The sequence below is a fragment of the Bidens hawaiensis genome, unplaced genomic scaffold (genome assembly GCF_021521415.1).
Source record: "Bidens hawaiensis isolate Kalapana, Puna unplaced genomic scaffold, B.hawaiensis_p1.1 tig00002306_1, whole genome shotgun sequence".
Classification (NCBI taxonomy): Eukaryota; Viridiplantae; Streptophyta; class Magnoliopsida; order Asterales; family Asteraceae; genus Bidens; species Bidens hawaiensis.
The window spans coordinates 636,206-780,384 of record NW_027491123.1 but is presented as its reverse complement, the minus strand read 5'-3'; the positions used below and the strand labels follow the sequence as shown (position 1 = coordinate 780,384).

At 39.0% G+C, this 144,179-nt stretch overlaps 7 protein-coding genes and 4 pseudogenes across 9 annotated transcripts; 3 read left to right on the top strand and 8 right to left on the bottom strand.

Annotated features, from left to right (window-relative positions):
• Positions 1-23,319: 23,319 nt before the first annotated feature.
• On the bottom strand, positions 23,320-28,101 carry LOC143614906 (uncharacterized). The gene is made up of 14 exons (XM_077088207.1): positions 27,849-28,101; positions 27,631-27,764; positions 27,132-27,281; positions 26,946-27,057; positions 26,556-26,874; positions 26,269-26,482; positions 26,053-26,142; positions 25,343-25,598; positions 24,540-24,652; positions 24,366-24,464; positions 24,226-24,273; positions 24,001-24,111; positions 23,826-23,916; positions 23,320-23,674 (listed from the first exon to the last, which is right to left on the bottom strand). Exons 1-14 carry the CDS (start codon positions 28,099-28,101, stop codon positions 23,544-23,546), a joined length of 2,121 nt encoding a protein of 706 aa, XP_076944322.1. The 3' UTR covers positions 23,320-23,543.
• Positions 28,102-49,116: 21,015 nt separating this feature from the next.
• Positions 49,117-56,911, top strand: LOC143614896 (uncharacterized; annotated as a pseudogene).
• A 128-nt stretch (positions 56,912-57,039) lies between these two features.
• LOC143615607 (putative calcium-binding protein CML13 pseudogene) lies at positions 57,040-58,759 on the bottom strand (annotated as a pseudogene). Its single transcript, XR_013150502.1, has 2 exons — positions 58,319-58,759; positions 57,040-57,179 (listed from the first exon to the last, which is right to left on the bottom strand). The product of XR_013150502.1 is annotated as a putative calcium-binding protein CML13 pseudogene (transcript).
• A 1,514-nt stretch (positions 58,760-60,273) lies between these two features.
• On the bottom strand, positions 60,274-62,811 carry LOC143614888 (proline-rich receptor-like protein kinase PERK15; annotated as a pseudogene).
• A 3,020-nt stretch (positions 62,812-65,831) lies between these two features.
• LOC143615576 (65-kDa microtubule-associated protein 3-like) lies at positions 65,832-70,652 on the bottom strand. The gene is made up of 13 exons (XM_077088679.1): positions 70,583-70,652; positions 69,976-70,048; positions 69,686-69,895; positions 69,370-69,609; positions 69,098-69,292; positions 68,164-68,319; positions 67,926-68,085; positions 67,696-67,847; positions 67,521-67,608; positions 67,370-67,443; positions 67,212-67,286; positions 66,832-67,084; positions 65,832-66,435 (listed from the first exon to the last, which is right to left on the bottom strand). The coding sequence occupies exons 2-13, from the start codon at positions 70,045-70,047 to the stop codon at positions 66,014-66,016; spliced, it is 2,097 nt and encodes a 698-aa protein (XP_076944794.1). The 5' UTR covers position 70,048; positions 70,583-70,652; the 3' UTR covers positions 65,832-66,013.
• Positions 70,653-71,786: 1,134 nt separating this feature from the next.
• On the bottom strand, positions 71,787-76,373 carry LOC143614880 (protein YLS7-like; the record flags this gene model as incomplete). The annotated part of the gene is made up of 4 exons (XM_077088185.1): positions 71,787-72,361; positions 73,466-73,933; positions 75,243-75,517; positions 75,902-76,373. Coding segments are annotated over 4 exons (1,548 nt in total), but the record flags the coding sequence as incomplete, so codon positions are not given.
• A 2,257-nt stretch (positions 76,374-78,630) lies between these two features.
• Positions 78,631-80,026, top strand: LOC143615565 (uncharacterized). The gene is made up of 2 exons (XM_077088670.1): positions 78,631-79,434; positions 79,936-80,026. The coding sequence occupies exons 1-2, from the start codon at positions 78,631-78,633 to the stop codon at positions 80,017-80,019; spliced, it is 888 nt and encodes a 295-aa protein (XP_076944785.1). The 3' UTR covers positions 80,020-80,026.
• A 1,467-nt stretch (positions 80,027-81,493) lies between these two features.
• Positions 81,494-85,574, top strand: LOC143616351 (zinc finger CCCH domain-containing protein 48-like). The gene is made up of 8 exons (XM_077089204.1): positions 81,494-81,946; positions 82,831-82,926; positions 83,214-83,303; positions 83,389-83,637; positions 83,723-83,842; positions 83,921-83,980; positions 85,070-85,167; positions 85,249-85,574. Exons 1-8 carry the CDS (start codon positions 81,494-81,496, stop codon positions 85,394-85,396), a joined length of 1,314 nt encoding a protein of 437 aa, XP_076945319.1. The 3' UTR covers positions 85,397-85,574.
• Positions 85,575-85,974: 400 nt separating this feature from the next.
• LOC143615554 (putative protein phosphatase 2C 75) lies at positions 85,975-89,099 on the bottom strand. Its single transcript, XM_077088661.1, has 4 exons — positions 88,758-89,099; positions 87,207-87,515; positions 87,055-87,100; positions 85,975-86,162 (listed from the first exon to the last, which is right to left on the bottom strand). Exons 1-4 carry the CDS (start codon positions 89,097-89,099, stop codon positions 85,975-85,977), a joined length of 885 nt encoding a protein of 294 aa, XP_076944776.1.
• A 1,511-nt stretch (positions 89,100-90,610) lies between these two features.
• On the bottom strand, positions 90,611-93,464 carry LOC143614869 (mitochondrial metalloendopeptidase OMA1-like; annotated as a pseudogene). The gene is made up of 3 exons (XR_013150365.1): positions 92,642-93,464; positions 91,053-91,201; positions 90,611-90,946 (listed from the first exon to the last, which is right to left on the bottom strand). The product of XR_013150365.1 is annotated as a mitochondrial metalloendopeptidase OMA1-like (transcript).
• An 18,086-nt stretch (positions 93,465-111,550) lies between these two features.
• On the bottom strand, positions 111,551-132,009 carry LOC143615548 (putative (S)-N-methylcoclaurine 3'-hydroxylase isozyme 2). The gene is made up of 3 exons (XM_077088655.1): positions 131,738-132,009; positions 112,246-112,919; positions 111,551-112,153 (listed from the first exon to the last, which is right to left on the bottom strand). Exons 1-3 carry the CDS (start codon positions 131,991-131,993, stop codon positions 111,551-111,553), a joined length of 1,533 nt encoding a protein of 510 aa, XP_076944770.1. The 5' UTR covers positions 131,994-132,009.
• Between the last annotated feature and the right edge of the window lie 12,170 nt (positions 132,010-144,179).

Sequence of the window (144,179 nt, the reverse complement as noted above, 5' to 3'; positions counted from 1 at the left end):
CTCCGTAACAGGAACGGGGGCAACAAAAACACTCTTCTTAGCCTTGTTGTTAGTTTTTTTGATGGGTGCCATAATAATATTTAGTTGGATGGTCGGGTAAAGGAACGGGTTTGCTAAAGGAGTAGTATTGTAGTTTGTTTTTGAGTTTGGTGGTGAAACAAGTAATGGAAACAACTTATATATAGGTTTGGCCCAAAAACCGGTTCCAACGGCTATATTACCGTTGGAACCGGTTCCAACGGATCTATTGTCTTAAAAACCGGTTCCAACGGCTATATTACCGTTGGAACCGGTTCCAACGGCTAATTGGTGTTTAAAAAAACCTGTTCCAACGGCTAGTTTGACTTTTGTTTGACCCTTCAAAAAAACCCGTCGGAACCGGTTATTCCGGGTACGAACCAAACCGGTTCCAATTAAGAACCGGGTAGGAACCGGTTTGGAACCGGTACTGACATATAAATATGAGAACCGGGTATGATTTTCGGGTACAAAAATACCCAAACCGGGTATTGTTCCAACCGGGTTGGAACTGGAACCGGTTCCGGTTCGGTTCCACCAGTTAGGTTCCGGAACCGGTTTTTTTGTGCACGTCTAATACAGCATATGATAAATACAGACACGATATATGAGAAAGGCAATGGGCCAAATTATGGATAAATGCAAATCTTCTTATTAATCCAGCCCACATAAGCTCAGTGTATACAAAACCGGTTTTAAACTCAAACTGAACCAGTTTTAAACTCAAACATATTCGGTTTCTCTGATCTGCCATATCCTTAGTTGATGGCCCACATTTGGTTGCTACCTTCACGGCTTCAACCGGGTCAATAATATTATTCACGGTAATGCTCAAAAACCGCACCGAAACCGTGCATTAGTAGGATAGCAGGAGTCTCCAAGTTGTATGTTTAGGCTTCTTATTGCTTATAAGTTATCCCTTTTTTTAGTTTTTAATATTATTGGTAGTCTGAAAAAACAAAAAGTACAACAATATCGCATTACTTAATCTGTGGCCCATCCACCCAATATTCCGTTATTCTGCCAAAGATAGTTTTTCTTTGTTTAATTATTAAATATTATTTTACTTTTTATAATGAATTGAAATTTGTGCGATTATGTTTCTAGATTTCTAATTATTTTATATGTTAAGATATTTGATTAGTTTATTATTTTACATAGACACAGACGTTTGTATTTTCTAATATTTTTAATGCTCCTTTGTTAAAAACGCAAAGCAACTATAGTCTATAGAGAATTAATTCCAATGACAATAATAATAAAAGAAGTCAAGAGGAAGTTAAATTCTAAAAATAAAATTGTAGATGACCCGGCCTAGCTAGCATAAACCGAAGATACTTATTCGATTTATATACAAGAGGAATAAGCAAGAAAGTACATGATACATTCCCAATAGTTCAAGGGTCATTTGTCAATTGTTAATAGTTCAGGATCAATTGTAATAGTTTTGTAACGTTTTCGTTATCAAGTCTGTTAATTGAGTTGATGGATATTCTTTTGCCTCTCTAAGATTTTGTTATTCTAATTCAAGCTATCAGTGCATAACCTTACAGAAACCGGTAATGCTTATTATGTGATTTGATCAACCGGAACTGAGTCAAAAAAGAAAATATAATGAAAAATAAATTATTACATTTTGGACTCATGATATGACCCAAATAAAAAAAAGTTATAATAATTACTCTAAAGAGAACATTGTGGTTGAGTGGTTAGATAAGTTAAAGCAAGGCTTTGAGCAAATTTTTTTTCTTTTCTTTTTAACCTTGCTAATTTGACATTTTTAAGTCCGTTAAGTTTCACAATTTGATTAAATCTCTTACAAAGTTTAATTTAGTATCTAATAAGAATAATAATTAAGTTACGCTAACTTTGAACCTTAATAATAATAATAATAATAATAATAATTTTTAGTAAGAATATAAATAACTAACTTTGATAAAATGGGTCATTTCGATAATAGTTTTATTCATGGTTCTTTTAAAAACTCTTACAAGATTGCTTTTGTTTTGATCATATTAAAAAACAAGACGTAAAAGTTAATTGTAAACATTTGGGAAGGTTTATATCATGATTGTTTAGATATCATTTTAATCATATTACAATTTTATTTTCAGAGTATTCTTTTACGCTTGTCATGCGTATATAGATATCAGTGGCCATAGAGAAACCAAACCGATATTGAGCGAATGTATTCTCACCGCATCTCCGCCTCAACACACAAATTCAATACCACTGGTTGTTTAATTAATTAAAACTCAACAGTTACGTAATCATATACTTCACATGTTTTATTACACTAGACAAATTGAAAACAACATTATTGTTACACTCACACATGCATGTGAAGTTTACGTACGTGGTACATAATTAACATGATTTCAAGTGATGAGGTTATTAACGAGATCTATAGCAATGGTACCCATCCTTGCAGCACTGACTATGCCACTCCTGATAGTATCCACCAGCACCGGATTAACTACATCTAATATCCCGAGGGTGCAGGAGTCCGCGCCATCGAGAGCCAATCTAGCCCACGAGACGAGACTAGAAGGCACTATGAAGAAACACTAATCGACCCCGGGCAGATTACGGATAATCTGGGGGTTAAATAGATGTTTCCCACAAAAGGTTAGACCCGGCAAAGATGGTTTTTCTGATAACCTGCAAAACAGACACCGTGAGCTCGTCACTGAGAAGGGGGGGTACCTCCTTGTGACCACCCTCCGGCGTGAGAATCAGACTAGATTGCTCTTGAATATAAGTGTATATTAAGAGATTGCTAGAGCAGATATCAGGTATAAGATGTAAGATACAAGATAAGATGAGATGATCATACCATTTGGGGTATTTATAGCCGAAGGTAGGTTTTCAAGAGGGTATAGCCGGTTGAATAGTATTCCTGTTCTACCAACTATGGCCTACGCACGTGCCATGCTGGTAGTTGGTGGGTAGGCAGCGGCTGACAGTGACCAGGCCTGCTGTGTACTATTCCTTTTCCACCAACTGCAGGCTATGCACGTGGTATGACAGGAGTTGGTGAGTAGGTAGCGGCTAATAGTGACATACAGTACAAGAGCATGCTGCTCGCCATACTGTTGTCAATGGGCTGTCGTATCTCTGGTCAGATCTTTTGCCCATACCTCGTCAGGTACAATACAAAAGATCTTCCAGTATCGTACGGACTGGCTCATTTGGGCGGGAGTATTCCCCCTCTCGCCTTTGTGCGGGATTGTTCCCGGCTTTGCTCATTCCTTCAGGTGACTACTGAATTATTGAGAGCTAAGTGCCTTGTGCGTGTAGCCTTGCTGCGCGGGTGGCCTTCCCTGATGGCTTGTATCCGCAGCTGCGGGAACAGGCGGAGTACTTCATCATTGGGAGGCATTTTCTGCGGGAACAGCTTGCGTACTGCGCGTAAGAACGTCACGTCTCTGAGCATGGTGGGTCATGCGGATCCAGTTGGTTTCTGCGCAGACGTCTCTCTTCAAGGTGAGTCCTGTGGGTCCAACTGGGCTCTGCTGGGACCTACCTCTTCAAGTCCCCCCAGTCCAATGTTCTTCTCATGAGTGTTTAATAAGTGAGGTGAACTTTTGGACTTAATCAAAGGGTTTTTGAAAAGGGTTTAGTTTTAAGGTTTTCCATGGGGATTCTTCCCGCGGAAGTCCTTATGTCACTTGCAGAAATTCCCGACTTTCCTGCTTGATCTTTGGGTATGATGCGGGTAGGTCTGTAACCTCCTCGCAAGTCAGGAGCGTTGAGTCACACTTGTGTGGATTCTCCATGAGGTTTTGGTAGTTTTGAACATAGTGATCAATTATGTTAAAACCACCAATTCCATCTTGAAGCTTCAAACAATGTAGTTCTCGACGTTCCCGCTATGCGGGGATGTTATTCCCGTTTCCGCAAGCATTGCACAGAAGATCCTTCTGTGACATCTGCCCCGATCCGATCCGACCCAGGTACCCGTTTCTCCGATCCGATCTCTTTCTTTTATGATTTAATATTTATTTATACTTATACTTTACTTTTAATAATAATAATATATTTTCCTTCCCGCCTCTTCCTCTCTCTTCCTTTCCGCCGTCCCGTCCCACTTCTTCTCTCTTTCCGCCTTCTTTTCCCTCTTGTTGCCGTCCCGCCTCTTTCTCTCTCTTGTTGTTGTTCCGCCCTTAAGCCTTGAACCCCTTCTCTTTTTGTCTGTCCTTTGTTCCTTCCCGCCTAAGGTTGTCTGCGCAGCTCCACGCGCCAGACTCCTTACAAGGAAGCCTGCGTGAAGACCAGTTGTTCCTGCGATACGCGAGGCGAACTGTTCTCGCAGCGCGCTAAGAATTGTAGTTCTTCTCGCAGCGCGCTAAGAACGTTAGTTCTTCCCGCGACGCGCTAAGAATTGTAGTTCTTCTCGCAGCGCGCTAAGAACAGAAGTTCTTCCCGCGACGCGCTAAGAATTGTAGTTCTTCTCGCAGCGCGCTAAGAATGGTAGTTCTTCCCGTGACGCGCTAAGGATTTTAGTTCTTCCCGCGGCGCGCTGTGGACTGATCTGTCTGCCTTCGCCCTCGCGCGTGCGCTCGATGCCTTCTCGCGCTAAACCCCTTTGAGTCTTTTCTTCTGTTTAATCTAGCCGTTTGCTTTTGTGATGTCTTATCTTCTGTGCTGTTGACCTGACCTATCTTATGTCTGAAAAGCCACTTTTGGCGCAGCATGTGCACCAACCCCATTGGTTGACAGAAAAAGTAACTGACATTATCTTTTGAGATCTGCTTTTTCCATGCTTGACCAGTACCTTTATCTGACCCTCCCATGCCTGTTTACTGTTACCTGTCAGCTTTTCCTTTGCCCTCTGCAGCTGCCATATCTTTTGATATCTTATGCTTTTGGAATCTTTTACTTTTTGGAGATCTTTTCCCCTTTTCTAGGGATTGTGTTCCCTAGGGTTTCCCTATAAATAATAATGCTATTTTCTTAACACTACACACACAAACACTTATTATCTTTCTCTTCCTTTGCTCCTTGCCGTTGTTCTTCCTCTGCCGTCTTCTCTCTCTTTGCCTTCGTCTTCTATCCTGTTCTGCCCTGCTTTTCCAGTAATATATGTATTATATATAATAATTTACTTATTAATTATGCTAACTTATAATCAAGACTTAAATCAAATCATTAAAATAATAATCTTATTTATAGGTTAACTTGTGCTTGTTTAAAGTTGGTTCTTGCTTTATCTTACACCGCATCGTTTATCAAGTGAGTAATCTCGTATCTAATCCCTTTTTATTTTTAATGTTTTGGGATGTTCATGTGTTCGTACAAACTCGAGTCTTAAACTTGTTTATGAACTTTAGTCGCGCAGTATCCCATGTGTTGAGGATGTTTACTTGGCTGTTTATTTGTATGTGTGTATCATTAACCGCTTTGTTCGGCCTATTCCGAAGTTTTCATGGATCCATTAGATGAACACGGGAGACCTATCGTTTACGGTTTTCTTTGTTTACACTTGCACAGATGTTTTCTTGTTTTTGTGCTCATTTGGGAGTACGGATTGAACTATGAACTATGATCTATTTAGGCTTGATCACAATCTGATTACACCCTTGTTAAACACCAGACAAACACGTGTTGCGCGCAGATTTATTGTTATCTATGTATTGTATTAAACTTGATTTCTCACCAACACGCAAGTGTTTGACGTTTATTTTAACACATGTTCAGGTTTGCTGTAGCTACATTTGGAGCTTGTGGACACGTAGGACGTTTTTACTTTTGGACCTAGATTAAAATGTAACAAGACAAGTTATTGTTGTTCGAATATTTTGCCTTATAATATATTGATTTATGTTAATTTATGTTATCTCGTGTTTACGTTGCGCGTGCGTGAATGAATATATTTATTAAATATTGACACCCAATAGTGTCACGAGTAATGAAACAATATGTGGCGCCCCGATGTATAATCCGCCTTTGGTCGGGGTGTTACAGATTGGTATCAGAGCTCGTTGACTTTAGGATAGGTGGTTAGACGTAACGGCCTAGAATACCTAAGAGTCCCTTCTCGCGCATGAGAGAAATCTCATGTTTGCGCGCTTATTGTTAATTACTCGTTATTTATAAATATGCTTGCGCAGACGCAGCGTATGGTTTTATGTTTTATTTCGCGATATTTCGATTTTTGCTGAATTTCGATTTTTATTGATTTTACTTACATATTCGTTTGTTGGGATTGAAAATCCGAAAAGTCATGGTGATACATGAATAGTTGATTTTCAATTTCCATTTACGATTATGTTCTGAGGTTGGAAACTTGAAAAGTCATGGTGATACATGAATTGTCAACCTCCAATACTCATTTTCTCGTATATTTTAAATTGGGAATTCGGAAAGTCATGGTGATACATGAATTGTCGATTCTTGATTCGAATTTGTTACCTTTATTAAGTCTGCATTTAGGGTCATTTATTTTACTTTAACTTTTGACAGTAACTAACTCCGCGAAACCAAGCTTTTCGAGGTTATACTTTGCGCTAAAACCAAGATATTAACTAAAAATTAAAACTTTTATAGAATGCCTCCGCTATCTCGCCGTCATCAGAGGAGAGAAGCCTCGCGCAGGCGTAGACAGCAACGTTCCCAGGAAATGGCCGCCGCAATAGCCCAAGCTTTGAGCCAAAACAATACCTCCGGTTACAACATTAAGTCCTTTAACGCGGGTAACCCTCCAAAGTTCACAGGTCTTGAAGGAGCCACCGTGATGCTCCAGTGGCTTGAGAAAATAGAAAACACTTTCTTCCATACCCAATGCCCTCCAGACAGACGAACCCTATATGCTTCCAGTGTCCTGGAATCTAGAGCGCTTACATGGTGGAATGGAGTAGCACATGCGCGTGGCGCAGAGGCTGCTTCCAGCATGCTCTGGGAGGAATTTAAGGATCTCTTGACGCGAGAATTCTGCCCTCCCAACGAAGTTAAGTGCCTGAAGGAAGAATTTTGGAACTTGAAGCAATACAGTGGCGAAGCGCGCGAGTACGCGACGCGCTTCCATGAACTAAGCCTGCTTGTCCCTCACCTTGTTACCCCTTCCCGCCGAGCCATAGAGAAATTCCTTGGGGGTCTCCCCATGGAAATTCAAGATTCTGTATGGGCCAGAAACCCAGCAACCCTCTCTGACGCCATCGAGTTGGCCGCTGTGCTCAGCGACAACCATGTCAGAGCAGGAACCCTGTTCCTGCGGGGAGCTGAGAAGACCAAACCCACCAAGACTGTCCCAGAACCAATAGAAACCAAGCCAGAACCCCCAAACCGTAACAACCTTAAGCGCAGGCGCAAAGCCTATGCGCTTACCAGCCCACCCATAGTCCAGCAACCCGCCTACCAACCTCCAGTTTACGCGCCTAACCCACTGTCAGCCTACCCAACTCCCCCTGTAGTCCACAACTATGCCCTAACCAATCCCGCACTCCCAGCCCCGCCAACTAAGAAACCTTACACAGGAACCCAACCCTTCTGCCCAACCTGTAGATTTCACCACCCACCTCAAGTCCCATGTCGACAATGTAACCGATGTGGCCGCGTTGGTCACTCAGCCGAGTACTGTAGAGTCCCTTCCGCCAATCCAATTGCGCCAACACCACCAGTCTACCCGCAGAACCCACAACCAACCTACCAAAACCCACGACCCAGATCGTGCTTTAACTGCGGTGATCCCAGTCATTTCCGGAACGCGTGCCCGAGATTACAAGTTCAGATTACGCAAGCGAATCCGGTGAACCAGATTTCGAACCAAGTGACACGCGGACGAGCTTTTAACATAACCGCGCACCAAGCGCAAGCGAATAATGACGTAGTTAATGGTACATTTTTGCTTAACGGATTTTATGCTTCTGTACTTTTTGATACTGGCGCCGATCGAAGTTTTATTTCCCGCGCGTTTGAGCAGAAGCTTGCGCGACCGCGCAACGATTTAAAAGAAAATTTTTCAGTTGAATTGGCTAATGGTGAAACTGTTTTAATTAACTCCGTGATTAAGGATTGCACGCTTAACCTTAACGAAAACGATTTTCTAATCGACCTCATCCCCATGCCTCTTGGAAGCTTTGATGTTATTATTGGTATGGACTGGCTCTCGAAGAATCGCGCCGAAGTTATTTGCGCCAAAAAGTTGATTCGCATTCCTCGAGAAAACGGTGATCTTCACATCTACGGCGAGAAACCCTCCAGTGGTCTTAAACTTATGTCTTGCGCCGAAGCCCGAAGGCTCATGCGGAAAAGGTGTATTGCATTCTTAGCCCATGTGGTTAAACCTGCTGAAGAAAAGAAGCTTCGCGATATCCCTGTTGTGCGTGATTTCCCTGAAGTTTTTCCTGATGATCTTCCTGGTATCCCTCCCGCTCGTGAAGTCGAGTTCCGTATTGATCTTGTCCCTGGTGCTTCCCCCGTAGCTAAATCTCCTTACCGTCTTGCGCCCGCTGAGATGCAAGAATTGGCAAGCCAACTTCAAGAGTTGACCGCTAAGGGATTCATTCGCCCTAGCTCTTCGCCCTGGGGTGCTCCGGTGTTGTTCGTTAAAAAGAAAGATGGTTCGTTTCGCATGTGTATTGATTACCGCGAGTTGAACAAACTCACCATTAAGAACCGGTATCCCTTACCGCGTATTGACGACCTCTTTGATCAACTCCAAGGTGCCTCTTGTTTCTCCAAGATCGATCTCCGCTCTGGCTATCACCAGTTACGCATCCGCGATGAAGATGTTCCGAAGACTGCTTTTCGAACTCGTTATGGCCATTTTGAATTCTTGGTCATGTCCTTCGGTTTAACCAACGCACCCGCCGTTTTCATGGATCTAATGAATCGGGTGTGTAGGCCTTTCTTGGATAAATTTGTGATTGTGTTTATCGATGATGTTCTGGTGTATTCTAAGACCAAAGCCGAGCATGAGCAACATCTTCGGTTGGTATTGCAAAAGCTTAGAGCCGAGCAGCTCTTTGCCAAGCTCTCCAAGTGTGAATTCTGGTCTGATGAAGTACAGTTTCTTGGCCATGTTGTGAACAAGATGGGGATTCATGTCGACCCATCCAAAATTGAAGCAATCAAGAACTGGATTACGCCATCCACTCCTACCTAAATCCGTTCCTTCTTGGGCTTAGCTGGTTACTACCGGCGATTTATTTCAAACTTCTCAAAGATCGCATTGCCTTTAACAGCTCTAACGCACAAAGGTAAACCGTATATTTGGGGCTCGAAGCAAGAAGAAGCCTTTCTGACGCTCAAGCGTTTGTTGTGTGAAGCTCCTGTTCTAGCGTTACCTGAGGGTAATGATGATTTTGTCGTGTATTGCGATGCATCCAACCAAGGTCTCGGTTGTGTTCTTATGCAACGAGGCAAGGTTATCGCTTACGCATCAAGGCAACTCAAGGTTCATGAGAAGAATTATACAACTCACGACCTCGAACTAGGCGCAGTGGTATTTGCCTTGAAGATCTGGAGACACTACCTTTATGGTACCAAGTGTATCCTCTACACTGACCATAAAAGCCTTCAGCATATCTTTGATCAAAAGGAACTCAACATGAGGCAACGCCGATGGAACGAACTCATCAGCGATTACGATTGTGAGATCCGGTATCATCCTGGTAAGGCTAATGTGGTAGCTGATGCGCTCAGCCGTAAACCCAGCCAGCTTAACTGTATCTTGCCGCGCACGCAGCTTCACTTTGCGCCGATTCAGAGCAATCTTGAATCACGCATTCGCGACGCGCAGCGCGCATCCATCAGTAATGGTAACCTTCGCGCCGAGTTAGCGTGTGGCGTGGAAGCGCACTTTGTCCCTAATCTGAGTGGAATTCTCTGCTATCTCAATCGCATCTGGATTCCCTTTGATGAGAATCTTCGCGCTGATATCCTGAGTGAAGCGCATAAATCTCGGTATTCTATTCATCCCGGCGCTGATAAGATGTACAAGGATTTGCGCATCACTTATTGGTGGCCCGGTATGAAAAAGGATATTGCTATGTTCGTAGCTAAATGCCTGACTTGTTCTAAGGTAAAAGCTGAACATCAACGCCCATCTGGTTTGCTCGAACAACCAGAAATTCCTACGTGGAAATGGGAAGGTATAGCGATGGACTTTATTACCAAGTTACCTTTGACAGCAAGCAAACATGATAGCATTTGGGTAATAGTGGATCGTTTGACTAAGTCTGCTCACTTTCTGCCCATTCGTGAAAACTACCGTGTTGAGCAACTTGCGCAGCTTTATGTCAAGGAAATTGTCTGCCGCCATGGTACTCCTTTGAGCATCATATCCGATCGCGATGGCCGTTTTATATCTCGCTTTTGGAAATCTCTCCAATCTGCGCTAGGAACTCGCTTGGACATGAGTACTGCATATCATCCTCAGACTGACGGACAGTCTGAGCGAACTATTCAAACTCTTGAGGATATGCTCCGATCTTGTGTTCTTGATTTTGGAGGTAATTGGGATTCGCACCTGCCTTTGATCGAGTTCTCTTATAATAACAGCTATCATTCCAGTATTGGTATGGCCCCATTTGAAGCACTTTACGGTCATAAGTGCCGCTCCCCGATTTGTTGGAGCGAAGTGGGTGAAGCTCAAATCACAGGACCCGAACTTGTTCAAGAGACAACCGATAAAATCGCCAAGATCCGTGATCATCTGCTGACTGCCAGAAGCCGACAGAAGAGTTACGCAGATCGTAGGCGAAAGCCTCTCGAATTTCAAGTTGGTGATCTTGTTCTCCTCAAAGTGTCGCCCTGGAAGGGTGTTGTCCGCTTTGGGAAGAAAGGTAAGCTTGCTCCTCGTTATGTTGGTCCATTCAAGATTCTCGCGCGTGTGGGAAAAGTTGCCTACAGACTTGACCTGCCGCCCGCGCTCAGTAATGTGCATCCAACGTTCCATGTATCCAATCTCAAGAAGTGTTTAGCTGACGAGAACCTTCACATTCCACTTGATGAAGTTCAAGTTGATGAATCTATGCATTTCGTTGAGAAGCCTGTTGAGATTATGGATCGCGAGGTTAAGCAAACCAAGCGCAGTCGTATCCCTATCGTGAAAGTTCGCTGGGAGTCCAAGCGCGGAGCCGAGTTTACATGGGAAAGGGAAGATCAAATGAAGATCAAGTACCCGCACCTGTTCTCTACGCAACCTACTTCGAGATAAATTTCGGGACGAAATTTCTTAAAGTAGGGGAGACTGTGACATCTGCCCCGATCCGACCCGACCCAGGTACCCGTTTCTCCGATCCGATCTCTTTCTTTTATGATTTAATATTTATTTATACTTATACTTTACTTTTAATAATAATAATATATTTTCCTTCCCGCCTCTTCCTCTCTCTTCCTTTCCGCCGTCCCGTCCCTCTTCTTCTCTCTTTCTGCCTTCTTTTCCCTCTTGTAGCCGTCCCGCCTCTTTCTCTCTCTTGTTGTTGTTCCGCCCTTAAGCCTTGAACCCCTTCTCTTTTTGTCTGTCCTTTGTTCCTTCCCGCCTAAGGTTGTCTGCGCAGCTCCACGCGCCAGACTCCTTACAAGGAAGCATGCGTGAAGACCAGTTGTTCATGCGATACGCGAGGCGAACTGTTCTCGCAGCGCGCTAAGAATTGTAGTTCTTCTCGCAGCGCGCTAAGAACGGTAGTTCTTCCCGCGACGCGCTAAGAATTGTAGTTCTTCTCGCAGCGCGCTAAGAACGGAAGTTCTTCCCGCGACGCGCTAAGAATTGTAGTTCTTCTCGCAGCGCGCTAAGAATGGTAGTTCTTCCCGTGACGCGCTAAGGATTTTAGTTCTTCCCGCGGCGCGCTGTGGACTGATCTGTCTGCCTTCGCCCTCGCGCGTGCGCTCGATGCCTTCTCGCGCTAAACCCCTTTGAGTCTTTTCTTCTGTTTAATCTAGCCGTTTGCTTTTGTGATGTCTTATCTTCTGTGCTGTTGACCTGACCTATCTTATGTCTGAAAAGCCACTTTTGGCGCAGCATGTGCACCAACCCCATTGGTTGACAGAAAAAGTAACTGACATTATCTTTTGAGATCTGCTTTTTCCATGCTTGACCAGTACCTTTATCTGACCCTCCCATGCCTGTTTACTGTTACCTGTCAGCTTTTCCTTTGCCCTCTGCAGCTGCCATATCTTTTGATATCTTTTGCTTTTGGAATCTTTTACTTTTTGGAGATCTTTTCCCCTTTTCTAGGGATTGTGTTCCCTAGGGTTTCCCTATAAATAATAATGCTATTTTCTTAACACTACACACACAAACACTTATTATCTTTCTCTTCCTTTGCTCCTTGCCGTTGTTCTTCCTCTGCCGTCTTCTCTCTCTTTGCCTTCGTCTTCTATCCTGTTCTGCCCTGCTTTTCCGGTAATATATGTATTATATATAATAATTTACTTATTAATTATGCTAACTTATAATCAAGACTTAAATCAAATCATTAAAACAATAATCTTATTTATAGGTTAACTTGTGCTTGTTTAAAGTTGGTTCTTGCTTTATCTTACACCGCATCGTTTATCAAGTGAGTAATCTCGTATCTAATCCCTTTTTATTTTTAATGTTTTGGGATGTTCATGTGTTCGTACAAACTCGAGTCTTAAACTTGTTTATGAACTTTAGTCGCGCAGTATCCCATGTGTTGAGGATGTTTACTTGGCTGTTTATTTGTATGTGTGTATCATTAACCGATTTGTTCGGCCTATTCCGAAGTTTTCATGGATCCATTAGATGAACACGGGAGACCTATCGTTTACGGTTTTCTTTGTTTACACTTGCACAGATGTTTTCTTGTTTTTGTGCTCATTTGGGAGTACGGATTGAACTATGAACTATGATCTATTTAGGCTTGATCACAATCTGATTACACCCTTGTTAAACACCAGACATACACGTGTTGCGCCCAGATTTATTGTTATCTATGTATTGTATTAAACTTGATTTCTCACCAACACGCAAGTGTTTGACGTTTATTTTAACACATGTTCAGGTTTGTTGTAGCTACATTTGGAGCTTGTGGACACGTAGGACGTTTTTACTTTTGGACCTAGATTAAAATGTAACAAGACAAGTTATTGTTGTTCGAATATTTTGCCTTATAATATATTTATTTATGTTAATTTATGTTATCTCGTGTTTACGTTGCGCGTGCGTGAATGAATATATTTATTAAATATTGACACCCAATAGTGTCACGAGTAATGAAACAATATGTGGCGCCCCGATGTATAATCCGCCTTTAGTCGGGGTGTTACACCTTCTTGGTTTCAATTCCCTGCGGAGCGCTAGGTATGTGAAGGGTTTTGCCTTGACACTGTACCCGCACTCGTCTTACGGTTACTTTACTTCCAAGGTATTACTGGCGTCAATTCCCTGCGGGTGCTAAGTATGTGAAGGGTTTTGCCTTAACACTATACCCGCACCCGTCTTATAGTTACTTGGTCGCCGAGGTATTCTTGGCTTCAATTCCCTGCAGGTGCTAAGTTTGTGAAGGGTTTTGCCTTAACACTGTACTCGCACCTGTCTTACAGTTACTTGGTTGCCAAGGTAAGGGGTATTTTCCCGCTTACTTTTGAATCTTTTTGAAATTTTGAAATTCGAAGAGTTGGTGAAAGGATAAGAACAGTCCAAACTGTTGAAACGTCGTCCGACGGTTTCTTCTGACTGTGTCAGGACGTGCAGGAAGTTATGGTGACGTGACAGTACATGGTCATTCCAGACGCTTTTTCAGACGCGTGGGCGCGATTTTTCGGGCGCGTGGCCGCGAAATTAATGGCACGCGTCCTTTCAACAGCTGTTGCCAGCTTGCACTTTGCCACGTGTCATAGTTTCATTGCACCTGCGATTTCTCTCTCTTCCGCATTAAATTCATCGCATTAATTGCGATGAGTATATAAAGGGGGAGAGGGTCTCTTGTAATTCACACTTTCACTCTTCTCTTCTTGTAAACGATTTCCGGCGAATACTTTATGCCAAGCATTCTCCTGAAATCACTCTTCTTTACCTCCAAACCATGTCTTCTACCTACGATTTTGAAGCTGCTGCCGAAGAATCTGACGTGCACGTCGAGATCCCGACGTCTACGTCTGATAAAGACGATAAGAGCACTGCTGGCGAATGCCAATGTCCTCTTCCGGCCGACCTCTATCGGTACGTCGTCCGGAAGTTCATGCTCGAGTCGTTCGAGCCTGAGTTTCCGGAGCCACACCAGACGGTGTACGATGCCCCCCAGGGCAAGATAGGGGTGTACGCTGCATTCTTCGTTTATGGGAATCTCAGGTTCCCATTGACGAAGTTTGTATACCGTGTCTTGGAGAGGCACGGCGTGCATCTGACGGAGGTACACCCGATGGCGATCGCCAAGATCCGCCACTTTGAGTGGGTGTGCCTCATTCTGGGCGTGGAGCCCCATGCTGACCGGTTGATGACCTTCTATTCTTGGAGGTGCATCCAGGGGTGGTACACCTTGGTCAATCGGATCAAGGGGTTGAAGATCTGCGCTACCGAGCGCAGTCTTCGGTCGTGGAAGCGTGAGTTTTTTTATATCTCCGCTCGCGTCATCCCCCTTGCGATGACCTTTAAGAATGGGAGAGCACTCCCCGCCCTTCACGCCCTCAACTACCAGGAGGCGGAGTGGTTCGCCAAGATCTCCCGGGTCCAGACTCCGGTATACCGCTTTGCGGAGTCTGGGATGGTGATGCTTGGGATGAGCCGGGTGTGGAAGGAGGCGTCACAGGTTCCCATCGTCCTCGAATACAGTTTGAACTCTGTCCCTTACGGTATGCTCTGTCTTTTTTGTTTATATAGGTTTGTCTTCTAACTGTTTTTCTTTTATTTCAGAGGGGAACGACTTGCAGTCGCTCCTGCATCCGCGGGAGGCTGATAGTCCCGCTCGGATGGGTACTCGTGCTCTAGATGAGAACGAGTTGCCCATCCTTGAACAGACGGCGGATCGGTTCGTGGAGGTCTACCCGCCAGGCCACGAGATCCTGAGCGCCAGGCGGCCAGGTAAGGAGTTATTCAACCCTCGACCCCTCAATGCTGAAACCTCTGCTGGAATTCCTCTAATCTTGTGGTCTGATGAGGAATCCGCAGATGGTCCTCCGTTGGTGCGGAAGAAGAAGGCTGCCGGCGGGAAGGGGAAGGCGAAGGTTGCCTCCACTGCCGATCCGGTGCCTCGGTCTGATTCAGAGACTGAGAGCGAGGAGGTGGCGGGGAACCCTGGTGGTTATAAGACCACAGCTCCGGAGGCTGAGACGACCGTCACCTCCGAGCAGCCCAGGACAACGACGGTGAGCGGCGTGAAGATGCCGGCTCCATCGGGTTCGTCCCCGCCTGTTCGCACTTTTAGGCTCAAGAAAACCCGTAAGTACAAATTTCCTTTACTTTTTAACTTCATATCTTTCCGCCATTATACTTATATCATCTTTGTGCAGGCGTGGATACTACCGCATTCTAGGGTGGAGCGGGGAGGAGCACCTCCGGACCCATGACGGTAGGTTTGGTCAACCTACCTGAGGCGATGACCCAGGCGGCTGCGCCTGCTTCAGTTGTTGGTTCAGTTGCTCACCCAGTTGAGACAACTGTTCCAACTGCGATGACATCTCCGCCGGCTGTCAGTGCCATATTTACTTAATCTGTTACTGAGCCGGCGGTGACGATTCCTGCGGGTACTTCCGCAGCGGCGACCACGGTTGTGAGTTCACCTCCGGTGAGTTCACCTCCGTTGGTTTCTACCGCGGCGGCCTCCATGCCTCCTCCGACGTCGGCAGCTACGGCCGATCCTCCAGGTATGCTTGGGGCTTCTCGCCAACCTCTGCCTTCTTCCCATCTGCCTGACCTCTTGGATGGATTTCCCTTGGGTTCAGGTGATGGGTTTGGCGGCTATCGGCCTGTTGTCGACCCTACAGGTGCGTAGGGTTCTTTTGGCCTTTTTTTGTTTGTTTTTTTTTATCATCTTTTCCTAACTGCTTTTTGTTTTTTGCAGTGTCGGATTCCAATGAAGTGTATGTTCCACGATGGAACATCCGCCGAGGAACAACCCTTCGCACGCCTGTGGAGTGCGTGGAGTGGGCTCGTCACGCAGCTTCCAGTGGTGCGTTGGGGGAAGCCATGGCTAGCTACCAGGAGGGTAGGCTAACCAATGAGCTTCGGGTTCTCCTGGCCCGGATGCAGCCGCGCGTCGAGCTGCTTTGTCGTGAAAACGACAAGTTAAAAGCAGCTCGCATCCAAGAAGTAGCTCAGGCGCGGGCTGTCCGGGAGGAGAATATGAGGCTTACCGCAGTGGCTGCGGAAAAGGAGAAGGCCTTCAAGGCCCTCGAGGTTGAAGTTCAGGCCCGGCTCGAGGCCCGTTCCAAGGCTGCCCAAGCTGTTAACGAACAGCTTCGGCTGGCTAAGGAAACTGCACGGAACGCAACCGAGAGGGCCACCAAGGCTGAAGCTGTTGCTGAGCCTTTACGCCTCGAGAATGAGGAACTTAAAGCCAAACTAGAGGCGCTCCAACAGGCTCATGATGCCTTGGCGATGGAAGACGCCAAGAAGCTCCAAGAGATCTTGGACCAGAGGGGGGTGCTTGACCATACTGAGCGGAAGCTAAAGGGCGTTGAAGAGGCTGCGGCTAAAGAAGTGTTGCTTGCCAACCTTAACAAAAGTGAAGCCGAACGCGCCCGTAACCAAGCTCAAGCTGCCCTCCAGGAAGCTCTGGTTACCAAGGAATGGCTTCTTCGAGAAGCGTTGTCTCAGGTAAGCTTAGCTTCATAATGTCTTCACGCGTTTCTTTGTAAATAGAAAAGGTTTTGATACTTGTATATTTTTTTTGTAGGTTGTGCATCGAGTCTTCATGGACACATCATACGACGATGCCATGAGCGCAGCCCTCAACGCTTCTCATGAGGATGAGGAAAAGGCCGGCTTCCTGCTTGGTCTAGGGTTCGTTGAGAAAGGCATCCCGCCTTCCAACTTCCCTTTGTATGATGTGGATACTGAAGCTGTTTATGACCAAGCAGTGAATCAGTATGCCGCCTTCCCGCATCCGGTGGTGGAGAAGGTGAACGAAGTTGCTGCTGCTGATGATGGGCTAGCTATCCTTAAAGCTTTCCTTGAACCGCCACGCTCTACTGATGGTGCTGGTCCAAGTGGAAGTGGTCCTGAAGCTTGATCCTGAAGATCCCTTCCCACTGTTAGGATAGGTTTAGCTTGTATAGATTTATATTCTTGTAGGCGGGTAGTTACCCGGCCATTCTTGTAATGAATATTATGAAATATAAATCTTTGTGCGGGTAAGACCGCTACTTTCACTGAATGACTTGCTTTATAAACGTTATATGACTTGCTCATGCATACTTTAGTTTAAATTAGCAATTTTCCAAGTGTTTAGAATAAGTTAACCTTTGAACGTGGTAGATAATAGGTTGAAGTTTTGCTTCCTCCTTCGTGATTGTGCGGGTAGGACCGTCACTTGCACTTAGTAGGATGGCTAAACTTTACCTATATCTGACCTGCGTGGAGGTTTTCCTCATCTTTTTAGAAATTTTCTAAGTGTTTAGAATAAGTTAACCTTTGAACGTGGTAGATAATAGGTTGAAGTTTTGCTTCCTCTTTCGTGATTGTGCGGGTAGGACCGTCACTTGCACTTAGTAGGATGGCTAAACTTTACCTACATCTAACCTGCGTGGAGGTTTTCCTCATCATTCTGTTAGAAATTTTCTAAAGTATTTTGAATAAGTTAACCGTTCGACGCGCGGTTGTCAATAGGTTCGGTTTCCTCTCATGATTTGTGCGGTTAGGACCGGCACTTTCATTTAGTGGAATGACCAAAGTTTACCTATGACTGACCTGCGTGAAGGTTTGCCGTTTTTTGGGTTTATGCGGGTTTTGCCGCCTTCCCCACGCAATGACTTTCCACGTAATTATGCGGTGAGTACCGACACCAGTGTTGAATAAATTAACCGTTCGACGCGCGATTGTTAATAGGTTAGTGTTCAGTTTCCTCTATCATGATTCGTGCGGATAGACCGGCACTTTCATTTAGTGGGATGGCTGAACTTTACCTTTAACTGACCTGCGTGAAGGTTTGCCGTTTTTTGGGTTTATGCGGGTTTTGCCGCCTTCCCCACGCAACGACTTTCCACGTAATTATGCGGTGAAAACCGGCATATCAGTGTTGGATAAATTAACCGTTCGACGCGCGGTTGTTAATAGGTTAGTGTTCAGTTTCCTCTATCATGATTCGTGCGGATAGACCGACACTTTCATTTAGTGGGATGACTGAACTTTACCTTTAACTGACCTGCGTGAAGGTTTGCCGTTTTTTGGGTTTATGCGGGTTTTGCCGCCTTCCCCATGCAACGACTTCTTTCACACTTATGTATGCGGTGAAGACCGGCATATCCGTGTGGAAAGTTCATAAGTATAAATGTAAAATCATCAGCGTCGATGTTCTAAGGAGAATCATTTCCATTAGAAGTGGCTCTGGGCCTTTTCTTTACAAATTTGGAATTGATTTACATGCAAACTGTGTAATTGAGCTCCCTTCCATGTTGTTGGGATGGGAGTGCCATCGAGCCGATATGCACCTGGTTCGGGATCTCGTTGTTTACGCAGTATGTAGTCTCCGGCATTGAAGCTGCAATTTTATTCGTGTTTTCCCCAGCTGGGGTTCTACACGCATCAGCCTGCTCAGCGTTCGTTACGCCACGAGGTGTGTGAGCGTCCCATCTCTGACAAATGCTTCGACGATGTCCTTTACGTCTGTGCATTCTTCAGTGTTGTGGCCTTTTGTCCTGTGAAAGTCACAGTATTTGCTCCGATCAGCATCGAGTGTTCGGGTTGTCGGTTCGGGTCTTGATAATTGGTCAAATCCAAAGTCAACTTTCCAAATTATTGAATGTTATGAGATAACTCAATAAAATTTAATAAGACTTAACCAAGTATGTAGTTCCATTGTTTTAGAACTAACAACGCACGTTAAGCGAGTGTTCGGTTTTGTCGGTCCAAACTTTCTTATGAGATAAAGTTGGATCCAACATTTCCAAGTACTTAAGAAAATATTTAAAAATCAATTTGTAACTATTTTTAAAGAAATATACAAGTCTTGATGGCTAAAAAAAACACACTTGTGTGTCTTAAGCGAGTAAGAATCGGTTTGGTTTCCACATGTCCAAACACTAAAGAACTTGTATAATAATGTACAAATAAAAAAAATACTTTACGTTTTACAACCAAAAGTTAACAATAAAGTCTTTAAACAAAGTTCGGTTTTCGGTTCGGATCGTGTTTCGGGTTAAGACCGAGGTAAGATTCTACAAATCCATAACCATAGAATTTGTAAAAATGATTTTAGAAACTTAGATCTAACAATAAGTATGTTTAAACAATTATTTAACAAAACTAGTAACAAAGTTCGGTTTACGGTTTAGAGCTATTTACGGTTAAACCGAAGCATAGACTCTTAAAAACCCATAACCATGGAACTTGTAAACATGACCAACAAACTAAAATAAGCAAGATTAATATGTATGAACAAGTTATATAGATGTATATATATCAAGGACACGAAGTCCTCCATGAAGCCTTGCCTTATGAGGTCCGAAACTTCACCGATCGGAATCGGAGAAGTAACTACCAAAGGTAAAAAGGGGTGTATATTATATATATGTTGCACAACCATAAATAAGTATTAATAAGGCTACATAAACTAATTAAGATGAAAGATTAAAACCTTCAAGAACACTTAAGAAGATAACCTTTAATCTTTGATGTTTGAAAGCGTTTTTTTTTTTTTTGGAGTTGTAGCAAGGGAAAATGAAGAGGAAATGTGGTGTATATATAGGGTAATGTTGGTGGTCAAATATGGGTGTGAGACAAAAGAGTTTGCATGCAAAATGGATCAAGACAAAAACACAAAACAAAAAAAAATAATAATAAATAAATAAATATAAATATAAATAAAGGTAAGATGTTTTCAAGACCCAACAAGTGTGAAACAATATTGTAACATAAATCCATCATTTTGATTATAACATAAGCTTCGGTTTACAAATCGGGTCGGTTTACATAATAAACAAATATAAAAACGAATACAAACAAGACCCGAAATTGACGAATGTCACATTTAATTACTCTCTTTTTATCATTTTTATATTTAATTAACAACCAAATTAGATATGAGTAAAATATAATAATTTATTAGAAAATAATTAGAGATGTGATTACTAGAATGCCAACATTGTATTTAATTTAAATACTTTCCATGTGCAAGTAATTATTAATAAAATATAAAGGATTTACTTAATAATACAACTAGAAGATCATATAGAATCATTTCCTTGCGGTTTAATATAACTTTTGTACTTTATCTACAAAATGTGTAGTCAATGATTTGTGCACTGCGTAACATTAAAATCGAATCTGTTAATGACTTATTCTTTGTTTTTTTTTGAACGACCAACTAAGTAACACCGGGTACTTCGTACGTGGCCCCCAATGGCTAAAGGTAGCCCGAGCCGGCCACGAGTCCGGATAGACGGAGCCTCTAGCGGTCCACTTATTGAGGGATTCCCCGGATAAAACCGTACCCCCACGCACGCCAAATGGCACGACAGCGAGGAGTCGGTAAAACCGGGTGAGATCAGGACTCGAACACTGGCAAGCCAGAGTCATTCCTCATATCTCCCATATAAATTGGTGATAGTGAGGTTTGAACCCCCCTAGCTCTCACTAGTAAAGTGAGTGTTTTACCGTTGAACCATATCCAATTTATCTGTTAATGACTTGTTATTATGCAAAAATCAACACTGAATGAATAATTGTTCTCAGTTGATCAAAAAAACTAATGCAAATTGAATGAATAATTGTTCTTAGTCGATCAAAAAAACTAATGCAAATTAAAAGTTATAACACGTCAGGATAAATCATGTTCTTCTGTATGCTATAAATCAATGCTTAGAGTTAATGATGTTATGAATTATTTCCTTCATCAACGAACGCCTAAGAAGTGTATATTTGTGTTATATATCCATGCAGAATTAAAACATAGACAAAACATTAAAACTAGTCCTTTATGTTTGCACGTTTTTTCAATGGTTGTCATTTCGCAAACTTAATGGCAAAAAACATCCTTAATGCTTTAAATCTATATCGCGATACGTCCTTTGGCACTAACCCTGTTAATTTTTTTTGTTAAATTTGATCATGTGCAAGACACGTGAGGGTAGTTTAAGCATCTTACATGTATAAATATTTTAAAATATTTATTTATTTAATAAGCTGATTCAAGGGTTTAAAATAAACAAGCAGGTGCAAGACCACCACCATCGTGCCAACCCAGCCAATTCAAGGCCACCAGCACCACAACTGGCCATCGTCGTCGGAAAAATCTCGCTCCAAATCTCACCACACTTTTTCCTCAACAAACCCCCACCACCACACAACCACAATCAAGTAACACTATCTACCCACAACTGCCAAAGATCTCAAAACCCATCACTACACCATCGACCGACAACCCAAATTAGGGCTAATTCACCAGTGCCGACATGTTTGGCTATTATAGAATGCAACACTGGTGGTGGCTAGCGGGTCCGATCGAGCCAAGAGCCACCTGCGGTGACGGAGACGGAGACGGTGGTGACTTAGGGTTCCCGCGTCACCAGTGCTCTCTTTTCCATATCTCTAGATTCCTCCTTGAATAACATCACCGGTCAAGGCCGCCGCGACCACCGTGGCCTCAACTCCACCCTGATTAGATTCAAAAAACAAGCCGATGACTTCAACCCCAAAACCCTACCAACCATTTTCTGGTGATATTGTCAAAAGCCACAAGCAAATATCAAACTCAGATCCAGCTTCACCTTGATTTGGGACTACCGATTTGAAGGAAATCGAACTCAAATCTTTCTTTGGCTTGAAACCCTAGTCATCGGTGGAGAGGATTGCGAAAATTTGTGTAGAGACCGGGTTTTGTTAAGGTCGTTGGTGGTTGCCATGGTGTTCGTTTGAGCCGGCGACGGTGGCGGTTCGTATGAGACGCGGTGGTGGTGGCGTTCCTGCATTTATTCTGCTGTGTGGTCTGTATGTATTCTAGAGAGAGAGAGTTATTTATTTTTTAATATCATTTAATTTTTTATTTTAAGTAAAAGACTAAATTACCCTCATGGCACACGACGAATTTAACGAGAAAAACGAGAAAAGTTAACTGGGTTAGGACCAAAGGACATAACGTGATAGAGTTTTAAAGCATAAAGGATATTTTTTGCCATTAAGTTTGCGAAATGACAACCATTGAAAAACGTGTAAACATAAAGGGCTAGTTTTGATGTTTTGTCTAAAATATACAAAAACTATAAGGTCCCATAGTCTCAACCATCTTTATTCCAACCCCGCTTGTCAATCAAAAAGCACCACTTGCAAAGAGCTTGATTTTTAATAACCAGTATGTTGGTCTAATTCTGATGTTTATCAGTTCTTTACGTTGGTAATGCAAAACATGAATAATATGATAAACCTATAATTAAAATATGGTCATCAATAATTATCTAGAATGTAATAATAAGGTATAATTTAATTATTTTGATCTATTATTATATAAATTATAATAATGACCATATATAAATACATATATTTATTCTTTCATTCTCCCATTTGGTCAAATAATCATTTATTATGAGTATTATATTGGTATGCAGATTTTAACCAACTACATCTAGACACGTATACACTTAAACAGTCGGCCATTGATCTATTCCGTCGAGCTTCACATCTTTCTGTCGGGCCTCATATCTATTTTCTCAGGCTTCATATCTATTGTGTCGGGCTTGACGGAATAATATTACATACGAAAATGAAGCCCGACGAATAGCAGATCTAAATGAACTCATATGATATTAAAGAATTAATCACTCTTTCAGATTCATATTATGTCATGATTCATATGATATTAAAGAATGAATCACTTACTTGTAGATCTAAATGCCTGTTGATGCCATCTCTCTGTGTATGTCAGATTCGGCCATCAACATGGAATTGTTAATCAAGATATGTGTTAGAGACACTTTCCTTGATTAACAATTCGACGCTAGTTTCCCGGGTTGCGCGAATTTTAAAACAAACAAATAGAAATTCGTTTATAATAAGAAATTGGACTCTGAAATTATTTGTTCTTGTCTAATAGGTCTTCCCAAATAGATGTCTTCCCAAATATATATAACCGGTATGATACGTATACACGAAACCTGAAACCGAAAATAGAAAAGCCCAAAGTTGTATACGGCCGACCAATTGCTTTGAGACCAAATCAAATGCGATTTAGCTTGTTCCGGGTTTCAACCCAATAAACCCATAGTTGCTAAATCATAATGTAATCAAGGAGTCATATTAGCAAAATATTAACTTGGACCGACTGGTATTAGGAAAGAAGTGTTTGAAGCTACAAATAATATTTCAAAAAAACTGAATCCAGCTATATACATCCTCAATGCAGTCTAACTTGAAACACATACCCGCTTGGATTTACAAAAAAATACCCTTGTTTGTGGTATGAAAGCTCTCAGGTTGCAGCAACTCTGCTTCCATCTTCAGCTGTTTGTTCCAAATCCTCGTGTCTACTTTCAATCTTAACCACCCATTCCCGGATGATAGAGTTGACTTCCTTCGGTACCTCATCATGGGGGCAGTGGCCTATATGAGATCAATAACATAATAATAAGTGTGGTATATATGATTACAAATTTATAGTATCTCAAACATCTAATACAACCAACCGTTTGACGCATTAAAAATAAAGCAAAGCCCGAATAGACCCATTCATAAGTAGATAAGTCAAAATTACCTGCATCAAGCTCCCTGATTACAATTTCTTTGAAGTGTTGCTTAACAACACTCACTTTGGTCTTCGAATCCGATATCGGGTCTTTCATGCCCTAATTACGCATACAGAATTCAAAGGATATCAAGTGAAACAATATTTTATTCATCACACATTAATACATTATCGAACATCTTACCTGGATAACAAGGACGTTTCCCTTAAACCTTTTGAGTAAATAATTCAAAGGGATTGAAGGATCAAATGTGAAGATGCTTTCAAGGACCACTAGAACACCAGGGTCATATGACTAGCCTTCATTAAGGAATGCAAAACTAACATTTTTGTTTCTTGAAAATAAATAAATAATATGTAACAAAAGTGTTAAAAGAACAAAATGTAACAGGGTCTTGAAAAAGGATACTGCCCTCACCATCTCATTGAGAAGCCCTTCATCAGCACGGTCTGTTTTCTGCAAAATATTAACATACAGTCGGGTAGCAACGTTTATACCATGAAAAATAACACGTTTATACTGTGAAAAATAAGATAGATAAACATTACAGTCGGGTAGCAACGTTTCACTAAATTCCTAAAGCTCAGTCTTAAGTAGAATGAAAGTCCCCTGGCACCTAACCATGCAATCCCTGTAGTTATCCTTTCCTAAAATTAAACAGAGATTTGAAGAACTCAAACTTGGAAGTCAAACTGAAAAGTCAAGCTCAAAAGTCAAACTACCTTAGAGGGAGGTACAGAAGAGTATCCTGGAATGTAATGGCCAGCACTATTTAACAGCGCCACAGATCTAGCTAAACCGGGCCACAAGCCAGCAACAATTGAAACAAAATAGCCTGAAAACATACCGGTTCAAAAAAGATTCAAATTTTTTGTTGAAATATTTATTATTATACTATCAGACTGACAATGAGCTTAGATTAGAGTAGTTTATAGGCCTGTAAAAGAACATGAACAGTTAAACAAATGTGGTTTTCTTGTTTCTGTTCTTTCGTTAAGAAAATAAACGTGTTCGTTTCCGTTCATGTTTGTCCGTTAACAATTTAGAAAAGTGGTTCATGCACGTAAACGAACGAACATAACTGAACATAGATGAACAAACATGACTGAGCTAAAACCAAAACAGAAGTAAATGCGAAACTGTGAAAGACAATGTGTTGACCTATAAAGTTACTAAAATCAGAGTAATTGTAATTGGCCTATAACATTTAATGAATATAATCAATATATTAAAGAATGTAAATGGACGAACTTAAAAAAAAACTTAAAGCAATGAACATAAATGAGTACAAACAAACAGACATAAACGAATTTAAAATGAACTAACTTAAATGAATGTTCACAAACATAACTGAATGGACGAGACATGCGATCATGGCCGTTCATTTAACTAAATGAACACACGACTTTGTTCATGTTCATTCGCTTGTTAATTAAATGAACATAAATGAACTTCCCGCCGGAATGGTTCACTAAATGTTCAGTTTGTTTACAGTCCTAGCGGTCTACATAAGATTGAAACAAACCTCCAAACGAGTTCCCGACAAGATGAACCAGTTCCCCAACAACATCAGTTATAAAATTTCTTATTAACTCAGCCCACATAAGTTCAGTGTATACAACATTTGGTTTCTCGGATCTGCCAAAACCTAAAAGTGTGATGGCCCAAACTCGGTTTCCACCTTCAACTATGTCAATAATATTGTCACGGTAATGCTCCAAAAACGCACCGAAACCGTGTACAAGAAGAATAGCAGGACCTTCACAGCCCATAACAGCATACTGTAAAAACAAGAAATATGCATAAAGGGAATGAAACTAAAATATGGCTAGAAATATGCATACCGGTATAGTGATGAACCATGCTTCCGACAGAACATCAGTACCAGTATTGGTATTATCGGAACCGGTACCGGTATTAACCGATACTGGTATTTTCGAAAACGATACATGCATTTGTTTTTATGGTTTTCGAAGTTGTTTATTTTTTTTTTCCTGACATTTCGGCATAAATTTTGTTTGAAAACGGAGTTGTATTCAAAATAGAGTTTTTTTTTTTTTTGGTATCATAAGCTATACGAGTGGCTGTACCATACCGGTACCGTGACAAACTTAACCGATTCAGACAGAACATGGGCACTGGTATTATCAGAACCGATACCAGTATTCATTCATGTGGAGAATGAAACCAAAATATGGCTAGAAATTTAAAGTCACAATAGCTTTTAATACTAGCCTGTATTAAATGACCTTTCCACCTCCAGTAACGAGTGGAATATCTTTCTGTGTAATCCACTTGACTTCTTGAAGCCAAAAGACGGTACCACTGTCACACAACGTCACAAACTGGAATAAGATTTATTAACACTACTAACAAATATATATACATACATATATATATATATATATGTATATATATATACGGCATGTTTGGAAACATGGATACACACACCTCTCTGGAGCAAACATGATCAGCTACTGCAGCTGTAGTGAAACATGAGTACCCAAAGGGTGATAATAATCCACCATTTCGATCTTTTTCATATTTTATTATCTCGTCATATACTCTTCTTCTAGAAACGACTCCAAGTTGAAGAACAGGTCCAAAAAGAAAACCAAATGAAGCTCCTTCACGGGTTTCAGAAATCCGTAATCTTTCATGCAACCTGCAATAATAAGTAGCCAACATGAAACTTAATCTGGTATACAAAAATTAAAGAAAATCAGTAAACTACATACTCCTGCCAATCATCCCGTGAGGTACCCTCAAAATATTTTAAGTATGCAGCCAATGCATTAAGCACATCATTAGTTCCACCTCCAACAAAGGTTCCTTGTTTTGTAATAAATGCTGATTTTTTCAATTTCTTTTTATTAATAGGAGAAGCAAGGGAAGTCAAACTACTTTGACTGTTTGTCACACCATCTGACATACGAATCCTATCATTCTGAAATACAGATGCAGCGGAAGTGTTCTTGATCAATTTCCAGCTATCTTTTAACTTGTATGGACTTTCACCCATGAATTCCTTCAAATCATCAAGTGTCGGTAGAGGACCTGAGAACCATTTATATATGAAATTCCCAATATTTGGATTAGCTATCTCAAACTAAAGCCATATTACTTACCCCATGCCAAATCTTCCACTAAACCAGGTAAATTTGGGGCTGAAAGAGGCGAATGCACACGCAATTTTAACTTTTGAAACTCATCATATGACAACGGAATGTCTGTGATATTCTAGAAAAATAAAATTGCATCAGCATAATCCATTCCAAATGCAAACTAGCAGTAACGAAACCAAACAAATAAACCTTTATATCATAAAAGGCGGTGCTCCATAGAGATATTTCAGGCCTATCTTTCTCAACAAATACATCTCCCAAGCTTTCTCTAACTTTCTCAATCACCAAACGCGAGTCGTATTCCACCTCTTCTTGCGTGTAAATGTTGGCAACCCTAACCTGTTCCAACTCTAAATCAATATGATAGAAACTAGAAAGTGTAGTTTAAATACAAATGCCAAAACTAACATACAAGCGGATATACTAAAAATCCTAATAAATGCAAGAAGTCAGCGTTATAGAATTAAAAAAAATAAAAATATTTTATAACGGTGATTTCTCTACATTTATTAGGATTTTATTCATTTTTAGTATTAGTATATCCATTTGTATGTTAGTTTAAACATTTGCATTTAAACTACACTTTCTATCATTTATATATAATATATATGATAAAAGAACATTAATTAAATTATATTCCAGTTAAAATGTTGTTATTAACCAAACTTCAGAATAACAGACAAACAACCTCTTTTAGAAGCTCCTGAATAACCAATTCAGTCCGCCCGAGCCGAACCATCAGGTTAGATCCCAAATCCTTCAATGAGCTTCTCAAATCACTCACAGCAAACAGGAGCAGCTCAAACATTTCCTCATTGAAGTCTATAATGAGAAGCACATGTATTCGTATTAAATTAGGGTTTATATAGACAGCTACAATTTAATCTGGTTTACTTATTGTCATACCGCGAAGGATTCGGTGATCGAAGACGTAGAGCGGAACAAGAGATGTATGTTTGGAGGCGGCAATTAGACCTGGATGATCATCGACGCGAAGGTCACTTTTGTACCAGAGGACTGCGGTGTCATATGAGCTGTTTTTGCCATTGGAGTTTGTAATAGTGGAGAATCGGACGGTTGCCGGAGGAGATGAAGATCGGACGGGAGTGAGGCGGCGATATGTGAAAGTTGAAGTGTGTGGGAAGAGAAGAATAGCCATGGAGATGGAGATGGTTGTTATCGATTTCCATCAGTAGTGGCTGTGCTGTGACTGATAGCATTACATAGTCGCCAGAAACTTGTGGTTGTGAATTTGTTGCCAACGTTCATATTGTCACTTTAACCTCACACGGGTATTAAATTTATTTATTTATTTTTTTAAAAGATCGTCAACACTTTACAGGGTTGGAACCCGACCACCTCTGGGAACGCGTGTGTTTTTATAATCCTTGTGCGAGTAAAAAAAAATGGGTCCTGATATAAACTCATATGCATACACACAAACACATGTACATGTAATCAGTAATAGATAAATATGTATGATAACATATTAACATTAACCAAAACAATACCATCATAGCAAATTGATTTATCTTAAATAGTTAAACAAATCGTGTTTAGTCTTTGAGTTTTTATTTGAAATTTTCTACATCTATATAAGTATGTAAAATATATGCATGACTGTGACCCATATTAGAAGTTTTGAAGTTAAGACGCTATTATATAAACCATTTCATTTAAATATATAAATAATGATAATCGTTTTGTCATCCTTTAAAACAATAGTCATAACAATATATGAATTTTATAGAATTATGTAACTGTTAGCAGTGGCTGAGCCAGAAAAATTTTTCTATAGGTTTGGGATTTTTCGGTGCTCGGTTTTTTTCCAACGTTAAAGTTTTCGGGCCCAAAGTCATAATTAATAAAAAAGATTTCACATATTATAATTGTTTCCTAAACATTTTCATAATTGTTTCCTACACATTTTCATGTTTTGAAAACAATTCATAACATTTTTAATCGCCACTTGAAAAAAGAACTCATTTTCAATATAGCAAATGCAAGCATCATATATATAGTCGTCACCCATCTAATTACACAAAATCAAAGAAAGATTCGTCGTGAGGTCTGGATCGATTGAAGGCTCATCAAAGAAAGAGTCAGTCGGCCGACCGTTGTTGTTGTATGGTTCAAGTGCGGCAGGTAAGGCGTTGGTTGAAGTCTTGAGGCGAACTAGCGAAGACGACGAGATGGATGGTCATTTGGTTGATAGAAACATAATTTATCGGTCGCTGAGGCAATGGATGTTGTTTTTGTTCTTTTATTTAATTTTCGCTTAGGTAATATGTTTAATAATGTTAATTGAGTTGGGTTTACCGGACAATTCTATGAATAATTTGGACTTTTTTTATAATCTATATATGAGTTATTATTGGCTCATTTATAATTGTTAGCAATTTTTAAAGTTTTTTATATATTATAAAAAAATATTCATTACTAACAAATTTTAACTAAAATTTTTATAATTAATTCGGATACTTTTTTTAGAATGACACTTGGTTCATTCGCCGAAAAAGAATGGGTTCGCTCGTTAGTTCGATGCTATAGGTTGTATGTAAACCGAAAAAAGACCGGGTTCGGCCGAACCCGATCACCATCATGTGGCTCCGCTCCGCCACTGACTGTTAGAATAAAGATAATTATTGTAACAAATCTTTACTTTGTAGAATATACAGTTTACAATGAATAACTTAAAACAATATATGTAATTTATTTAAAACAAATAAAAATAATAAAGTGGCATGAGTCGTGACTATGAAAAAGTGGTGGGAAAGGTTTTTAACATGAGAATTTTCAAATCTGCAGTTACTGAGCCTTCACTTTACATTTGGGTCAGACCAAATTAAAGTTACCGGGCCTTGTGTTTTATTAGGTTTTTGGACCTGTGGTAGTGTGGCCAGACCAAATTGAAGTTACTGGGCCTTGTTTTTTTTAGGTTTTTAGACCTGTGGACTGTTATGTAAAATATCATGGGCCCTACTAGCTGCACAGTCAGCACATGCCTAGAGCCGGTCGCCCGACCATAAAGGGAGTGAACACATATTATACACTCAGATAATGATAGTGATTCGTTCTTTTTTTCTTTTACAAACTACATCAATAGTTTCAAGCGAATATAATACGTTCGGTTAGCTTTAACTTCTTTAATAGCTCGTAATCTTTTTTTATTAATCACATATATCTACATTTTGCAGAATTTGAACCGCGACCTCTAAGATAGAGTGAAACTAACTAACCACTGAAATGTCACATAGGAACGGCCATAGTTATGTATTGGCATTTTAACTTCTATTGAGGTTGTCCTATATGTCGTCATAGGGATATCCCTATGTAAATAAATAACCAACAATCCCTAACATCATTGTCCGCCATGCCTTTATTCAACTTCCCCGTGGCTTCATCAAAAGACATCTCTCGATCTTAAGCTCCTAGCAAAATTATGGCTGACATTAACAATACCGATATGTGAAACGTTGGAAATTCAAGAACCCCAAAACTTACTGATGGTGCCACCGTGAGCAGTGTATGAGATGGTGGTAACACTATCAAAAGTTGAGGGAAGAGAGACAATGAACAAGTTTCAAAATAGGGAATAGCAGCGGTGTCTGTGAGGGAAGAACTAGGCAGTGGGCGGTAGTTGTCGAGAATGTAATAATCATATATTACAAAGGTTGATTTGTTTTATGTCACACTCCAACCTAATACGAAAATGCCGGGGTACGAACCATGGTTCACAACTCACAAGGCACTATCATACATTATGAAATATGACAATATCTATTTAATTTATTTATTTCAAATTTCAAATAAAGTGCACAAGTTTCAAATATAACAATAATAATCCCAACTAAATAATAGAGCAAATATTCTTTATTTTATTTTCCTTAGGTCTTTCTATGCGTTTTTCACCTTAGCTTCGAATCAACTGTTAACCTGCATATGCGTAGAAAATAAACATAGATTTGTCAACAACACATGTTGAGTGAGATAGTCACCAGTTTTGACACTAAAAATAATATGTAATAAATGTTAAATAATAACCGTGAAAACAAAATAATGTGAGTAATAATCAATCAAACCGTTAACAAATAGTATGTCAGTTGACCATGCCTCACAAACACGGGCTATGGCTACTATGACTGCATATAAATGTGATTGTCGGTTTACCATCGCCAAGTGAATCGGGCTTTGGTTACTAAGACGGCGTATGATCATACTGACATGCTAGACTTCTGATGGACCTCTTCGAAAATGATAGAATGTAAGCACATAAACAAGTAACAAATAACATTTGATTGAATACACACAATCATTCGTTTGCTAGTTTTGTATGCAATATAAAAGTAAGTGTTAGTATTAGTACTAGTACGCATATGTCCCTAAAACATTTGAAAACAGTAAAATAGAGTGGGGTGATAAATCTCACCTTATTGCTTAGGCGAGTGTGCGTGAAATAAGAATAAAACACAATTAAATGAACGAACCGTCCTTTAACGTGCTAACTGAGATAAACCGAACAGACCTGAAACTTAGATATAATAAACTATGATTAAAACCGAAAACATAGCCTCTGGAATCGATCCAAGCGGATGTTTAGAACTCCGGTTATGAGATATTTAACGTTTAAGCGAGCTGGTACTGACCAGAATCCAAACAGCGATTCGGAAGTCAGGTTTTGGTTAGTAGCCTTAAAATCTCGAGATAAAAATAAAAGTCTTCTGGACCGAAAGCTAATTCCGATCAGAAGATATAGTAATTGAAATATCATTAAAATTGACTTTTATGCCCCTAAACGCGCCGGAAAGCAATTGTCCGACATAACCCCATTAATCAATATTGATTGAGGGCTTTTGTTAGTTAGATAACAACAAACTTTTTTTATAGAGACAACTTACCCAAACGATGAATGGAACAAGAGATAATCGAGGTCAAAGTGGTCTTGAACATCAAAGTCAAACTGTAGATGAAAGAATTTGAACAATCTTTATGAAATTGATAAAGAAGAAGGGAATTTCGTGGGATATGGGGAGGATGGCTGGTATTGAAGTAATAATATAGGGTTTTATGATATGCATTGTTTAAATATTAAAGGTTAAGTCTTGTTTATTAGGAAACAGCTCGTTTAGGAAACCGAATAATTAATTAATGACAAAATCGGGTATAATAACATAGACATTTCGGCTTGGAACAAAATTGGACCTGCTATTACATTTCTTGGAGTTTAAGTAATTTAATCGAAAATAGGAAAGAATTGGCAAAATTAGTCTCCGCAGTTCCCGAAAATGCCATTTTTAACAGTTTTAAGCGATTTTAAAGGTTAAGGACTATTTGGCATGATTAACAGTTATGAAATTATAAAATATGTTAGACCAAGCTAAATACAAGTTTGAATTAGTTCAAAAAATCCGAATTACATTCCCGAATCGGTTAACGAAAAATCCAGGATGTTACATTTTACCTGATTGATGAAACAAAACCGGATCAAAGTAAGCAAATTGTCGTTCTGAAGGGACAATGGTTGTAACAACTTATTATCGTGTCTAAATAATAACATAACGTCCTAAAGGTGATGTGTCGAGGTGCAATCCTGTCACAATTTCAATGAAATGTAGAAAGCTAATGGTGGCCTTAAGAGTTGTATGTGCACATTCTAACTTTCTAGATCCACGGTCATCGATACCAATATGTTGATGCATACATGGTCACACATTGTAAAACAATACTACTTGTCTTGAATCCTTGATAATAAAAATGCAAACATGTGATCTAAATGCTAAATGTAATTATTTATATGTTCATGCAATCACATACAAGAAAGTTCAAACACGTAAATGAAGCAAAAGAATCAAGTATTGGACCAAAGCACGATGAACCATGTGACTTATGTATCGTGCATAGCCCCCCAAGGCGGATATAGAAACCGCGCCTAAACAAATTTGAAGAACAAAACATAAAACCACGGTTGATTGAGAGTTCTCAACATAAAATGATTTTTCATATGAAGTTTTAATCCTTACCACATGTATTTTGTTCTGCACAAAATAGAATAGACTCGGACCAAAATGTACCAGAAGCGTTATAGGTCATATAACTATATAACTAGAGGTTATAAGGAGATACCTTGTTGTAGCATCTCTTTGTAATTATTCTTTACTTGGGCTTGACGCCGGCCAATGGGTTAAAATTGAGATTATTAAAATCCAATATTCCAAACATAAAAACTTGAATTTTATGTTCAAGAAAATGTCTTAATATCTTCTAAAGAAAACGAGAGATTAAATAAATATATCCGTTAGCTAATTGAATAAATTTTGAAATGTATATGTTAGCTACTTACGTAACTTTTTGAAATATACGAAATATGATCCAATAACATGGAAAAAGTTAAAATGCAAAGGAAGACAAGAATGAGAAGTGTGAGAAGGATTTGTAGCCGCATAAAAAGCCCTTCAAAAATAATTTAAAAGATAATAAAAAAATCTTAACTCAAAAAAAAAAATAAGAAACAAAAAAATTTAAAAAACCAAAATATTTTCCCCGTCATTCCTGTTTCAAAAAAAAAAAAAGAAAAGAAAAAAGATACAATGCCAAAAATGAACAAACAACACAATGATAAATAAAAATAGACACAATATTCCGCAAAATATAGCAAAATGACGAAAAAAATATAACACAACGTTGAGTAAAAATATAACATAATATCAAGAAAAAAAAGACACAATCAATGACGAAAATAAACAAAAAACACAATGATAAATAAAAATACACTATGATATTTTTTCCTCAACATTGTGTATTTTTTTTTGTTGAACGAGGAAGACGGTGAAAACATTTTTGTGTTTTTACATTTTTCGTCTTTTTATTAAATTTCGAGTTATGATTTTTATTAATTTTTTATTATTTTTAGGGGTTTTTTTGTGCCTAAAAATCCTTCTCATCCTCCTCATTTTATCTCCCTTTGTAGAATTACATGACCCCCACTAATATTGATTTTATGATAATATAATGAATAAAATTTAATATGAAATGTACCCGTTACAAGATTGAATAAATTTTGAAATGTATCCGTTAACAACCTTAAGCATTCAATTCAAAATTTAAAATGTATCCGTTAGATAATTGAATAAATTTTGAAATGCATCCGTTAACAACCTTAAGCATTCAATTCAAATTTTGAAATGTATCCGTCAAGTAATTGAATAAATTTTAAAATGTATCCGTTGACACCCTAAAGCCTTAAAATTTGTTATAAATATGAAGGCTTACTTTTTAAAACCCGTAACCACTACAATCACCACACTGCGGCTTAACCATTCGCCATTGTCCTCACTCGAACTATCCACCAACTCCATCGTAGGTATTCTCATCATCCTTTGGATTTTAATCTTTACTCTAAATTTGATGCATACATAACTTTATAGGATTGAATTGCTGACGAATATTCACAAAAATATATTGCTCAATCTTTGTTTTTCCCTTTATGTATGTACTGATTTGACTAATAATTTTATATCTTTGGTATGATTATGTTTGGGCATTGAAATCAATTATTAACAATGAGGTATGGACAAGACTACTCCATTGTTGTCTGAATTGAATTCGTGTGCTATGCATACACTTAAAAACATGTGGAACAATTAAGGTTTTGTACAATCCATTATTTCTCTCTTGATTGTGGCTTTTAAAGAGAATTTATGAGGTTTTTATTGCATAAATCTGTTCTTAATTCAAATAGTTAGTTCATCATTGTACTTTGTATAGAACACGCCGTGTTACTTATTGCTTGATTGTAGTTTCTAAGAGTATTTATGAGGAATTCATTGTGTCAATTTGTTCTTAAATCAAACTAATTAATTGCTTCATCATTAGACTTTGCTATTCGTGACGGTTAGAAGCGGATGGTGAGGCCCAAAAGTCAGAAGTCACAATGACTACTGTACGGCAAAAGGAAAACGCGAAACGTGAGAAGATTAAAGAAGCAATGAATGCCATTGATCAAGTCTACCCCCAACTTTTGCAAGTAAACAGAATGAAGATGAAGGGGAAAAAGATTGCTTACTGTTTGGAGGCTGTCAAATTAATCAAACAAATGGTGAAATGGATGGAGTCCGTAAAGAGCTTAGGCCCCGTATGTGGTGTACCAGTTGTTCCTAGAAAGCGATCATATGAGGATTCTAACGATCGTGATCACAAGAACCTGAAAAAACCAAACCTGGTGGTGCAAACGGTTCAGAATAAATTTGGTAGAACCACTGATTTTACCGGCACAAGACCACCAAGTGGTAAGGTGAAATTTTGGGCTCCCAGAAGTACAAACAATGGTGGTGTCCACAAACCGAAAGTCACCACCACTGTAACTGTGAGGAAGCCGTTGAAGCCGTTAAACGGAGCTGACGCTAATGTTGTGAAGATGAACTCTCGCGTTAACATAAAGGAGAGTTCATTGAAGACTCAATCTTTTGAGCAAGACAAACTCAAAAGCAATAAGCAACCAGAAGTCAGCCGAAACAAACCTTCATCCAGCTCAAAGCCAGCTGGAAAGGTTAAGTTTTGGGACCCTCTAACTGCGGTTCATGGCCAACAACCAAAGGTCACCACCAGCATTCATGTATCAAGGGGAAAAACGTTGAAGAACTCGGAAAATATTGATCCAAATGGTGATCAAGCTAAAAGACTTCAACCAGAAGAATTGCGCAGAACCAAATCATCGTCCCAAAAATCAGCAGTCACGACTACTACACCGCTAAAGGAAACCGCAAAACGTGAGAAGATCAAAGAAGCAATGAATGTCTTTGATCAAGTCTACCGCCAACTTTTACATGAAAACCGAATGAAGATAAAAGGGGAAACAATTGCTCATTGGATAGTTCCTTTGGAAGCAGTCAAATTAACAAAACAAATGCTGAAATGGATGGAGCCTGTGAAGATCTTAGGCCCCATATGTGGTGTAAAACTCGGTGATAAGTTCAAATACCGGGCACAACTTAAGATGATCGGTTTGTATGTTGGAATCATTGTACACAAAAAAGAAAAAAAAAGAAAAATGAAGGATTATGTTCAAGTATCACTTAAATAGAGTGCATGGGCAGCCTACACTTCACCAAATGCTGAATGCTAGCTGCTGATATCAATTCTACCACCTCTGCACCTTTCATATGCTTGAATCTAGATTTGAGTTTAACAACCCTCTGTTATTTAGTATTTTTAACTATTTTTTCTTATGAACTACAGTTTGCATGTAATTGTATGACGATGTTATGAATATTTGAATAACAATAATTTGCAGAAAGTACAAATTGGACAACACTCAACCGGTTAACCCATCCCCCGTACATTTCTGTTAAAGTTTTATACGATTTCTTTATTCTGTTACATTTTTTTTTTACTTGGGAGCTTCTACGAATTAGAGGAAATTAAACAAGAATTTAACTTGGATAATGCGCATGGATCGTTGCCTACAAATCACATTTTATGGACAGGCAATTTTGCAGTCAAAGTCTGGACTTGTGGTGCTTTCTGAGGTCAAATTTTCAGTCGTTTGACATTTAAGAAAGATTGTGTTTTAATTTTTTTTCCAACTTTCTCATTAAGAAAACACTAGCATGGCTACATTACTGAATAATCCTTTCTTTAAGGATAATATCTTATTTTTAATTTACTTTGATAATATGTATGCAGAGTTGTTTTTGGCTTTGATAAATCTGGTCCTTACTTTTGAGTAATCTAACCTCCTTTTTTTTTTTTTAACTGTTAGTATTTAGTGTATTTTTTCCTCTAACTAATACAATTAGATGTAGATGAGAAAATTTGATGAACACGATCAAAATGAACGTAAACAGATGCCCTTGTGTGTGTCTGTTCGGTTCGTACACAAGTTTATATGCTGTTATAAAAACGTGCGGGTTAAATATGAATGTTAACAAAGTTGCTGAATAGTTTTGTGCTGACGCTTTTTTTAGGTTGTTTGGTATCAAGAGATTTGGCATCGAGAGTCCGACACAAGAAAACTCTTTAAGTTTGCATTGTTTTTCAATAAGTTTATAGTTATATGCACCAGAATATATGAAAAAAAGGATAGTTAACCTCTGGCCTTTACTAATAGTGTGCCTGTTAGTAAAAACAAAGGCAAGAAAGGGTTGCATAATTTGGTTGGAACATCGAATGGAATGACTTAACATAAATACTGATCAGGTGCAACAATATAGGTTGAGAAAAGGGATTAAACTGGAAGTAATTCGATTGACTGTTGCACCAATAATAAATCCTATTTATATATGGACTATTGCTTGTGAATCATCTTCCCTGACTGAAGAAACACTAATCGGACCCCAGGCAGATTACGGATAACCTGGGGGTTAAATAGATGTTTCCCACGAGGGGTTAGACCCGGCAAAGATGGTTCTTCTGATAACCTGCAAAACAGACACCGTGAGCTCGTCACTGAGAAGGGGGGGGGGTTCCTCCTTGTGACCACCCTCCGGCGTGAGAATCAGACTAGATTGCTCTTGAATATAAATGTATATTAAGAGATTGCTAGAGCAGATATCAGGTATAATATGTAATACGAGATAGTATATGATGATAAGATGATGAGATGAGATGATCATACCATTTGGGGTATTTATAGCCGAAGGTAGGTTTCCAAGAAGGTGTAGCCGGCTGAATAGTATTCCTGTTCTACCAACTGTGGCCTACGCACGTGCCATGCTGGTAGTTGGTGGGTAGGCAGCGGCTGACAGTGACCAGGCCTGCTGTGTACTATTCCTTTTCCACCAACTGCCGGCTATGCACGTGGTATGACAGGAGTTGGTGAGTAGGCAGCGGCTAATAGTGACATACAGTACAAGAGCATGCTGCTCGCCATACTGTTGTCAATGAGCTGTCGTATCTTTGGTCAGATCTTTTGCCCATACCTCGTCAGGTACAGTACAGAAGATCTTCCCGTATCGTACGGACTGGCTTATTTGGGCGGGAGTATTCCCCCTCCCGCCTTTGTGCGGGATTGTTCCCGGCTTTGCTCATCCCCTCAGGTGACTGCTGAGTTATTGAGAGCTAAGTGCCTTGTGCGTGTAGCCTTGCTGCGCGGGTGGCCTTCCCTGATGGCTTGTATCCGCAGCTGCGGGAACAGGCAGAGTACTTCACCATTGGGAGGCATTTCCTGCGAGAACAGCTTGCGTACTGCGTGTAAGGACGTCACGTCTCTGAGCATGGTGGGTCCTGCGGATCCAGTTGGTTTCTGCGCAGACGTCTCTCTTCAAGGTGAGTCTTGCGGGTCCAACTGGGCTCTGCTGGGACCTACCTCTTCAAGTCCCCCCAGTCCAATGTTCTTCTCATGAATGTTTAATAAAGTGAGGTGAACTTTTGGACTTAAGCAAAGGGTTTTGAAAAGGGTTTAGTTTTAAGGTTTTCCATGGGGATTCTTCCCGCGGAAGTCCTTATGTCACTTGCAGAAATTCCCGACTTTCCTGCTTGATCTTTGGGTATGATGCGGGTAGGTCTGTAACCTCCTCGCAAGTCAGGAGCGTTGAGTCCCACTTGTGTGGATTCTCCATGAGGTTTTGGTAGTTTTGAACATAGTGATCAATTGTGTTTAAACCACCAATTCCATCTTGGAGCTTCAAACAATGTAGTTCTCGACGTTCCCGCTATGCGGGGATGTTATTCCCGTTTCCGCAAGCATTGCCCAGAAGATCCTTCTTGATTTCAATTCCCTGCAGAGCGCTAGGTATGTGAAGGGTTTTGCCTTAACACTGTACCCGCACTCGTCTTACGGTTACTTTACTTCCAAGGTATTCCTGGCGTCTATTCCCTGCGGGTGCTAAGTATGTGAAGGGTTTTGCCTTAACACTGTACCCGCACCCGTCTTATAGTTACTAGGTTGCCAAGGTATTCCTGGCGTCAATTCCCTGCGGGTGCTAGGTATGTGAAGGGTTTTGCCTTAACACTGTACCCGCACCCGTCTTATAGTTACTTGGTTGCCGAGGTATTCTTGGCTTCAATTCCCTGCAGGTGCTAAGTATGTGAAGGGTTTTGCCTTAACACTGTACCCGCACCTGTCTTACAGTTACTTGGTTGCCAAGGTAAGGGGTATTTTCCCGCTTACTTTTGAATCTTTTTGAAATTTTTTGAAATTCGAAGAGTTGGTGAAAGGATAAGAACAGTCCAAACTGCTGAAACGTCGTGCGACGGTTTCTTCTGACTGTGTCAGGAAGTGCAGGAAGTTATGGTGACGTGACAGTACCTGGTCATTCCAGACGCTTTTTCAGGCGCGTGGGCGCGATTTTTCGGGCGCGTGGCCGCGAAATTAATGGTACGCGTCCTTTCAACAGCTGTTGCCAGCTTGATTTTTGCCACGTGTCATAGTTTCATTGCACCTACGATTTCTCTCTCTTCCGCATTAAATTCATCGCATTAATTGCGATTAGTATATAAAGGGGGAGAGGGTTCTTTGTAATCCACACTTTCACTTCTCTTCATCTTCAAAACGATTTCCGGCGAATACTCACCTTTTCAGTCGAGCATTCTCTTGAAATCGTTTTCTTCTTTCATCTGCCAGATGTCTTCTCACGATCTCGAAGCTACAGCCCAGGAGGCTGGGGTGTACACCGATGACAAGAGTACTGCTGGCGAGTGCCAGTGTGCTCTGCCTGTCGATCTATATCAGTACATCGTCAGGAAGTTCATGCTCGAGTCTCTCGAGCCTGAGTTTCCTGAACCTCATCAGACGGTGTATGATGCCCCCAGAGGCAAGATCGGGGTATATGCTGCATTCTTTGTGTATGGGAATCTTAGGTTCCCTTTGACAAAGTTTGTGTACCGTGTCCTGGAGAGGCACGGTGTACACCTGACCGAGGAGCACCCGATGGCGATCGCGAAGATTCGCCACTTCGAGTGGGTGTGCCGGATTCCGGGCATTGAGCCCTTCGTCGACCGCCTGATGACCTTCTACACTTGGAGGTGCATCCAGGGGTGGTATACGCTGATAACCCGGATCAAGGGTTTGAAGATTTGCGCAACCGAGCGCAGTCTTCGTTCGTGGAAGCGGGAGTTCTTCTATATCTCCGCTCGCGCCATCCCCCTTGCCATGAAGTTCAAGAATGGGCAAGCACTTCCCAGCCTTCACACCTCCAACTACCAGGAGGCGGAATGGTTCTCGAAGATATCCCGAGTCCAATCTCCGGTTTACCGCTTTGCGGAGTCCGGGATGGTGATGCTCGGGATGAGCCGGGTGTGGAAGGATGCGGATGCGCGAAAGATCCCGATCGTCCTCGAATACGGTTTGAACTCTGTTCCTTACGGTATGCTCTGTTTCTTTTTGTTGATTTAGAATCTCTTCTAACTTCTTTCCTGTTTATTTCAGAGGGGAACGACTTGCAGTCGCTCCTGTATCCGCGGGAGGCTGACAGTCCCGCTCGGATGGGTACTCGCGCTCTAGATGAGGACGAGTTGCCCATCCTAGAACAAACGGCGGATCGGTTCGTGGAGGTCTACCCGTCAGGCCACGAGATCCTGAGCGCCAGGCGGCCAGGTAAGGCGTTATTCAACCCTCGACCCCTCAATGCTGAAACCTCTGCTTGAATTCCTCTAATCTTGTGTTCTGATGAGGAATCCGCAAATGGTCCTCCGTTGGTGCGGAAGAAGGCTGCCGGCGGGAAGGGAAAGGCGAAGGCCTCCACTGCCGATCCGGTGCCTCGGTCTGATTCAGAGACCGAGAGCGAGGAGGTGGCGGGGAACCCGGGTGGTGATAGGACCACTGCTCCGGAGGCTGCGACTGTCACCTCCGGAGACCCCCGGATGACGACGGTGAGCGGCGTGAAGAGGCCGGCTCCATCGGGTTCATCCCCGCCTGTCCGCACTTTTAGGCTCAAGAAAACCCGTAAGTACAAACTTTATTTTTAACTTCATAGCTTTCCATCATTAATACTTATCTTCTTTGTGCAGGCGTGGATGTTGACGCATTCCAGGGTGGAGCGGGGAGGAGTACCTCCGGACCCATGACGGTAGGCTTGGTCAGCCTACCTGAGGCGACGACCCAGGCGGCTGCGCCTGCGCCTGCTTCCGCTGGTTCAGTTGCTCACTCCGTTGAGCCAACTGTTCCAGCTGTGATGACATCACCGCCGGCTGTCAGTGCCATTTTTACCGCATCTTTCACTGAGCCGGCGGTTACTTTTTCTGCGCATTCCGCAGCGGCGACCACGGTTGTGAGTTCACCTCCGTTGGTTTCTACCGCGGCGGCCTCCATGCCTCCGACGTCGGCAGCTACAGCCGATCCCTCAGGTATGCTTGGGGGTTATCGCCAACCTCTGCCTCCTTCCCATCTGCCTGATCTCTTGGATGGATTTCCCTTGGGTTCAGGTGATGGGTTTGGCGGCTATCGGCCTGTTGTTGACCCTATAGGTGCGTAGGGTTCTTTTGGCCTTTTTATATTTTTATCATCTTTTCCTAACTGCTTTATGTTTTTTGCAGTGTCGGATTCCAATGAAGTGTATGTTCCACGATGGAACATCCGCCGAGGAACAACCCTTCGCACACCTGTGGAGTGCGTGGAGTGGGCTCGTCACGCAGCTCCCAGTGGTGCGTTGGGGGAAGCCATGGCTAGCTACCAGGAGGGTAGGCTAACCAATGAGCTTCGGGTTCTCCTGGCCCGGATGCAGCCGCGCGTCGAGCTGCTTTGTCGTGAAAATGACAAGTTAAAAGCAGCTCGCCTTCAAGAAGTAGCTCGGATTCGGGCTGTCCGGGAGGAGAACGTAAGGCTTACCGCAGTGGCTGCGGAAAAGGAGAAGGCCTTCAAGGCCCTCGAGGTTGAAGTTCAGGCCCGGCTCGAGGCCCGTTCCAAGGCTGCCCAAGCTGTTAACGAACAGCTTCGGCTGGCTAAGGAAACTGCACGGAACGCAACCGAGAGGGCTACCAAGGCTGAAGCTGTTGCTGAGCCTCTACGCGTGGAGAATGAGGAGCTTAAAGCCAAATTAGAGGCTCTCCAGCAGGCTCATGATGCCTTGGCGATGGAAGACGCCAAAAAGCTCAAAGAGATCTTGGACCAGAGGGGGGTGCTTGACCACACTGAGCAGAAGCTAAAGGGCGTCGAAGAGGCTGCGGCTAAAGAAGTGTTGCTTGCCAACCTCAACAAAAGTGAAGCCGAACGCGCCCGTAACGAAGCTCAAGCTGCCCTCCAGGAGGCTCTGGTTGCCAAGGAATGGCTTCTTCGAGAAGCATTGTCTCAGGTATGTTTAGCTTCATGTCTTCACGCTTTTCTTTGTAAATAGAAAAGGTTTTGATACTTGTATATTTTCTTTTTTGTAGGTTGTGCATCGAGTCTTCACGGATACGTCTTATGACGATGCTATGAGCGCAGCCCTCAACGCTTCTCATGAGGATGGGGAAAAGGCCGGCTTCCTGCTTGGTCTAGGGTTCGTTGAGAAAGGCATCCCGCCTTCCAACTTCCCTTTATTTGATGTGGATACTGAAGCTGTATACGACCAAGCAGTGAATCAGTATGCCGTCTTCCCGCATCCTGTGGTGGAGAAGGTGAACGAAGCTGCTGCTGCTGATGATGGGCTAGCTATCCTTAAAGCTTTCCTTGAACCGCCACTCTCTACTGATGGTGCTGGTCCAAGTGGAAGTGGCCCTGAAGCTTGATCCTGAAGATCCCTTCCCACTGTTAGGATAGGTTTAGCTTGTATAGATTTATATTCTTGTAGGCGGGTAGTTACCCGGCCATTCTTGTAACGAATATTATGAAATATAAATCTTTGTGCGGGTAAGACCGCTATTTTCACTGGATTCCTTGCTTTATAAACGTTATATGACTTGCATACTTTAGTTTAAATTAGCAATTTTCCAAGTGTTTAGAATAAGTTAACCTTTGAACGTGGTAGATAATAGGTTGAAGTTTTGCTTCCTCTTTCGTGATTGTGCGGGTAGGACCGTCACTTGCACTTAGGATGGCTAAACTTTACCTATATCTGACCTGCGTAGAGGTTTTCCTCATCTTTTTAGAAATTTTCTAAGTGTTTAGAATAAGTTAACCTTTGAACGTGGTAGATAATAGGTTGAAGTTTTGCTTCATCTTTCGTGATTGTGCGGGTAGGACCGTCACTTGCACTTAGTAGGATGGCTAAACTTTACCTACATCTAACCTGCATGTAGGTTTTCCTCATCCTTTTGTTAGAAATTCTCTGTTTTGAATAAGTTATCCGTTCGACGCGCGGTTGTCAATAGGTTCGGTTTCCTCTCATGATTTGTGCGGTTAGGACCGGCACTTTCATTTAGTTGACCAAAGTTTACCTATGACTGACCTGCGTGAAGGTTTGCCGTTTTTTGTGTTTATGCGGGTTTTGCCGCCTTCCCCACGCAACGACTTTCCACGTAATTATGCGGTGAAAACCGGCATATCAGTGTTGAATAAATTAACCGTTCGACGCGCGGTTGTTAATAGGTTAGTGTTCAGTTTCCTCTATCATGATTCATGTGGATAGACCGGCACTTTCATTTAGTGGGATGATTGAACTTTACCTTTAACTGACCTGCGTGAAGGTTTGCCGTTTTTTGGGTTTATGCGGGTTTTGCCGCCTTCCCCACGCAACGACCTTCCACGTAATTATGCGGTGAAAACCGTCATATCCGTGTTGAATAAATTAACCGTTCGACGCGCGGTTGTTAATAGGTTAGTGTTCAGTTTCCTCTATCATGATTCATGCGGATAGACCGGCACTTTCATTTAGTGGGATGACTGAACTTTACCTTTAACTGACCTGCGTGAAGGTTTGCCGTTTTTTGGGTTTATGCGGGTTTTGCCGCCTTCCCCACGCAACGACCTTCCACGTAATTATGCGGTGAAAACCGTCATATCCGTGTTGAATAAATTAACCGTTCGACGCGCGGTTGTTAATAGGTTAGTGTTCAGTTTCCTCTATCATGATTCATGCGGATAGACCGGCACTTTCATTTAGTGGGATGACTGAACTTTACCTTTAACTGACCTGCGTGAAGGTTTGCCGTTTTTTGGGTTTATGCGGGTTTTGCCGCCTTCCCCACGCAACGACCTTCCACGTAATTATGCGGTGAAAACCGTCATATCCGTGTTGAATAAATTAACCGTTCGACGCGCGGTTGTTAATAGGTTAGTGTTCAGTTTCCTCTATCATGATTCATGCGGATAGACCGGCACTTTCATTTAGTGGGATGACTGAACTTTACCTTTAACTGACCTGCGTGAAGGTTTGCCGTTTTTTGGGTTTATGCGGGTTTTGCCGCCTTCCCCACGCAACGACTTTCACACTTATGTATGCGGTGAAAACCGGCATCAGTGTTGAAAGTTCATAAAAGTATAAATGTAAAATCATCAGCGTCGATGTTCTAAGGAGAATCATTTCCATTAGAAGTGGCTCTGGGCCTTTTCTTTACAAATTTGGAATTGATCTACATGCAAACTGTGTAATTGAGCTCCCTTCCATGTTGTTGGGATTGGAGTGCCATCGAGCCGATATGCACCTGGTTCGGGATCTCGTTGTTTACGCAGTATGTAGTCTCCAACATTGAAGCTGTAATTTTATTCGTGTTTTCCCCAACTGGGGTTCTACACGCATCAGCCTGCTCAGCGTTCATTGCGCCACGAGGTGCGCGAGCGTCCCATCTCTGACAAATGCTTCGACCATGTCCTTAACGTCTGTGCATTCTTCAGTGTTGTGGCCTTTTGTCCTGTGAAAGTCACAGTATTTGCTCCGATCAGCATTGTGACGATGTCGGATTATTGGAGCCTTTGGCCATGGGAGCTCCTCAGTGGCGAATATCTCGGTGACGCTTTTGGTGAGTGGCGTCCATCTGGAGTTCTGGTTCGACCGTACGTTATCCCTTCCGCCTAACCGATGTTGCAAGCCGGATGAGGTGTCAAAGTTTACCCTTGACTGCCAAATGCCTAGCTTCCGCTTTTTGTTTAGTCGGGCGGTAAGGACGTTGTCTTCTCTTGTTTTCTGGGTGTAGAGGTTTGTGCTCTGGGGGAGATCTCTACCCAGTTGCTTCTCCGTTTCCGCAAAGCGTTTAGCTGCTGTCATGATGGCATCCCATGTGGATGGCATGCCATCTTTACCCGTTAAGGTGCGGATGAGCTCTGGGTCGTTCGCGCCCTGGATGAAAGCAGCGCGAACAAGATCTTCGCTAATATTGCCCAAACTTAGCTTCTTTGAGTTGAAGCGAGTGATGAAGTTTGGCAAAGATTCATCTTCCTCTCGAATGCATTTGAGGATTGTCCATTGTTCCTCGGTATACTTTCTTTGCTGGCTGATGTGTTGGCTAAACTTTTGCTGGAAGTCTTCCCAACCGAAGATGTGGTGGACCGGTAGACGATCGAACCACGCTCTAGCAGCCCCAACAAGCGTCATTTGGAACATGTAACACCACGTAGGTTCCGTCCAACTACTGACGGTTGCCCCCGCTATGAACCTGTTCAAATGATCGTCTGGATCAGATATACCATCGTAAGTGCCGATGTTGGACATCTGTTTGGCACTTTTCGGGACAATTGCTTCCGCAATGTCCTTTGCAAATTTGGACGTTCCCGCCTTTGCAGCATTTGGTGTAAATGCTTTCGAGAAGTCACGTGGACTTCCACCTGTGTTTTTTGGTTTGAAGGTTTCTTCAAAACGCCTTCTCGGTTCGGAGTCCGTTTTCTTACGCTTCCCTTTCGCCCTATGACGAGGGTTTGCGTCAGTATCGGATTCCTCCGAATCATTGTCCCAGTACTCTCCGAATTCCTCAGGCTGTTGGAGTGAACGTAAGCGTTCATCCAACTCGGCTTGGAATTCTTTTTGACGTGCCTCCGCCCACGCTTTAACTTCATCGAGTGTTTGGCGGGGGAGCCTCGTTCGTTCTCTCTCTAACCGGGTATCAGTGAATCCCAGTGAGCGATTATTTACTGCACTTGCCCCAGCTTGGGTAACTGGGGTAGTGTTTGTAAAATTTACTGCACTTGCCCCGGCTTGGGTAACCGGGGTAGTGTTCGTAAAAACTGTGTAGTCGCCGGTATTCCCCCCAGTAGCTGGGGTTGTGGTTACCGGAGTTTCTTTAACCATCTTTCCAGAAGTTTGAAAAAACTGAAAAGAAATGAAGTTCTAGCTTTTATCCACGGATGGCGCCAATGAAGAAACACTAATCGGACCCCGGGCAGATTACGGATAACCTGGGGGTTAGATAGATGTTTCCCACGAGGGGTTAGACCCGGCAAAGATGGTTCTTCTGATAACCTGCAAAACAGACACCGTGAGCTCGTCACTGAGAAGGGGGGGGGGGGTTCCTCCTTGTGACCACCCTCCGGCGTGAGAATCAGACTAGATTGCTCTTGAATATAAATGTATATTAAGAGATTGCTAGAGCAGATATCAGGTATAATATGTAATACGAGATAGTATATGATGATAAGATGATGAGATGAGATGATCATACCATTTGGGGTATTTATAGCCGAAGGTAGGTTTCCAAGAAGGTGTAGCCGGCTGAATAGTATTCCTGTTCTACCAACTGTGGCCTACGCACGTGCCATGCTGGTAGTTGGTGGGTAGGCAGCGGCTGACAGTGACCAGGCCTGCTGTGTACTATTCCTTTTCCACCAACTGCCGGCTATGCACGTGGTATGACAGGAGTTGGTGAGTAGGCAGCGGCTAATAGTAACATACAGTACAAGAGCATGCTGCTCGCCATACTGTTGTCAATGAGCTGTCGTATCTTTGGTCAGATCTTTTGCCCATACCTCGTCAGGTACAGTACAGAAGATCTTCCCGTATCGTACGAACTGGCTTATTTGGGCGGGAGTATTCCCCCTCCCGCCTTTGTGCGGGATTGTTCCCGGCTTTGCTCATCCCCTCAGGTGACTGCTGAGTTATTGAGAGCTAAGTGCCTTGTGCGTGTAGCCTTGCTGCGCGGGTGGCCTTCCTTGATGGCTTGTATCCGCAGCTGCGGGAACAGGCAGAGTACTTCACCATTGGGAGGCATTTCCTGCTGGAACAGCTTGCGTACTGCGCGTAAGGACGTCACGTCTCTGAGCATGGTGGGTCCTGCGGATCCAGTTGGTTTCTGCGCAGACGTCTCTCTTCAAGGTGAGTCTTGCGGGTCCAACTGGGCTCTGCTGGGACCTACCTCTTCACTGACAATTGTTATTTTTAAGTATATTGAGTAGATGTTACACGTTGATAATTTCTTATCCAATAATATATTTACCAGAAGCGTTATAGATCATATAACTAGAGGTTATAAGGATATACCTTGTTGTAGCATCTCTTTGTAATTATTTGTTAAGTTGGGCTTGGCGCCGACCAATGGGTCAAAGTTGAGATTATTAAAATCCAATATTCCAAACATAAAAACTTGAATTTAACGTTCAGGAAAATATCTTAATATCTTCTAAAGAAAACGAGAGATTAATAAATATATCCGTTAGCTAATTGAATAAATTTTGAAATGTATATGTTAGCTACTTACGTAACTTTTTGAAAATACGAAATATGATCCAATAACATGGAAAAAGTTAAAATGCAAAGGAAGACAAAAATGAGAAGTGTGAGAATGATTTGTAGCCGCATAAAAAACCCTTCAAAAATAATTTTAAAAAATAATAAAAAATCATAATTCAAAAAATAAAAAAAAGGAAAAATTTTAAAAAAACCAAAATGTTTCCCCCGCCATTCCCTTTCCAAAAAAAAAGAAAAAAAGACACAATGCCGAAAATGAACAAACTGCACAATAACAAATAAAAATAGACACAATATTCCGCAAAATATAGCAAAATGCCGAAAAAAATATAACACAATGTTGAGTAATATAGCATAATATCAAGAAAAAAAGACACAATCAATGACGAAAATAAAAAAAAAATACAATGATCTTTTTTCCTCAACATTGTGTATTTTTTATTTTATTTTTTTTTGTGAACAAGAAAGACGGTGAAAACATTTTTGTGGTAATTTTACATTGTTCGTTTTTTTATTAAATTTTGAGTTATGATTTTTTATTATTTTTTTAGGGGTTTTTTAGTGCGTAAAAATCATTCTCATTTTTGTCTCTCTTTGTAGAATAACATGACCCCAATAATATTGATTTTATGGTAATGTAATGAATAAAATTTAATATGAAATGTATCCGTTACAAAATTGAATAAATTTTGAAATGTATTCGTTAACAACCTTAAGCATTCAATTCAAATTTTGAAATGTATCTATTAGGTAATTGAATAAATTTTGAAATGTAACCATTAACAACCTTAAGCATTCAATTCAAATTTTGAAGTGTATCCGTTAGTATATAAATTTTAAAATGTATCTGTTAACACCCTAAAGTATTAAAGTCCATTATAAATACGAAGGCTTACTTTTTAAAACCCGCAACCACTACAATCCCCACACTGCGGCGTAACCATTCGCCATTGTCCTCACTCGAACTATCCACCAACTCCATCGTAGGTATTCTCATCATCCCTTGGATTTTAATCTTTACTCTAAATTTGATGCATACATAACTATATAGGATTGAATTGTTGACGATATTCATAAATATATTGCTCAATCTTCGTTTTTTCCTTTATTCATGTACCGATTTGACTAATAATTTTATATCTTTAGTATGATTGTGTTCGGGCATTGAAATCGATTATTAACAATGATGTATGGACAAGATTACTTCATTATTGTCTGAATCGAATTCGGTGCGCTATGCATACACTTAAAAACATGTGTAACAATTAAGTTTTTGTACAATCCATTATTTCTCTCTTGATTGTGGCTTTAAAGAGAATTTTTGAGCTTTTTATTGCGTAAATATGTTCTTAATTCAAACAGTTAGTTCATCATTATACTTTGTATAGAACACACCATGCACCCAACGAAAAACATGAATTGCAATTAGGGTTGTCTACAAATATGTTACTTATTGCTTGATTGTAGTTTCCAGGAGTATTTATGAGAAATTTATTGTGTCAATTTGTTCTTAAATCAAACTAATTAATTAGTTCATCATTAGACTTTGCTATTCGTGACGGTTAGAAGCGGATGATCAAGAAGGTGAGGCCCAAAAGTCAGAAGTCACAATGACTACTGTACGACAAAAGGAAAACGTGAAACGTGAGAAGATTAAAGACGCAATGAATGTCATTGTTCAAGTCTACCCTTAACTTTTGCAAGTAAAAACAATGAAGATGAAGGGGAAAAAGATTGCTCACTGTTTGGAGGCTGTGAAATTAACCAAACAAATGGTGAAATGGATGGAGTCTGTAAAGAGCTTAGGCCCCGTATGTGGTGTACCAGTTGTTCCTAGAAAGCGATCATATGAGGATTTTAACGATCGTGATCACAAGAACCTGAAAAAACCGAGCCAGGTGGTGCAAACAGTTCAGAATGTTCACTCGGATGTGGAAAACAAGAAACTGATCAGTAGGATGAAGCCAAATAAATTTGGTAGAACCACTGATTTTTACTGGCACAAGACCACCAAGTGGTAAGGTAAAATTTTGGGATCCCATAAGTACAAACAACGGTGGTGTCCACAAAGCTAAAGTCACCACACTGTAACTGTGAGGAAGCCGTTGAAGCTGTTAAACGGTGCTGACGCTAATGTTGTGAAGATGAACTCTCGCGTTAACATAAAGGAGAGTTCATTGAATATTCAATCTTTTGAGCAAGACAAACTCAAAAGCAATAAGCAACCAGAAGTCAGCCGAAACAAACCTTCATCTAGCTCAAAGCCTGCTGGAAAGGTTAAGTTTTGGGACCCTCTGACAGCGGCTCATGGCCAACAACCAAAGGTCACCACCACCATTCATGTATCACAGTAGAAGAATTTAGAAAATATTGACCCAAATGGTGATCAAGCTAAAAGACTTCAACCAGAAGAATTGCGTAGAAACAAATCTTCGGCCCAAAAGTCAGTAGTCACAATGACTGGTGTATCGCAAAAGGAAAACGCGAAACGTGAGAAGATCAAAGAAGCAATGAATGTCTTTGATCAAGTATACCCCCAACTTTTGCAAGAAATCCGAATGAAGATAAAGGGGGAAAAGATTGCCCATTGGAGGGTTCCTTTGGAGGCAGTCAAATTAACTAAACAAATGCTGAAATGGATGGAGCCTGTAAAGAGCTTAGGCCCCATATGTGGCATTATAGAATAGTACGGATGAGAGAAGCGGTAATTCGAGTGATTAAGAAACTTGAATTTGATAAGAATGAGGTGTTTGTGTATGATGGTTTGTATGTTGCGAATCATTATACACAAAAAAGAAAAAAAAAAGAAAAATGAAGATGGCAGGATTGTGTTCAAGTATCACTTAAGTAGAGTACATGGGCAGCCTGCACTTCACCAAATACTGAAAGCTAGCTGCTGATATCAATTCTGCCACCTCTGCACCTTTCATATGCTTGAATCTGGATTTGAGTTTAACAACCCTATGTTATTTAGTATTTGTAACTATTTTTTTCTTATGAACTACAGTTAGCATATTTCTTTCACTTGTTTTAGCTAGTTATGGACCACTTGTTGAAATACACGAGTCATGAAGTTCTAAAATGCTATATTTTAACCAATCAAATTACATTCATCCTTATTATTTGATTTCCAAATTCCAATTCAGGATTAAACTTTCCAATATCCAAATCTTGTTTTCCATTAATCCACCAAGAGAACTCATAACAAATGTCTTTTACTATTTTATTGTTCACGAAAGGCCTTTAATTGATTATGGTTTGATAATATGACCAAGAAATAAGTTGAACCAAGCTCGATTTGATTGTTCAGCGAGCTTTCTATTGCAGGTCTGAGCTCGATCGAGCTCAGATAAGAAGAATTCAAAGATAGGCTCGAACCTTGAATACTTATAAAAAGTATATCATTTGATAACCAAACTAACTAGTTTTATACCCGTCCGGTGGACGGGAATTTTAATGACATAATACTTTACATTTATATTATAAACAAAAACCTTATGTTTAAAATATGGCAATATGTAACTGGACAAAGCAAGACTGGAAGCGATTGCTATATATACTTAAGTCAATTTGGTGTTCATAATCATGCATCGCTTCTTCGTTTAAGATTATCGGATTATGCATACAACAAACATCATGCCAAAAGTTCTTCCTAACCTCCATAATTTATAATGTTACAAAAGCACTTACTTGATTTCATCATCTTCCACATCATTATTTACCACCAAATCCCAAACTTGAAACTGCCTAACCCGTGTTGCAACTCTCAAGACTTATTTCATCTCAGAACTTGGCAGCGGTTGTTCAGGGTCTGCGATCCTAAGCATTTCCAAGTCTTTCAGGAACCAAGATGCCTCGTCAATCTCAACTGTGTTTTCCTATGTTAACACATAATCATATGATTCTTTCTCATAATAATATTTATTATTAATTCTCATAATTTCATAAAGTTTAAGATACCTTTAATAATGCTTGCCAAGTTGCTTCTCTTTTCGCCTCTCATCTGCATCAGCTTCACCTTACAATTGACTTCGAGCATTTTCCACTACTTTGGTTTCTGCTCATGCCTTGTAGTCTAGTTTTTTTTTTCTAGTCAATACAAAAAAATAAATTGTATTTAACTCAACTTCACAACCTCAAACCTGTGTTTTATCAAAAATGTAAAACTTTGTCTAACCTTTCCCTTTTTGTTTTCAAGTTCTTTCTCATGACTCCTTTTTCCCATATTAATTCCTATCTCAATTAGGATTTTAGGTGTTAATGAAAGAACCTTGAGCTTGAGATTATCTTTAGAAAGTTAAACTGTAACATATTTTTTTACATCAAATTCATTTTTATCTAGCTGCACCAACTTCTTGGATTCCTAATATTATGAGCATGTCATCTCTCCTAAATTCACCTGCAACAAAAAAATGTTACATAAACATGTAAATAAGTATGTAATTAGGAACTTGATTGTTACCAAGATTGTAACTCCTGTTAGCATTCTCAAAACCCCTAGGATAAAAATACGTACTTCAACCTAATGAATACATTATGCCAAACAGTATGTATTCACTTAACTTAAATTATTATGAAACTATATTTTGTATAACTATGCATTACCTTTGTGAGGCCTCAAAATCAACATCTATTATCAACAACTATAGACTGAGTCTTCGTTTACAAATGTGATGCGGTTTTCTCAAGAAGTAAACCATGGGGTCCATCTGAATCCCTTTTGCTGGTACTTTTAAGCCAACCTTAATCTTGTATCATCCTTTCACACTTCATCATCATCATCATCATCATCATCATCATCATCGTACTCAGTATATCCCACTAATAGCAAAGCTATGGTAGGGTCTGAGGAGGGTAAGATGTAGACAGCCTTACCTCTACCCCTTAGGAATAGAGAGGCTGCTTCCGGTGAGACGCCCGGCTCGATAGTAGTTTTGCATCAAGCCTTGGACATAAGGCACATAACACTCAACCATCGGCACACCGACCGATTGGTGCATGTACCTGTCTTTCAGCTATCAACACCACCACATGATGCCTGATTAACCTTCCGTCACTTTTAACGTTATTTTCACGAGATTAGTAAAATAACGTCAAAATTAGTGCAATTTCACTTTTGCCCATCGAGGGTTCACACATATATACATTATATGCGCGCACCGCAAGCAGGGGTTTGTTTTTTTTATGTGGCCTCTGAAGAATGGGGGCTCATAATCAGCAGGCTGCAAGAAAGAAAAAACATATTTCACATTACTTAAGTTTTTATCAAATCAAATGTATTCATTCAATTCAGAAACCCCTAACAACTGGTACTTTTCCTAGCATAATTGATACTTGAAACCCTAGGATTGGTGAATTCCCTTTCATGGACTGAAAGATACGAGTCACAAAGGCAAGAGGAACCACCGCCGCTGACGAAGTGGTTGATTCGAGGTAAGAAGACGATGGGTGGTGAGGACGAGGAGACCTGATTTGAGGGATTGATAAATTTTGTCAGGATTCTTTCTTTGCTATTTGTGAATTGCAATTGTGAAGCAGTGAGATATGTAGGTTGAGAAGAACGATAACGGTGGAGAAAATAAGGGAGGAATCAAAACTGCCCATAACTTCAAGATTTTTTCCTACGGCCAAGATTGAAAGTTGGGAGTTTAAATGGTCAATCTCTTCAAATGTCGGTTTCATCTACGGACAACAATATATTATATAATTTCAAACATTAAGAAAAAAAAGCTTATACTCATTTATTGTCAAAACATACAAAGTAAAGTACAATGCATGTTTAATAAAAAAACAAAAAATGTAAAAACACAAATATGGTTCCACGGTCTTCCTTGTTCACAAAAATAATAAAAAAAAAACCTCGAAAAAGACACAATATTGAGGAAAAAAGATCATTGCGTCTTTTTATTTATCATTGTGTTTTTTGTTTATTTTCGTCATTAATTGTATCTTTTTTCCTAACATTGTGTCTTTTTTTTATATTGTGTTATATTACTCAACATTGTGTTATATTTTGTTCGATACTGTGTTATGTTTTGCGACATATTATGTCTTTTTTTATTTATCATTGTGTTTGCTCAATTTCGTCATTGTGTCTTTTTTCTCAACACCGTGTCTTTTCGGCTTTTTTTTGGAACGGGAATGATGGGGGAAACACGTTGGCTTTTTTAATTTTTCGGTTTTTATTTATATTAGTTATGATTTTTTTAAAAAACTTTTTAGGAGTTTTTTGTTTGACCACAAATCCTTGTCACACTTCTCATTTTCTCATTTTATGTTCATGCAATCACATACAAAAATGTTCAAACATCGTAAATGGAGCAAAAGAATCAAGTATTGGACCAAAGCACGATGATCCATGTGACTTATGTATCATGCATAGTCCCCCAAGGCGGATATAGAAGCAGTGCCTAAACAAATTTGAAGAACAAAACAACATAAAACCATGGTTGATTGAGAGTTTTCAACATAAAATAATTTTCATTGAAGTTTTAACCCTTATCACATGGATTTTGTTTTGCACAAAACAAAACATAACAGACTCGGACCAAAACGTACCGGAAGCGTTATATATCATATAACTCTAGAGGTTATAAGGAGATACCTTGTTCTAGCATCTCTTTGTAATTTTTTTTAAGTTAGGCTTGGTGCTGACCAATGGGTTAAAGTTGAGATTACTAAAATCCAATGTTCTAAACATAAAAACTTGAATTTAACGTTCAGCAAAATATCTTAATATCTTCTAAAGACAACGAGAGATTAATAAATATATCCGCAGCCAATTGAATAAATTTTGAAATGTATATGTTAGCTACTTACATAACTTTTTGAAGTATACAAAATATATCCAATAATATGGGAAAAGTTAAAATGCAAACAGAGACAAAAATGATAATTATAAGAAGGATTTGGAACCGTATAAAAACCCTTCAAAAATAATTCCAAAAATAAAAAATAAAAAAATCATAACTCAAAAAATAAATAAAAAACAAAAAAAATAAATAACCAAAATGTTTTCCCGTCATTCCCGTTCCAAAAAAAATACACAATGCTGAAAATAAACAAACAACACAATGATAAATAAAAAAAGACACAGTATGTCGCAAAATGTAACAAAATGCACAACAAAATATAACACAATATTGAGTAATATAACACAATATCAAGAAAAAAAGACATAGAGTCAAGGAAAAAAAAGACACAATCAATGACGAAAATAAACAAATAACACAATAATAAATAAAAATACACAATGATCGCTTTCCTCAACATTGTGTATTTTTTTTTTTGTGAACGAGGAAGACGATGAAAACATTTATGTGTTTTTATATTTTCATTTTTTTTTTAATTTTGAGTTGTGAATTTTTTTTATTAATTTTTCATTGTTTTTTAGGGGTTTTTTTTGTTGCTACAAATCCTTTTCAACCTTCTTATTTTTGTCTCCATTCATAGAATAACATGACCCCCAATAATATTGATTTTATGATAATATAATGAATAAAATTTAATTTGAAATGTATCCGTTACAAAATTGAATAAATTTTGAAATGTAATACATTACCAACCTTAAGCATTCAATTCAAATTTTGAAATGTATCCGTTAGATAATGGAATAAATTTTAAAATGTATCCGTTAGCACCCTAAAGCATTTAAATCCGTTATAAATACGAAGGCTTACATTTTTAAAACCAGCAACCACTACAATCACCCCGCAACCACTACAATCACCACATTGCAGCGTAACCATTCGCCATTGTCCGCACTCGAACTATCCACCAACGCCATCATAGGTATTCTCATCATCCCTTGGATTTTAATCTTTACTCTAAATTTGATGCATACATAACTTTATAGGATTGAATTGTTAACGAATATTCATAAATATATTGCTCAATCTTCGTTTTTCCTTTTATTCATGTACCGATTTGACTAATAATTTTATATCTTTGGTATGATTGTGTTTGGACATTGAAATCGATTGTTAACAATGATGTATGGACAAGATTACTCCATTGTTGTCTGAATTGAATTCGTGCACTATGCATACACTTAAAAACATGTCTAACAATTAGGTTTTTGTACAATCCATTATTTCTCTCTTGATTGTGACTTTAAAGAGAATTTATGAGGTTTTTATTGCGTAAATCTGCTCATAATACAAATAGTTAGTTCATCATTATACTTTGGATCGAAATCACACACCATGCACCCGACGAAAAACATGAATTGCAATTAGGTTTGTCTACAAATATGTTACTTATTGCTTGATTGTAGTTTCTAAGAGTATTAATGAGGAATTTATTGTGTCAATTTGTTCTTGAATCAAACTAATTAATTAATTCATCATAGACTTTGCTATTCGTGACGGTTGGAAGCGGATGATCAAGAAGGTGAGGAAAAAGTCTGAAGTCACAATGACTACTGTATCGCAAAAGGAAAACGCGAAACGTGAGAAGATTAAAGAAGCAATGAATGTCATTGATCAAGTCTACCCCCAACTTTTACAAGAAAACCGAATGAAGATAAAATGGGAAAAGATTACTCATTGGAGGGTTCCTTTAGAAGCAGTCAAATTAACGAAACAAATGCTGAAATGGATGGAGCCTGTGAAGATCTTAGGCCCCATATGTGGTGTAAAAATCGGGGATAAGTTCAAATACCGGCACAACTTAAGATGATCGGTCTTCACTGCCAACTTCAATCGGGTATTGATTACACCAATATTGAAGGAAACAATTTGGCTATAAGTATCATTGACTCTCATCGGTACGCAAATGAGACCGGATCTGCTGATATGTTGATATATTGTGGTCAAATTCATAGGGCCTAAATCGCTACCAGAAGATCAAGAACTTAAACTCGGTAATCTGGCGTTGAAGAACAGTATGGATGAGAGAACTGTAATCCGAGTGATTAAGAAGCTTGAATTTGATAAGGATGAGGTGTTTGTGTATGATGGTTTGTATGTTGCAAATCATTATACATAAAAAAAGAAAAAAAAAAAGAAAAATGAAGACAACATTATGTTCAAGTATCTCTTAAATAGAGTACATGGGCAACCTGCACTTCACCAAATGCTGAATGCTAGCTGCTGATATCAGTTCTACCCACCTACCTCTGCACCTTTCATATGCTTGAATCTGGATTTGAGTTTAACAACCCTCTGTTATTTAGTATTTGTAACTTTTTTTTTCTTATGAACTATAGTTAGCATGTAATTTCACTTGTTTTAGCTAGTTATGGACCACCTGTTGTTGAAATACACATGAGTCATGAAGTTCTAAATTGCTATATTTTAAACAATCAAATTACATTCATCCAACATTTAGGATTTCCAAATTCCAATTCATGATTAAACTTTCCAATATCCAAATCTTATTTCCCATTAATCCACCAAGAGAACTCATAACAACTGTCTTTTACTATTTTATTGTTCACAAAAAGCCTTTAATTGATTATGGTTTGATAATATGACCAAGAAACGAGTTGAACCAAGCTCGATTTGATTGTTCAGCGAGCTTTCTATTGCAGGTCAGCTTGGTCGAGCTCAGATGAAGAATTCAAAGATAGACTCGAACCTTGAATACTTATGAAAAGTATATCATTTGATAACCAAACTAATTTCAAACATTAAAAAAAACTTATATTCATTTATTGTCAAAACATACAAAGTACAATGCATGTTTAGAAGCACTGCACACAAATCTCTGGTTTCTAGAGCATGCCCCAAGTACAAAACTAAGCGGGACCCAGCAGCCCCTTAGCACCTCCAACCTGCAAGCCAAATATAATCAGATTATAGGCATAACTTCAGTTTCACAAATTATGGCAATTTCAACCCGTTTACACAAAAAAAAATAAAATAAATAGCCAACTTGGTTTTCAAATCTCTTCAAACGGGTAAAAGGGATAAACCTCAACACTTATCTAGAGATAAATTGGGTCAAAACTCGCCCAAATTTGTATTCAAATGCTAACACTAATTTACGACTTTATTTTTACCTGACACGTATTAATTATTAATATAAATCAAAGAATGGATACAAAAGTGTTGTATAACTTCTAATCTTCTATGTAAATCAACTAATTCTTTTAGTTGATCCTTTCACAATTTTCCATATTTATGTAAAAGTGCATCTGCTGGTGCTTTCAAATTATTAATGCCAACAAGAGATCCTAGATTATTGAATTATATATACTTTAAGCTAATCAATAATGATGATTTCAAAGATAAAGGCCTGAAGCCAGTGGATATCATTTCTTCTTTTCCCATCAAAAGAGTAATTAATTAAATAATAGATCTGCCCATTAAATATCATTTTTAATAGTTACCTCAACTTAAAGCACAAGCAAAGTTGCAGACTTGCAGTATTAAAAATCAAGAAATCTTAATTGAAAAAACATTCTGTCCTTTTTATACCAATTTCTATTTTTCTTATCAGCAAAGAACTAATATAAAGAAAAAGCACACTAATCATCAGGCCTGTAAACGAACCGAATGCTCATGAACTTTTCGCCATGATGTTCGTTTATTTATTTAATAAACGAACGAACATGATTACATGAGCACACGTTGTGTTCGGGTCATTTATGTTCTTGAACACCCGTTTACGTTCATTTATTCATGTACGTGTATGTTCATTTGTTTATGTTTGTTCGTTTAAATTTTAATAAATGCACAAATAATTATATCCATATAAATGTAAACATACAAGGGGCTCGTTCGTTTACGCTATGTTCAAATTTAACTAGTTTGTTTGTGTTCTTTACGTTCGTGAACTGTTCATATAAACGGAAAAACACAAGCAAGCCCATTTTCTTAATAAACGACCAATTATACGTTTGTGTTCGTTCAGTTCATTTACAGGATACCGATATCACAAATTACAAAACAATTTCGAACCGGGACTTACAAATCATTTAGCCACCATCCGAGCAATGAAATCCTCATACTTAATTTTGCCATCGGATCCAACATCAATCTCCTTAATCCACTCATCAAACTCCGCGGGCTCTAACTTCTCCCCAATGCTCGTCAAAATATGCTTCAGATCGGCCACCACGACGAACCCGGTTCCGTCCTTATCAATAACCTTGAAGGCGTCACGGAGCTGGCGATCAAAGGGCTCCGGCTTAAGGTGCTTGCCCATGAGCTCCGTGAAGCGGTTGAAATCGAAGGGGGAGGTGAGCTTCTCCTCGGCGATGATGGATTTGAGCTGGGCTTGGGTGGGGTTTCCGCCGAGGGAACGCATGAGGATGCCGAGCTCTGATGGGGCGATCTAGCCGTCGCCGTCGCCGTCGAAGAGGGTGAAGGCCTCTTTCATGGCGGCAACCTGTTCATCGCTCAAACCCATTGTATTGTTGGTGAATTGTTGTTTCAATGAATGTATGTATGAAGAATATTATTGGGATGAATGAATGAATGAATAAATGAATTGGAGATTGATTTTGGAGAACGTGTTTTAGGGGATGGAATCATTGGCGTCCATCAACTTATTTGGGCCCGAAAAGTAAAAGTAAAGCCCGTTTATTATTATTATTATTATTATTATTATTATTAATAAAAAATTACTGTTTGCGTCCACGTGGTTTTAAGACAGGGCCGAAAAAATTTTAAACTGGTTGAGTCCCCGTGGTTTCAGAAACGAACCATTTGAGTTCATGCCCTTAATTAACTTTAAGGGTAAACTTTCATTTTACTGAAACCATAGGGACTCAAATTGTTTGTTTCTGAAACCGTTGAGACTCAAATTGTTCGTTTCTGAAACCACGGGGACTCAACCAATTCAAAAAAAATTTCGGGGACTCGTGTCTCCGTCCTAAAACCACAGGGACGCAAACAAAGACTTTGCTTTGAAAGGAAACATCAAATGAATGTCTGCGCAGCTTGTTCTAAACAAAAAGATAAAATGAGTACTGATTCTCCAAAAGAGAGTGAAACATCTGAAGATTAATATTTATATAGATTGAGATTTTTATAAATCTTATACTAAATATGATTTTATAATTTTATATTATAAAAGATATATAAGTTATTGAAACTCATAATAGTCTAAAGATTGGAATTCCAACACCTGCTATCTTGAAAATATGATTGTGGAAAAGACAAATAATGAAGTAAAGCCAAAGTTTCAAGTTATCATGTGAAGTTTTAACGAAGATGTATAACTTTCTGACAATAGCAAGTTTCAAGATGGAATCCATACAGAAAATAAGAAAAAATGACCAAAAAGATGGAGTCTATCCAAAAGATTGATCTAGAACCGAACCAAAAATCGAAATGTTGTTTTTCTAGTTTTTGAAAATCTCTGGTTTTGATTTTTTTGGTTCTTTTATTTGTGTTCGGTTTCAGTTTTGTCAATTTTACCATTTGGGTTTGAAAATTGTGGGCTAAAAAATAATAATAATGATCCTGTTAGAGGCGTCCATTTTTGAATTTGAAACAACCTAGTCGGACCGACTGATTTTAAAGATTGGCCGAGGGAATTCAAAAAAACAAGCCGGACGTGTTTCTTTTAAATATTAATATATATATATATAAACCATTGAAGCGATAGTTTTCGAATGTCGGAATATAAGCCCGACGTGTTTCATCCAAATTACAAATCAAAAGATCTACCAGTAGGAGGTAAACCTCAAACAAGTGAGACATCTAGTAGTAGTAATGGCTATTGGATCTCTTAGTTCATTCAAAATACATATAAATCACACTTGATGTGTGTTTACAATAACTAATATCCCTAGTACAGCCTAAACTAACCCCCACAAACATTTGTCACATCCCCATAGTTGACTTTGACCAGCATTGACCTAAGGGATTTGCTTAACACCCAAAGTTAAATAAAATCTCTTAAAACTAATTTAGATCTTAGGCCTCACTCTTATTTTTGGCTTTCAACTGCTTTTTTTTGAAACTCTTACACTTGAATGCTAGGTGTCCTTCTAAGGCTCCAACAATCTGGCTCATTGATGGTCTGCGTCTTCTCAAACGGCGCACACAAAGAGTGGCGCAAACAATCATTCTACGCATTTCACTATACGTGTAATTATCCTGCAATCTTGGGTCTACTAGTGAGCTAAAATTTCCATCCTTCAACGCTCGCTCCATCAATGGCTTTGCCTAAACATGAGATCATATTTATTAGCAAAACCAACTACCAAATTAAAGATTGGCATTACCAGGTAAAGATACTTCATACTTATCCAACCGACGATATCATAATCCAAAACTAAATCAACAGGTTGGTGGCCCGTAATCAATTCGAGAAGTATGACACCGAAGGAATATACATCTGATTTCTCAGTCAACCTCCCGGTTTGAACATACTCTGGATCTAAATAACTGAAAAAGTATTCACTTACATATTAATATTTATGAAGTATTCATAATAACTTAATGATAATGGTAAATGGGAAGGAAAATCTGACCCAAAAGTTCCTATCAAACGAGAAGAAACATGAGAATCTGCATCGGGACAGGACCGAGCAAATCCAAAATCAGTAACCTGTAAACAAAAACATTAATATCTCATTCTTTTAACACGAGACACAGTAAGGTTTTAGTTATACATACTTTTGGCTCGAAATTGCTATCAAGAAGTATATTTCTAGACTTTATGTCCCCATGAATGATCTTAGGTTTACCTACAACAAAAATTGGTTCAATACCTTGACAGTTAAAATTTAAAAACATCAAAATATAGCTTACAATAAACTCACATTCATCATGCAAATACGTCAATCCGTTCGCTATTCCAATCGCAACTTTCATCCTCATGTCCCAACTTAACACATTGTTTCCATTCCCTGCAGCCATGAGTTGCTTATCAACAAATATCAACATATTAATTGTTAAATTATTTTTTTAGCAAAAGTTCGCTCACCATGCAAGTGGAAGTCCAAGGTCTTGTTTGGAACAAACTCCTACACCAGCATCTTCTCGCTCCCATAATCGCAGTGTCCAACCAACGAAACTATGTGCTTGTGATGAATAGGACTAGCGATAGCAACTTCGGTTTGAAATTCGAGTTCCCCTTGTTTACTTCCGGTTCTCAACTTTTTAACGGCAACTTTCTCTCCATTCGGAAGGACTCCTTTATGAACATAACCAAAACCGCCTTTTCCAAGAATATTATCATCTGAACATGAGAAATCTTGTGTTGCATTAGCTAAATCTTCATATGTGAATATGGTCTTGAGGCTTTTGCTAGCGCAATGTGGCGGTGAGGGTTCCATCGCAATAACATGATCGCCTGGTGGCATCTTAATAACATGATTATTTTGATGAGAAGGGTAAACTACACAGCCAAACATTAAAAGATATGTTAAAGAAAAAAGTTTTACAACTAATTAAATCAATTTATCAGGCCAACCGCGCACTTCTAACGATTTTTTAAGACCATCTCCAATAGTTTTTTGTTCAAACCAGCTACATCACTGCCATACATGTTAGTTTTTTTAAAAACCACATTTTATACTTCAACAATACACCTTTTCAAACCATCTTTACATTTTCACAATATCACTTGCTTTTACATCTATTTTAAATAATTTAAATAAGAATTTCATAATACTATAAAATATTTAATTTTTATTTAAATAAATAGCAATATAATAAAAATTTATTAAAAAATTTAACCGTTAAAAACTAGCTGTTACGTGAGAAAATAGACAAACAAAAAAAATACATAATTTTTTAATAAATATAAAAAATATGTATATATGTATAATATTTTAAAATATTTTATAAATATAAATACGGGTATATATATATATAGATGTGGGGGGGGGGAGGGTAAAAGATGTGATTTTTAAGGCCCACAATGGGTGGTTTTAAACCTCAAACCTTGGTTTTTAATTTAAACCAAACACGCCAATGGTTTTGTTGGTTTTTGGGTTGGTTTGAACCAAGCAAAAACCACCGATAAAGATGGTCTAATTGGGAGTTTTCCCAGCTTGACGGTTTCTGGGTAACAACTGAAATTATTTTGTTTATGGGTGTCATTACATTATTCACGAAGGTACGTGGTTAAGATTTTTTTTTTCTTTTTGTGTTTTATCAATATTATGACACTTCCGTGAATGCCATTTACAGGACACCCATAAACAACTGATAACTCTTACCTAGAAAGAAACCGTCATCATATGGACCATGCATGCAATCATAGTAGCTTTCACATAGTCGACAACAAATTTAATTAATACCTTTAATGGGAAGAACTTGAGGATGGGTTCTTGTTTTCTTCCTTTTACAAAGTATAACAAGAAGGCTAAGTATGATGATCATAAACAATCCTGCAAATATTGCAATCTTAACGTTAACAACCTCCCAAGATGATGACGGTGGAGGTACAGCGGTGGAAGTGGTGGTAGTGGATGGTGGTGTTGCCGGAACTAGAGGACGCATGATGACTTGATGAGTTGTTGAAACTCTAGGGTCGATCACACAATAAGTTATTATAATGAAAGGACACAAGTACATTATTATATATATGTAGCGAGCTTTTATTGAACAAGGATATACAAGATTTTGAGAATCTCAAAAATCTTGTATAGTTTTATTTTATTTTTTTAACTTTTACGTATTAAAAAGTTTAAATATAATGAGAGGATTGTCGGCTACTTAATTTTACTACATTGTCGGGGTAATAATGTAAAAACAAAACTTAGTTTCTAAATATACATAGGTTTTTAAATAAAGTTTTTTAATAAAATTATTTGGTGAAGATATACTTATACTAATATTAAAGCTACGATTTGTGGAAATCAACTTTAATTATCTGTTATATTTAACAATCTATTGTCCTTTTTGATGAAATAAAAGTTTTTACTTGATTAAAACTAATATTAGTAATATATATTAGGCTTACTAATTATAAGTTAAGGACTTTTTAATCCACAATTGGTAACAACTATTGCATTGAGAAAATGGGTTCGTGGTCGGACATTAACCTAATACACGGGGTATGTGTTCACGGTTTACTCATGAAAATCGTGAAATCGTCCAACCCGATTTTTAGTTTGATTTTACTAACAATTTTAAAAATTATTGGTCAGTCAGCCTCAAAATTTTTAAACATTATTTAAATGTTTGGTATGTTGTTTATAGTGATAGTTGGTTTTATCAATCCGGACTGAACAATAAGAATATATATTGGCTATATTTCAAACTTTTTAGATATTCCAAGTTGGGTTACATTTTAAACATCTTAGCAATAGTTGAAATAGGGCGTTATCATCTATTTTTTTAGAATTATAATTTATAACATGGTAAGGTTGAAAGAAATATGATATGATTAGTGTGAAGTATAGTGTATGTGGATGGCAGTTTATAAAAAGCGCTCTCTCAACTATTGTTGTAACCATTAAAACCATTGATTCATTAAATTTTCAAGAAATTAAGAGAGATTTTTTTAACGGGTAACGAATAAAGTCCGGCCATCTGAGGTAACTCAATGGTTAAAGGCGATTTCATACGCCATCAATCGCAAACAACGTTAGATAGCCCAAGGCCACTATTTCTTGTTCTAGGGAAACCTGCCACCTGAAGGCCCACTACGATAAAACCCTGTTTGAAATTGGATTCAAACTTGAAACCTTGCAATATCCTTCCCAAATCTTCACTTCCTCTTCCATACTGGTTGAGTTACAAAAAATTAAGAGATGGTAATCGTACCATTTAAATTGTTAAATCTTTCTGAGTTAGTAAATAATTGTGACATTACATATAGACATTATAAAACTAATCCTATTTACAAAACATTCACAACAAATAAAACATACAATCTACTCGGCATGTTCATGATTTACTCGGCCCGATATTGACATGAATGCAGTCGTGAGGCCAACTACTTTGTTAGCACTTAGATTTTTATCAAGGGCGACTTTATTGTTTTAACGATAATGTCACCGCGTCAGCTTTAGGGACTTGTGTTCGTTTTCTATTGGCTACACAAACCAGGCGTCTTAAAAGATTAAAACGTCGGTCAACATTTTTAGTAATAGATATTTTGGGTATTGTTTGTAAATGGTGGACAAATTAGAAAAACCATTTTATAAAAAAATGGATATTATTGGAATTTTCCCCAACTTTTTTGCATACCTGGATGATTATTTTATATTTATATGTTATAGAAATAAAATAAAAAACAAAGATGATACTCATACGATCCTAAATATCATCTTATAGGCCCCACACTATATTTTCAACGTGGATTGAAGATGCACCATACTTTTGGTATAATTAGTGGTTTAATAACAACCATTAATCTTTAAAATATCCAAAATATTGCTGGCTTAAATCTCCAATGTTTTCTAACTATACAGCAAATCTTTTAAAAATGAATTTTATAAACCAGATAATTGCTTCAAAACATAACAACTTTATTTTTATAGTCAACTGTCATTAACTTCCACACCACACCTCAAGCCATCCAAAAGCTTACGGACCACACTCTTCTTATTCTTCCCTCTCTATATATATACTCTTCATCTGCTTCAAATTACACACACAGCTTACATAGCACACTCAAACCCGAATAACCCGAAACCAGATAATTTAAACACCATGTTAGAATTCACATATGAATTGATCATAGTTGCTGCTTCAAATCCACACATCATATTTCTCATTTGCAACTTGATCATAGTCATTCTCATTCTTGTTAGCTTGGAATCCACCTCACATTCTGATCACAATCACACTACTATTCTCATCCCTGTGCTACCACCGCCACCGTCACCGCTGTCGGCCGCTTACAAAAACAAAGGAACCGCCACTCGGACTACCGGGCTACAAGAAAGTGGCATCAATGTGTTGATAGACGTCGATCAAGTGTCGAATGATTGCAACTTATCGGTCGAAGAACCCGAGGAGCTGGAGGATGATGAACTCAGGAGAAAAGTTGAAGAATTTATTAACAAGGTTAATAGAGGTTGGAAAGCTGAAAATTTGAGTTTAGCTCTTGGTTCATTGACTCGTTAAGTCTAATTATGTTTTGGTCAATGGCAGTCAAGGTCAAAAATTAAAATAATTATGAATATTAGGGTGGTGCATAGTTCCAGTTAAATTAAGGTTGGAGCCAGGCTAGGATTGAATTCATGTAACACATGTTAAAAATCAAATTTAATGAATGTTCAAATCTTTTTATTTTTTTTTTATTTTGTTGGGATTTCATATATTCTTTTCAAAAAATCTTTTTAAAAAAATACTTAAACTGGGAGCAGTTGAACTGCTACATTTAATTATTTACTATGATTACAGATGCTATTTGGATTGGTGATGAGCTTGTTCTCTTAATGAAGAAACTAGCAATTAGATTACTGCAGCCACTTTCAACATGAAAATGAAAAAAACTACTGTTTTGAAAAACTGTAATCCAACCGACCGCTCTACTGGTTGATTTAACACTTTCAATGTATGCCGGGATTTTCACTTTTCAGTTTTCACATCACATGATGGTCATACGTTGAAAATGCTAGGCACCGAACCTTATTGTACACACCGTAAGGCGACTTATGGTGGGCTCAACTTATCTTATTAAAAAACATAAAACATGAGTAAAAGCCAATTACAATTGACTTCAAGCATCAAAAGAAAACCAAAACCATCAAACCACAGCAACCATCTTCAAATGTGCACTTGGCACCCCAAAACCAGCTCTCATTTCTTCAAAAGAATACTCAATAACCTCATCATGCATCATCATCTCCTTAACCGGTAGCGCAGGTGTCATTGCAGTCTGCATTGGGACAGAAACCGATGGTGTCGTAGGAATCATGTTTGTTTTAGGATTCCTGTTTTCATCATCTGCAGCAGACATTAAGGATTTGGAAGGAGTTGTCATTGGAATCATGTTGGTGTTTTGAAAAGCTTTCTGTTGTTTTCTGTTGATGTCTTCCAACAATGTCGTTGTTATGTTGGATTTTGATGATTCTGTTGAAGAAACCGGAGAAAAAGGTGGGCGGAAGATCGGTTGTTGTAACTGTTCAACTTGTCCAGGAAGTCCAACTATGTCCAAACCTCTCCTCCCTGAATATTTATAACATATTATTATATTATTTAGATTTGCTATAATAATATAATCAAATAAGGAGGTAGAAATGCACCAGTTGAAAGGGCTGTAAATCCATCATCCCTATTATTCTTTTTAGTGTCGCGGGTATTAGGTGTCGCTCTATGTTTTGAAAAGCTTTCTGTTGTTTTCTGTTGATGTCTTCCAACAATGTCGTTGTTATGTTGGATTTTGATGATTCTGTTGAAGAAACCGGAGAAAAAGGTGGGCGGAAGATCGGTTGTTGTAACTGTTCAACTTGTCCAGGAAGTCCAACTATGTCCAAACCTCTCCTCCCTGAATATTTATAACATATTATTATATTATTTAGATTTGCTATAATAATATAATCAAATAAGGAGGTAGAAATGCACCAGTTGAAAGGGCTGTAAATCCATCATCCCTATTATTCTTTTTAGTGTCGCGGGTATTAGGTGTCGCTCTAACTGGATAAAGATCGGTTTTAGGTGCATGCATAGCTCCCCCGAGTGATAATCTTCTGTTACTTGAACCACCATAAGGTATCCTAGAGCCCACCTTTTTCCCACTTGGTATCATGGGGCTCGGTTTTGACCCAAACATGGCTTCCTGTTCTGCTATCAATTGTCCCTGAAGTTTCTTTTGGTCCTACAACACACAAAACACTTTTATAAAGTCACCATTGTGAAATGGGTTGGGTTGAAACGGGACGGACAGGTTGACCCGTTGCTCTTTTAGCTATATATTATTTGACCAGCTTGAGATTAAAACACACCCTTTGTCGTTTTCGTTCTTCCTCTTTCTCTTGTCTTAATCTCTTATATTCCTCAAGCATGGAAAGAAGTCGGATCTGCATAACACAGATTAGATTTCATTATGGACCAGAACCAAAAAAATAGATTTTTAGATTATTATAAAATCAAAAGTTATTACCCCATCATAAGTGAAATCGGTGCCTCTCTCATTCTCCCAGGTTCTTGTTTTCACTGCTATTGCCTCCACAATTCCTGCTCCGTAATCATCGATAAAAACATATAAAAATGTTGATGACAAAAAGAAATATTTCAGAAATTAATGAGCATACCTGGAAGTTTATTTACCAAAGCCCGAGCCTTTTCTGCATGCTTTAGTGTGAGATGAGCACCTCTTCCAGAATTATAACGATTATCATCCTAAATAATAATACACGAGTTACATTAGTTTGATATGTATTGAATAAAACAGAAGCATTTAATAAAAATAAAAGAAAGAGAACCAACATTGTTATATTCCTCAAGCCAACACTCTTCTTCACAAGCAGAAAGCCACTTTTCAACTTTCTCAAGTATTTCTTTCCTGCTATATGCATCCTCTTTCACTTCTCCAATTTGAACCTCAAGTTGATCTAGAAGACCAGCAGGATCAATAGCTCCTTCATTTACAAGTGCAAACCATATATCAGTCAATATGCATGCAATAAATATGATGTGTATATGTTGAACATACATACCAGTTTCAATAGCTTCCATTACCATCTCCATTGAACTATCAGAGTCTGGAAGTAAATGTGTCTTTCTACAAATGTCTTCTAACTCTGATCTTTTCTTCAACACAAGTTCCTTCATTTTGCTTGATTTCAAGCTTTCAAGCCGTGAAACCTCAGCCTCAACCTTCAAAAGCAAAGAAAGAAAGAAAACTTGTTAGACTTCATACATTTTGAATAATTCATCTACAACACCATAACTTACATGATTAATGTACTCAACCGAGAGCAAATTGGGTTCTGTGATCTCCTCCTCTGAAGCAGCTATGTTGCAGGTGACACACTGAAATATTTGCTGTTCTTCTGTTGGTGTATCCATCAAATTCCAAAGCTCTAACAGAGAAGTTGCAAGCCTTTTCATCTATAATTTGTTTGCCCAATAAATAATGTATTAAATATGATTAAAAAACTACATTATTAAGTCTAATCCAACATTTCACCCATTTGACAAGTTCCATTTATTTAGTAAAGTGACTTAAGAGGACGCAAATACTTAAAGAAACTATTGGCTACTTTTGACCATTTGACATTTGACCCGTTAGAGCTGAAATCTAACCCCAAAAGCCATCGCTAATAAAAGTATGTTTGTTTATTTAGACGAACCGACCGTTCAGTGAACCCTTGTTTGCGGGCAATTCGTTTATGTTTGTTTATTATGTTTGTTTATTTAATAAACAAACAAACATGAACAAAAACTTTTAGTTCATTTAGTTAAACGAACAAAGATGAACACATGTCTCGTTCGTTCATTTATGTTCGCAAACATTCGTTTGCATTTGTTCATTTTTGCTCATTAGTGTTCGTTTGTTTTAGTTCGTTTACATTTATACTTATTACAATTTAGTCGAATTCTATGAAATGAAAATATTATCTCTTACAATCTGGTCTACTTCTATGAAAGTAATATATCACCTCCTACAATCTAGTCTAGTTTTACCTTTTTGGCCCAACGATTGATGTTCATGTTTACTTTTAATTGGTGTTCACTATGTTATGTTCATTCATGCCGACTATTAACATGAACATAAACAAACTCGGACATGCACATGTTCTTAAAGAACGAATGCGAACAAGAAAGCTCGTTCCTTTAATTGTGCATTCTATTTGACCCGTTGGACCCGTTCCACTATTATACTTACTTTTTGCATTCTCTGTATCTTGACCTCAAGTAACTGCTCTATAGCAGCAGCAAGACTCCCGATTGCATCATCACTTATGCCCGTTGTTCCTTCAGGATTAATATCATAAACTGTCTGATTAAAGTCCATTCCAAGCACCAAACATAGTGAATTTAAGGTGCTCATGTGGTCTAGAACTTTTTTAAGCCTATCACTCTGGATAATTCAAAGAAAAATTAAAAGTAGTTAGTAACCATTTTAAAACAAGCTACTGGCATAAAAAGGTAGATTACCTTCTCGTTGTCAAGTGCTTGTAGTTGCACATCAAGTTCTTCAAGTTTTTTCAATGATAAATCAGTTTCATCCAATACTGTAGTATAAGAAGTTGCATAAATTTCCATTTGTATATGTTGTATTTGTTCTAGAACTTCAATGAATTGATTCATTCTTTCGGATTTCCTCTTTTTCATCTCTTCTAGTTCCGGAAGAATGGCTTTGATCTCCGCTTTTAGGCTCTTAGTGTCCTGATCAGACTGATAAAGTAACATGTCATACAGTAATTACATCTTAACAAATGTTACTTATTATTATTACTATTATTATTATTACCTGCCTAATGTGCACGGGTGGTCGCTCACCCATTGCAGAACATATGGCAGCTAACTCTGCTTCAGAATCAGCAATTGCTTGTCTTAAAATAGCACGGTTTCTGTTTGCTAAATCTACCTTTCTCTTATATACCTCAAAGCATTCTCTTTCGATCTCTAACAGCATCTTGTCCCTTTCAGCATCAGACTCTCCAACCTCATCCCATATTATCTGATTTCACAGTTGGCATACAAATTACACATGCTTACTTAGTCTAGAAATAAAAATTAAGATTAGTCTCAAAAGAATACCTGCAGTTCATAAAGAAGGGTTCCACATGCTGTTTCCACTTGCAGAAGTGGATCATTTGCGGGAGTAGACATTCTGAGACAACACAACACTTGTGAATAAACACCAAATGAGTAAGATCAGTTCTATTTCTATCCATGTAAAATTTCACATAAATAAAATAAGATCACATAATCACAACTCACAAGCTCACAGTTTGATTATGTATCTCAACACTATCAGGCACATGACTAAGTACAATAAACTATAAAATAGTATTTGGAAAGTAAGTGTAACTTATCAAAACAGGAGCTACAGCCTACATACACTAACTTCAGGCATCCGTGCAAATTTCGACATAATATTCATCATAGAAAACAATTACTGAACATTTCTGCAAATAGATGTTACCATTCGCACACCGGTTATCTTAATTGTTCCGAATTTAAAGACAATTATGGATGTCCGTACGATCATAACCTTCAGCTTTTGAAATTGTAAATACAGAAAGTATTCGATGTAACATTAGATCAGGCATACAAGCCTTAGCTATATTCAAGCAAGTTATTAAGAAGCCCTAAGTTCAAGGATCAACTTACAGAAGACAACGAAGAAATCTAGAAATTAAACCTGAATTTGTGTGATTTTGCAATTGGATCGGTTAATCGTAGTGAAGAAGAGATCAAATCAGTTGCAGAAATTGAATAAATGAAATTGAGATATATATTATTAGACAAGTCTTGAATTCAACCGTTGAGACGGTCACAAATTATATAATTTTTTTAATTTATGGTAGGAACCGAACGAAGGATTTTGAATTTTAATGGAGCGTTTTTTTTTTCCTTTCACTTTAATTAACAAAAAAACAACTACTTACTAAAAATAATAATAATGACGCAATTAAAAATGTGTCTAAACTAATTCAACCTGCTTAACATGTTTATGACATACATAACATGTTTTACTTATGGTACTAATTTGCTAATAGATTGACAATACACATTAATGACTCGTATTTTGCTTATAGTTTAATAAGTTTTTAATTGTGTCTAAATGAACGGTGTCATATCGTGTCATGTCACTCATGTCTTGTATTTAGTTGTGTATTTCGTGTTATTGCACTAGCTAGTTTAATCGTGTTAGACATGTCGTGTCATATAACCCACTTATTAAACATGTCCATGTTAGTATTTACGAAATGACACAATTACTTAAGTGTGCCGTGCTTGGGTCCATTACAAGTGTTAATCAGCTCATGTTAGGTTCAAGACGGTAGGTTTTGCTAGCTCTACGTAATAGTAATCAAAATCATTGCGGAAGATGCTTGCAAATGTTGCAAGTTATGATCTAATTTTCTTATTTTTAGTATCAAAACAATCAACCTTATGAACAACGAGTTTTAACAATAATGATCAAAGTATAACCAAATATAAATCGCCTGTATCCCAACTTCAATTAATAATCTTTTTTGTCTGATTATAGGTGAGCTCTTGTAATTATTTTTTGTTGAAATATTAAATCTTTTCTATGGTTACCACTGTTAAGCTCATTTCAAACAGGATGCTTTTTTTTTACCTCTTCTTGGTTATAGTAGCACACATGAGACGATGCAACTTCACGTTGGCTGTCACACGACAATACGCATGATATGCAACATCACGCACATTTTCTATGTCGCGATAGTGGATGCACATGGAATCACCCTTCATAACATCTATATATATGACATGACAATACACAAGGTATTGCGTCCGTACTAGATTTCTTATGACTTGAAAACCTAGAAAAAATAATTTTTTCACATATAGAAAGCTTAATATATCATGATTATCATCTATTAACAAAAAAGAATGTTCCAAGTACCAATCAGATATTACAAAACGACGTCGTCATCCTAATACATACCGCAATCAATAATATATATGATAATTCTGAAGGATCAGTCACACGTGTGAAGCTTAAGAAGCAAGTCAATAATATCATTGCCTAAAATTATAAGCTCATATATAAGCATCCTATTTCAACATGCTACAAATACTTTGTATTATCATACCATTTTATAAAATTGCAGAAAGCTCATGAATCATGAGCCTCAAAGTCTCTTCTTATAATTTCCATCAAAAATTCATTCCATGTATCAATCGGGCCTGGCATACACCAATGCAGGCAATCCTGCGGTGGGGGTCGCCCGTCCGCACTCCGTTTTGTGATCTTGTTCGGGTCAGGATTCCGGTATGGGCCTGGATGGCCATCGTGCCGATACGAGAAAGGTTTTGTGATATCCATGAATGCGACCCGTGATTTGTTAGTCTTTTTCTTTATACCGCGTTTGAACCCCGATACTTGTTTGCCATACATTGTGTTGGTGAACCCGTTCTCGACTAACTCGCCATCAGCTACAGGTTTTACCTGATAAAGATATTAACTGATCAGCTTAAAAGAAAACGAGTCAAAAGTTATAGTCAAATGTCGCCAAAAGTGTTTTTTAATGTATAAAACCTCAAATCATGTGATTAAAAATTATATTACTGTTTTTGAAAGCACACTTGACATACTAGTTTATATAAAATATATAAAATCTTGGACAAATGGTGTTTTGGGTCAACATGGGTCAAACTGTTTTGGCCCATACCAAAAGGTTACTTGTTTTAAAGTGTATTTTTAATGTAAAAAAACACCATAAATCATGTTATTCAAAAATTATATAATTACTGAAATATTGTCTTTTAATCATATTTGACATGCTGTTTTAGACAAAGAGTTTTGGGTCAACGTGGGTCAAACTGTTTTGACCCCTACCAAAAAGTTACTTGTTTTGGAGTGTATTTATAATGTATAAACCTCATAAATCATGTTGTACAAAATTTATATTATTATTGAAATATTATTGTTTCTATAATCATATTTGACACACTGGTTATTTATATAAAATATAAAAAATCTTGGGACAAATAGTGTTTCAGGTCAACATGGGTCACACTGTTTTGACCCGTTCCAAATATTTACTTGGTTTTATCAAACATTGAGAACGGGTCAAGATGGGTTCAGCTGAAAAAACAAGTAACCATTTGCTACAAGTCAAAACACTAAAATAATTAGTGAGCCAAATTTGATTACAGCAGTGATATTATCACAGTGAAAACCAGTCAGAACCTGTAAAACCAAAAAACCGACTTTTGTTATTGAATTTACGGACTATAAACGGTGTGGCCTAAAAATTTTAGGCTCAAACGTGGAATAATCAATTAATCATTAATTAACATTAAAAATTATGCCCAATGTTTCAGGCACAAATTCATTATTCGGGGTTACTTTTTTTCAGCCTAAATATTTCAAGCCCAAATCACAAAACCGAAAAAGCCGAAACCCAACCCATCTTGAAAACAATAAACGTAACGATTTTCAAAAACCCAAAAACCGTACTTTCGGTTTTTGGTTCAGTTTGAACCCAAAACCGACACACACATCCTCCTATTATTACCAACTGCATTTCTCTAAGTTTGTGATTATTACCTTCCCCGTACACGACCCGCCCGTATTCCAGGCTCCACCTTCATAATGATCGGGTGAATACGATCGGACCACTATCAAACCTTTGTAATCCGGGTTAGTGACGAGTGAAGACATAATGGTTGCTACAGATATCTCATACGCTTCACTGCTATCAATTTTCTTCTTTCGAGAGTTATCGGTCCACCATAACTGTCCACCCACAATCTCGTTATTTAAAATGTAAACAGATTGTTTTGCAAACCAGTGACCCGATGAAAGTACAAGAACATCAAAAGATGGGATCATATCCATAAAAAATCCATCTGGAGCATCAAGATGGAGCTTGTCAACACCCTTGGGTGCAAAATCAAATTTCTCAGATGTTGTTTGAACAAGCCACGATGACCAGATTCGTATTATTGTCGTGGATGTTGACCGGAATAAATAACGCTGCATTCGTTTATTCCCTCGGTTTATTGGAACTTCGGCCTGTAATATTTCAAATGAAACTCTTTTAGTAGCAGACTTGCAAACAGCTTTGTGTCCACGGTTATACTTTTTATACAAATAATGAATGTGTTTGTTATGATTAAAAAGATATTACAAAAACAAACGAAATCTTTGAATACAATGACTCAAGAGGTTGTGTGCAAAATTAATATAAGGAGAATATCATAGATGTCCCTCTAAACTTTGTTAATATCATATATATCTAATCAAACTTAAAATATAATATATACCCTTGTCTAATAGTTCTTTAACATTAAGAAAAATTTACCCTTAATGATTTTAACTAATACAACTTTTTTAAATCCTTCAATAATTGTCATACTGAGGTGTTCATACTTCGGATATCGGTTTATTCGGTTTTGAATCCTTTTTCGGCCCTAACTGAAGACCGAACCAATCCGAATCAGGAATGTGTATAAACAAACTGAATTCAAACGATTAATTTGGTATATTCAGCTTGGTTATCCGATTAAACCGGTTATTTTTCGGCATATTCAATTGAATTTGGTTCTGGTTATGGATACTGTTCACTTTTAGGGTTTTTTTAGTTTTCAGTTTTTTTTTGCACACTGCTACTTCTGGGTAGAAATGTCTTCATGTTGGAGTTAATTAAAATCATTAACAGTAAAATTCTCTTAAAGTTCGGTAGGGTATATGATATTAAGAAAGTTTAGAGGAGGAGGGGGGAGGGGTTATATATGAAATTCTTTCAAAATAAAATATAACCTTTTTTTTTGTTTCATGCAACATTGATCTATCTTCATAAGACTTAATAATATCACACATATTGACAAAAACTGATTCAAAACAACAAAGATCCGTCTATCATTCAATATCGAAGAGTTTATTACTTTATTTATAACTTAATTAAGAATCTTAATAATTATTACACAATATTGACAAAAACTGATTCAAAACAACAAAGATCCGTCTATCATTCAATATCGAAGAGTTTATTACTTTATTTATAACTTAATTAAGAATTGGCCATTTTATTTAACCACATGCTCAGTCAAGTGTTGCATTGCTTTGTTATAAATAATTATGCGTTAAAGATGATAACAAAAATATTATTATCACAGTAATAATCTATATCTTCGAATTTCATGATATAAGAGGTTCTCTGTATTTAAACTATACTTTGGGCAACTTTCGACCCATTTGACCCGTTTCCTTTCTAGCTAAAGTTCCTGATTTGGCCCGTTTGAGATAAAACGCATCCAAACGAATTACTAAAAATACAAGTGCATATAATATGTATAAGAGGAAAAAAAGATGTAATACTTGCCTGCCAAAGAATGCATAATAATGACTCCATCTGATTTCGGGCAACGGAGTCACCTATGAAACCTAGCGTCTTTCCTCTCATCAATTCCAAAAACTTTTTCGGGTCAAATCTCGGGAGTTCACATTTTGTGGGCTTCCATCTATAGTTCTCATAGTCCTTATCGGGCCTACCGTTGCCTTGGCAGTTCTGCATCTGTGACAACACGGGGCATGAGTTGTTTGAGTATAATGGTCCAGCTGTATCATGTATCCATTTCCCATTATACAAATCACACCCTACAAATTCAAGCATAAAATCATGAGTGCAGAACAATATAACTTAAATCGGTCCAAAGGGCATTAAAACAAAACTAGCTTCACACAGGAGAAGCATTTATGTATAGTGCACATAAGTCTAATAGTTCAGGGGCATTTTGGGCTTTTGGTTATTATGGGTTGGTTAACTAGTTAAACTAATTGACTCGGTTAGATTTTATGGGTTGGTTAACTATGTACACTATATCATTAAGCCTTTCGAATTCCATGAAGCAGGCATTAAGCAACTTTTGCAAAAGTAAATGATGACTGCATAAAATAACTTCCACAGTGAATCAGATAAAAGATGTCATAAACGCAAAGGCAGTATTGGTTTACAAATGAATGTAATTCAAAGCTTAGTACCTGAATCAACAATCCTCTTGGCACCTGAATCAGCAGTCTTGCTTGCACCTAAATCAATAGTCGTGTTGGTATCCATTTCAACAGTCTTGTTGGTATCAAAATCAACAGTCTCACTGGTTTCAAAATCTGTACCCTTATTTGTATCTAAATCAACAGTTGTGTTGGTACCTAAATCAACAGTCTTGTCTGTACTTGAATCCACAATCTTTCCTTTTACGTCTGAATCATTCACCCGATTCTCAACTACATTTGTTTCATTGTTAGAAGATACTATCCCAATTTTGGGAACTTGATCCACATTATATAAAAAATCACTAACTTTAGTTCCAAATGGCTGATACACCAGAAGCAACGAGGCAATAATTAAGAATAAGGCAAGCCCTCCCACTGAAGCTGTAACTGGTAGAACCCTCTTCGGATATGCAGGCATTGATTTTGGGAAACCCAGTCTCGTAGTTTTATAGTATCCAAAAAATTAAATACGAAGAAATAAAATTATCTCCTCCATTGCATCATTTTGTACCAACAAAGCGAAAAGAAATAAAAATCCACCTGTAACAATGTGAACACTTCAGATTCATATACTTTTACATTCACATCTACAGAAACTATATACTGTTTTCATACCAGTTACTGCAACTACTAACTATGCTGACATTGTTTGAGATTATACAAAAACCTGTACCATTAAGCATGAGTTATACTCCTGAAACTTAACTCGCAATCACTAATTTGCAAACTTGATATCTGAATTTTATGTAATTATGCATAATTAAGACCTAATAGATTTCAATGCTAAACCTAACTCCTAAATCCTAATCACAAAATTACACAGATTAATTATAATTAATATGTGTTACGACAGTTATTAACAGTTTTTCCATTTTGAGACCTACTAGGGTTACTGTGATGGCAATTACGGTAATTAGCTCAAGTAGTACCAAATCTAACGCATTGATGACGTCATAAACAATATAAGTGGACTAATGTTACAGAGTGTTGATTGGAAGATCTAATTGAAGTTCGGAATTGAATGACGATATGTTCTAGGGTTAGAATTAGTAATTAGTTGGTGAACGTAATGAGAGTGTTGAATACACCAGCGGAGGAATTGAGAGATCGGAGATATTGGCGGTGGCCGGAAATGGTGGTTGCAGGAGAAATTTAGATAGATGATACTCTTCGTTGCCAAAGGTGTGAGCCAACAGACTCCTACTCTAATAACTGCATCACCATGTTAAAAAGTAAATATAATGAAATTGAAAAGACAAGTTATTTATTATTAACTAAATAAAGTATTAAAAATAGGAAATGTTGGTTCTGAAATTTTAATAAAAATTATGATATGTTAATCGATGATAACAACAGGGTCATGCTAGAGATACCCATACACCCTCCAATACGTCCCGTATAGGGTTATACGGGGCGTAATATGCCCCGTATAGCCCTATACGGGACATATTAGGAGGTGTTTTTAGCAAAAATGGGACGTCTCTAGAAAATCCATAACAAAATGATCACCAATGCATTTTTAACTTTTACGTTAGTTTAATACAAAAAACTCTCAAAAGAAAAGAAGTAACTTTATTTGTCCATAACTTTCATTCACATTGTTTCAAAGTTCAAACAAAAAATCATGACATTTTAGAAGAGTCATGCTAAGATCATTTCTAGAGATATGATCAAAGAGAGAAAATGTATGTTATTAAAAGAAAGACGGATTAAAAAAACTATTTGCAATACTCTTGTGAAAGTGATGCACGTCCTTATATATGACCCACAATAAATGAAGACATATGGTGAATTGAAGTATTGGACATTCTAAAGAAACTATTAAGGAGATGACTAATAATCCTTTTGATGTTACACTAGTATCATCCTGTGACCCAATTGTGAAATTGAGATGCAATGCCAAAATAAAGTGTTTCATTCTTATAAGGGTGTCATTGTTATGTATAGAAAGATTCTTAATGCTAAAAAGGCTATGAAGAAGATTGAGAGTGAAATGAAAAAAAAAACATATTTTTCTCAAACACTCATACCGACCGAAGTTTTATCACTTCATCGCTCACTGAATTTCTTTCACACTACAATCTACATATATGGGTCCCCCCGCCATAACGCAAGGGAACAAGCAACTACTTAAAAGATATTATTAAAAAAAAAACTTGATAACCAGATGTACCTACTAGTCTTGTGATAATGTTTGGACTCATAAAAGTAGCACGGGTTCAAATCCTTACAAGTATAAAGTTTGTTGGATTTTAGATGTAGAAAAATTGTAGTTAAAAAGCAAAATGTAACTTTGTGTAACAATAAACATATTTTGTGTAATTAGTCATTTGTTTTTTTTCATTTAACGTTGAACATGTGTTTATGTATCAAACACATATACTCTGTCTAAATACACGTGTCTAATCTTGACAACTTCGTACACTTTAGACACTTAACTTTTTATTATTATTTTACATCTATTAACCTAGCCCGACCTGACCTAACGATACCCATAGTTTACACCTTTGAGTAAACCTGGCCTATCTAAACTTGCACAGTTATACTGCATAAGTATATTGCTTCACCTAAACCTTATAAAAATCTTTTAATCATAGACAATGCTTCAGCTGAGCATCCCCATAACTACTAACCCACTTCTACCAACTCCCATAACTTCATCATACATAAAAGCATGCAAACATATTCATTCATGCAAACTATTCATCTCAAATACCATGGCCGATCAAGACTCCACAGAAAATCCTTCCATTAAACGAATCAAACAAACAATTTCCGTCCCGTTTCTTTGGGAAGAAAAGCCGGGAACACCGAAAAACGACTGGAAACGAGCCAACCACGTCATGCAACTTCCCGTTAAACTCATCGCTTCAGTCCCATTCATGTGGGAAGAAAAGCCCGGGACACCACTTCCCGGTCCTTTCACTCACCAGTCACCCGGACCCACTATCCCTACTTCACCAGAGTGGCAGATCCAGAATCTTTCGTCCGTAGAGACAAATAATATTCCAGTCAAAACAGGTCAAATGTGCCAAAACTGGACTAGCAATGAATCCGCCCCTACATCACCGCCACATCTACAACAACACTCCAACAACCCATTTTGTGATTCCGTTTCGGACTCTTACTGCGATCTTGATCAAGAACATCAAGCTTCAAATCATCCAACACACGGTAAATACAACCCGTTTTGTGATTCTTCTGATGATGAACTTCAAGCCCCTTCATCGCCCGCGTGGGAAACCGAGAGTTTTGCAAGCAGCTACGCGACTGGAACAACAAGCCTGGCTGGCTCGTCGTTCTTGGAATGCATGTTTCCGCTCATGGCCCCGAAAACTAGTTTCCTTGAAACCGTTGGTTGCTCGAGAACCAGGACTCCGCCAACGAATTCTTGTACTGAGATTGTAAGCTATGGTGGTGAGAGAAAGCCGTTAACACTTGGTGAGTTGATTATGATGAGCAGAAGAAGAAGCTATCTGAAGAAAGCCATTGAATCACAAGATCAATATTATCACTCCATGGTATTAGTATCCATCCTAGTTTTGCTTATTCTTGACATGCTACGCGCGTATTATCTTTATTACTAGTTTAAAATCAGTGTATTAATAAAGTAAATATTAAGGGGCGTTTGGGATTCCTTATTTTAACTCCTTAACTTTTTCTATAGGTTAATAAGTTACTACTTTGTAACTTATTAACTTACTCCCTCACAATAACACAAAATATCAAACATATTTTAACTTTTTCAAAATTTAATAACTCATAAGTTGTTTAAAATAAGCAATCCCAGACACCCCCTAACTAAATAGTTAATCTTGAAATCCCAAAATTTCCGAAGGTTTGTGAAATGTGACGCACAGAGTTGCTTGTTTATTAGGTATAGACTAAGAATGTATATTAGCTAAAAGGATCAATGGATCATTTAAGTTGATTTAAGCTATACCTTAAAAAGTAGCCAAATGTGAGCCAAGGTGACTAAAGGGTACGTGCTAATAAAGTCATCTAAATTATTATACTGGCAGGAATTGATGGCGAGAAATGGATTTGGATGCTGCAATATTGATGTTGGAGGATTGAAGAGGCAATTGCAGCTGAAACTGATCTAAAAGTCAAAGTCAACTACTTTATATCAAATTTCTACTTCTTTTGAAAATATACAAGTGTGGTTTTCGGTTTCCTAATTTCTGAGTTGAGTTTATGATGTTGTAAAAACTGGTACGACTTCGTAATACATTTCATATCATATCAAAAGCCAAAGTTGTCCCACATTGAAGTGGGTTTGTTGAGATAATTTTCACTAGACGTTTGAAATCTATGGAAAAGAAACCAAGAAGATTGTATTTGTCTTGTGTGATATACGGAATACCTTACATTATATCATGCTAAAAATTGTATGCCACGGGAAACGTCACCCTCGTAAATAGTTTTCACTCATGTTTCATAAATATTCAGATGCTGCTAATAAAATAAAATTCAATAAAACACGACTCGGTTTCATGTATGATAAGTTTACTTCACTTGGCCCATACAAGCTTGACATGCATGGTCTCCATACCCAAAAAGTCACTTGACCTCTCGCCAAGCACGATAAAGAAAATGAAAGAAAATACATTTGTGAGTCCACCTCCCACTTTAGAAAAACCAAAGAAGATGTTGAACTGGGTACATAAATAGATATGCTTTCGTACCTGGTTTACGGGTCAGTTCTATCCATGGTATCTTGACCCTTACGTCATGATTATCTTAGATATACTCATGGTGCTTCGTCTATGTGAAGCTGCATGGAATGCACATTAAACGACCACAAATAAGATATATACATGTAGTTATCACATATAATTACACCAACGTGAGGTCCGTTGCATCTTTTCTGAGACAAGTAGCAATACCTGGTATATAACAATAACATTAAAAAAGTTGAGTCGTTTAGTCTCTCAATGATCTCTTTCACACAATCACACACTTGATCATTCTTATCTTATTCTCACGTTGGAGGATAACGAAAATTTGCTTCTTCAATAATGATTTTTTTTTTAATTTTGTCAATGAGCTAGTAGTGAAGTGGTAAAGAAGAGACTTGGTGCTTCATGTGACCCAGGTTTGATTCCTGCCCACAACATTTAGTTTTAGAGGCATTAGGGTGATAGATGGAAGACTAGGCGATTAGGTGGCTTTCATTGGTTGGATCCTTGAACTGAACGGGTTTTATCTCACCGTGCTGTCGTGCCTTCGGGCAAGTGTTCACACGCGTTGGCCTTAGGTAAGGGTTTTTCCCGAATCATAAGACGAAAGTATCCCAATGCGATGAATTTAGTCAGCAACTCATTTAAAGAATTCGATAGCCTTTCAAAAAGAAAAGAGAAATAAAAATACAACGCGTATTGCGACCATTTGATAACAATCATCAGCGGTCCAAAATCATTAAATTCATATTCATACCTACTATCAACACCCTTTTCGATTCACCCCTAATCCCAAATACCTTAATTAGGGTTCTTGAATTAAACCCACCCCAGATCGTCAATTCCACCACTAATCTCACTACCCTTCTGTTCTGATGATCACACGCATACTTCACTAATGGACCTCGAAGGAAACAAACGCGTGTTCAACAGATTAGGCCCAAACCCGAATCAACAACCCGACAATCGAAACCAAAAAGTATGCTTCCACTGGCGAGCAGGCAACTGCAATCGATTCCCATGCCCATTTCTACACCGCGAGTTATCAGCTCCGCCCAACGGAACGCCCTCGTCTAAACGACCGTACAGTTTTGCCACGGACGATCAACGCCCAACGGCGGCGCGACGGGGCGGCGGGTCCAGTTTTAACACGTGGGGCCGGGGTGGTGGAAGAGGTGATGGGGTTAATAATAATAATATTAGTGGGTCAGGTGTTGGAGTGAAGAAAGATAAGATTTGTAAGTTTTGGGTACAAGGTAGTTGTAGCTTTGGGGAGAAGTGTAGGTATTTGCATTCTTGGTGTACTGGTACTTGTTTTGCAATGCTGACACAGCTTGAAGGACATCAGAAGGTCTGTATTTGGTATCAACTTTGATTTTTTTTTTTTTTTGCATTTTCTTAAAATATTGAATCTGTTATTTATTTGTGATCAAGTTTGAAATTTTTTGCATTATGTTTAAATTTTGAGTCTTTATATATTTGGGATCTAGTTTGTATTTTTTTTTTTTGCATTGTGCTAAATTCTTGAATTTTTATGTATTTGGGATCAACTTTGATTTTTTTTCATTATGTTAAAATCTTGAATCTTTATATATTTGTGATCAAGTTTGAATTTTTTTCGCATTTTGTTAGAATCTTGAGTCTTTATATATTTGTGATCAAGTTTGAATTTTGTTTGCATTATGTTAAAATCTTGAATCTTTATATATTTGGGATCAAGTTTGAATTTTTTTCGCATTATGTTAGAATCTTGAGTCTTTATATATATTTGTGATCAAGTTTGAATTTTTTTGGATTTTGTTAAAATCTTGAGTCATATATTTGTGATCAAGTTTGAGTTTTTTTTGGCATTATGCTAAAATCTTAAAACTTTATATATTTGTGATCAAGTGTGGAGTTTTTTTGCATTATGTTAGAATCTTGATCTTTATATATTTGGGATCACTTTGAATTTTTTTTATATTATATTAAAATTTTGAGTCTTTTTATATTTGTGATCAAGTTTAATTATTTTCTTTTGCATTATGTTAAAATGTTGAGGTTTTATATATTTGTGATCAAGTTTGAATTTTTTTGCATTTTGTTAAAATATTGAGTCTTTATAAATTTGTGAGCAAGTTTATTATTTTTTTTTTTTGCATTATGTTAAAATCTTGGGTCTTTATAAATTTGTGATCAAGTTTGAATTTTTTTGCATTATTTTAAAATCTTGAATCTTTTTTTATTATTTTGCAGGTTGTTAGTGGTATTGCGCTACCGGTTGGGTCGGATAAGTTGTATACCGGGAGTCGAGACGAGACGGTGCGGGTTTGGGATTGCCAATCTGGACAGGTAGCTATATGTTAACTAAGGGTGTTTAACAAATCGAATTATATAAATTTTGAAGCTGGATTTGAATTCGACCCGGAATTCGACAATTGAGTCCGAATTGGATCCGGTTTAAGAGTTTGAAGCTGGATTTGAATTCAATTACCGAACTCAGATTGAATTGAGTTTCGAGTTTTTCTAGTCTGATTCGATTCATTGGATGCCCCTTATTCTGACCACTGATTTACATTAATAATATGTTTCATTTGATGTTTTGATTATGTATCACGTGTGTTTTTGGTTATTTGTAGTGTGCAGGGGTTATTAAATTGGGGGGTGAAGTGGGGTTCATGATCAGTGAAGGCCCATGGATGTTTGTAGGTCTACCTAATTTGGTCAAAGTAAGTGATTTATTGTTGTTTATACTTTATACAATTATACATCAATAATAATATTTTTTTGATTATGTTATTATTTGTTATATAGGCATGGAATGTGCAAACTTCTGCAGAGTTGAGTCTAAACGGGCCTGTTGGGCAAGTTTATTCACTCGTGGTGGGAAATGATTTACTCTTTGCGGGTACACAAGACGGGAGTATATTGGCATGGAAGTATAATGTTGCAACTAACTGTTTTGAACCGGCTGCATCACTTCAAGGGCACACCTCGGCTGTTGTGACACTAGTTGTTGGTGCTAATAGATTATATTCTGGTTCTATGGACAAATCAATACGTGTGAGTTCACTTATGTTTTAAAAGGCAGTTGTGTGAATGTGTGTTCAAATTATGTTTTGATTATTGTTTTTTAACTTGTTTTTAGGTTTGGAACCTCGAGAATTTGCAGTGTGTTCAGACGTTAACGGATCATAGTGATGTTGTGATGTCAGTTCTTTGTTGGGATCAGTTTCTTTTATCGTGTTCATTGGACAAAACAATAAAGGTTTTGACATGTTACTTTGTAATCTATGAAGGAGGTTTTTAGTGTATGATTGGTTATCTTGGTTGCTAATTACTGCAGGTGTGGGCAGCTACAGAGAGTGGGAAGTTGGAAGTAACTTACACCCATAGTGAGGAACATGTAAGATCAAACTTTATTTATCTGGAATTCTGGATATTGCGTATGTGATGGTTGTTTTTCTGTTATAGTTTCATGTCTTGGAATAGTTAGTTTATACTTAGATCATTAATTAGCTTCCATGTGCTATGAACATAGATGGTTTAAATCTTTTTACATTTTTAAAAATAATGAATATCTTTTGGTAATAATTGAACTTACGAATTTTCTATTTTCTAAACAAAAATATTATTATCATTTTATATTTTCTTTGTTTATATATTCCTTTTATAAATATATCCCGCCTTTATTTTTTCTTAGAATCCCTCTCCCAATTTGTGTTGTGTTCTGATAATAAATTTCTCGTTGTCGAGAGTTCTTTAAAATGAGTTGCAAGAAACTGAAAACAATGAATTATGTAGATGGCACAAGCTTGTAAAGATGCAATCCATGCAATGCTTTTTCCACGGTTGTAAACGCTAACATTTGATGGTGTTTATGATTGCGAAAAATCACTTTGCAAGGATTGCATCTTTACAAGTTTGTACCCTTTGCATCATTCGCTGTTTTCAGTCTCTTACAAGATGAACTCTGGACAATAAGAACTTATTATCGGGACACTGGGAGATTTAGCATAGGAATACGAAGGAAAAATAAACAGATGAATATATTTTAGCGAGGAATAACTAGGAGAGAAAATATAAAATGATCATGATTGTTATTTAGAAAATTCATATATTCAGTTGTTGGTTTCATTGCGAAAAGACAATTCACAAAAAAAAATGCAAAAAAAATTTTAAACTATCTATGTACATGGCACATGGAAGATAATTATGATCTAAGTATCTAACCAAGTAACCAACTATTCCACACCATGAAACTAAAACAAAAAAACTAATAGCATATTTGCTTATAAGACTTGTTTATTAGCATTTTACGCATTACTGTTGATAAATAAGTGTGCTATTAAGATGCATTTAATAGGCTATATGTGCCACATGTTTATAGGAAGCTTATGTTATATGGAAAAGTTGAAACAAGTTGGATCTTTTTGATTCAACATCATATGCAATCCGCTTATATGAGTTATATATAATATATAAAATTTTGTAGGGCCTGCTTAATTTATGCGGGATGCATGATTTAGAATCCAAACCCGTGCTGCTGTGCTCTTGCAATGACAACACTGTTCGCGCATATGACCTGCCATCGTAAGTTTCCAACTTTTCTTTTATTTTTATTGAAAACTTGGGTCAAAACAGTTGATGTTTAATACGGGTGTTTTGATTTAGGTTTGTGGAGAGAGGAAAGATATATGCGAAACAGGAGATTCGGTCTATACATGGCGGGCCTAATATATTCTTCACTGGTGATGGAACCGGAGAAGTGAAAGTATGGCAGTGGTTGGCTGACCAATCGGCCACAGTTGTGCCTGCTTGACTTGTTTTGGCTTTTCGTGTAATATTTAACCGAATGTAATATTGAGCTTTTTTTTTTATGGTTCGGTTGTGTAACGCAGTTATGGAGTAATGGTCGTGTAATAACCGATGGGCGATTGAAGTGTAGGTTTTTGGGTTCGTAGAGTTGCATATTGTAACGTGTTGGGACAATTTTTGTATCAGTTAGAGTTTCATAATGGAATTTTTATTATGTTTTTCATTTTATGGTTAAGAAATGGATTAAAATGAATATGCAGTAAACCTATACTCGTAAAAATCATGCTGCCATAAATGTAATAATAACTGGTTAAAATTTGAGTAATTTAATTGAAACATTTCTAAATATTGATACTACACCATAAAGTTCCCTCTATATTAAACAATTAATAATTTACAATTTAACATGTAAGAGAAGATATTAATAATTTACATTATAATAAAAAAAAATGAAAATACCCCCCTAAGTATTTTCATCAACCAACACTCCAAGTAGATGAATGATCATTGAGCTTCACTTTCTCAAATCAACAACAATAACACTGATGTTGTCGGTACTCCCACGACCCAAAGCGATGCGCGTCAACACTCTAATAGTGTTGACGCCAACTCGGTTCCTTCACTTGAATTTTCCCCAAGAGATTCGTGTACGGTTTTGCATGCGGTTTCACTTGACACAACATCCCATAGCCCATTACTACCTAGTATCCGTGATTCTCGCTTTGTTATCGAGATTTCTGGTTCAGATGTTGCCCAGAAGCCTATCTCATCTTCACACAACATCACCACATAAACTCAAATCAAGAAATCACATTAAACAAAAAGAATAGAAATAGTTTAACAGAACTATACTAATCATGAATGCATATACCGTATTTCTATTCGATTTCTCTGCCTCATATGCCAACTTCAAGAGATCTTGACCGATATATGACATACATACGACGCAATTGCAATTCTAATAGTTATAACTAAATTCGAGCCAATCATTTTCTATGTGTTGATCTTATTGTCAATTTACCATATAAAAGAAATATTCGAATATCCGAAGAAAGTTATTTAATAATAAAAAAAATATTCGAATATCCGAAGACTTTCGACTTTCCTAGTGTCCGAAATTTCTAATTTAATATTTGTTATTTTATAATTTTTAAAATACACGTTGGCTAACTTGCACCAAAATATCCGAATTTTTTAAAATGCCTATCGAACCTGAAAATTTCAGTTATTTTGGGAACAGAAAAACATTAATAATATAATAAATAATAAAAAAGTTATTTAATAATAAAAAAAATATTTCGAACATCCGAAGTGTCTGAAACTTCTAATTAATATGTGTTAATTCATTATTTTATAATTTTTAAAAATATTAGTTATTTTATAATTTTTAAAATATACGTTGGATACCTTGGACCAAATATCAGAATTTTTTAAAATGCCTATCGAACTTGAAAATTTGGATCAAAATTTCGATTAATTACGATTCAGTTTCAGGATCAGATAGATTTTTTAGCATACGTATGATTAAATTGTCAAAAGTATATATTGAGTAATTCTATTTGTAAACATGGGATTTTCCTAATTAACGCAGGTAGGTTTAACGATACTAAACAAGAGGCAAACATTGTTAAATTTTGTTCGATAAAAGAGTTAAGAGAGAACCTATAGGCCGGGACATAATTCGTCCGCCACAACCTCCTACATCAGCCTGCACAAAACCATAACTAGATACTTATACATATATTCATTCCAAGTCCAATCTACTAAAACAAACACAAATTAAACTAAGTGTGTGCTAATTAATAATTATTCACCTTAAGGTCGACGGGCCTGCCGTCACGACAAATCACAGCACTGGAATCACCGCATTTTGCCACTAATATGCATTCCTTTGTCAAAACTGACACCACCGCAGTCGACCCCATTAAAGACAGCTGCGGATTGCATCTACAAATTCTGGAATTACACTGTTTTAACGACATCTCATCCATCCTGCTAAAACTCCGGTTCACCGCCGACCTCCACCGCTCCCAGCCACCGTTTGACTCGTCTCCGACCATCTTAACACGCATCAACTCCTCTTTCATGATTACGTGCATGTGCTCTTTGCATAATGCTGACACCTGCTCTATAAAGTTAAGTTACATATATTGAAATCATCGAAAGTATCATAAGTAATTGAGACATGATATTGTATTATATTTCATGAGATGAGATTATGTATATATAAATAAATTAACCTATAATTAAACTAACAAATAAATAGATTAATTATTAATTAACTAAGAACTATCGTAAGAGCTGTTTGCAGGCGGATCTTCAACATCTAGTATGGATGTGCCGAAAGTCACGAGACTCAATTTTTTTTCCTACTTTTAAGTTTTGGGTCAGCAATCTGGTTCGGGTCGGGTTGGATCAAACAATAAAAACTTTATATTCAATCATTTGACTAAAACACTAATTCAATCATTCAACTTACCGTTCTTACACATAAAAAACCAATTTTTTAAACAAACAAAGACAAGATGTGAGGGGAAAGATTTCTTAGGTAAACGATTTCCCTCTCTTTGGCTTTAAGGGATTTATTTTGAAAAAATATTCAAGTGTGGCCCAGACACAAATAATATGGATGGGCCAGACACAAATAATATGTATGGGCCGAACTCAATATATATCATTTGACATTTTGGAAAAAAATTACCATATTAAATGAAAAGGTTGGATGGGCCAAGGTGGGAAGTTGGATCCGTCCCTGGCTGTTTGGCAATATTATGTCGAATCATTAAGAAGTTTTGAGAGATTTTAATCATTCAATATGTTTCTAAGCCTTAATAGCTCCATACACCATTAAGAAGTGCATTTCTATTGAATCAAACACTATTTACCTCTAATCGATTAAGAGGTAGTCACTTAACTGAAGAATCTTACTAAACAGCCCCTAAGCCAGTCATATATTAAAGTACATAAAAATAAATGTAGTATAATAACTATTTACATGCATTCTTAGCACGTTAAATTGTTTGTATTTGATCTAACATTATATCATGACAGGTTGTGAGACCTTCTTGAGCTCCACAAGAGCTCGGAGTTGTGGTAAAAGAGTCATTTTATGGGATAATTATTATTGTTTGTTGGAGACTTTGGAAAGTGAGAAATTAAAAAATGTCAAGGAGGTTAAAGTGGAAGAGATTTCGAGACATTAAAGCCCTTGATTTTCTTTGGTTTGTCGAAGCATAGCTCGCTAGAATGGTCGAATTGGTCGTGGGTGTTGTGTTTTTGGTTGGTGTTAGACATGTAAAAATAATATGTTATAGGATTTATTTATAACATAATCCTTAAAGTGTAGTAAGAGTCCGGAATTTTACGTGCCCATCGAACACACCGAAGAAATGCACCGGCTGGAACCCGTTGATCTCCGGCCGGCATAAGTTCGTTTCAACGGACACTTCGTCCATCATCTGACGTTGCCGTCCAATCACCGACATCGTCCCGTACACCGGCGGCGGCGGCGTCTCCATGTTGCTAATCAAATTCATGATCTCCGGTGAAGACGTCGTCGGATTATCGGCCGTCTTCTTCGCCGGCGGCCTAACGGCCACCCTCCTCATGGCCATCCTCCGGCGCCGCCGCTCACGGCATTTATCCACCGAATCCTCACCGTCGTCACTAGCCAGCATTCTTTTCCGACTACCATACACCCGATTCATTAATATTCATGCGGGTTGAAAGTCAAAGTCACTAAAAAGTGGAATTCGTGTGCAATTTGACGGCTAACGTGGTATATATTATATTATGTTGCCCGATAGTTAAGCGATCATGGGACTGTCTAAAGTTGACACGTGAGACGTGGTATTTTGAGGATGTCGGTAAATGAGTGTGATGGATATGTGGGCGGGTGACACGTGTTGGATGAAACATATGTTACGAGTCACATATGGGACACGGTTACCATGTCCACGTCAATGGCTTCATGCATATCATCATCATCGTACTCAGTATATCCCACCAATTGCAAAGCTATAGTAGGGTCTGAGGAGGGTAAGATGTAGACAGCCTTACCTCTACCCCATAAGGATAGAGAGGCTGCTTCCAGTGAGACCCCCGGCTCGATAGTAGTTTTGCATCAAGCCTTGGACATAAGGCACATAGCACTCAATCATCGGGACACCGGCTGATCGGTGCATGTACCCTTGTCTTTCGGCTATCAACGCCACTACATGATGCCTGATTAACCGTCCGTCACTTTTAACGTTATTTTCACGAGATTAGTAAAATAACGTCAAAATTAGTGCAATTTCACATTATTTTCACGGCTATCAATGGCTTCATGCATGTATTCACCAAAACATTATTAGTTTGAAATTGTTTTGATAGGCGGTTTGTTTTGTTCAATCGTCCATCAGCAAGATACGACGAATGCGTGTAGGAAAAAGAGGCCAATCACTAGATGAACGATTTTGTCTAGATGATCTAATATTTTTTGTACGGTATGTTAATAGACTAGAGAAAATAATAATAATAACAAAATTGAACAAATAATACGTGTCTAGTGTGTAGTCTTGTTGAAGAATCAACAGGTTCGGTTCCGCTTTAGGTGTGTGGTCTTGTTGAAGAATTGGGAGAACACTTATTTGTGTCATGCGGCCTTGCACAAGAAGTTTGGCAAGTTGTCTCACTTTGGTGCAACGTATTGTTAGTGTAAGCGTTTAGAGTTCAAGATTTGTTAAAACTCAAGTTCACAAGGGCTCCTAAGAAGAAAGCGAAGGCTTTCCGGGCCATTGTCTTGTTACTTTCTGGTGCCCGTAGAAAGCGAGAAACGATTTAATGTTTAATAGTAAACCGGTAGAGTGGAGCAACTTGGGGGGTGATATCAAAGCACTCGGGTTCTTGTGGGTTAATTAAGAACCGACCAAAACTGGAAAGTGTAACATGGAAGGACTAACGAGCGTTTAATTTGTAAGTTATTATACGAGGCTGGCGTTTTCGCCGCTTGTGATGCGAGTTAAAAAAAATTTACTTTGGCTTTGGAATCAAATCAAGACTAAAATCAACTGACCAAAAAATGTACATATACACAATTTCGAACTTCTACTAAAGGGCACATTTCATCTGCCCTTGCAAAAATTAAAATCTACACTCCTATATGTCCAAAACATGTTCTAAAAACTTGTATCTCATACCGAGTTTTGGACATAAATTCCAACTTCTACAAACATTACATGCGTGAAAAACCATCCATCTTCAGGCGTAATTTGAAGAGGTTCATGAGTAAATGTTATTATACAAAAACACTTATGACAGTTAAAGAAAAAAACCATCAACCTCTCGTCCTGCAATCGCCTCTCGATATATAGAGATCGCTTCTTGCATCACACTAGCTTCAGACAACAATTTACTTCTTTTCTTTCCAGACGGATGGGTCGAGAGGTAATCTCGCAAAGCAGAGTCACCTGATACTTGACCCAACTTCTCAAATACCTTTGGAGCGACCCGCGGGTCGTACCCAGCTGATGCCATCAACAACAGCCCGATGTAATCAGCTTCAATCTCCATCCTGCACATAATTCTAACTTTTTAAACAGTACGATTTCACATGTAACACAAAGGAAATTCATGAAACTGTTAAGAAATAGAAGGCACCCGAAAAGACTATAGCATACTTTCGGGAGAAAGGAAGCCTAAGAAGAAGGTTTGACATTGTGTTGACCGGATCGGGCATAACAAATTGATATAAAATTAGCTGCCCGATTGTAAACCAGAGGTTCTTTGTAATTTGTTCAGCTGCATGTCTTGCCACAGCATGTGCGACCTACAACCATATTCATGTTTAGCCAACATATTCATATACATGATATCTATATAAAGGTGTCAAATACTAATTATTGCATTAACTATGCTTTAAAAAAAACAACACGGTTGCGATAATAATCTAATCTTTAAATGAAAATGGTTAGGAGGCTTTATGCATCAAAATAGATCTTGAGCGACTTTCACCCATTTGACTGATTCAATTAATTTTTTGAACCGACTCGTTTAACAGGTTTGAGATAAAAAACAACTAACATCGACAAACTCGTGAGTAAAAGGTTCATATTTCCACCACTAACTATTAACCTAAATGTCTTAAATACCCTTTGATAATGACAAAATCATCAACATCTTTGTAATGACAGATCAAGTAATTTCATAATAAAAACTCATCAAGAAAAAACATTTTGCAACTTTTTATGAGACAATTAGAGAAGGAAAGCATTGCAGATTTTAATGGGGAAAAAGAAAAGCATCATTTTTTCTTGGATCAAATAATAAAATAGAAACCATAATAACCAGTTATCTCATAATCATTTCCACCATATTATTGCTTTTATAGAAATCAAGTAATCTCTTAACATAACTGTCGATAGAAAATAAAAAAAAGCCATGCTTTTTAACTATAGATGGCAATCAAAACACGTTCATCCATAAATGGGTTGACTTGGGTCACCTTTAATCAGTCGACGGGTCAAAATGAGTCCCTTTAAATTAGTTAATGGTCAAAATGGACAACTATTATAAAACTTGTTAAGTTGAAAAAAGGATCTAAATGGCTTATAGCAGCAAATGGTGGTCGGGTGGGTACTTTCTTCTAAAACGACTCATTTTGAGTTATTAACCCAATTCTATTATGGCCAAACTCATTTTGACCCAACCAGAGACCTTTTCAACACGGCCAGTATTGACCCAAACTCATTTTGCTTAGAACCCGTTTTGTCACTCACTTTTCTTAGAACTTGTTCTGAACCGTAACCCGAGTCTACCAACCAACAAATAATGGGGACTTCAAGCTGCCATTCACATCGTTAGAGTCTTTGGCATAAACTTACTATTATTTTAACTATCTGATCATTTTATGTTCATATATAAAAGCTTGTAAGTTGTTATATGTAAACCGATTATCAAGACACATGCAAAACCATCTAACCCACCCTAACTTAAGGACCTTCCAATTTTCAAAAAGAACACTTAAAATGCACACCAATAGAAGGATTCATGTTTACTTCTTTACAGCGAACAAAATATTGACAGCACGAAATAATAGAACAGATGTTAAGATTACTTGATTCAAACCATTAAGATGTCATGTGAATATGTGTCGACTTCTAAATTCACTAAGACTAACCGGCAAACTTATTGGTCAACGTCCTTATCATAACATAACCAATCCAAATTTGTTCACATTAACTTATAAATAATTATAAACAAAACATACCTCATGACCAATAATAGTAGCAATCTCTTCATCCGTTTTAAAGTGTTCCAACAACCCCGTAAACACAACAATCTTCCCACCAGGCAAACAAAACGCGTTCACAACATGATCCTGCACCACCAAAACCTCCCACTTCAACCCATCCAAATGCGAAATCGCCGACGCCATCCCCTTATCCTTCCCCTTCTTCCTACTCTCATCCACCCACGTATCATCAATCAACTCATCCTTCCCGTACCACCTATCCCCCGAGCCCGTCTCCTCCGTCATCGCCATCACCGCCTCCTTCCCCGTAATCTCCGACGCAGCCCCAATCTCCGAACCGTAACTCAAATCCGTCCAAACCTGTTCTTTCTTCAATCCTCTCTGCAACGCCCCAATAATCTCGTTCGAAATCATTTTCACCCGAATGCTTTGCGGATGCATCGCGGGCAGTATCTTCCCCTTGAACCCAGCCTTCATATTCTGAAACTGAGACTCACCCATCGTTCTCTCCAAATTGTGAGACATCAACACCAGATGCCTTCGTTTCGTGTACGGTATCGTCTCAACGTTACCGAAATACACGGTTAAACCGACTCCTGATCCGACTAACACAACCATCAATACGTCCCTAGGGTCATCAGTCCATCTTTGAAACCCTCGGGGCTTAAAATGCCTAACTTGACGTGAATCAACGTAATAATATCTATACCCGTGTCCCAGATGTAAACTTACTCAATTGAGTGCTGTGAATTGGGGGTTTTGGGGCGGTGATTTTGGAGGTGACGTAACGAGCTATTGCATCGAAACCTAGCTTTGATCTTCTATAACATGATGCCATTGCTGAGCTATTAAATGAACTCAAAGTGATGTATAGGGTTTAACGAGGATACAAGAGATTGCTGTACAAGAAAACAAAGAAATAATACTAATAATAATAAAAGAAGAAGAATGGCATGATTCCATTTTCGGGAAGCTTGGATTAGTTTCTAGAAAGCATAATGAATCTTCATTTTAATATTTTATCGCTTTTAAAATAATACTATATATTGTGAGGCATGAGTGTCATGTGACAGCCACTAAGTTCATTTTATTTTATTTTGAAATCTTTTTTAATATTTAATATTTAAAATCAACAAAAAGTAAAGTTGGTGTGGTGGTAGTGTAGTCTTGTAATGACTAGGGGGTCATGAGTTTGACCCTTTGCTGATAACCTACTTTTTTTTTTTTGTTCAGTTTTTTGTCTTTTTTAAATAGAAATAGATTTTATATTTATAGATTTCTTACTCAATCAAGTAATGGGAAAGGTGGTGTGGTGGTAAAGTTATTATAACGTACTATGTTTTATGTGTGTTTAAATCGTGTGACCGGCGTGATTGTTGCAAGGTGAGAGATAGACGATAAGCGTTGGTGTTAAACGTACATCAAATTGCCTAGCTAAATGTAGCACCATAAATGAAAGGAACTTTTGTAACAATTAATAAATCGCACCCATTGCCTAGCTAAACAGAGAAACAACTACAACGAAGGTACACCGGCGTAACGCGCCGAGATAACACCTAGTTAATTTTGAAAATAAGGTTGCGAAGTACGTCTGCCCGTTCACCGTAAGGGTGTAAAAATTACTTCTAATTAAATAACATCTGATTCACCATATATTTTCATCTCCATTCATAATCATATTAAAAAGTAAGGTCAATTGTGAACACCGAAATATGAGGTTTACTTTGGTTTCTCAAATAATTTGGGATATGCTGACGAAAATTTCAATGAAGGAGTGAACATGAGCAAAACCACACATTTCCCTTATAATTTGAGTTTGAGATTAGAGATGAGTACTCAATTGCAAATGCTCTTCGGTGGTGTTTGGTATGTTTGGTATTTTAAATTGTTAAGCTGAATGGAAACTGGAAAGTATCATTGTAAGGGAATTAAAAAAAAATGGTTGGGTTAGTCAATAGAATAAAATTACATATTACATAAAAAATCTCATTTCATTTAAACACATCAAAACCATTCCATCCTCACTCTTGCTTTTTTTTTTCTTTCATTCAATTCTCCCTTTCGCTCTACTTTCTCGAGACCGGTCTCACCATGTTATTCAATGCTCATATTCCGGCTTCTTATTGGGTGGAAGCTTTCACTTAGGCAACCTTTGTTATAAATATGTGACATTCGTCAATTTCGGGTCTTGTTTGTATTCGTTTTTGTATTTGTTTATTATGTAAACCGACCCGATTTGTAAACCGAAGCTTATGTTATAATCAAAATGATGGATTTATGTTACAATATTGTTTCACACTTGTTGGGTCTTGAAAACATCCTATTTTTATTTTTATTTATTTATTTATTTATTATTTATTTATTTTTTTGTTGTTTTGTGTTTTTGTCTTGATCCATTTTGCATGAAAACTCTTGTGTCTCACACCCATATTTGACCACCAACATTACCCTATATATACACCACCTTTCCTCTTCATTTTTCCTTGCTACAACTCCAAAAAAAAAAAAAAAAACTCTCTCAAACATCAAAGATTCAAGGTTATCTTCTTAAGTGTTCTTGAAGGATTTTGGTCTTTCATCTTAATTAGTTTATGTAGTCTTATTAATACTTGTTTATGGTTGTGCAACACATATATAATATACACCCCTTGTTTACCTTTGGTAGTTACTTCTCCGATTCCGGTCGGTGAGGTTTCGGACCCCATAAGGCAAGGCTTCATGGAGGACTTCGTGTCCTTGATATATATACATCTATATAACTTGTTCATACATATTAATCTTGCTTATTTTAGTTTGTTGGTCATGTTTACAAGTTCCATGGTTATGGGTTTTTAAAAGTCTATGCTTCGGTTTAACCGTAAATAGCTCTAAACCGTAAACCGAACTTTGTTACTAGTTTTGTTTGTTTAAACATACTTAGTGTTAGATCTAAGTTTCTAAAATCATTTTTACAAATTCTATGGTTATGGGTTTGTAGAATCTTACCTCGGTCTTAACTCGAAACACGATCCGAACCGAAAACCGAACTTTTGTTTAAGGACTTTATTGTTAACTTTTGGTATTTTTTTTATTTGTACATTATTATACAAGTTATTTAGTGTTTGGACATGTGGAAACCATCTATGAACTTGTTGTAAGATGGAAACCGAACCAAACCGATTCTTGCTCGCTTAAGACACACAAGTGTGTTTTTTTTTAGCCATCAAGACTTGTATATTTCTTTAAAAATAGTTACAAATTGATTTTTAAATATTTTCTTAAGTACTTGGAAATGTTGGAACCAACTTGATCTCATAACAAAGTTTGGACCGACAAAACCGAACACTCGCTTAACGTGCGTTGTTAGTTCTGAAACAATGGAACTACATACTTGGTTAAGTCTTATTAAATTTTATTGAATTATCTCATAACATTCAATATTTTGGAAAGTTGACTTTGGGTTTGACCAATTATCAAGACCCGAACCGACAACCTGAACACTCGATAAAAAAAAACCCGTTTTAGTATCTTTATTCCAAAGGGATTTGCATTCTTGCATTTTACCCACCTTATTACTTAACATAGGTTGAGTAAATATTAACATTAGATACTTTAACCCGGTTTCGAGCAAACTTACATTTTTAAAGGGTTATTATTATAAATTCTTAAATAGTCACATTTTAAACCTTGAACTTTAATTATTTACATTTCTCAACATTTATTTTGTTTAAAGACCTTCAAGACAACCTTTCTAAATTCAAGACTTCTTTTCTTTTTAGGCATTGTGCGTTAAACTCGTCGTTCCGACAAATCTCCAAATTATCATCTTTCAAGTTTACCACTTGAAGGTGAGTACTTCATACCCCATTTTCCATCTTTTATTTTGGGGGTGACATTTCATACTTATTCAACAAAATGCTTTATATTTGAATCTTAAACCACAAACGTAGTTGTATACTTTACCTAAATAATTGCTCGATTTGGTTATTCTATGCTTATATGCCTATGTGTTTATCGCTTTTGGTTGGTGGAACTATAAAATCCTAGACTATTTGGCATCCCCTTATAGCAAGGTGTCGTTAACGTAATGCAATTAACGATAACTATAAAATCCTAGACTATTTGGCATCCCCTTATAGTTAGGTGTCGCTAATGTGTTTAGCGATATCTATTTATCTAAATTACCACTTTTATTTATCGTTTCGTATGCTAGTTTTGTGGCTATCTTTATTATATACTAATATGATTAAACTTATGAATTGCTCACCGACCTTTGTGTTGACAAACTTTATTTTATGAAATGTTGCAGGTTTGCATCTTGGTTGATTTATGATTGTGAAGAAAACGACATCAAAGACCTTAGGATATTAGTAAAAATGAACAATATCAATTTGCTATATTTTGTGATATCTTGTTTATGGTTATTTTATGGATAATTGTTATGTGACATTTTCGATGTTGTGAAATGAAATGAGTTTATTAAATACTGTCACTTTAATTAATGTCATGTGCTTATGGACAATCGTTACACCTCAGCATGTTCCGCCGCCTTTGGTCGGGGTGTGACAGATTACCCACCCCATTATTGCAAAACAAGTCACCATTTTAGTTACTTTTTGCACAAGATCCTCAATATGGAAAATTTCAAGCCTATGGTTGCGAAGTTTCTCCTTACTTAAAGGATTACTCTAAGCATAAACTCGCACCTCGAAGTATCTCGTGCATTTTTATTGGATATAGCTCTCAATATAAAGGATATTGGTGTCTTGATCCGTCAACCTCTCGCATTTATGTCAATTGATGTGCTAAGCGCGGTCTATAAAAACTTAACATAACCTAGAGACTCTAGTTTTAAATTTATAAACCTAGACTCTCCTAACGCTAGACCACTAGACAGGCAAGTGTACCTATCGACTGTAGTAAAGCTTAATGAAGTCCGGATATAGAACCCACATGACACTAGCGACACCTAAATTAGACTTTGACTAATAACTTAAATATATTGATTTAGTTAATTTTTGTGTTTTTAATTATTAACTATAAACTAAAAAAAATACTTAAACTAAAACTGGCACGAACAAATCGGGTTGAAACTTATATAGGAGAAATAACTACCTATGAAAGGAATCCTACTAGTCAACTCGTAAACTCTCGGATTTGGATTTATGATTGGTAATCGGATTCTAAAAATATGAAACTTAAGGAATAACTAAAGTATGCTAGATCACCTCCCAGTTTCACCAACAATACCTAAGAACCCTAAATATCATGTAAAGCTTAACGGTTTAGTGGTTCGGATCACCTGCTCTCACCTTACCTAACTATGCTAAGGTACCCAAAGACCAAATTACCTTCCGGTCTCTCTAACCACAAAACACCCTAAGGCGAAAAGGGTATTCTTATTGAATTCGGTTATAATTTGGATCTGTAAGAATCTAAGGGAATCTAGGGAAACTCACTCCCATGCAACCACTACCCAAACCCGTAAAAGACCAAAACAGACAACACTTAATTACCTCCCGTCTCTCAAGTGGCAGAATATAAGGTATCTCTAAACTTTCAATTATCGTTCCTATGGAATACGTTAACAATATACCCTAAACTAGTTGAAAACACATAGTAAACAGCCTAATATGCATCCATAGATGAAAGACATTCACAAAGACGTATATGGAAAAATAAATTGATCATAAATTAATACTAAATACGCATATGCATCACAACCAAAGACAATAAAAACTTTACCAAAGCATCAACCAATCAATAATAATCCAAAACCAAAAATAAAACAAGTCTAAAAAGTATTCATCCAAACCCAGACAGCATAACAGTTTAGCCTCTCATAATTATTAAAGAAACAAAGATAAAATAAATATTATGGTTCATAGCAAAAGGAATAAAAATAATTGAGTAACATTGCCAAGTAACTTGATTTCTTCTTTGATCCAATGATAATGATGATGAATCTTTTAAAACACAGTAGCCGTTCTCAACTCCTCTTGTGGAACCAGGGGTGGCCCCCCTTCAACAAATGCAACCCCTTCTGTCTTGCGACAGAAGGCTCTGTTTTTTAGTAACAGCCGTTGACAAAAAAATAATAGTAATAATATATCCTCGGGTTCCAAAAAAAACAATTGCCTTTTAATTCCTCCAAGTAGAGGTGCCCATAGAAACCGGCTAGCTGGTTTCTAACTGGTTCGTACCCGAAAGTCTAACCGGTCCAATCCTAACCGGTTACTAACCGAACCTAACCGCCGGTTAGTAACCGGTTTATATTTTGATTTCAAAACTGGTTATAAACCGGTTAACTGATTTTTTTTATTATTTTATTAAAAACCGGGTTTAACCGGTTAGTACCCGACCGTTTAACCGATTTTTTTTATTATTTTATCAAAACCGATTAGTACCCGACCCGATTAACCGGTCTAATATGTTATTCCCCCCCCACCCCCCTCCCAAAAAAAAAAAAAAAAAAAAACCGGTTATTGGTTAACCGATTTGTGCACCTCTACCTCCAAGGCTCCAATGTTAACCGACCTGCAATTCCTTTTGCAGCCCAACAAGTGTTCTGTTTTTTCGTGTTGGATTGTAAAGACGCCAAACCAAAAACCAAACTCTACACTGTTGCGTCCAATTAATAATTTTTCAGCCCATAATTCCTTTTTATTTGTGACCCTTCCTTTGCTTTCTTTCCACTTACCTTCACATGGGTTTTATATTTCAATTATTATTTTTGTCCATAACTACGAATATGATCATAATTTATTTGTGGCTATCATCTAGTGTTGTTTCTGTCACTTCCTGACCATGAGATTTGCAATAACTAGATGATCCAGTTGTGCTATCCCTTGTTCATTTGGTCATAATCATAGCGAATATTCACTCGTTGGTCTCAAATTCAAGGAATGTACTTCATATTAGCTTGTTGTCTTCTGAACTCTTTAAATTTTAAATATGAATCATGAACGAGTACAATTCAATAAAAACAACCCCAAATATATTCAATAATATGTATAATTTAAAATTTTCCCTTTGCCGGTTATAATGGTGCTTCAAGTTTAGCAAAGCTGGATATTACCACATTTTTAGAAGAATTTAAAAACAAACCATTACCGACTCAAACATCCTTTAGTCTAACAACACCCGTCAACCCAACCACCTCCACTACTAGCCCACCTCCCTGCACTTTGTGTCAGCCTAATCCTTCACCGACCTCACCTTCCACCCAACCCACCACTCATCCCAATTCCGGACTAGCCTAACCGATCCATCTCCAGTCCACTCTACAATCCCAATCAATTCTAACTCAAACAGTAGCTATCAACTACCAATTTCACCCACTATAACCCAACCCCATATTGAACCCGGTGTTGTACCTCCTCAAAACACCACTAATCCAACAAACACATCCTCTCAAGCCACAACTTCTCACCATATGACCACGAGGTCCAAAGCGAATATTTTTAAAACGAAACACACTGGTGACTTCGCATTTGTTACCACTCATGCACTTCATGTAGCTTTATCCACGAATACTGAACCACCACGAGGTTTCAAAACAACGGAAAAGGATCTAAAATGGGTCGCGGTTATGCATGAGGAGCTCCATGCTTTACATCATATTAATACTTGGACGTTGGTTCCACGTTCACATCTACTAATGTTGTTGGGTCTAAATGGGTGTATCGGATTAAGTATCACTCGAATGGGTCTATAGAACGTTACAAAGCACGTTTAGTTGCTCAAGGCTTTACACAAATTCCAGGTCTTGATTACTCTCATACCTTCAGTCCTGTAGTCAAAGCCTCCACCGCCCGAATAATCTTATCTCTTGCTGTGTTGAACAATTGGAAACTACATCAACTCCATGTCAAGAATGCCTTTTTAAATGGAACCTTGAACGAAACCGTTTTTATGGAACAACCACCGGGCTTTGTTGACCCCGCATTTCCTAATCATTTGTGTAAATTACACAAAGCCTTATACGGCCTAAAGCAGGCTCTACGAGCATGGTTTCAATGTTTAAGCATGTTCCTCTTATCTTATGGTTTCACGTGACACTTCTTTATTCGTGTTTCGTCAAGGTGGTTGCATTATGTATTTACTTGTCTACGTGGGTGATCTTATCCTCACGTGAAATGACGAGCTAGCAATTGGTACGTTGATTTCATGTCTTAATACCGAGTTTGCTATCAAAGATTTGGGAGACCTAAATTATATTTTTAGGTCTTGAAATTTGTCACACCCCGACCAATGAAGGCGGAAACGTCGAGGCGCGACATGATTGCTCATTGCACAATGACACTATAAAGTTATAATATTTAAACAACTCATTTAAATCCATATCATCATAAATAACACAATAATTGTTCATACAAAATGCCAAATAGATAGATAAACAAATAACTTGTTCTTTTATTTTCTAATATCCTAAAGCCAAGATAATAAGTTTCTTCAAGTAATCAAATCAAGCTAACATCAAACCTGTAACATTGCATAAAATAGAGTTTGTCAACACGAAGGTTGGTGAGCAGTTTTCATAGTTTTGGACAATAACTATATAGTATGAAATCCACAACTAGTATATGAAAACAATAAATAATAGCAACAATTTAGATAATAAAACCGTCAATAAGAATACATTGACGACAATAATGAAATCGTCAATAAGAATACATTGACGACACCTTTCTATATGGGGATACCATATATACTCGGAATTAACGTATGATCATACTTTGATGAGGCTACCCGCCTTAGCATTCAAGAGGCTACCCGCCTTAGCATTCAAGAATTTGCACATAATCATGTAAAGCATATAACACCAAATCGAGCATTTATTTAAGTAAACATATACAATACGTGTTGTGGTTTAAGACTCAAGTATAAATCATTTGAATTTGAATAAGTATGCAATGCCACCCCCAAAACGAAAGATGGAAAACGGGGGATGAAAAAGTACTCATATTAACAAGTAACTTGAAAGATAGTGTCGTGAATAATCGGAGAGATCGATTTAACGAGCAAGACCTATATTAAACGGGTCTCGTGTTAGTAGGTAGTCTTGGAAGGGTTTAAAATAAAATACATGACAAATAAAGTAAATAAATAAAGTTTAGGATTTAAAATGTAAATATTTGAGAAATTAAAGAAACGAGTTTTGTAAAATAAGTTTTCTCGAAACCGGGTCTCGGCATTCTATTCATTAGTTTTTTTCTTTTTTTTTAATTCAACCTATGTTAAGTAATAATGTGGGTTAAAATGCGACATTGCAAAACCCTTTGTTATAAGAATACCAAAACGAGGTTTAAACGAGTGTTCGGGTTTGTCGGTTCGAGACTTGATAATTGACCAAGCTCACAGTTAACTTCCCAAAATAATAAATGTTATGAGATAACTCAATAAAATCAAAATAGACTTAACCAAGTATGTAGTTCTATTGTGAAGAACCTTAACGTTCGTTAAGCGAGTATACGACCTTATCGGTTCGAACTTGTTATAAGATCAAGTTGGTTACCGACATGCTAAGTATGTTTAGAAATTAACTAAAATTGACTTAAAATATAATCTTGAAGAAAAATATGAGTTTTGGTCGCTAAAAACACACTTGTGTGTCTTAAGCGAGTGAACTCGGTTTAGTTCGGTTTTTGGTTCGATCCTTGACTCGGAATAAGACCGAGGATGGTTACCACATACCCAATTACCATGGAACTTGTAAAATAACTTATAAATAATAATACTCAAGTTTTACATTCAAAAAGTTAACAATAAAGCTTTTAAACAAAAGTTCGGTTTTTGGTTCGGTCCTTGACTCGGAATAAGACCGAGGATGGTTACCACATACCCAATTAACATGGAACTTGTAAAATAACTTATAAATAATAATACTCAAGTTTTACATTCAAAAAGTTAACAATAATGCTTTTAAACAAAAGTTCGGTTTTTGGTTCGGTTCTCAACTCGGGATGAAACCGAGGCTAGTCACCACATACCCAATACCATGGAACTTGACAAATATGAACAATAAACTAAAATATGTAGAAGTTAAGGAAGTATAACAAGTTATATGGTTAGATTTGTTAAATATATAAACAAGGACTACAAAGTCCTCCATGTAACCTTGCCTTACTAGCCCGACATTTCAATCGGCCGAGACCGGAGAAATGAATGACCGAAGGTAAACAAGGAGTGTATATTATATATATGTTGTAACATCAAGCTTTAAGTATTGAGAAGTTAGTTAAAATGAAATATTAGCTTATGAAGAACAACCTTAGAATTCAAGAATTTGAGAGAGAAATGAAGAAATGAACAAGCACAAATGAAGAAGATGGGTGTGTATATATAGGGTAAGTTGAATGGGTCTTTCATAAAGGGTGTTTCATGAAAATGGGTTGGTTATAGACCCAAGAAAGCACAAACTACAAATGGGTCATTCAAGTCTCCATTTTGGTAGTTTTAGTCCCTGGAGTTCGTTTTGAGCGTTTTCGGGGAATTTTAAGAACCGAAAAGGGTGTTTTGTTTTATCCAACAACTATAAAACAAATATTTAACATACAATTCATCATTTTGATAATATCGAAAGGTTCGGGATACAAAATGGGTCGGGTTTACATTAAGAATACAAGTATAAAATAACCCGAAATTGACAAATGTCACAAAGTTGTTCATACAAACACCGGTCCCTATCTCACTCATTCGAAGTATGCCACGGATATTATGAAGTGTGCAGGCTTTTATGATTCCAAACCTATAAGCACTCCGCTCGCATCGCATGAAACCTTCACAACACTACCGGGGAACCTCATTCTGACCTTACCCAATAACAGTCTATTATTGGTGCTCTTCAATATTTGACCGTAACCCGTCCAGATTTGTCTTATGTGGTTAACCATGTTTGTCAATTTTGCACGCTCCAACCATTGATCATTTTTAGTCAATTAAAAGGATCCTTCGTTATGTTAAAGGCACACTTTCTTTTAGTCTTCACTTCACTTGGCCACAAAAATCGTCTCTTGTCGAATACTCTGATGCTGACTGGGCTCAGTGTATTGAAACACACCGGTCCACATACGATTACTCCATTTTCTTAGGTGGTAATCTAGTGTCATGGAATGCCAAGAAGCAACCAACCGTTTCTCAATCAAGTTGTGAATCAGAATATAGAGTAATGGCAAACACGGCTGCTTAGATCGTTTGAATAACTCACTTATTACGGGAATGAAATGCTTTGCCTCCTAATCGACCAACTCTTCTTTGTGACACCAAGAGTGCTCTCTTTATGACTCAGAATCCAATCTCTCATAAGTGTGCTAATCATATGATTTGGATTATCACTTTATTCGGGAACTCGCTACCTCTGTAGATTATACACTCGATTTGTTCCCACCAATCTTTAAGTGGCGGATATCTTCACAAAAATCTTCCACATGTTTCGTTTGAAGCCTTTCGTATCAGTGGTGGTTCTTGAACATCCAGTTTGGATGGGCAGAAAGTCACGAGACCCAAAATTTTTTTTCCTATTTCTAAGTTTCGGGTTGGCAGTCCAGTTCGGGTCAGGTCAAACAATAATTCCAAACCCTAACGGCCCAACATACTAAGTTGAAAAAAAATACAAAATGGTGATATGCGAATTGCGGAACCTCACTTGCTTCTGTTGACTGTTTTGAGTAATCGATTTCACATCCACACTAGTCAGTTCTGAACCTCAGGCCTCAACAAACAGCAACAGCGCCCAATCAATCAATTAATTGATTTCACACCTAAACTATTTCACCAATCACCTGCTTGTTTCTTAGCTTCTATTCGGACTTCTGTGCCGAACCTCACAATTCAGTATGCCACACAGCGACCCGTGCACAATGGATACTCCGTTTGTTGTTGTGTTCGAACATCAACCATGTGGTAGGGTTAGTTTTAGGCTTAATGTTCGGTTTTTTTGGTTTAAAATTTATTCAAGCTTGGGCTTGGTTTTATTGAGCTTTATTTCTTAGCCTTTTCTTATCTTTACTTTTATCGGCTTTAGACAAACTTTATTTTTTAAAAAGATTCAAAGTTGGTCCGGACTCAAATAATATGGATGGGCCGAACTAAATAACTTGGATGGACCGAACTCAATACATGCATATATTTTTTGATTTTATCGAGAAAAATACACTATCGAACGAAAAACGTGATAGGGCCGCGACCCGCTTTGTCCCATTAAAAGGTCCGCCAATGTTTCGTACTTTCATACTATGCTACGTCTTGGATCGCCACCATTTCGATTTAAGGGGGTGTTAGCAAATAGTCAATCCATGATTTTTGTTATCAATTGTATTTAATTGTATTTATGTATTTCCTTATCTTACTCCTATAATCATGGAGTAATTTTTATATTTGATATTATTTTAGTGAATTCAAACCTCAACAAAACATACGGTTGATTTATCAATTTCTACAGTATGCATGTATGCTCGTATGTATGTACGTACGTAGTATGTATGAATGCATACATGTATCGACTTGAAGTAAAAGGTGAATAAAAGATGCAATATGATTGTAAGATGGTCCATTAAAGTTTGAAAGGTACGATTGCGCATATTTTTCTTGACTAAGATGAGTCCTTTTCATATACGTACACAATTTCTTAGAAATTGGGAATCCATGTTCCCTAAAAGATATTAACTAATTTCTTTCCAAAACTGGAAAATTTGCACTAATCATATGTGTTTAAACTAATCCATGGCTACCGGGATTTAGTTATTTTATGTTTCTATCTTTTAGGTGGATTAGTAACCTCATTATAATATGTTTTCTATACATCCACTTCTTTTTGTCTCTTTTATCTAGAACTAGAATAGTATAAAATACTTTTATCAATAGATTTTATGATTACGCCTTGCTTGCGGTGCGCTCATATAATGTATATATGTGTGAACCCTCGGGTGGGCAAAAGTAAAATTGCACTAATTTTGACGTTATTTTACTAATCTCGTGAAAATAACGTTAAAAGTGGCGGAAGGTTAATCAGGCATCATGTGGTGGCGTTGATAGCCGAAAGACAAGGGCACATGCACCAATCAGCCGGTGTCCCGATGATTGAGTGCTATGTGCCTTATGTCCAAGGCTTGATGCAAAACTACTATCGAGCCGGGGGTCTCACCGGAAGCAGCCTCTCTATCCCTATGGGATAGGGATAGAGGTAAGGCTGTCTACATCTTACCCTCCTCAGACCCTACCATAGCATTGCTATTGGTGGGATATACTGAGTACGATGATGATGATGATGATGATGATGATGATGATTGGCAAATCTCATATATGTGAACTCAAATGTCATAGAATATAGTTTTGGACGGTTTTAGATGCATGAGGAGTAAGTTGGCTCAGTATAGTAACATTTTAAGAAGTTTTCATCCAAGTATCGTAACACGCTAACACGTATAAAATAATTACGTACTAGGAGAAAATCGTTACACCTAGAAAACAAAAGAGGTACAAAACTAATTAAACATGATTGAATCCAATATAGTGGGGTTCTAAGGAGTTTTCATCAAAGAAAAAGGTACGCAGGAGGGGAGAAACTCTTATACAATGATGTTTTGAGAGGTTTTAACTCCAAGTAATCAAGTATCGTTACACTTAAAAAAAAATAAAAAAGGTTTACAACTAAGCATGATCAGAGGCTAGACAACACTTCACTTTGGTGACGTTCTAAGAAGTTTTCATTGAAATAATCATTACGTCTAGAAAAGGATGCATAGAGCTAATTAATCATATTAGAGAGAAGAAACTCTAATATAGTGACGTTCTACGAAGTTTACACCCCAATTACTGTTACAAAGTGAGACACCTTTTTGTAAGCAAAGCATTGTGAGGCAAAACAGGTGATATGTATAAACTTAAGAATATCATAAAAACATTTATAGGAAACATGATGTCATAATGTGATGAATGTTCTTTTTAATTATTTGAGAAGGAAATGGCAAAACACACCCAACACAAAAAGAAAAGAAATAAAAAGAAAATGCTAAAATCTCTTTCTAGGTACCACAAAGAACGGAGAGGGACACCAAACCAACTATGAACAAAAGTCCAAAAGGTCACACACATTGAAACAGACATGTCGAACTACATTAAGAGGATATATTCCACAACTACGGAACTACCCCTAATGTGTTCTTACTCAACGCCTCTTGTTGTTGACTCGCCGCAACTATTGGTGAAAATTTCCCGACCGACGGCCTAGCTAGGCTAGAGGCGGTGGCTTACATGTCCCTGGTCTTGCGGCTGTCTGTTTTAGAACATGGTTCTCGCACTTGTTTCCTGTCGTGTTTTAGTGTTTAAAACATCAAGGATTTTAATGAATTTCTGCACCTTGTCCACTGTATAGATTACATCACCTAAAATAAGAGAAAATGACCAAAATAGAGAATCTTGACTATTTTTTTAAACAAATATTTACTTTTAGCCTATAACTTTCTAGTCATCCTGTAAAATCCCTAAACTTCGTACCAAAAATGTAAATTTCTAAAGTCAAAGGACTTACAATGGAAATTTTGGATTTCAAGACTAATCGCGATACGCGACGGATCAGAAAACAACCCATCGCGATACGTGATGGACATGTTAAAAGATCCCAGAAATGGCGGTGTCGTGATACGCGACCGCCTGAGGTTAAGGGTCATCGCGATACGCGATGACCAGGTTAAGTAATCATGACACTTGGCCACCCACGTGACGACACGTGGTAAGCCTATATGTAGACAAAGTTAAGCTAGCGGGCGGTGTCGTGATACGCGATGGCCAGCCCAAGGTTCCATCACGTTACGCGATGCAATAAAATAATCAAAGGCGGTTAACATATCCATCACGATACGCGATTGAGTGTTTTAAAGCTCCATCGCGATACGTGATAGGCCAGAATTTAAGCTCTATAAATAGGGGAGTCGGCTCTGCATTTGGCATCCAAAATCAATTCTCACTTTCATATTACCTCGAAGTTCGTGCCATGATCTCGACGTTCCGACGTATTCATTTCTCGAAGTACGTGCAAGGTATAGAAGTGCTATTCGTTTACTCCCTCGATTACCGATGATAAGTAGGAGTATTGCCTGTGTTAAGCCTAGGCATTTCTTCTAAGCAAGCCATACAAGGTAAGTGTTCTGCCCGATTATTTTATTATATATGGCTTAGACCTTAATTGGAGGTATAGTCTATACCTTGATTAAATAATAAGTAAAATATAGTTTTCATAAGACAAGGATATAGATAAGATATTATTTCCTTATTTAATATAAAGATTTTATAATTTTCTTAAGAAAGAAGAAACTTAGTATATACGTGTCTTCATGAAGAAGAAACGTAGTGAATAAATGATGAATATCTTGAACTAAAAGGTTCAAGTATATTTTATAAAGAAATGATTATCAAGTTAAATGTTATGCAAATAGACTAAAGGTCTAAGCTAGATCATTGATCTAGTTATATATAAAATGCTATTCTTGTACTATAGCTCTAAGGTAACGATCAAGCATAAATTAGTGAATTGATCAAGAATAAAGGTGAATACGTCTAAACTTTTTACAATTTTATAAATCGAGTCTTACAAATATTTACGTGGGATTATGTATCCTTAAAACTTTATAAACAAAGGTAATCGCTGGCTCTCATGTTATCGTATACGTTTGTCTGGATTTCATATGTGAATAGACGGCGGGCACACCGCACCACACCTTTTAATGCCTCCGCCATGTTGAGCCGGACCTAAGTAATGTCCAAGAGAGGATTATCTTGTGTATATTGGTAGTTACTAAGTCCTCGAACGCTGCGGTATTTGCTGAATGGTTTCAAGTTGAGCTGGAGTTTGTGATAGTAATTCAGACTTTCAAAACTTGATTATTTTCTAAGCCACGTTGGGCCGAGGCCTACGGTGTCTCGAGGGGATAATTAAGTATCAAAATTATTTTGTGAACGTGTTCACCAGCATGTGTTGCTGACGTATTTTATAAACTGTTTTACAGGTGACCAAGAATAGGTGTTTGGAGATGATGAGTAGCCGTTAGACGATCTGATGGTTTAGTTGAAGTTTTATTATTAAAATAATGTAAATTATGGTTTTTCAACTACAAATACTTTTGTACAAACCACCGGGTGTCTAATTCCGGTCTTTTGGAATATAATAATATTTTATTCACGACTTCCGCTTTACAACCTTAAATTCTGATATTTTACAAAACAGGTACCAAGTAACGGTCATACTCCTAGGCCCTAGATTGAGGTGTGACTCATCATCCCCTTCTGGATTTATATTGACATGAAAAATTATAAAAAAAGTAGGCCGCCACAACGCGCGAATCGAAATACTAGCTCTCTATTTAAATGTAGGAAAACTGGATTTAAATAATTTCAACTATAGACTATTGATAAATAACAGTCCCAACTAACGATTTGGCTGTTGTCATTTCCATCTTTTAACATATTTATTCCCTACGAGCCGCCACTAACAGAAGCTTGACTCCGTTAGTCTTCGGTTGCCGGGCAAACATTTTTAGCCGGAAAACTCTTTTTTGCCAAAAAAAACTTAACATTTTTTGTCTCAAACCTCTTTGTAACCTTATATCGGACATTTAGGAATCTCCTTTTAGTAGAAGCCCCAATTATTAAGGTTTTCAGAACCCTGAACCACTGTCGGAATCAGCGGAAGTATACGAAGATTATCGCACCAGCTCTGTGACAGTGATGGGTGGCAGTTTGGGGCAATCCAGCAAGAACCCAGCCACTTAGATTGCAAACTAGGGCTCCGACGACGGGGAGGAACGACTGCTCGTTGGTCTGATCGATTGAGAATTAGACAAATCCCTAACACGCAGGAAGTTTCAGGTGATGATGGTGATGGTGTTTAGGTGGTGGTGATCAACAATGGTGTTCAAGTGGTGGTGGTGTTCAAGTTGAGTTTTTCGGCGAATAATATTAAGTTTTCCGACAAAAACATTTTTCTACAACCGGAGTCTAATGGAGTTAAGCTTCTATTAGTCGCAACTTGTTGGGAGCGAATATGCTAAAAGATGGAACCGTCGGCGGTCAATCCATTAATTAGGATTATTATTTGCAGATAGGTTCAGTTGAGATTATTTAAATTCAATTTCCTTAAATTTTAAGATGTTTATTTTGACTACCTATACGTATGCTAAAAGATTAATTTAAAATTAAGTGACATGTGCTACAAGCCAATACATATGTTTTGAAGCGGTTTTAATAAAGTTTTTTTTTTTAAATACATTAAAACTTATGTTATTGATACTAGTAATGTTTCATATGCACGTTATGCGGGGAACTCAACAACGAACCCAAATATTAAAACATGGATACACAAATTAGTTAAAACGATTGTACTTTGGCACACACACAAAAAAGTTTATCTAAACACAGTGGCGGACCCAGAAAGTTTTTTTACAGGGATCGGAAATTTTTGCTCGGTCTTTCTATCGCTAAATATTGGTATTTTCGGTCCAATTCAGGTCTAAAAGTTGCTCGAGAACGAGTCCGAATTGTAAACTTCAAGATCTCATATATTAAATTGTTTTAAAATATTTTGAGAACTATTTGAAGTTGTAACCTTTCCACCGGCTAGTCTGCGCACTTTTTCGTTTGTGGCGGCAAAACCCGAACTTTGAACGTGGCTTATAATTAATTTTTTTACATTGTCTAGGCTACATTTATTACTTCTTTATAATAAATTTAAACGTAATATAGTATACAATAGAAGAGTAGAAGTTAACCTCTCTTTCCTATTTTGTTAATTTATAAAGAAAAAAAATCGGCAAGAAATTAAACAATATTACAAATATAAAAAAAATATAGTATAATAATGTTGTAGGCTTCTGATGAGTTCTGAGTCTACTCATAGGTATTGAGTTGGTTGACTAGGGTATTGAATAGGTTTTGAAGAGACTACTACATAATATTAATATGGTATATTTGCTTTTGTTCTTCTTCTTCACCAGACATCATAAGTTGATTCCGTTCGCCGGAAAAAGTTCAGGTATCTTTTCTTCAGATTTTTCTATCAGTTCTCATCAGATATTTCACGGGGGTCGATGTTAAAATTTCTTATCAGATATTTCACAGGGGTTGATGTTAAAATTTCTTAGGGGTCGCTCTTGATTAAATCCCATAATATACTCATGAAAACAAAATTTCACAGACCGACCCCTGTCCGCTACACCTAGGTCCGCCTCTGTTAATAAACATCAAAAGTTATCAACCCACATATTACAAGGCGAAAACTTAATCAGTTTTGTGCACTCGCTATATCAAACGACAAAGAAAACTAAAAAGTATAATATAAAATATTTTCATCAGGATATCAACACTTGTTTGAATCGATAACAACATTTCAAAAATTATTAAAAAAATTAATTAAACTTAAGTACAATAAAACAAAAAACCTTTTCTGAAATATATAAGATATTTTTAGTGTAAATCCCGTTATCAAATTAAATTACTAACATTTTCAAAGACATGTTTGGTAATTTTGAACCTCAAACTTTTTCTTTATTTTTAAAACAATGTTAGTAAAAAAATAAAAAAACAGCAAACCTATGTGGCCAAAGTTCAAACTAGCCTAAAGTTAACATGATTTTGATTGATAACTTTTTATATATTTTAAAATAAAGTGAAAGCCTAAAAAACAATGTGGTCAAATTACCAACTAACCAAAGTTTCCTGTAGAGTTTGGTTCTCCTAACCTAAGGTCTGAATTACAACAGGTAGCATAACCAAACAAAACTAATTTACATAAAACACCAAAGGGACTGGAAATCCACATTACATACGTTACTAATTAAATATCAGTTGTTAACGTGACATTAAAATATACTAATGAAACTTAACATTTTTTTTAATCTTTAAAGATAATGATAATAGAATGACAATCCATACCAATTAAACATATTTATACGATTATTTTTGTTTAAATATTAGTTTCAATGGATTTACCCTTCTCATAGCAACCCCCATTTTGTTTTCCAAGTCAAGCTTCGACGGGTCATCACCATTAGGAAGTGTCCAAGAAAACTCACGGACCAAAGTGGCCAATATATACTCAACACTCTTGATACCCGATGGCATTCCGGCACATATCCTCCGTCCAGAACCAAACGGTATAAATTTAAAGTCCTGGCCTTTAAAATCTAGTTTTGATTCGGTAAATCTTTTGGGCATGTAACGTAACGGTTCACGCCAAAGTTCAGGGTCTCGACCCATCGCCCAAATGTTGACGAAAACCATGGCATTCTTTGGAATTGTATAATTCATAACCTCACAAGTTTCATTCGCTACACGAGGAAGAAGAAGAGGAACTGATGGGTGTAGTCTATAAGTTTCTTTGATGCAGGATTGTAGATAAGTTAATTCAGATAGTTGAGAGACGTTGATTTGATCCGATTTGATTTCCTTTTGCAACTCTTCATCTAATTTCGACAAGACTTCATTGTGCCTCAAGAGCTCGGTCATGGCCCAAACAATCGCGGAGGTTGTAGTGTTACTTCCGGCTATGAAAAGTTCCTAAAAACAAAACAAAACAAAACAAAACTTAAGGTCATAAATCCAGGAAATATTGTGCTTAATAATTACGTGTTAAAACGCGTGATGTTTACTAGAACAAATTGATAGATTTGGTAATTTGTGAATTCATTTTCAAGCAGCAAATCCAGGAAGCATTGCGCTTGGTCCGACGACCATGTTGAAGAATTAACGACCGCCCTTATTTCTTCGATAAGACAGTCCCAATATGGCCCAAACAACCTGTCAAACTCTTTGAGGCTTCCCTTTTTAGTTCCGTGAAGATCAAACCGATCAAGCCTCGGATAAAACATGCCAAAATCTTTAACACGACTTCCATACTCGATTATCTTACGTACCGACTCTTTATGGGGGTCACGAGTAGTCCCATCTCCCTCGTCAAATTGCAGCATATCTTTGCCAAAAACGATGGAACTTAAAGTGTTATACAACGTAGTAAAAACTACATCTTCTACGTCAATCACTTGGCCTTGCTTCCGACGCAAGAAATCCACCATCCAACTCACTTTTTCCGCACGTAATCTAGAGTGGGATTCTAAAGCTTTAACTGAAAAAAGATGGGTTCGACAAAGGGTTCTTAAGTTCTTCCATGTTTGGTTGCACTCGGCTGCCCAAACAAGCGAGTGGGGTGCATATTTTTTGTGGTTAAATGCAGCGGGTACAGGGCGAGATGAAAGAAAACGATCTTGAGTTTTGAGAATTCCCATGGCTGCCTCTGGTGAAGATGCCACCACCAGTAACTGCTGGCCTAATCGAAGTGATATAAGGGGGCCGTATTGTCTGGCTAAGATGGCAGGACATTGAAGAGGTAAGTCCCAGCAAAGCCCAGTTGGACCCGCAAGACTCACCTCAAAGAGGGACGTCTGCGCAGTTAAACCCGCAAGACTAACCTCCAACAGGGACGTCTGCGCAAAGGCTAAACTCGTAACTCACCTTGAAGAGACGTCTGCGCAGAAACCAACTGGATCCGCAGGACCCACCATGCTCAGAGACGTGACGTCCTTACGCGCAGTACGCAAGCTGTTCCCGCAGAAAAAGCCTCCCAATGGTCGACGTACTCCGCCTGTTCCCGCAGCAACGTATACTAGCCATTAGGGAAGGCTACCCGCGCAACAAGGCTACACGCACAAGGCACTTAACTCTTAAATAATTCAGTAGTCACCTGAAGGAGTGAGCAAGCCAGGAACACTCCCGCACAAAGCCGGGAACACTCCCGCACAAATGAGCCAGTCCGTACGATACTGGATGATCTTTTGTACTGTACCTGACGAGGTATGGATAAAAGATCTGACTAAAGATACGACAGCTCACTGACAACAGTATGACGAGCAGCACGCTCTTGTACTGTATCACTATCAGCCGCTGCCTACTCACCAACCTGTCGGAGGACGTGCGTAGCCTGCAGTTGGTGGAACAGGAATAGTACACAGCCGGCCTGGTCACTATCAGCCGCTGCCTACCCACCAACCACCAGCATGGCACGTGCGTAGCCCACAGTTGGCAGAACAGGAATACTATTCAGCCGGCTGTACCTTCTTGGAAACCTACCTTCGGCTATAAATACCCCAACACCTTGGAACGGTATCATCTCTCATCTCATACCATCATATCTGCTCTAGTCATTTCTCTTAATATACACTTATATTCAAGAGCAATCTAGTCTGATTCTCACGCCGGAGGGTGGTCACAAGGAGGTACCCCCCCTTCTCAGTGACGAGCTCACGGTGTCTGTTTTGCAGGTCATCAGAAGAACCATCTTTGCCGGACCTAACCCCTCGTGGGAAACATCTATTTAACCCCCAGATTATCCGTAATCTGCCCGGGGTCAATTAGTGTTTCTTCATTGGCGCCATCCGTGCATAAAAGCTAGAACTAATTTATTCAGTTTTTTCAAACTTCTGGAAAGATGGTTAAGGTTACTCCGTTGCCAAAGCCAGCGAATGACCAAGAAACCCCGGTAACCACAACCCCAGCTACTGGGGGGAACACCGGCGAATACACACATTTTACGAACACTACCCCGGTTACCCGAGCCGGGGCAAGTGCAGTAAATTTTACGAACACTACCCCGGTTACCCGAGCCGGGGCAAGTGCAGTAAACAATCCTCCCCCGGGATTCATTGATACCCAGGTGCAAAGACAACAGACGAGGCCCCCCCGCCAAACACTTGAACAAGTTAAAGCGTGGGCGGAAAAACGTCAAAGGGAATTCCAAGCTGAGTTGGATGAACGCTTGCGTTCACTCCAACAGGCTGACGAATTCGAAAGCACTCAACAGCTCAACATGAGCAATGAGTGCGAGTACTTGGACGATGATTCGGAGGAATCCGACACCGACGCAAACCCTCGCCATAGGACGAAAGGGAAGCGTAAGGAAACGGACTTCCAACCGAGAAGGAATTTTGGAGAAACCTTCAAACCAAAAAACGCGGGTGGAAACCCACGTGACTTCTCTAAAACCTTCAGACCAACCGCTGCAAATGCGGGAACCTTCAAGTTTGCAAGGGACATTGCGGAAGCAATCGCCCCAAGAAGTGCCAAACAGATGTCAAACATCGGCACCTATGATGGTATATCTGACCCAGACGATCATTTGAACAGATTCATAGCGGGGGCAACCGTCAGCAACTGGACGGAACCCACGTGGTGTTATATGTTCCAGATGACGCTGGTTGGAGCAGCCAGAGCGTGGTTCGACCGTCTACAAGTCCACCACATCTACGATTGGGCAGACTTCCAACAGAAGTTTAGCCAACACTTCAGCCAACAAAGAAAGTATACCGAAGAGCAATGGACAATCCTCAATTGCATTCGAGAGGAAGATGAATCTTTGCTAGACTTCATCACTCGCTTCAACTCAAAGAAGCTAAGTCTGGGTAATATTAGCGAAGATCTTGTTCGCGCTGCTTTCATCCAGGGCACAAAAGACCCAGAGCTCATCCGCACCTTAACGGGTAAAGATGGCATGCCATCCACATGGGATGCCATCATGACAGCAGCTAAACGCTTCGCGGAAACGGAAAAGCAACTGGGTAGAGATCTTCCCCAAAGCACAAACCTCTACACCCAGAAAACAAGAGAAAACAATGTCCTTACCGCCCGACTAAACAAAAAGAGGAAGCTAGGCATTTGGCAGTCAAGGGTAAACTTTGACACCTCATCCGGCTCGCACCCTCGGTTAGGCGGAAAGGATAACATGCCGTCGTCAAACTGGAACTCTAGATGGACGCCACTCACCAAAAGCGTCACCCAGATATTCGACACCGAGAGACTCCCATGGCCAAAGGCTCCAATAATCCGAGAGCGTCACAACGCTGATCAGAGCAAATTCTATGACTTCCACAGGACAAGAGGCCACAACACCGAGGAATGCGTAAACTTGAAGGACATCGTCGAAGCATTTGTCAGAGATGGGACGCTCACGCACCTCGTGGCGTAATGAACGCTGAGCAGGCTAATGCGTGTAGAACCCCAATTGGGGAAAACACGAATAAAACTGCAGCTTCAATGTCGGAGACTACATACTGCGTAAACAACGAGATTCCGAACCAAGTGCATATCGGCTCGAAAGGCTCGATGACACTCCCAAGAACATGGAAGAGAGCTCAATTACACAGTCTGCATGTAGATCAATTCCAAACCTGTAAAAGAAAAGGCCCAGAGCCACTTCTAATGGAAATGATTCTCATTATCACATTGACGCTGATGGTCTTACATTTATACTTAATGAACTTTCCACACTGATATGCCGGTCTTCACCGCATACATAAGTGGGAAAACAAGTCGTTGCATGTGGAAAGTGGCAAAACCCGCATAAACACAGAACGACAAATTTCTAAAGAAAATATAAGGAAAGCCTTCACGCAGGTCAGTCATAGGTAAAGTTGGGTCATCCCACTAAATGAAAGTGCCGGTCCTACCCACACAAATCATGATAGAGGAAACCGAACTAACCTATTGACAACCGCGCGTCGAACGGTTAATTTATTCAAAACACTGATGCCGGTCTTCACCGCATATAAGTGTGAAGAAATCGTTGCGTGTGGAAGGCGGCAAAACCCGCATAAACACAAAAAACGGCCAACCTTCACGCAGGTCAGTTATATGTAAAGTTGGGTCATCCCACTAAATAAAAGTGCCGGTCCTAACCGCACAAATCATGATAGAGGACACCGAACTAACCTATTGACAACCGCGCGTCGAACGGTTAATTTATTCAAAACACTGATATGCCGGTTTTCACCGCATAAATAAGTGAAGAAATCGTTGCGTGTGGAAGGCGGCAAAACCCGCATAAACACAAAAAACGGCAAACCTTCACGCAGGTCAGTCATAGGTGAAGTTCGGTCATCCCACTAAATGAAAGTGCCGGGCCTAACCGCACAAATCATGATAGAGGAAACTGAACTTTAACCTATCGACAACCGCGCGTCGAACGGTTAACTTATTCAGAACACTTAGAAAATATCTTCAAGGAAAAAATGAGGAAAACCTCCACGCAGGTCAGATATAGGTAAAGTTTAGCCATCCTACTAAGTGCAAGTGACGGTCTTACCCGCACAATCACGAAAGAGGAAGCAAAACTTTAACCTATTATCTGCCACGTTGAAAGGTTAACTTATCCAAAGTACTTGAGAAATTGCTAAGTTAAACTAAAGTATGCACAAGCGAATCATATATTGTTTATGCGGCAAAACAAGTGCCAAATTAAACTATAATATGCATGAGCAAGTCGTATAACGTTTATAAAGCAAGAGTGACAGTCCTACCCGCACAAAAGATTTACATTCCATAAAAATTCAAGTATTACAAGAATGGCCAGGTATCTACCCGCCTACAAGAGTGTAAATCTATGCAAAAATATAAACCTATCCTAACAGTGGGAAGGGATCTAAAGGTTCAAGCTTCAGGACCACTCCCTCCAAACCCACTTGTACCCGCACCATCAGTTGGCTGTGGCGGTTCAAGGAAGGTCTTGAGAATGGTTAACCCATCATCAGCAGCAGCAACTTCGTTCACCTTCTCCACCACTGGATGCGGGAAGGCAGCATACTGGTTCACTGCTTGGTCATAAGCAGCTTCAGTATCCACATCATATAAAGGGAAGTTGGAAGGCGGGATGCCCTTCTCAACGAACCCTAGACCAAGCAGGAATCCAGCCTTTTCCCCATCCTCATGAGAAGCGTTGAGGGCTGCGCTCATGGCATCGTCATATGATATGTCCGTGAAGACCCGATGCACAACCTACAAGAAAAAATACAAGTATCAAAACCTTTTCTTAGTACAAAGAAAAGCGTAAAGACGTTATGAAGCTAAGCTTACCTGCGACAACGCTTCTCGTAGAAGCCATTCCTTGGTAACCAGAGCCTCCTGGAGGGCAGCTTAAGCTTGGTTACGGGCGCGTTCAGCTTCACTTTTGTTAAGGTTGGCAAGCAACACTTCTTTAGCCGCAGCCTCTTCGACGCCCTTTAGCTTACGCTCAGTATGGTCAAGCACGCCCCTCTGGTCCAAGATCTCTTGGAGCTTCTTGGCGTCTTCTATGGCCAAGGCATCATGAGCATGTTGGAGCCTCTCTAATTTGGCTTTAAGCTCCTCATTCTCGGTGCGTAGAGGCTCAGCAACAGCTTCAGCCCTGGTGGCCCTCTCAGTTGCGTTCCGAGCGGTTTCCTTAGCTAACCGAAGCTGTTCGTTAACAGCTTGGGCAGCCTTGGAACGGGCCTCGAGACGAGCCTGAACTTCAACCTCAAGGGCCTTGAAGGCCTTCTCCTTTTCCGCAGCAACGGCGGCAAGCTTCGCATTCTACTCCCGGATCGCCCGCGCCTGAGCCACTTCAAGGCTACGCGCCGTCTTTAACTTGTCGTTTTCACGACAAAGTAGCTCGACGCGCGGCTGCATCCGGGCGAGGAGGATTCGGAGCTCGTTGGACAGCCTACCTTCCTGGTAGCTGGCCATGGCCTCCCCCAGCGCACCGCTTGGGGCGGGGTGACGCGCCCATTCGACGCACTCCTCAGCAGTCCGGAGGGTCGTTCCCCGGCGGATCTTCCACCGAGGAGCGTACACCTCGTTGGAATCACGAACTGCAATAAAACAAAAAACAGCTAAAGAGAGAGAAATGATGAAAGGGATATAGGCCAAAATAACCCTACGCACCTGTAGGGTCGACAACAGGCTGATAGCCACCAAACCCATCACCTGAACCTAAGGGATATCCATCCAAAAGGTCAAGGAGACGGGAAGGAGGCAAGGATTGGCTAGACGCCCCAACCCCAAACGTACCTGAAGGACTGGCCGTTGTCGCAGGCGCCGGAGGAGGCATGGTGGAGGTTGCCGCGGTGGAAACCAACGGAGGTGAACTCACCGGAGGTGAACTCACAACCGTGGCCGCGGCTGCGGAAGAACCCGCAAGAGAAATCACCGCCGGCTCAGTGATGGATTATGTGAAAATGGCACTGACGGCCGGCGGGGATAATGTTACAGCTGGAACAGTTGGCTCAATGGGATGAGCAACTGAACCAGTACTGCAAGCAGGCGTAGCCGCCTGGGTCATCGCCTCGGGTAGGTTGACCAAACCTACCTTCATGGGTCCAGAGCTGCTCCCTCCCGCTCCACTCTGAATGCCGTAGCATCCACGCCTGCACGAAGACAAGATATATTAGTATAATGGCGGAAAGATATGAAGTTAAAAGTAAAGGAAGTTTGTACTTACGAGTCCTCTTGAGCTTGTAGGTACGAACAGGCGGGGACGAACCCGATGGAACCGGCCTCTTTACGCCGGTCACCGTCGCTGTACTGGTCTGCCCGGAGGTGACAGCCGTCTCAACCTCCGGAGCAATGGTCTCATCACCACCAGGGTTCCCCGCCACCTCCTCGCTTTCGGTCTCTGAGTCAGACCGATTCACCGGATCGGCAGTGGAGGCAACCTTCGCCTTCCCCTTCCCGCCGGCAGCCTTCTTCTTCCTCGCCAAGAAAGGACCATCTGCGGATTCCTCATCAGAAGATGACAAAATTAGAGGAATTCCCGCAGAGGTTTGAGCATTGAGAGGGCGAGGGTCAAAAAGTTCTTTACCTGGCCGCCTGGCGCTCAGGATCTCGTGGCCTGGCGGGTAGACCTCCACGAACCGATCCGCCGTTTGCTCAAGGATGGGCAACTCGTTCTCATCTAGAGCACGAGTACCCATCCGAGCGGGACCATCACTCTCCCGCGGCTGCAGGAGAGACTGCAAGTCGTTTCCCTTTGTAAACAAAAAGAAAAAACGGTTAGAACAAAAACCCTAAATTAACGGATAATATGAAGCATACCGTAAGGGACAGAGTTCAAACCGTATTCAAGGACGATGGGAATCTGTGACGCCTCCTTCCACACCCGGCTCATCCCGAGCATCACCATCCCGGACTCCGCAAAGCGGTAAACCGGAGACTGGATCCGGGAAACCTTGGAGAACCATTCCGCCTCCTGGTAGTTGGAGGCGTGAAGGTTCGGGAGAGCTCTCCCGTTCTTGAACGTCATCGCTATGGGGACGACCCGAGCGGAGATATAGAAGAACTCCCGCTTCCAAGATCGAAGACTGCGTTCGGTAGCGCAGATCTTCAAACCCTTGATCCGATTGACCAAGGTATACCACCCCTGGATGCACCTCCAGGAATAGAAGGTCATCAGGCGGTCCACATGGGCCTCCACACCCAGAATGAGACACACCCACTCGAAATGGCAGATCTTGGCAATCGCCATTGGGTGTACCTCAGTCAGATGCACACCGTGTCTCTCCAGAACACGGTATACAAACTTCGTCAATGGGAACCTGAGATTCCCATAGACGAAGAATGCAGCGTACACCCCTATCTTGCCCTTGGGGGCATCGTACACTGTCTGATGAGGTGCAGGAAACTCAGGCTCGAAAGGCTCGAGCATGAACTTCCTGACGATGTACTGATAGAGGTCGGCCGGAAGAGCACACTGGCACTCGCCAGCAGTACTCTTGTCATCCTTGTCCGACGTGGACGACGGATTCTGTAACACCCCGACCAAAGGCGGATTATACATCGGGGCGCCACATATTGTTTCATTACTCGTGACACTATTGGGTGTCAATATTTAATAAATACATTCGTTCGCGCACGCGCAAAGCAAACACAAATAATATAAATCAACATAAATCAATATATTATAAATCATAATATCCGAACAGCAATAACTTGTCTTGATACATTTTAATCTAGGTCAAAAGTAAAGAAAACTTCCTACGTGTCCACAAGCTCCAAAACAGCTACTGCAAACCTGAACATGTGTTAAAATAAACGTCAAACACTTGCGTGTTGGTGAGAAATCAAGTTTAATACAATACATAGATAACCATAAATCTGCGCGCAACATGTGTATGTCTGGGTTTCAACAAGGGTGTAATCAGATCGGGACCAACTCTAAGAGACAAGACTGCCAGTGCTCACAATTGAGCTCACAAACAAGACTAACTGTGCAAGTGTAACAAAAGAGAAAATCATAAACGATAGTTCTCCCGTGTTCATCTAATGGTACCATGAAAACTGCGGAATAGACCGACAAGACGGTTAATGATCCACACATACAAATAACAGCCAAGTCTACGTCCTCAACACATGGGATACTGCGCGACTAAAGTTCATAAACAAGTTTAAGACTCTAAGTTTGTATGAACACATGAACATCCCAAAACATTAAAAGCAAAAAGGGATTAGGTACGAGATTACTCACTTGATAAAGATGCGATGATAGATAAAGCAAGAACCAAACAAGCAAGTTAACCTATAAGTAAAGATTATTGTTTTAACGATCGGTTTTAAGTCTTGATTATAAGTTAGCATAATTAATAAGTAAATTATTATATATATATATTACCGGAAAAGCAGGGCAGAACAGGGAGGAAGACGGAGGCAAGAGAGGAGGGAGGCGGCTGAAGAACAACGGCAGAGAGCAAAAAGGGAGGAAGAGAATAAGTGTAGTGTGTGAAGTGTTAAGAAAATAGTACTATATATAGGCAAACCCTAGGGGACACAAACCCTAGAAAAGATCTCCAAAAGTAAAAGAAAAGATATCAACAGTAAAAAGTTCTGAAAAGTAAAGATATCAAAAGATATGGTAGCAGGGAAAAAGGGAAAAAGGCTGACAGGATTCAGAAAAAGGCATGGGGGAGGACAGATAAAGTTACTGGTCAAGCATGGCAAAAGCAGATCTCAAAAGATTATGTCAGTCACTTTATCTGCCAACCAATGGGGTTGGTGCGCATGCTGCGCTGAAAGTAACTTTTCAGACATAAAGCAGATTAGGTCAACAGCTCAAAAGATAAGACAACTCAAAAGCAACGGCTAGATTAAACAGAAGAAAACTCAAAAGGATTCAGCGCGAGAAGGCTAAGGCGCAAAGGCAGACACAGAAGGTCAAGAGAGCGCGAGCGCGAAGGCAGACAGAACTAACCTTAACGTGTCGCGGAAAGAGCTACATTTCTAAGCGCGCCGCGGGAAGAATCACATTTCTTAGCGCGCCGCGGGAGGAACTAAAATTCCTAGCGCGTCGCGGGAAGAACTATAATTCTTCGCGCGTCGAGGGATGAACTACGATTCTTAGCGCGCTGCGAGAACTACAAATCCTTAGCGCGTCGCGGGAAGAACTTCCGTTCTTAACGCGCTGCGAGAAGAGTTCGTCTCGCGAATCGCTGTACAGGTGGTCTTCACGCAGGATTCCTTGTAAGGGGTCTGGCGCGTGAAGCTGCGCAGACAACCTTAGGCGGGAAGGAACAAGGACAAGCAAAGAGTTAGAAGAAAAAGAGGGAAACAAGGCTTAAGGGCGGGACGGCGACAAGAGGGAAAAGAAGGCGGAAAGAGAGAAGGAGAGGGACGGGACGGCGGAAAGAAAGAGAGAGAAAGAGGCGGGAAGGAAAATATATATATATTATTATTAAAAATAAAGTATAAGTATAAATAAATACTAAATCATAAAAGAAAGAGATCGGGTCAGAGAAACGGGTACCTGGGTCGGGTCAGATCGGGTCAGATGTCACAGTCTCCCCTACTTTAAGAAATTTCGTCCCGAAATTTATCTCGAAGTAGGTTGCGCAGAGAACAGGTGCGGGTACTTGATCTTCATTTGATCTTCCCTTTCCCATGTAAACTCGGCTCCGCGCTTGGACTCCCAACGAACTTTCACGATAGGGATGCGACTGCGCTTGGTTTGCTTAACCTCGCGATCCATAATCCCAACAGGCTTCTCAACGAAATGCATAGTTTCATCAACTTGAACTTCATCAAGTGGAATGTGAAGGTTCTCGTCAGCTAAACACTTCTTGAGATTGGATACATGGAACGTTGGATGCACATTACTGAGCGCGGGCGGCAGGTCAAGTCTGTAGGCAACTTTTCCCACACGCGCGAGAATCTTGAATGGACCAACATATCGAGGAGCAAGCTTACCTTTCTTCCCAAAGCGGACAACACCTTTCCAGGGCGACACTTTGAGGAGAACAAGATCACCAACTTGAAATTCGAGAGGCTTCCGCCTACGATCTGCGTAACTCTTCTGTCGGCTTCTGGCAGTCAGCAGATGATCACAGATCTTGGCGATTTTATCGGTTGTCTCTTGAACAAGTTCGGTTCCTGTGATTTGAGTTTCACCCACTTCGCTCCAACAAATCGGGGAGCGGCACTTACGACCGTAAAGTGCTTCAAATGGGGCCATACCAATACTGGAATGATAGCTGTTATTATAAGAGAACTCGTTCAAAGGCAGGTGCGAATCCCAATTACCTCCAAAATCAAGAACACAAGATCGGAGCATATCCTCAAGAGTCTGAATAGTTCGCTCAGACTGACCGTCAGTCTGAGGATGATATGCCGTACTCATGTCCAAGCGAGTTCCTAGCGCAGATTGGAGAGATTTCCAAAAGCGAGATATAAAACGGCCATCGCGATCGGATATGATGCTCAAAGGAGTACCATGGCGGCAGACAATTTCCTTGACATAAAGCTGCGCGAGATGCTCAACACGGTAGTTTTCACGAATGGGCAGGAAGTGAGCAGACTTAGTCAAACGATCCACTATTACCCAAATGCTATCATGTTTGCTTGCTGTCAAAGGTAACTTGGTAATAAAGTCCATCGCTACACATTCCCATTTCCACGTAGGAATTTCTGGTTGTTCGAGCAAACCAGATGGGCGTTGGTGTTCAGCTTTCACTTTAGAACAAGTCAGGCATTTAGCTACGAACACAGCAATATCCTTTTTCATACCGGGCCACCAATAAGTTATGCGCAAATCCTTGTACATCTTATCAGCGCCAGGATGAATAGAATACCGAGATTTGTGCGCTTCACTCAGGATATCAGCGCGAAGATTCTCATCAAAGGGAACCCAGATGCGATTAAGATAGCAGAGAATTCCACTCAGATTAGGGACAAAGAGTGCTTCCGCGCCACACGCTAACTCGGCGCGAAGGTTACCATTACTGATGGATGCGCGCTGCGCGTCACGAATACGCGATTCAAGGTTGCTTTGAATCGGCGCGAAGTGAAGCTGCGTGCGCGGCAAAATACAGTTAAGCTGGCAGGGTTTTCGGCTGAGCGCATCGGCTACCACATTAGCCTTACCAGGATGATACCGGATCTCACAATCGTAATCGCTGATGAGTTCGTTCCATCGGCGTTGCCTCATGTTAAGTTCCTTTTGATCAAAGATATGCTGAAGGCTTTTATGGTCAGTGTAAAGGATACACTTAGTACCATAAAGGTAGTGTCTCCAGATCTTTAAGGCAAAAACAACTGCACCAAGTTCGAGATCGTGAGTTGTATAATTCTTTTCATGAACCTTGAGTTGCCTTGATGCGTAAGCGATAACCTTGCCTCGTTGCATAAGAACACAACCGAGACCTTGGTTGGATGCATCGCAATACACGACAAAATCATCATTACCCTCAGGTAGCGCAAGAACAGGAGCTTCACACAACAAACGCTTGAGCGATAGAAAGGCTTCTTCTTGCTTCGAGCCCCAAATATATGGTTTACCTTTGTGCGTTAGAGCTGTTAAAGGCAAAGCGATCTTCGAGAAGTTCGAAATGAAGCGCCGGTAATATCCAGCTAAGCCCAGAAAGGAACGGATCTCAGAAGGAGAGGATGGCGTAATCCAGTTCTTGATTGCTTCAATTTTGGATGGGTCGACATGAATACCCATCTTGTTTACAATATGACCAAGAAACTGTACTTCATCAGACCAGAATTCACACTTGGAAAGCTTAGCATAGAGTTGCTCAGCTCTAAGCTTTTGCAACACCAACCGAAGATGTTGCTCGTGCTCGGCCTTGGTCTTAGAATACACCAGAACATCATCGATAAACACAATCACGAATTTATCCAAGAAAGGCCTACACACCCGATTCATTAGATCCATGAAAACGGCGGGTGCATTGGTTAAACCGAAGGACATGACCAAGAATTCAAAATGGCCATAACGAGTTCGAAAAGCAGTCTTCGGGACATCTTCATCGCGGATGCGCAACTGGTGATAGCCAGAGCGGAGATCAATCTTCGAGAAACAAGAGGCACCTTGGAGTTGATCAAAGAGGTCGTCAATACGCGGTAAGGGATACCGGTTTTTAATGGTGAGTTTGTTCAACTCGCGGTAATCAATACACATGCGAAACGATCCATCTTTCTTTTTAACGAACAACACCGGAGCACCCCAGGGCGAAGAGCTAGGGCGAATGAATCCTTTAGCAGTCAACTCTTGAAGTTGGCTTGCCAATTCTTGCATCTCAGCGGGCGCAAGACGGTAAGGAGATTTAGCTACGGGGGAAGCACCAGGGACAAGATCAATACGAAACTCGACTTCACGAGCGGGAGGGATACCAGGAAGATCATCAGGAAAAACTTCAGGGAAATCACGCACAACAGGGATATCGCGAAGCTTCTTCTCTTCAGCAGGTTTGACCACATGGGCTAAGAATCCAACACACTTCTTCCGCATGAGTCTTTGGGCTTCGGCGCAAGACATAAGTTTAAGACCGCGGGAGGGTTTCTCGCCGTAAATATGAAGATCACCATTTTCTCGAGGTATGCGAATCATTTTCTTGGCGCAAATAACTTCGGCGCGATTCTTCGAGAGCCAGTCCATACCAATGATAACATCAAAGCTTCCAAGAGGCATGGGGATGAGGTCAATCAGAAAATCGTTTTCGTTAAGGTTAAGCGTGCAATCTTTAATCACTGAGTTTATTAAAACAGTTTCACCATTAGCCAATTCAACTGAAAAATTTTCTTTTAAATCGTTGCGCGGGTCGCGCAAGCTTCTGCTCGAAGGCGCGAGAGATAAAACTTCGATCGGCGCCAGTATCAAAAAGTATAGAAGCATAAAATCCGTTAAGCAAAAATGTACCATTAACTACGTCATTATTCGCTTGCGCTTGGTGCGCGGTTATGTTAAAAGCTCGTCCACGCGTCACTTGGTTCGAAATCTGGTTCACCGGATTCGCTTGTGTGATTTGCACTTGTAGTCTCGGGCACGCGTTCCGGAAATGACTGGGATCACCGCAGTTATAGCACGACCTGGGTCGTGGGTTTTGGTATGTTGGTTGTGGATTCTGCGGGTAGACTGGTGGTGTTGGCGCAAGTGGATTGGTGGGAAGGACTCTACAGTTCTCAGCAGTGTGACCAGTACGGCCACATCGGTTACAAAGTCGACACGGGGTTTGGGTTGGGTGGTGAAATCTACAGGTTGGGCAGAAAGGATGGTTTCCTGTGTAAGGTTTCTTAGTTGGCGGGGCAGGGAGTGCTGGATTGGTTAGGGCATAGTTGTGAACTACAGGGGGAGTTGGGTAGGCTGACAGTGGGTTAGGCGCGTAAACTGGGGGTTGATAAATGGGTTGCTGGACAATGGGCGGGTTGGTAAGCGCATAGGCCTTGCGCCTGCGCTTGAGGTTGTTATGGTTTGAGGGTTCAGGTTTGGTTTCTGTTGGTTCAGGGGCGGTCTTGGTGAGTTTGGTCTTCTCAGTTCCCCGCAGGAACAGGGTTCCTGCTCTGACATGGTTGTCGCTGAGCACAGCGGCCAACTCAATAGCGTCAGGGAGGGTTACTGGGTTTCTGGCCCATACAGAATCTTGAATTTCCATGGGGAGACCCCCAAGGAATTTCTCTATGGCTCGGCGGGAAGGGGTAACAAGGTGAGGGACAAGCAGGCTTAGTTCATGGAAGCGCGTCGCGTACTCGCGCGCTTCGCCACTGTATTGCTTAAGGTTCCAAAATTCCTCCTCCAGGCGCTTAACTTCGTTGGGAGGGCAGAATTCTCGCGTAAGAATTTCCTTGAATTCCTCCCATGTCATGCTGGAAGCAGCCTCTGCGCCACGCGCATGAGCTACTCCATTCCACCATGTAAGCGCTCTAGATTCCAGGACACTGGAAGCATACAGGGTTCGTCTGTCTGAGGGGCATTGGGTATGGAGGAAAGTGTTTTCTATTTTCTCAAGCCACTGGAGCATCACGGTGGCTCCTTCAAGACCTGTGAACTTTGGAGGGTTACCCGCGTTAAAGGACTTAATGTTATAACTCGAGGTATTGTTTTGGCTCAAGGCTTGGGCTATCGCGTCGGCCATTTCCTGGGAACGTTGCTGTCTACGCATGCGCGAGGCTTCTCTTCTCTGAAATCGGCGAGATAGCGGAGGCATTCTATAAAAGTTTTAATTTTGGTTAATGTCTTAGCGCAAAGTGTAATCTCATAAAGCTTGGTTTCGCAGGGTTAGATACTATCAAAAGTTAAAGTAGATTAAATGACTTTAAATGCAGACTTAATAAAGGTAACAAATTCGAATCAAGAATCGACAATTCATGTATTACCATGACTTTCCGAATTCCCAATTTAAAATATACGAGCAAACGAGTATTGGAGATTGACGATTCATGTATCACCATGACTTTTCAATCCTCAATATAAAATATACAAGAAAATGAGTATTGGAGGTTGACAATTCATGTATCACCATGACTTTTCAAGTCTCCAACCTCAGAACATAATCGTAAATGGAAATTGAAAATCAACTATTCATGTATCACCATGACTTTTCGGATTTTCAAATCCAACAAACGAATATGTAAGTAAAATCAATAAAAATCGAAATTCAACAAAAATCGAAATATCGCGAAATAAAACATAAAATCATATACTGCGCAAGCGCGAGCATATTCATAAATAACGAGTAATTAACAATAAGCGCGCAAACATGAGATTTCTCTCATGCGCGAGAAGGGACTCTTAGGTATTCTAGGCCGTTACGTCTAACCACCTATCCTAAAGTCAACGAGCTCTGATACCAATCTGTAACACCCCGACCAAAGGCGGATTATACATCGGGGCGCCACATATTGTTTCATTACTCGTGACACTATTGGGTGTCAATATTTAATAAATACATTCGTTCGCGCACGCGCAAAGCAAACACAAATAATATAAATCAACATAAATCAATATATTATAAATCATAATATCCGAACAGCAATAACTTGTCTTGATACATTTTAATCTAGGTCAAAAGTAAAGAAAACTTCCTACGTGTCCACAAGCTCCAAAACAGCTACTGCAAACCTGAACATGTGTTAAAATAAACGTCAAACACTTGCGTGTTGGTGAGAAATCAAGTTTAATACAATACATAGATAACCATAAATCTGCGCGCAACATGTGTATGTCTGGGTTTCAACAAGGGTGTAATCAGATCGGGACCAACTCTAAGAGACAAGACTGCCAGTGCTCACAATTGAGCTCACAAACAAGACTAACTGTGCAAGTGTAACAAAAGAGAAAATCATAAACGATAGTTCTCCCGTGTTCATCTAATGGTACCATGAAAACTGCGGAATAGACCGACAAGACGGTTAATGATCCACACATACAAATAACAGCCAAGTCTACGTCCTCAACACATGGGATACTGCGCGACTAAAGTTCATAAACAAGTTTAAGACTCTAAGTTTGTATGAACACATGAACATCCCAAAACATTAAAAGCAAAAAGGGATTAGGTACGAGATTACTCACTTGATAAAGATGCGATGATAGATAAAGCAAGAACCAAACAAGCAAGTTAACCTATAAGTAAAGATTATTGTTTTAACGATCGGTTTTAAGTCTTGATTATAAGTTAGCATAATTAATAAGTAAATTATTATATATATATATTACCGGAAAAGCAGGGCAGAACAGGGAGGAAGACGGAGGCAAGAGAGGAGGGAGGCGGCTGAAGAACAACGGCAGAGAGCAAAAAGGGAGGAAGAGAATAAGTGTAGTGTGTGAAGTGTTAAGAAAATAGTACTATATATAGGCAAACCCTAGGGGACACAAACCCTAGAAAAGATCTCCAAAAGTAAAAGAAAAGATATCAACAGTAAAAAGTTCTGAAAAGTAAAGATATCAAAAGATATGGTAGCAGGGAAAAAGGGAAAAAGGCTGACAGGATTCAGAAAAAGGCATGGGGGAGGACAGATAAAGTTACTGGTCAAGCATGGCAAAAGCAGATCTCAAAAGATTATGTCAGTCACTTTATCTGCCAACCAATGGGGTTGGTGCGCATGCTGCGCTGAAAGTAACTTTTCAGACATAAAGCAGATTAGGTCAACAGCTCAAAAGATAAGACAACTCAAAAGCAACGGCTAGATTAAACAGAAGAAAACTCAAAAGGATTCAGCGCGAGAAGGCTAAGGCGCAAAGGCAGACACAGAAGGTCAAGAGAGCGCGAGCGCGAAGGCAGACAGAACTAACCTTAACGTGTCGCGGAAAGAGCTACATTTCTAAGCGCGCCGCGGGAAGAATCACATTTCTTAGCGCGCCGCGGGAGGAACTAAAATTCCTAGCGCGTCGCGGGAAGAACTATAATTCTTCGCGCGTCGAGGGATGAACTACGATTCTTAGCGCGCTGCGAGAACTACAAATCCTTAGCGCGTCGCGGGAAGAACTTCCGTTCTTAACGCGCTGCGAGAAGAGTTCGTCTCGCGAATCGCTGTACAGGTGGTCTTCACGCAGGATTCCTTGTAAGGGGTCTGGCGCGTGAAGCTGCGCAGACAACCTTAGGCGGGAAGGAACAAGGACAAGCAAAGAGTTAGAAGAAAAAGAGGGAAACAAGGCTTAAGGGCGGGACGGCGACAAGAGGGAAAAGAAGGCGGAAAGAGAGAAGGAGAGGGACGGGACGACGGAAAGAAAGAGAGAGAAAGAGGCGGGAAGGAAAATATATATATATTATTATTAAAAATAAAGTATAAGTATAAATAAATACTAAATCATAAAAGAAAGAGATCGGGTCAGAGAAACGGGTACCTGGGTCGGGTCAGATCGGGTCAGATGTCACAGATTCTCGGCGTACAAGTCAGACTCCTCGACGATAGCTTCTGGATCATGAGTAGACGACATGTTTTGGAGGTAAAGAACGATTTCAGAATGCTCGACAGAAAGAGTATTCGCCGGAAATCGCTTAGAAGGAGAAGAGAGAAGTGAAAGTGTGGATTACCAAGGACCCTCTCCCCCCTTATATACTCATCGCAATGAATGCGATGAATTTAATGCGGAGGAGAGAGAAGAGCTGGTGCAATGAAACTATGACACGTGGAAAAAGCAAGCTGGCAACAGCTGTTGACGGGACGCGCGCCGTAAAATCCGCAACCACGCGCCCAAAAAATTGCGCCCACGCGCCTGAAAAAGCGTCTGGAATGACCATGTACTGTCACGTCGCCATAACTTCCTGCACGTCCTGAAACTGTCAGATGAAACCGTCGGACAACGTTTCAACAGTTTGGACTGTTCTTATCCTTTCACCAACTCTTCGAATTTCAAAAAGATTCAAAAAGATTCAAAAGTAAGCGGGACTATACCCCTTACCTTGGCAACCAAGTAACTATAAGACAGGTGCGAGTACAGTGTCAAGGCAAAACCCTTCACATACTTAGCACCCGCAGGGAATTGAAGCCAGGAATACCTTGGAAGTAAAGTAACTATAAGACGAGTGCGGGTACAGTGTCAAGGCGAAACCCTTCACATACCTAGCACTCCGCAGGGAATTGAAACCAAGAAGGATCTTCTGGGCCATGCTTGTGGAAACGGGAATAACATCCCCGCATAGCGGGAACGTCGAGAACTAGATTGTTTGAAGCTCCAAGATGGAATTGGTTGTTTTAACATAATTGATCACTATGTTCAAAACTACCAAAACCTCATGGAGAATCTACACAAGTGGAACTCAACGCTCCTGACTTGCGAGGAGGTTACACACCTACCCGCATCATACCCAAAGATCAAGCAGAAAAGTCGGGAATTTCTGCGTGACATTAGGACTTCCGCGGGAAGAATCCCCATGGAAAACCTTAAAACTAAAACCTTTTTCAAAACCCTTTGCTTAAGTCCAAAAGTTCACCTCACTTATTAACAATTCATGAGAAGAACATTGGACTGGGGGGACTTGAAGAGGTAAGTCCCAGCAGAGCCCAGTTGGACCCGCAAGACTCACCTCAAAGAGGGACGTCTGCGCAGTTGAACCCGCAAGACTAACCTCCAACAGGGACGTCTGCGCAAAGGCTAAACTCGTAACTCACCTTGAAGAGACGTCTGCGCAGAAACCAACTGGATCCGCAGGACCCACCATGCTCAGAGACGTGACGTCCTTACGCGCAGTACGCAAGCTGTTCCCGCAGGAAAAGCCTCCCAATGGTCGACGTACTCCGCCTGTTCCCGCAGCAACGGATACTAGCCATCAGGGAAGGCTACCCGCGCAGCAAGGCTACACGCACAAGGCACTTAACTCTTAAATAATTCAGTAGTCACCTGAAGGAGTGAGCAAGCCGGGAACACTCCCGCACAAAGCCGGGAACACTCCCGCACAAATGAGCCAGTCCGTACGATACTGGAGGATCTTTTGTACTGTACCTGACGAGGTATGGATAAAAGATCTGACCAAAGATACGACAGCTCACTGACAACAGTATGACGAGCAGCACGCTCTTGTACTGTATCACTATCAGCCGCTGCCTACTCACCAACCTGTCGGAGGACGTGCGTAGCCTGCAGTTGGTGGAACAGGAATAGTACACAGCCGGCCTGGTCACTATCAGCCGCTGCCTACCCACCAACCACCAGCATGGCACGTGCGTAGCCCACAGTTGGCAGAACAGGAATACTATTCAGCCGGCTGTACCTTCTTGGAAACCTACCTTCGGCTATAAATACCCCAACACCTTGGAACGGTATCATCTCTCATCTCATACCATCATATCTGCTCTAGTCATTTCTCTTAATATACACTTATATTCAAGAGCAATCTAGTCTGATTCTCACGCCGGAGGGTGGTCACAAGGAGGTACCCCCCCTTCTCAGTGACGAGCTCACGGTGTCTGTTTTGCAGGTCATCAGAAGAACCATCTTTGCCGGACCTAACCCCTCGTGGGAAACATCTATTTAACCCCCAGATTATCCGTAATCTGCCCGGGGTAAATTAGTGTTTCTTCAAAAACGATCTTGAGTTTTGAGAATTCCCATGGCTGCCTCTGGTGAAGATGCCACCACCAGTAACTGCTGGCCTAATCGAAGTGATATAAGGGGGCCGTATTGTCTGGCTAAGATGGCGGTGGAGACAATCGGGTTGTTTCCGACTTGATGTAAGTTTCCTATGATCGGAAGCTGTGGTGGGCTTGGTGGGAGGTTTTCTATGCTCTTGGAAGCTTTAGTTTTACTGATGATGAATAAAAGAAATAAGCTGATGAATGTTGATAGAAAGAAAAGACTACCAAAGAGAGTATTATCAGCTTTAACAAAGGTACTTGCCATCATATCCATTAGAGCTTTGTAATGATCAGAAGATTGATCGATCTAGGTTAATTTACTTTGGGTTCATGACACTGCATGTTGTTGTCTATTTATAACCTTAAAATGTTTTGATATATAAACAAGCCATGTACGTATTTATGAATAAATTAAAGGCTCTATGTAGAATGGGTTGTTTAAAAGAAAAAAATATACTTTTAATTTTGTCACACTCGTATAATAAGCATTCTTAGCGAGCATTGCAGGCATTGAAGTGTAGAACTTTTAAATCGAACCAAAACAAATCAAATTGTTTAAACAAAATGTTGAAAATAAGAATGACATGTTTATAGTAAGAACATGTACAGCGTTGTGGCGGACAAGCAGACGAGAGAAAAGGAGGTGGGTTGCGTTGTAGCGGGAAGCCCACGGATGGTGGTTTGTGGGGAAGGATTGGTCCGCAGACCAGGGGTGGACCTTGTTAAGAACAAGGGGTAGCCTCCAGTACCCCTCAACATTTCGTCGGTGGTGCAAATTTTTCTTTGTTTGGTAGGTTTCGTATTTCGTTACCCCTAAAGAAAATATAGCGTTACCCCTATTAGTTTAAAGTCCAACCAAATTAAAATTTCAAACCAATTAAAGCCCAACCAAATTAAAACACATTACCCTTTTACAAAATATTGTTGTTGTTTGGTTGGCCGGCCATCACAAACAGTCGTTTCTTCCCGTTACCCTTGCTGCCCTCCTACAGTCACTCACTTGCAACCTCCACGATGCAATTGACACCCATGCATCCGTTGCTCCAGGCTCCGTCTTCCACGGTTCGACTTCTACTTGTTCGATTTAGGTATTATTCTACTTCTATTTAAAATTGTAACTGTTTATTTGTTTATATAAATTGTTAATTTGGCATTTTTTATGGCCACCTGAATGATTGATAATGGTTTATTGGATATTTGGATATTGTAAATTAGAAATAATTAGTGGTGGAACCAGAAACTTTTAATAGGGGGTCATAGTTGTATCGTTTTTGAATTGTAATCCGTCTGTGTGCACTCGTAACGTTATTATTACTAAAATATGGTATCCATAACCTTCAAGGTCCCATTTTGAAAACTGCTTCACTTTAAACAATTGCAAAAACATATATATATGTTATACAAAAAAGTTGACAGTTTGGTTAACAAGGGTCTTTTGCATCCTTGTTTTCCTCTCAAAATAATCAGTAATTTGTTCATAAAATGATAGGTCACCAACTCTTTCATTTCTGTAACTAACTTCGACTTTCATTATTATCATTTTTCTTTGCGTTTAACGAATTTAATAAAGTATTTGTTCATAAAATGATAGGTCACCAACTATTTCATTTCTGTAACTAACTTCGACTTTCATTATTATCATTTTTCTTTGCGTTTAACGAATTTAATAAAGTTTAAATGTTTGGTTTGTTTTATAAAATTATCGTTTAAAAGAAATGTTTGTACATTTAAGTATTCCAATTATATGACAACCAAAATAATATATACTAAATTACAGCATATATGTGAATAACAGATATTCCAACGATGTAAAATCTCAAAAGAAAAGAATCTCATATGTTAAGAAAAAATAATAAAAAATAGGCACCGGTAGACATAATAATAATAATAATAATAATAATAATAATAATAATAATAATAATAATAATAATAATAATAATAAAATAGTTGAAGAGTTAGGTCCCAGCAGAGCCCAGTTGGACCCACAGACTCACCTTGAAGAGACGTCTGCGCAGTTCAACCCGCAAGACTCCTTAACGGACGTCTGCGCGGTTGAACCCGCAAGACTAAACTAAAGGAACGTCTGCGCAGAAACCAACTGGATCAGCAGGACCCACCACGCTCAGAGACGTGACGTCCTCACGTGCGGTACGCAAGCTGTTCCCGCAGGAAACGCCTACCAATGGTTTTCAGGTACTCCGCCTGTTCCCGCAGTTACGGATACCGGCCATCAGGGAAGGCCACCCGCGCAGCATGGCTACACGCACAAGGCTTAACTCTCATAATAATTCAGCAGTCACCTGAAGAAGGAATGAGCAAGCCGGGAACATTCCCGCACAAAGGCGGGAGGGGGAATACTCCCGCCCAAATGAGCCAGTCCGTACGATACTGAGGATCTTTTACTGTACCTGACGAGGTATGGGCAAAAGATCTGTCCAAAGATACGACAGCTCATTGACAACAGTATGGCGAGCAGCATGCTCCTGCACTGTATGTCACTATTAGCCGCTACCTACTCACCAACTCCTGACATACCACGTGCCTAGCCTGTAGTTGGTGAAAAAGGAATAGTACACGGCAGGCCTGGTCACTATCAGCCGCTGCCTACTCACCAACTACCAGCAGGGCACGTGCGTAGGCCACTGTTGGTTGAACAAGAATACTATTCAGCAGGCCACACCTCCTTGGAAACCTACCTCCGGCTGTAAATACCACAAATGGTATGATCATCTTATCTTAACATATTATCATCATATTATACCTGATATCTGCTCTAGCAATCTCTTAATATACATTTATATTTAAAGAGCAACCTAGTCTGATTCTCACGCCGGAGGGTGGTCACAAGGAGGAACCCCCCCCCCCCCTTCTCAGTGACGAGCTCACGGTGTCTGTTTTGCAGGTTATCAGAAGAACCATCTTTTCTGGGTCTAACCCCTCGTGGGAAACAGCTATCTAACCCCCAGGTTACCAGTAATCTGCTCGGGGTCCGGTTAGTGTTTCTTCATTGGCGCCATCCGTGGGACTCGAACCCACGACCAGAGTCAAAAACACAGGCAAGAAAACTACGCTGTAAAGCATTGAACTATCAACTCATTGATGACGTCCTTTACAGACGTAACTTTCTTGGCCCCCTCCTCAGATGCGTTGACGACCAAGATGCCAACTACCTCCTAAGGGAAGTACACGAAGGCATCTGTGGGATACATGCAGGTCCACGCGCAGTTGTAGCTAAGCTAAACAACGCGGGATACTTTTGGCCGGGGATGCATACGGATGCGCTGGCGTACATCAGAAAATGCAGGTCTTGTCAGCTCTACGCACCCAACACACATCGCCCGAAGAATGAACTTGTTCCAGTCACCTCTGCATGGCCATTTCAGAAGTGGGCCATCGACGTGACTGGCCCATTTCCCACAGCAGCAGGGAACGTCCAGTTTCTAGTGGTCGCCATCGACTACTTCACCAAGTGGATAGAAGCAAAACCCTTAGCCCAAACGACCGCAAAACATATCAAGAAATTCATTTGGGAATTTATCATTTGTCGTTTCGGGCTCCCACAGAATTTGGTGAGTGATAACGGCACCAACTTTGCTGACAAGAAGCTACAACAGTAGCTTAAAGAACTTCAAATCACCCACACCTTTACCTCGGTGGCGCACCCGCAGGGTAATGGTGAGGTGGAAAGAGCAAATAGGAGCATCGTCGACGGCATAAAGAGAAGACTATTGAAACACAGATCCGGCTGGGTGGACGAAGTTCCACACGTACTTTGGGCACACAGAACGATGAAAAAGGCAAGTACGGGAGAAACCCCGTTCAGCCTCACTTATGGCACTGAAGCCATGGTCCCGGTCGAAATTGGTTTACCCTCACCAAGGGTCATGATTCAACCAGAGGACAATAATGCGGAAAGACGGTTAGACCTTATGCTAACCGAGGAACGCAGAGACTTAGCCGCAATGCGTGAAGAGAACTACAAACGACAAATGCAAAAGTACTACAACACGCGGGTAAAACTCTGCAACTTCAATGAAGGAGACTACATATTGCGTAACAACGAGGCTTCGAACCAAGATCGCCCAGGAAAGCTGACTCCTGTCTGGGAAGGTCCGTACGTTATCAAACAAGTGCTGGGAAAGGGCGCATACCGGCTCGAAAGGCTCGATGGCACTCCCGTCCCAAGAACATGGAACGGAGCTCAATTACGCAAGTGTTACATATAGATCAATTCCAAATTTGTAAAAGGCCAGAGCCACTTTTAATGGAAATGATTCTCTTTAAAACATTGACGCTGATGATTTTATACTTGTAAACTTTCCACACGGATATGCCGGTTTTCACCGCATAATTACGAGGAAAGTCGTTGCGTGGGGAAGGCGGCAAAACCCGCATTAACCCAAAAAACGGCAAACCTTCACGCAGGTCAGTTGAAGGGGAAAAGTTCAGTCATCCCACTAAATGAAAGTGCCGGTCTATCCGCATGAATCATGATAAAGGAAACTGAACACTAACCTATTGACAACCGCGCGTCGAACGGTTCAAAACAGAATTTCTAACAAAAGGATGAGGAAAACCTACACGCAGGTCAGATATAGGTAAAGTTTAGCCATCCAACTAAGTGCAAGTGACGGTCCTACCCGCACAATCACGAAAGAGGAAGCAAAACTTCACACCTATTATCTACCACGTACAAAGGTTAACTTATCCTAAACACTTAGAAATTTCAAAAAAAAAAAAAAAAAAAAAGGATGAGGAAAACCTACACGCAGGTCAGATATAGGTAAAGTTTAGCCATCCTACTAAGTGCAAGTGACGGTCCTACCCGCACAATCACGAAAGGAAGCAAAACTTCACACCTATTCTGTCACGTTCAAAGGTTAACTTATTCAAAACACTGGGAAAATTGCTAAAATAAACTAAAATATGCATGCGCAATTCATATAACGTTTATAACGCAAGTCTCAAAGATTCAAAAGTAAGCGGGAATATACCCCTTACCTTGGCAACCAAGTAACTATAAGACGGGTGCGGGTACAGTGTCAAGGCAAAACCCTTCACATACTTAGCACCCGCAGGGAATTGAAGCCAAAAATACCTCAGCAACCAAGTAACTATAAGACGGGTGCGGGTACAGTGTTAAGGCAAAACCCTTCACATACCTAGCACCTGCAGGGAATTGACGCCAGGAATACCTCGGCAACCAAGTAACTATAAGACGGGTGCGGGTACAGTGTTAAGGCAAAACCCTTCACATACCTAGCACCTGCAGGGAATTGACGCCAGGAATACCTTGTGAGTAAAGTAACTATAAGACGGTTGCGGGTACAGTGTCAAGGCGAAACCCTTCACATACCTAGCACTCCGCAGGGAAATGAAACCAAGAAGGATCTTCTGGGCCATGCTTGCGCACACGGGAATAACATCCCCGCATTGCGGGAACGATGAGAACTAGATTGTTTGAAACTTCAAGATGGAATTGGTGGTTTTAACATAATTGATCACTATGTTCAAAACTACCAAAACCTCATGGAGAATCTACACAAGAGGTACTCAACGCTCCTGACTTGCGAGGAGGTTACAGACCTACCCGCATCATACCCAAAGATCAAGCAGAACAGTGGGAAATTCTGCGTGACATTAGGACTTCCGTGGGAAGAATCCCCATGGAAAACCTTAAAACTAAACCCTTTTCAAAAACCCTTTGCTTAAGTCCAAAAGTTCACCTCACTTTATTAAACATTCATGAGAAGAACATTGGACTGGGGGGACTTGAAGAGGTAGGTCCCAGCAGAGCCCAGTTGGACCCACAAACTCACCTTGAAGAGACGTCTGCGCAGTTCAACCCGCAAGACTCCTTAACGGACGTCTGCGCGGTTGAACCCGCAAGACTAAACTAAAGGAACGTCTGCGCAGAAACCAACTGGATCAGCAGGACCCACCACGCTCAGAGACGTGACGTCCTCACGTGCGGTACGCAAGCTGTTCCCGCAGGAAACGCCTACCAATGGTTTTCAGGTACTCCTCCTGTTCCCGCAGTTACGGATACCGGCCATCAGGGAAGGCCACCCGCGCAGCATGGCTACACGCACAAGGCTTAACTCTCATAATAATTCAGCAGTCACCTGAAGAAGGAATGAGCAAGCCGGGAACATTCCCGCACAAAGGCGGGAGGGGGAATACTCCCGCCCAAATGAGCCAGTCCGTACGATACTGAGGATCTTTTACTGTACCTGACGAGGTATGGGCAAAAGATCTGTCCAAAGATACGACAGCTCATTGACAACAGTATGGCGAGCAGCATGCTCCTGCACTGTATGTCACTATTAGCCGCTACCTACTCACCAACTCCTGACATACCACGTGCCTAGCCTGTAGTTGGTGTAAAAGGAATAGTACACGGCAGGCCTGGTCACTATCAGCCGCTGCCTACTCACCAACTACCAGCAGGGCACGTGCGTAGGCCACTGTTGGTTGAACAGGAATACTATTCAGCAGGCCACACCTCCTTGGAAACCTACCTCCGGCTATAAATACCACAAATGGTATGATCATCTTATCTTAACATATTATCATCATATTATACCTGATATCTGCTCTAGCAATCTCTTAATATACATTTATATTTAAAGAGCAACCTAGTCTGATTCTCACGCCGGAGGGTGGTCACAAGGAGGAACCCCCCCTTCTCAGTGACGAGCTCACGGTGTCTGTTTTGCAGGTTATCAGAAGAACCATCTTTTCTGGGTCTAACCCCTCGTGGGAAACAGCTATCTAACCCCCAGGTTACCAGTAATCTGCTCGGGGTCCGGTTAGTGTTTCTTCAATAGTAGAATTTTGTATGATGATTGTTAATCAATTAATTAACGTGGGTTAAAAAATAATAAAGCAAACTTCTTTCTTCTTTATTGTTCTTCAACCATGTTATATTCACCGAAAACTTTCGCCGGACTATCGGAGCACCGCCAACAGTCTTAAAATCTTCAGATACAATTGCTCCATCTTTCTGTTTATCTTTTAGCTACTCTATTGGACATAATCGGAGAGGGTCAGACTGTAGTTTTTTCTTTTCCGGTTAAGCATTCTTGTAGTCCCGTATATCGTTAATTTGGCCGGCCGAGGGGTCAAGGGACCCTCCTGACCCCCATTTAAATCCGACGATGGAAATAAGAATTGATTAGGTTTAGGATTTATTTGTAAATTTGAATAGATTAGGGATTTAGGGTTTATGATAATCAAAGAGACCGAAAGAATGTCATTACTAATCGACTCATTTTGAATTTGATGTTTTTAATACGATCTTAGATATACAAATTCAAAAACTTTGAAAGAGATTCAGTGAGGTCTTTACTAGTTTGCTAAAATGTATCCGAATGATTTTAGTAATTAAGAAAAGGGTGCATTTCGGGTGATCTTACAACATTTTATCATACTTTAAAGAAAGATGATAAATTTGCAAAATTGGATGGAACATGTGGCCTTGCTCGCGTAATGCCGGAATGGTGGAAACTGGAAAGCACGCCATTTTTTCTTTGGTATATCGAATATTGAAGCTAGCGTTGGTTTTACCGGTTGCAACCCATAACCGTTGAAAAATGTTATCAAGATGAATTTGCTCAATTGAATGGGTGATGAGTAATTGAACAATGTTTTAATTTGTGTGATCGAAAGAGAAACGTTTGATAAAGTAAAATAAGAGGATCTAATGACTCGATTTCAAACTTTAAAAAACATAGAAGAGAAATCTGCACCCTATGTGTTTAAATTTATTTAATATCGTGTTTCTATTTTTGTTTCATTTACAATATTGTATGAAATACGATAAAAAAAATTATACGTTACCCTTAAGATATCGATCTAGATCCGCCACTGCCGCGGACTACACGTGTGGGACCACCATTTCTCTCTTCCTCTCATATATATATATATATATATATATATATATATATATATAGGGTGGAGTTATAATAAGAAACGGAGTGTGTCTAAAAAGTGTAAGAAGTAATCTAGTGCGTTAGATTTAGTGATCTGATGGTGTAGATGAAAAGTGTGTTTTTTAGACGATGTGTTTTATTTTAATAAATGCTTTGTAACACTCCAGGGGCATAATCGTCAAGTGTGTTATATTTTATCTGGAAACATTATCAATCTATAATTATTATTTTTTAATCTAAATTTAAAACACACCATCAAAGAACATAACAAGATATATAACAGTGTGTTTTAGATCGAAATAATCAAAATTAAAAAAAAACACCAGATTTTAATTAAAATTTAAAGCACAACACCAAGAACAAAAACACACTTTATTGACAAAAACACACTAATTTTTTAATGCCAAGTTTCATTAATAGAAACACACTATAAACACAAGCACAAAGAACTAAAACAACTTGTTTACCATCATAAACACACTCCGTCCCGTTTCAGATTCTTTAAATCATTCTATCCCATCACAAAACTCAAAAATTTCCTATGATTATTATTATTATTATTATTATATCTACTCTAACGTCTGCCCCCATCACAACTCTATCAAACCTGCTCATCACACATAAAGCAATAAAGTTCAAATCTTTGAACATCTACATTCAATTCCATGGTCAGATTGATATGCAAAAGGGCATGATTTGGTTCAGCGTCGCCGCAGGGGTGGTCGTTTAACGCCGTCGCGTTCATCGCCAACGTAGGGATGCCCGTTCAGCGCCGCCGCAGGGGTGGCCGTGAGAGCGCCGCCATAGGGGTGGCCCTTCAACGCCGCCGCCCAGCCAAACACCCTACAAACACAAATCTCATATCGTTGATGCTTCTTCCCTCACACCCGACAACAACCACAACCATTGAGCCGCTAGTCACAGATCTTAGATCCACCGGCGTCGTTGTATCTGATGCTACAAACAACCTTCGCACATCCCCACTTCTATTAGATTTGGCATGGGGGTGGTGATAGGTGGGTGAATGATAGGCGGGTGAATGATGGTCGATATCCCCACTTCTTGAATGATTTATTTCTTCAAAACTTGGCATGTATGTAATCTGAATTAATTTGAATTACAATGAATAGATTGTTGATATATAGAGAAGGAGAAATAATTATAATAACTCATAATTAATTCCAAAAATAATAAAAAAATCTATGGACCATCCTACCCTTATATGCTATATTCTATCTAAGGGACGATATTACTTCCTACACTTCTCATGAATCTATAACTTCTTATTCTAACCCTGCACTATATATATATATATAGGGAGAAGATCAAGAGAAAACTCATCTTTAAAGAGAAAACTTAAAAACTCCTAAAAAATTATTTTTAATTAAAAATAAAAAATATTTTCAAATTTCTGTTTTTGCCATTATTCTTATATTTTCTTACCCTTTGCTCGAAAAAAAAATAAAAAAAAACCCACTGTAATGCACATACGTATTACTGTGCGATTCCGTTGTATTACATATGTGTATTACTATGTATTTTTAAGTTTAATAGTGTTTAATTGCATATATTCAATATTTGTGTATTGTATATGTATAGTAGTGTTGTATTATATGGAAAAAAATAATAAAATAAAAGTCGATGTAGTGCATATGTGCCTTAATGTTGTATTACACATACGTACTAATATGTATTCGATGTGCGTATTAGTCTTATATTGCATATATACAATAGTGTATATCAAATATGTGCAATAGTGTTGTTTCTATGCAATACACACTATTACACATGTACACTACACCGACGAGATTACCGGCAAGGTTTTCTTTTCTGTTTTTTTAACCAATAACAACATATAAGAATAATGGAAAAAAAAGAAACTTCAAATTTTTTTTTTTAAAAGCTAAAAATAGTTTTTTGGGGGTTTTTAGTAGTTTTTAAGTTTTCTCTTTAAAATGAGTTTTCACTGGATCTCACCCCTATATATATATGGTAAGGATCCTAAGAAAACCCTTTGCAAATTGAGAACTTTGAGGACCATTTTGGACCACTAAAAAAACCTCTAACAAATTTTTAAAAAATTGTAAAACAAAAAAAAAAAACAAAAATTTTAAAAAAGTATAGAAACCAAAATTCTTATATTTCATTCCGGTTTCATAAAAAAATAAAAATAAAAAAATTAATAATAATTAACTCGTATTATACCTATACACATGTGTATAATTTCATTTAATCTCTAGTTTCATAATGTGCGTATATATACATTATCATTTACCTTAAAATATATATATATATATATATATATATATATATATATATATATATATATATATATATATATATATATATATATATATATATATATATATATATATATATATAAAACATATGTGTACATATATGTACATATTATACATATATGTATAATTTTGCTAAAACCGAGGTTTTTTTTTGTGTGTGTGTTTTGTGAAACTGGAATAAAATATAAGAATTTTAGTTTTTTTTTATTTTTATGTTTTTTTTTTGTTTTATGATTTTTTTATTTTTGGGTTTTTTGTGGTCCAAAATGGTTCTCATAGTTACAAAATTGTCCAAAATATATATATAATATTTTTAATGGGGTTTGTGAAGTGATCGATGTCGAAAGGTCAATCAAAAATATTTATAAAATACCTTTACTAGCAAGGGCAAGTAAAGTGTCGAATCCGTAGGGAATCAGTGGAAAGTGCTAATCAAGTTTTATACTTAATAATACTTATGTTAAATGGGCAAACGATGCCAAGCAGATTAAAAATTAACTTGGTTGTATAACAATTATGGAAATGTAACCAACTCCAGGTTTTAGGCTGTGAAGTAGACTCGACCAATTGATTAAACCTATTTGAAAAACTTGTTCGATTGCACCGTTCGATTACACCTATAATAAAAAAATGAAATACATGACCTTACTAATTGACGAACTTCAATCCGAACAATTGGTTTGGATGAATAATAACGTAATTGATTACCAGTTTTAGAGGTTGATAAAAGTAGGTGATTTAATGGCGAACGATAAACAGGTCAATGACTCAAAGAACTTAATCCTAAAAGTTGATGACCACAAACCAATTTACTGATAAAATCGCAAAACCATTTAATTACGAAAAACTGTTGAAATGCATGAGCAAACATAAAGGGTTAACCAATCGAATGATTAATCAATTCTAGTTCCAAAATAAAGATTCAAATACAAAACTTGCTTACAAACACAACCCTACGCCCGGAGATGGTCACCAGTGGATTAGCCTAGCATAATCATCTTGAATAGCTTCTTTGATTCTTGAATGGATGATTCGGTTGATTGGAAGGTGTTAGAATGGTGGAGAATTGCCCCAAAATCGTCCTTGGTGGCTAGGGTATGAAGGATACGCGGCATAGGGTTGAACCAGGCTTAAATATGGAAGAAAAAACCTAAAAATCGCGTTTTTCTGCCCAGGCGGCCGTAGCCTATGGTCTCCCCACCGTAGGCTACGGTGGTGACTGTAGCCTACGGTCATCACTGTCTGCTTTACGGTGACAACCCCCCCGGCACTGATTTGCCCATAACTTCTTCGTTATAGCTCCGTTTTACGTACCATTTTCGGCCACGTCTTCGTCTTCAAATTCTCTATCATTTCATATAATAAAATCTTCATTTCCACTCCATCTCAAATACTCCAATTTAGATCATTTAAGCTCCACTTACCTGTAAACATAAAACTACTCAAAGTAATCGTGTTTCCGGCATATAAACACACAAAACACACGATATAACTTACTTAACACACATTATTTCACCTATACATCATGAAGGTTTGGTATTGTGGAAGAAAGTGAAGGTTTTTGAGAAAAGTTTGTAATATAATGTGGTGCTGACGTGTTAGTATATTGAGTTTAGCGTTGCTGATGCTCTGAAGCTCTTAATAATTTAAAAAGTTTATGTTTAAACATAACTTATTCATAGTCAACTTTAAACACAAGCTGTCCAGAAACAATTACTATCCAACCAAACTCCAAAGTATCCAATCCAAATACATCGAGATAGCTAACTATCAAAATAATTAGCTTCCATAAATTACATTAAAAAGGTATACAAATACTTCGAAATAAAGGTTTTGCTTGATTACATTTGTGGCTTTGTGCAATGTGAGTTTGGGATCTGGGCTTAGCCCGTTTCATAATCTATTGTTAGAATATAGAGTTGCAAAACCAGTTTAAAACTCAAAACCGGTTTGGGTTGGTCAATAAAAGTCAAAACCGGTTTATGATCGGTTTTTGTTCGGGTTGAAACTGGTTTCTTACAATGTTGCGATCGGTTTCGGTTCGGGTTTTGACCAGTTTTTGCCCGGTTTTGGCCGGTTTCGGTTCGGTTAACTGGTTTGGAACCGGTTTTGGTGGAGAAAATTACAAACCAGTTCCGAACTTACGGTTTCAATTGGTTCCAAACCAGTTTCTACATAATCGGTTTCAAATAGGTTCGGTTTTGGTTTAGTTTTCGGGTCGTTTAG

Coding starts and splice junctions, on each gene's coding strand:
- LOC143615554 (XM_077088661.1), bottom strand. CDS start 89,099: ATGAATCGGGTGTATGGTAGTCGGAAAAGAATGCTGGCTAGTGACGAC. Junction 87,516..88,757: donor TCGGTGTGTTCGATGGGCAC/GTAAAATTCCGG, acceptor TTTATAGAGCAG/GTGTCAGCATTATGCAAAGA. Junction 87,101..87,206: donor GCAGGCCCGTCGACCTTAAG/GTGAATAATTAT, acceptor GGTTTTGTGCAG/GCTGATGTAGGAGGTTGTGG.
- LOC143615548 (XM_077088655.1), bottom strand. CDS start 131,993: ATGGATATGATGGCAAGTACCTTTGTTAAAGCTGATAATACTCTCTTT. Junction 112,920..131,737: donor CCTTATATCACTTCGATTAG/GCCAGCAGTTAC, acceptor CACTTCGATTAG/GCCAGCAGTTACTGGTGGTG. Junction 112,154..112,245: donor AAATCTATCAATTTGTTCTA/GTAAACATCACG, acceptor TTTTGTTTTTAG/GAACTTTTCATAGCCGGAAG.
- LOC143615576 (XM_077088679.1), bottom strand. CDS start 70,047: ATGTCTACTCCCGCAAATGATCCACTTCTGCAAGTGGAAACAGCATGT. Junction 67,444..67,520: donor TTTGGTAAATAAACTTCCAG/GTATGCTCATTA, acceptor ATTACGGAGCAG/GAATTGTGGAGGCAATAGCA. Junction 66,436..66,831: donor ATTTACAGCCCTTTCAACTG/GTGCATTTCTAC, acceptor ATAAATATTCAG/GGAGGAGAGGTTTGGACATA.
- LOC143614906 (XM_077088207.1), bottom strand. CDS start 28,101: ATGGCTATTCTTCTCTTCCCACACACTTCAACTTTCACATATCGCCGC. Junction 24,274..24,365: donor TGAAACGTTGCTACCCGACT/GTAATGTTTATC, acceptor AATATTTTGCAG/AAAACAGACCGTGCTGATGA. Junction 24,112..24,225: donor TCAATGAGATGGTGAGGGCA/GTATCCTTTTTC, acceptor AATGAAGGCTAG/TCATATGACCCTGGTGTTCT.
- LOC143616351 (XM_077089204.1), top strand. CDS start 81,494: ATGGACCTCGAAGGAAACAAACGCGTGTTCAACAGATTAGGCCCAAAC. Junction 82,927..83,213: donor GGGATTGCCAATCTGGACAG/GTAGCTATATGT, acceptor GGTTATTTGTAG/TGTGCAGGGGTTATTAAATT. Junction 83,304..83,388: donor GTCTACCTAATTTGGTCAAA/GTAAGTGATTTA, acceptor TTTGTTATATAG/GCATGGAATGTGCAAACTTC.
- LOC143615565 (XM_077088670.1), top strand. CDS start 78,631: ATGGCCGATCAAGACTCCACAGAAAATCCTTCCATTAAACGAATCAAA. Junction 79,435..79,935: donor ATCAATATTATCACTCCATG/GTATTAGTATCC, acceptor TTATACTGGCAG/GAATTGATGGCGAGAAATGG.